The sequence below is a fragment of the Vigna unguiculata genome, chromosome 10 (assembly GCF_004118075.2).
Source record: "Vigna unguiculata cultivar IT97K-499-35 chromosome 10, ASM411807v1, whole genome shotgun sequence".
Lineage (NCBI taxonomy): Eukaryota > Viridiplantae > Streptophyta > Magnoliopsida > Fabales > Fabaceae > Vigna > Vigna unguiculata.
Window position 1 is genome coordinate 34,251,181 of NC_040288.1, and position 105,394 is coordinate 34,356,574.

General features: G+C 31.7%; 8 protein-coding genes across 18 annotated transcripts; 3 read left to right on the forward strand and 5 right to left on the reverse strand.

Moving 5' to 3' along the window:
* Window positions 1-3,005: 3,005 nt before the first annotated feature.
* Window positions 3,006-8,713, reverse strand: LOC114166525 (putative UDP-rhamnose:rhamnosyltransferase 1). 2 transcript variants are annotated; one of them, XM_028051272.1, is made up of 3 exons: window positions 7,967-8,174; window positions 7,785-7,847; window positions 3,006-4,700 (listed from the first exon to the last, which is right to left on the reverse strand). In XM_028051272.1, the coding sequence occupies exon 3, from the start codon at window positions 4,638-4,640 to the stop codon at window positions 3,273-3,275; it is 1,368 nt and encodes a 455-aa protein (XP_027907073.1). In that variant the 5' UTR covers window positions 4,641-4,700; window positions 7,785-7,847; window positions 7,967-8,174; the 3' UTR covers window positions 3,006-3,272. The 2 variants fall into 2 exon arrangements, 1 of the variants encoding a protein (XP_027907073.1); XR_003599947.1 differs by lacking the exon at window positions 3,006-4,700 and adding an exon at window positions 6,269-6,546 and having other exon boundaries at window positions 7,967-8,713.
* Window positions 8,714-16,109: 7,396 nt separating this feature from the next.
* On the forward strand, window positions 16,110-20,277 carry LOC114167117 (N6-adenosine-methyltransferase MT-A70-like). Of its 3 annotated transcripts, none has more exons than XR_003600128.1 (8): window positions 16,110-16,337; window positions 16,876-18,070; window positions 18,194-18,292; window positions 18,482-18,565; window positions 18,666-19,015; window positions 19,145-19,361; window positions 19,469-19,664; window positions 19,777-19,858. XR_003600128.1 is itself a non-coding variant. In XM_028052076.1 (8 exons), exons 2-8 carry the CDS (start codon window positions 16,898-16,900, stop codon window positions 20,057-20,059), a joined length of 2,286 nt encoding a protein of 761 aa, XP_027907877.1. In that variant the 5' UTR covers window positions 16,110-16,337; window positions 16,876-16,897; the 3' UTR covers window positions 20,060-20,277. The 3 variants fall into 3 exon arrangements, 2 of the variants coding, with proteins under 2 accessions (XP_027907877.1, XP_027907878.1); XM_028052076.1 differs by having other exon boundaries at window positions 19,469-19,548; window positions 19,777-20,277; XM_028052077.1 differs by having other exon boundaries at window positions 16,110-16,332; window positions 19,469-19,548; window positions 19,777-20,277.
* A 3,018-nt stretch (window positions 20,278-23,295) lies between these two features.
* Window positions 23,296-43,594, reverse strand: LOC114167388. 4 transcript variants are annotated; one of them, XM_028052477.1, is made up of 18 exons: window positions 43,164-43,594; window positions 38,215-38,382; window positions 35,556-36,318; window positions 35,387-35,461; window positions 35,238-35,300; window positions 34,519-34,695; window positions 33,648-34,211; window positions 32,783-33,538; window positions 32,082-32,357; window positions 31,786-31,941; window positions 30,943-31,298; window positions 29,806-30,286; window positions 29,251-29,562; window positions 27,148-27,919; window positions 26,975-27,033; window positions 24,873-25,346; window positions 24,026-24,064; window positions 23,296-23,654 (listed from the first exon to the last, which is right to left on the reverse strand). In XM_028052477.1, the coding sequence occupies exons 3-18, from the start codon at window positions 36,273-36,275 to the stop codon at window positions 23,469-23,471; spliced, it is 5,466 nt and encodes a 1,821-aa protein (XP_027908278.1). In that variant the 5' UTR covers window positions 36,276-36,318; window positions 38,215-38,382; window positions 43,164-43,594; the 3' UTR covers window positions 23,296-23,468. The 4 variants fall into 4 exon arrangements, with proteins under 4 accessions (XP_027908278.1, XP_027908280.1, XP_027908279.1 ...); XM_028052479.1 differs by lacking the exon at window positions 38,215-38,382; XM_028052478.1 differs by lacking the exon at window positions 43,164-43,594 and having other exon boundaries at window positions 38,215-38,428.
* A 17,326-nt stretch (window positions 43,595-60,920) lies between these two features.
* Window positions 60,921-65,310, forward strand: LOC114166043 (probable polygalacturonase). The gene is made up of 6 exons (XM_028050696.1): window positions 60,921-61,057; window positions 61,246-61,581; window positions 62,699-62,819; window positions 63,265-63,439; window positions 63,563-63,633; window positions 64,489-65,310. Exons 1-6 carry the CDS (start codon window positions 61,028-61,030, stop codon window positions 65,196-65,198), a joined length of 1,443 nt encoding a protein of 480 aa, XP_027906497.1. The 5' UTR covers window positions 60,921-61,027; the 3' UTR covers window positions 65,199-65,310.
* Window positions 65,311-65,446: 136 nt separating this feature from the next.
* Window positions 65,447-71,420, reverse strand: LOC114166044 (mitogen-activated protein kinase homolog MMK2). The gene is made up of 6 exons (XM_028050697.1): window positions 71,064-71,420; window positions 70,195-70,324; window positions 69,331-69,468; window positions 67,809-68,141; window positions 66,722-66,905; window positions 65,447-66,085 (listed from the first exon to the last, which is right to left on the reverse strand). The coding sequence occupies exons 1-6, from the start codon at window positions 71,222-71,224 to the stop codon at window positions 65,910-65,912; spliced, it is 1,122 nt and encodes a 373-aa protein (XP_027906498.1). The 5' UTR covers window positions 71,225-71,420; the 3' UTR covers window positions 65,447-65,909.
* A 3,680-nt stretch (window positions 71,421-75,100) lies between these two features.
* LOC114165688 (ubiquinone biosynthesis protein COQ4 homolog, mitochondrial) lies at window positions 75,101-77,291 on the reverse strand. 5 transcript variants are annotated; one of them, XM_028050253.1, is made up of 4 exons: window positions 77,117-77,291; window positions 76,731-76,839; window positions 76,179-76,388; window positions 75,101-75,829 (listed from the first exon to the last, which is right to left on the reverse strand). In XM_028050253.1, the coding sequence occupies exons 3-4, from the start codon at window positions 76,359-76,361 to the stop codon at window positions 75,338-75,340; spliced, it is 675 nt and encodes a 224-aa protein (XP_027906054.1). In that variant the 5' UTR covers window positions 76,362-76,388; window positions 76,731-76,839; window positions 77,117-77,291; the 3' UTR covers window positions 75,101-75,337. The 5 variants fall into 5 exon arrangements, with proteins under 5 accessions (XP_027906054.1, XP_027906055.1, XP_027906056.1 ...); XM_028050254.1 differs by having other exon boundaries at window positions 76,692-76,839; XM_028050255.1 differs by having other exon boundaries at window positions 76,731-76,780; window positions 77,117-77,281.
* An 8,529-nt stretch (window positions 77,292-85,820) lies between these two features.
* Window positions 85,821-89,840, forward strand: LOC114166709 (ribosome biogenesis protein NSA2 homolog). Its single transcript, XM_028051486.1, has 9 exons — window positions 85,821-85,981; window positions 86,071-86,190; window positions 86,287-86,354; window positions 86,661-86,769; window positions 86,856-86,924; window positions 88,370-88,427; window positions 88,867-89,102; window positions 89,223-89,274; window positions 89,372-89,840. Exons 1-9 carry the CDS (start codon window positions 85,979-85,981, stop codon window positions 89,437-89,439), a joined length of 783 nt encoding a protein of 260 aa, XP_027907287.1. The 5' UTR covers window positions 85,821-85,978; the 3' UTR covers window positions 89,440-89,840.
* Window positions 89,841-95,613: 5,773 nt separating this feature from the next.
* On the reverse strand, window positions 95,614-99,189 carry LOC114166708 (probable serine/threonine-protein kinase At1g01540). The gene is made up of 7 exons (XM_028051485.1): window positions 98,509-99,189; window positions 97,582-97,686; window positions 97,370-97,492; window positions 97,106-97,276; window positions 96,583-96,712; window positions 96,260-96,469; window positions 95,614-95,981 (listed from the first exon to the last, which is right to left on the reverse strand). The coding sequence occupies exons 1-7, from the start codon at window positions 99,063-99,065 to the stop codon at window positions 95,814-95,816; spliced, it is 1,464 nt and encodes a 487-aa protein (XP_027907286.1). The 5' UTR covers window positions 99,066-99,189; the 3' UTR covers window positions 95,614-95,813.
* Between the last annotated feature and the right edge of the window lie 6,205 nt (window positions 99,190-105,394).

Below are 105,394 nucleotides of genomic sequence, written 5' to 3' on the forward strand. Positions count from 1 at the left end.
TTTATCATCTACCATAATAAACAAATTTATTACATACAAAAGGAAAAAAGATTACTTCAAAAATAAATTAAAAAAGATAGAAAATGAACTTATAAAATGAAATTGATCGTACAAAATGTTCCTCAACTCTTCAATCTCACCATTATTGGCCAGAACTACTTGATGATAGGGAAGTCACGGCTTTCCCAAAATCTTTAAAATTTAATTTATATATATATATATATATATATATATATATATATATATATATATATATATATATATATATTTTAAATTATATTAGGTTTATATTATGAAAAAATTATAATAAAAGATAAAATGAAAAGTTTAATGGAGATATTGATTTATAAAAGAGATTAGAGTTTTTTTTTTTAGCTATAAGAAATTTTCATAATGTAAATTATCATGAAAGTGTGTGAAGAGAAATAAATACAAAAAGATAGATTAGAAAACAAAGGTTGAGAAACATTAAGATTGAAAGATACATTCTCGAATGATTTCTCATATGTCAAGGTTAGTATCTTATTATGATTTATATATGTTAAATTTATGATTCATGTTTCTCCCAAATTAAGTTTATCCCAAAATGAATATAAATCCTAATTTTAATTTTAAGAATTTTTTATGATATTTATATGAACCTTAATTATAATTTTTTTCAAATTATTATAACCTTTAATTATGAAATTTAGGGATTTTATCACGAAGGGTTTTTTTTTTCACAATTGAACAAGTTTCATTACACAAGAATTCTTGTTTCTAAAAATTACCATATTACTTTAAAAGATAAATAATTATATGTCATCTTATTAACGATCACATTAGATCACATCACAACTTAATTTATCATATTACTTTTTTCCAATATTTTTTTATGTCTTTACATATGTTGTTTTTGAAATCGTTAAGTCCAACATATACATATCAGTGAAGATATATATATATATATATATATATATATATATATATATATATATATATATATATATATATATATATATATATATATATATATATATATATATATTATTGACTGGTTAGAAATGTAACGTCCCATTTAATAAATAAGCTTAATTAAATGAAACATCACATAGAATATAATATAAAGAGCAATGTCATAGAATATAAGAGTCACTCTTTACAATTATCCAAGATACTCGGAGAGAAAGCTAAGACACATCACGATGCCATTAACAAAACAGAAAAACAAGAATAAACGTTTGACAAATACATGCTCGTAGAGCAAGATAGTACATAGGCCACAGTGCTTTAAAGAGTACTTGGAGCAAGGGGATCAAATCCAAGATTAGCTACGCTGCAGAGTTTTCATTATCCTGATGACCACTAGGGGTCCCCACATCTGCTCACATCAATAAATTGATGATCATTGCAATAAGAAAAAACCACACACAAGACAAACACAAGCAAGAAGAAAGGGTAAGTTAAAGTATAAATCAGTTTAACATGTTATGGCACACAACCACACACAGATCATAAACATGCAACAAGATAAGTAAACAATCATGTAATAGCAAACAAGTAAGACTTTAAGACTCGACCGGATACATATAATCAGTCGGATTCATTGATGCTTGCACTTGTGGTGGCCTGTACTACTTTGTAAGCCATTACAAATAATGGGTTTCACCCTACCACGCACAAGGTTAGCCTTCGAACATCTAGGACCTCCTGCTACTCTCACCACTTGAGTCAGTATGCTCTACGTGAGACTAACTGACTCTTTAGAGCTTCAGGATGCAATCCTCACTTGAATCCTTACTTAATTATATACGCTGAGGCACCACCACAAAAACCTTACTAAGAGGTTCATGGAATTACGTCCATTACATGAGGCACCACCATGAGCCCTCACCAAGAGGTTCATGGAATTACGTTCATCCCACAAGACACCACCATGAGATCTCACCAAGAGGTTCATGAAATTACGTCCAACTCATACCATAGTCATGCTTCACCAACCAACTATATATTTATCATGCATATCAATCTCATGCCCATATTCACCCAACCATCCAATCATGTTTCATTCGCATAATCATACCAAACTTATCAATTCCATCCATAAACCATTTAGTACATGCATATTTACACAATCCATGCTTTAAATAGAGCAATTCAATTAATCATGTGACCATCACCAAAAACAGAGAAGAAAACAACACTTGAGCACGTCCCTCCCCATTTCTCGCTCAGGCTAGAAGCCTTCGCTCAGGCGAGCTCCTTTCTCGAGTAGTGGAACAGTGAGGTTTTCGCGTGTTCTCGCTTATGCAAGCCCTCCTCGCCTGAGCGACAATACGAGCTAAAACCTAGGAGAGTTCCTGGTACTCTCGCTTAAGCGAGACCTGCTCGCTTGGGCAAGAATATAAGGTTTTCCCCCTGTTCGTACAGACAAGCTAAGAAAACACCAAAAAAACAGTACAAGGCCACATCCAGTTCAATCTCATACCATCATAAACATCAATCAAGCATTTTAAATCATGAAACAGCAGACATCAACATATTCTCAAAAAATGCGAAAATCCTAGCTTCCCTTACCTTATCGAAAGCTACTGTGAGGGATTTTGGCACGAGCAGAAAAGACACCACAGCTCCTAGAACGAACAAATTTGTGAGGTGGAATAAAATGGAGTTGAGCTAGCTTAATAAGAAATAGGGCCAAACCCTAGCAGGCTCATTGCTGCAAAATGAGAGGATTAAGATTGGTTTAGGGGTTTTGGATATCTTATAGACGAGACCCAACAAAACAGATTAGGGTAGACTCTTAAACTTTAGGAACAGAAAATAAGTAGGTCTTAAAAAGAAAAACTTTAAGACATTCATTCAACAAAATCTAAAATTACCGGATCAATTAAAATTATGAAGATATATTGCAAAATTGTTAAAATAAAACTACGTTAATTAACATTTGTCACATTTGCAAAATATTGACACAGACACTGCTACATCGTACAAATAAAAGGCTTAACAACCATACACAACACTTGAGGACATAAGACACAACTTCTATTATTCATTTTGAGGATACAAGGAACTAGTGATATATAAATCATCTGAAAACGACTGATCTATGCCATGTGGAATCTGACTTTTGGAATATATAAAAACTACAAAGTGTTTGTTGAATTCAGAATACATGTTTTTTGCTTTTATAAATAGCCTTATAAGATAGGATTGTATAGTTAACAAACTGTCAAACCCTAAACTCAAGAAGCCTTAATGGTTCTCTTCGGTTTCATATTTTGTTTCTGGATTCATTTCTTAAGAAACTGAACAAATTCAGCAATGTAATGATCTTGGTGCAGCTTCACGTTTCCTACAATTGTAGCAGCTTCTCCAGTATTAACTCTGATATTCTTCCCCTCCTCCAATACCATAGCTTGTTTAATAGATGTGGCAATGTCATTTCTAGTGAATGAACCATCTGCACTTCGTTTAACTTCAATGGCTAGACCCTTTTCAACCAAAAACCTTGCATTAAGAGGTTGATCTGCAATGAAGGGTAACACAACTAGGGCATGACCAAACTGCAAGCTTTCAATGGCAGAACCCCAGCCAGAGTGAAACAAAGAACCCCCAATACATGGATGAGCCAATACTTCCTGTTGTGGTATCCAGCCCATGCAAACAATTCCTCTCTCACATGTCCTTTCAATGAAACCAAAAGGTAAAGAATCTTCATCATTGCTTGCCCAACTTGGTTTTCTGAGTGCCCATAAAAATGGCAATCCAGAATCCTCAACTCCATGAGCTATCTCAAAAACTTGATCCTTGCTCAGCTTGCACTCACTGCCAAACCCTACAAATAAAACTGATCTGCTTGCTTGTCTATCAAGCCACTCAAATGTCTCACCCCTAACCCCTTCAACATTTTCTCTCTCTACAGGTAACAAACCTATGGGAATCACAGGCTTCCCAACTAGTTTCTGAAATACATTCAAATATTCTCCTTCAATCTCATAGCAACTACGAAATATTATAGCTTTGGAGGCACTGAATACCTTTTCAAGCCTTTCCAAGTCCCTTATGCCTGAAGCATTTTCCTCGTAGTGATTAGCACAAAAAGCACTTGCCTCGTGTCTTCGAAGAGCCACTGATGAGGGAAATGTCATCCATTCTGGTGGTACTGTTAAACTTTCAGGAGAAATGGGAGCTTTTCTGGTGCCTGGTGGTCCCAAGAATGCTATTGCAGAAGCCGAGAAAGCAGAAAAGAAGATTAACTTCACCTGAAGCTCTTGAGCAATGTCTGTGATCCAGTGCGGACAAAAGTCACTAATTATCCAATCTGGTAACTGATTGGCCACAAATTGCTTCACAGCATGTTGCAGATTATCATATGCCAACTTCAAGTACTGAATTTTTTCAAATGGAACGTCCACTGTTGCCTCAGCACCTTCTGGCAAGAGCTCTTTATCCAATGATGGCAAAGGAAGTTGCACCAGATCAATCAAATGAGTTAAAGTTGACGGAAGTTTAGGAAGCCTCTCAATGTTTTTGGGCGTTGATATGAAGGAGACATGAACACCAGCTTTGGCTAAGGCTATGGAAAGTTGGAAAAATGGGATCAAGTGGCCAAATGCAGACCATGGAAGCATCGTCACATGAATTGTATTCTCAACCATTTTTACATTATTTTCTCACTGCGTAAAAGGTACACCAAGGAAAGAAAAGGAAGAAACACTCTGTAAAAGAGAAAAGATATCAGAAAGAGAGAGAGCAGAGCCCTGTATATACACAACAGAAGCAAATAACAGAGAGAGACACGTGTAAACATGCAGAGAGACACGTGTAAACATGCCGAGGGACACGTGTAAACATGAAGTTCATTTGTTTACGTAATATACACTGTTATTTTGATTATTTTGATGAAGAAACTTTCCTGTTTATAGAAGAAAATTAAAAGTGATGAATGCTTGGGAAAAGGAGTGATCCAGAGCGTTTGAGCATGAAAACTGTAATGAAAGAAGACGTGCATGCAGCAAAAACCTAAACATATAAACAACCCTTTCTCTCTCTCTTTTTCCTGTTCTTGATAATTTTCTCTTATCATCTTATTATGAATTTAATTAATCTCATTTGTTTTGTTTCCCTTTTGTGTCCACCAAACAGCAATACCAAACAGCAATAGAAAGATCAATTCCCTGATCAGAAATCTTGTATCAGAATCTTGTAGTGCAGCTTATGTCACAATTCCCTGAAGCATCATTCAAGAAAAACTAAGAGCAGATCAAATTTTTATGTTTGTGCAATTTGATTTTATGGCAAAACCCTCTTCAAGGTACCTATGTGACAAATTTTTTTGCATGATTATTCCTTTCAAAAATCCACTCTTTGGTTTTTCTTTAGCAGAAACAACAGCAATAAGATGCAGAACTTTTTAACATTGAAACTGTTCGAACCAAAATAATGAGGAGACAATAACAGAGTTGGCTGCTATTCCTACCTGCACTGAGCATTACTCAGTCACTCAATATCAGTCTTACCCTTCCAATTTAAATTTATAAATATGGTAATTTTTTGAGAATAGTAATTTACTTTTTTTTTAAGCTCCTCATTCTAAAAAAAAAAAAAAAAAAGTCTGTATATTTATCAAGTTAAATAAAAGGGGCAAAACTGATATGAAGTGACAGTTTAATGGCCATTGCAGGAAGAAACAGCAGACAGCTCTGTTACTGGCTCCTCACTGCTTGGGTTCGAAGAGTTTCAAAATCGAAAGATTTCAGGTCTTGTTGAAACTGTTACTGTAAAAAGAAACCTGAAACTGCAGATTTTGAAAGAATGGTAATGCAAAAAGAACAATTTGGTTACACATTGGGTAAGAAATAAAGGTCACTTAATAATCTGCAAGTACCTTAGAAAGTGTTTTGCTAAAGAAATAAATTGCACAATCATAAAAAAAGAAAAAAGAGAAAGAAAAAAGAGTGATTACTCAAGAAAAATGCAATGATGATTATAATAAGTAAAATAAAAATGTATGGATGATTAAAAGTGAGGTAGATACCAGTTTCAAATGATAAATTATCATTTTGCTGCATTAAATTAGAAAGGAAAAATAGGGGTAAAGTGCCCACTACTTTTACAGAAATTACACACACATTAACACTTGAATTTAGGACAAGAAAAATAATCAGAAACAAAAAATACAACACTCATCAAACTGAGATAAAAAACAATAGTAAGAAATAATAATAATAATAATAATAAGTGTGACATCCCATTTTAATAGATTAAACTACTAAATAAAATATCACACGAGTATAATAAAGAGAGGCACTCAGATGAACATAGAACGTAGTGGAGATAACTATTACAGTCATCCAGAAATACTTAAAAGGAAACTTAGGCATATCACCTAGTCCTAAGCAAAAGAAAATTTAAAGGAGTACAACAGTTTTGCAAAAGGGTCGCCACTAAGGCAACTAACACAAAAAGGCCTCCTGGCCCTGGAACTATTCCTAAGACCTCCAAACAGGGAAGTCTAGGCCGCACCGCCGCGTCTCCCAGATCCATCACGAACCTCTCTCTCTTCTGCTCCCACCAAAGGTGATCATCGCAACAAGAAAACATAACATAGAACAAACACAAACATGCAAGGGTAAGCTAGTGTAATATAATACCTATCATGGTGTGAATGAATAGATGCATAAACATTCCCAGGCATACAACACAGTGGCACATAAGTCATGTTATGGCAAGCAAGCAAGACACTAAGACTCAATTATCCGGATACATATATTAAGATCGGATTCACCGGACGCTTGCACTTGTGGTGGCCTCTACTGCTCTGCAGAGCCATTGCCAATGGGTTTCACCCTACCACTCACAAGGTTAGCCTTTAAGCGTCTAAGGCCATTATCCTGCCAGAGACTAGGGCCTCCCGCTACTCTCACCACTTGGGTCAGATTTCTCTACCTGAGACTCACTGACCCTTTAGAGTTTCGGGATGCGATCCTTACTTGAATCCTTACCTTAATATACACACTACACGCCACCATAGAGTCTCCCCATGGGACTCATGGAATTACGCCTATTTCACACCAACCTCATGGTTCATATCACATAACCACCACTTGCAACCTCAACATTAATTTCTCATGCTCATTATCAACCATCCAAACACAACTTCATACATTCCTCATGCTATCATGCGGATTTTTGGTACATATAACTCATACACTCATGCAAACACCCAAGCATATTCACTCATATCATATTTGAGAGGAATCATCAAACAATGCATGCAATAAATCATTTAACAGCCAAGGAAAACATAGCACCCATTCGCACACTCGCTCAGGCGAGACGCTGACCTTCCTGATGCAGCGAATTCTCGCCCAAGCGAGATAAGCAACAGAGATTTTCACGAATTCTCGCTCAAGCGAGATGCTGTCCTCACAGAACACAGCGAATTCTCGCCCAAGCGAGACGCGCGACAGTGGGGGCTTCACGGGATCTCGCTCAGGCGAGGCCTCCTCGCCTGAGCGAGACTATGCATCGCTCAAAACGAGAAAGGGTCGCCTGGGCGAGTTCTCGTGGCAGTGAGTACTCTGGTACTCTCGCCTAGGCGAGACGAGCTCGCTCGGGCGAAAATAGCAGAGTTCATCACTGTCCACCTACATGCAGTGGCGGAAACCGCCTAGATCTACTCCCAAACACACATGCAACCCCATTTCAACCGATAAAAGCACGCTATGCACGCATTTAAACATAAAACGACCAAAAACAGCCAAGGACAACTTAAAGCAGATGAGTCTAGCTTCCCTTACCTTCGTTTGAGCACTACAAGCAAGCTGATCTGAACTAAGGAGTACTACAGCCCCGGGAATGAACTGAAACATGACAAAAGGGACAAAACGAAGTCAAGAAACATAACCCCAGCTCAACCCACGCATCTTAAACAGAGTGAGGGGGAGAAGGAACGGACCAGGAGCTCTAAAGCTCAACTTACCTGGAAGAAGAGGGAGTTTTGCTAATGTGAAGACGCAAGGATGGTGTGCCCTAGCAGAGGACTTCTGGTTGAGTTGTGGGGTGGAGGGGGACCTGCTTCTGTGTAGGGGACAAGAGTCAGAATGAGGGAATAAGGTAGGGTATGGGGTCCTTCTGTAGGGCAGGGCCTTGGGCCTCCGAAAAGGCCAGGCCCAAACTCTATAGTACTGAAAAAAAAAGGCTTACAATAATAATAAATGATAATGGAAGAGATTGTACCATAAACCAAAACACGTAGAAATGAAAAATCAATAGTCAATAAATATGAAAAATCATAAACCTGTACAAATTTGCTTGAGAGATGAAAAATAATATAATTTCACCACTCAATTCATTTTTTCTATCAAAAGTGAGAAATTTATGTGAAGTCTAAACTTTGGAGAGTAAAAAAATGTATCTTTTGTGCACTGAACTTCTCCAAGAGGATCGTGAGAGGGAGGAGAAGACTCTTCCCAGAATAATCCTAATTTGAAGAATAAAATGAAATCTAAGCCTTATTTGGTGAAAGGGTAAAAAAACACTTGGGAAGAAAAAGGAACATGGAAATAAACCAAAAAATTGTCTTCTAAAGTATCTCAAATAAGAAAAATTAGGAAGAATTCAAATAGTTTTGTTCAAAATAGTGAGAGAAATTGGAGAGAGTGAGTATATGAGGTTAGGAGAAAGAAGAATGAGTCCCATAGGTTGTAGAAAATTTGGGATGAGTGAAAGTTAATGTAATTGAGAATGAATATTAGCACAAGGAGATGAAGGTATTTATACTAAATTGAATGTGATGGCAACAAAAACAAGAGTTAAATATTTTTTAGAGAGATAAATTTATTAAATAAAGGGTTGGAATAATTTATTTTGAGAGAGAAAATTATGAAACATTTTAGTACAATGACAAATCTCTTAAATAAATTCATTATTGTAGAAAGAGAAATTCATAAATAGTTTCCTAATCTTACTGATGGCTGATAACTTAGTTTTCAATTAATATTTAATGTAGCATACGTTAAACCAGCTGTTAGATGTAAAAGATATTAATTGTTTTTAAAATAGTTAAATTATTTGAAACTTTGTTTAATTAAGTTTATCTTTAATTGAGTCTTTATTAAAAAAATTGTGTATGAAGTTATTAAAAAAAATATTTTTCAATTGAGTTTCATTTCATTTAACTTTTATGTTAGCACAGTGTTATTGTTTAATTTTTCATCTTATTTACTTGTATTTATTTACAGTGATGGAATGCTATAAAAATTCAAGGACGTTAAATTATATTTTTTATGTATAATTTTTTTCTTAAGTTTAGTTAATGTAAATGTATTTTTTTATCCTTCATCACAAATCTTTTTCTTGATAAAAGAATTAATTTTTTTATTATTTATCATAATTTTTTTAATATAAATTTATTATCTCTTATCTATTTAGAAAATAATTAGTTTATACAATGATACATAGTAAACAAATTTATTAGAAAAAGAGAAAAATAGATTATTTCAAAAATAAATAAAAGATAAAAAATGAATTTATCAGGAAAAATTTATCGGTACAAAATATTTTTTAACTCTTTAATTTATATAATTTAATTTTAAAAATATCGAGGGTGAATATTAAAATAAAAAGGTAAGGTGATGTACGGAAAAGAGAAAAACAAAAAAAAAAGTTGATTAATTTTTTTTCTAAAATTAATATAAATAATATATTAATATAAATAAATTTTAAAATACAAATATAATTTTATAATACATATATATAAATTGAATTAAAAAATTTTTTGGAAAGCACGGCTACCCTTGTCATTGTTCATCTATAACAATATATAAAGGGGATTCCCCTTTTTGTGTTCACTTTTCAAAATACCGATTTTACCCTTTAAATATAACAATTTATTAAATTTTTAAAAATTGATCGTTACTTTTACAAAAATGTTATAAAATCATGTCTCTGTTTCTTCTCTTCTTCTTTATTTATTAATGGTTATTCTTTTGTCTGTTATGATATATTTCACTTTATTTTTAATAAATATAATTCTAATATCTATAACAATATATAAAGGGATTCCCCTTTTTGTGTCCACTTTTCAAAATACCGATTTTACCCTTTAAATATAACAATTTATTAAATTTTTTAAAATTGACCATTACTTTTACAAAAACTGTATAAAATCATATGTCTCTGCTTCTTATTAATGATTATTCTTTTATCTGTTCTGATATATTTCACTTTATTTTTAATAAATATAATTCTAATATATATATATATATATATATATATATATATATATATTAACTTAATAACATTATAATATTATCACCTACTAATATAATATCACGTATATTTAAAAAATATATACACACAGGCGCGATGGCGCCTGTGTTACGCTAGTATATTAAAAAGAAAATTGTTGTTGTTAATACAAAATGATATTACAATGTAAAAAATGACTTTATTGTTTATGTAAAGTTTATATATATTTTTATTTCTTAATTTAAACTATTGTTACATTCAATTTCTTGTCTATAAGTTTTATTATGTGTAATTTTCGAACCTTATCATAAACATTTGTTATTGCAATTTTACACACACACATACATATATATATATATATATATATATATATATATATATATATATATATATATATTTAAAGTGAATAAAGACCGAAAGTAACCCAATAAATATTAGAAACGGTAGAATAATTAATTGTTTTTATAAGATTAAAATGAGTAAAATAATAATAACTAAAACAAAAATAAAGATAATGAAGAAATGTATTAAAATATAAGATACAATAATAAAAAAATTGAATAAGTTACAAACTATAACTAATAGAATAATCTTATAGTTTGAGTTAGAAGAACATAAAATAAATTATGGTATGTCTTATCAAATACTTTTATATTAGTCAAATTAGTTTATAAATTCATCAATAAAATAATAATTAAATATAAATCTTATTAAATATACTCAAAGTAAGAAGAGTAAATTGATAAAGATATAACAATTCTTTTAACAATAAAAATAGTAATAGCATGATGTTCTTATTAAATTATTTATAAAATCATAAGCTACAAAGTTGTGTTTTCTTAAATAAGGTTGCGTTTTCTTAAATATTCGATATAAAGATTCTAAGGATTAAAAACAACGAAATCAAAGTATATAATGTTACAAAAAAATAATAATTATATGAATGTTATATTAGGAGTGGGGATTATCTTATTCTAGATATGATTCAACTTCTTAATGTTCAAGTGAGAAGCTTTGAGGTCCATTTGTTCAAAGAAATATTTTTCAATTTTCCATAGGTTGATTATTTTTTGCCATCATATTGTTATAAATTAAAATATGGTATTTTTAAAGTTTATTTTATATACCTTTTATGAAAAATATTTATTGATTTAGAAGGAGGGTTTAATGAGAAAAATGATACAATACAAAATAAATATTGGAATCCAATATTTCAGTATTAGATATTATTCTATATCTTTTTTTGGTAACATTTTAAGTGGAATTTGTTCGAAAATATTTGCTTAAATTGTATGAATCTAACATTATTATCTTGTTTAATGCAATTCGACATCGAGTTTAACTTAATGTGATGCCAGAAAATTTACTAATATAATTTTTATTATGATATATTTATATAATTTTAAAAAGATCATTAAAAATAATCTTAATTTGATTTACGGGTAAAGAAAAGTAGAAGTACGAAAGAAACAAATAAGTAGAAGAGAAACGAGAGTTAAAGATGAAAAAAAAAAGTGAAAGTGAGTGAGAAATCACAGTTCGTGTTATTTGAATATTATCCAGTCTATTAAATAATAAATATGTAAAATTAACTCCAACGAAGCTCGAGAAATTCTGTATAAATTTCTTTTATAAACATTGGTCTAAGTTACTATTGATAAGTTTTTCATATAAACAACTTCCGATAAGGTAATAGTGTTAAAATTAATATTTATTTTAAATAATAATCAATAATTAAATTAATATTAGAATCAACAATATATATATATATATATATATATATATATATATTATTTTCAGTCAAGTTGATTTAATTATAATCGAGTTAAATGAATATAACATTTTTTCCTTTAAAAAGAGTTACGGATATAAATTATTATTTCTGTGAAAGTTATGAGCAGAAAATATTACAAGTAATTATATACTTACTATATATATACAAAGATATTCGTTTTTTCTGCACGGATTTATATTTTAATTTCATCCTTTAAATTTATCATCATTTTAAACTAAAATAGTTTTTTTTTTATCTTTTAAATAAATTAATATAAATTATGTAACATCCCGTTTTCATAGTTTTTATACTATTAAACAAAACATTAAATTTCAATAATTCAGAAGCAAATGATAATAATAGGCCAGTATAATGTATAATACAGTCATCCTCAAAATAACCATACATACACTGTCTAATACATACAGGCCATACATTACCAAAGGGTTACTAAACACCCAAACAGCTAAGCAGAACAAAAGGGCGACAACTACTACTGGAACGTCCAACACCACTCAACTCCTGTCCAGGAAGGGTGTATCCTCACCTGCACCTTTTTCTGCTCACGCCATACATTACGGACGATCATTGCAAAAGTGGAAGACACACAAAACACACAATCACAAAAAGGGTAAGCTAACTTGAACCAAGAGTAAATCATGCAATTTTTATAATTAGGCAGAAATCAGAGTTGATCACACAATTATCAAAATCATCCAATTAATCCCAACTATAACACCATACACCATTCTAGACTCGATATCCGGATTATGTAAGTGACATTGGAGCTCTCGGTGGCTTGCACTTGAGACGGTTCCCAAACTCTGCAGAGTTTTAAGTACAAGGGGTATTCACTCAACCACTTCCAAGGTAAGTCCCATCACATCTATGACGGATCGAGTCCACAGACCAGGACCTCTTGCTACTCCCCCCGACGTAATCCATCATACTCTACATGAGTCTTAATGGTTACTAGGAGCATCAAGATGCCACCAATATGAGTCCTCATGCCCTTACATTTACTAAAACCATTTTCCTTAGAATTTCCCTTGAAATCCTAACTCCAACATATTCTCATTCATCCCAATTTCACACTCAATTCCATCACATTGGCTATCATGCATAAGGATCACATACAAGACCAACCATTATCATATTAAGGCAATTAATATAGTATCAATTAGTCAAAAACAGTGAGGGAGCTAACTTCTGCAGGGAATCTCGCTTAGGCTAGAGGGTCTCGCCTAAGCTAGAGAGTTTGTCTCGCTTAGGCGAGCTGCTCTCGCCTGGGCGAGACCTCTTACAGTGGCAAAATAAAAATCCTGGGCGAACTCTCGCTCAGGCTAAACTGGCTCGCCTAGACGAGAAGTTATCTCGCTCAGGCGACTCCAGCTCGCCTAGGCGAGATTTCACGCAGTGATAGAGGTGATCTTCTGGTATTTTCGTTCAGGCGAGAGCTGCTCGCCTGGGCGAAACTACCAGGAAATCTCATCTGTTCTTCACATGCAGGCTCACTCATAATCATCCAACACCCAATTTCACACAAAGACAGTTTCAAACACGAATTGAACACACAATCAAGCAATTCAATCACTCATTAACATATTTCATACGAAATTTGGGTGAAAATTTAGCTTCTCTTACCTTTTTGTCAAGAATTCAATTTGGTGGAATCAAGCAAATTGTGAGAGAGCAAAATTTTCAGTTTAACCTAAGAGAATGGAGGCCAAGAGAGGAAGTAGCTGGGGATCCTGTTGAGCTGGTCCTTCCAGAATCTGAGCACGAAATCAGACACACAATGAGATAGCAGAACTTGAGAAGAGAGGTTGGAAAGGAGTTTGGGCAGCAGAGAAGATGAGATAAGTGAGAAGGATGGGTACGATGACTTTTGTTTCTATATGAGAGGGAGAAAGTGAAAAAGGCGTATTACAAATTACAATAACTACTTTACTATTTTATCCTTTTAATAATTATTTTTAAACTCGATTAATTATTTATATTAAAAGACTATTTAATAAAAGAAATTATATTAAATATTGTTTTATAATTATTTTTAGTCAAATTTATTTCATAATTTAATATTTTTTTATTAGAAAAATAAAAAGTATATATATATTTCTATGATTTTTATGAGATCATGTAAACTATAAAAACTATAATAAATAAGGTTAAATATATATTTTAAGTAAATTATTAGTTATATATTTTAAAAAATTTATTTTATATCAAATATTTTTTAAAAGATAAAAGGATTTTGTAATTATTCAATTTAAAAGATGTTTTTATTTGATAAATATTTAATTTAGAATATTTCTTTATTTTGATAAGAGATATAATGATTTGTTAATTATTATTTTATTTAAAAGGATTTATAAGAGATAGAATAGTTAAAAATATTTATTTAAAAATGTTATGAAGAGATAAAATATTTGGTACATAATTATTAAAAATAAAATATATTAAACATATTTTCTAAAAAGTGAAGTAGTTATAAGGAATGTACAAATTCAATTAGATTCCACAAATATAATAATATATGTAAGTTATCTAAGTGGATTTTTGGACTATGAGTTTTATTATAAATAAGTTGAGATAGTCGTAAGACGTTCAAATTTAAGGTTTTTCGGTGATTTAGAAAGTGACACATGAGGTTTTCTTAAAGAAGTTCAAAAGTAGTTTTGAAGGGTTTCTTAAAAGAAATGTGTGAGAATAGACATAGAGTTTAAAGTGAAGGTTAAATAGTTAATCTAAATCTTTGAATATACAAATGAAGGAAATTAGCTTTCTTGATTGTGTGTTTGCTTATATGTGTGTTGATTTCTTTTGAGTTTTGAGTGTTGTTATTTGGTGATCAAAATGTGTTATTGGTGGTGATGATGTTGAAAGTTTTTATTTTTAAATTGTTATTTTTTAAGTTTAGAGTTTTACTTGTTGATTTCATTATGAGATTGAATGAGTGTCAAAGACAATGTTGTTATGATTTTAAAGATGTTTGGACAAATGATTATGTTGAGTGTTGTTATGTATTTGTGAGTTGTGTTGGTTTGTAATTTTGATTGAATGCATATGAGTAGCTTCCTCTGAGCATTGTGTGAGGACTAAACTCTTTTGAGCATTGTTTGTTATTATGTTCAGAACATGCTCCTTATGATGCTCCGACACGCCTCATAAATGGCGTGTCCCGTGTCCGACTCGTATCAGACACTGACACTTATACCATACTTGTAGGACACATTATCTTCAATTTGAAAGATACTTTTTTATCTTGAACATGATTTTGATAATTAAAATAAGGAACAAATCTTTGACATGATTTTGACATGACTTGAGAGAATCCCTCTTAGTTAGTATTCCAATGGACCGAAAGATTTTTAAAGTGTCAAAACTTAAGGTTATTTATAGACACTGAAAACCTATTAAGTTGTCTTTGGATAAAGAAAGAACTCTATTGATTAATTTTGATCAATTTTTTTTTTAGAAATTAAGGTTTTGTTGCATTTTAAAAATTATTTATAGGACCTTTCAAATATTTAAATTTTTGAACTATTATTCAAATATTTTGAAATTTTAAACACTTTCAAAATTTGTTTTCAAAATAAAGTTTTTATATTATTTTATCAGATGAGAACATATGATCGTTCAAATATAAAGGAAAATGTCAATAAATGTTTAGGGAGACTTTTAATTTTATATTTTTTTTCTTTTCAATTGTAGTAAACAATCATTTTTATTATTGAGACCTTCGTTCGAATAAAATTTTATTTTAATTATTGTTGATTATAAATTTTAGAAAGTGAAAAATTTGGTATACATTTTTACTTATAGCTTTTAGTGTAAAAATAATAATAAATAAGTAATTAATTAACTTATTTTAAATTAAAAAATTTCTTTAAAAAAATAATTATGCAATTGTTATTACTCTTACAAAATTATATATATATATATATATATATATATATTAATTTTTGTAGTTTTTAATTAATCTATCATAAACGTAATAAATTGTAAATATTTTGATATAATAAATAGATATAATAAATATAGTGTGATTTCCCTAGTAATAAATATTAATGAAAAATAGAAAATGATACTACATCATAGTAAGCTTCCCTGCAAAATCAATTGGCCTTTGTTTTCTTCCGTCACTGCTACCCTTAAACTCCTCTCTTCTTTCTTCTTTCTCCGCCACCGGAAAAGCCCAAAGTGCCGGCAAGTCTCTACCTCCGGCTTCTCTCTGCAAGATGGGCATCCCAACTAACCGGTGTTCAAGTTCCTTCTTTTCGTTCTAGGTCTCTAGGAATCAGGGTTTTTTATTCTATATTGTAAGGTAACTCTTATGCCGCCAACAAAGCTTTATTTTTCCTAGAAATATAAGCGCTTTTTGGTATTTGGGTTCTTTATTGGTATCGTTTTTTTTTTTTTTTTTTTGCTTCGAACTGGCTTTTTTGGGGTGGTTTGTTATGTAATGTTGCTTTGGGAGTTTGGCATACGAGTGTTTGGGGTTTCTTCCATGTTTATTTATATGCAATAGTTGTTATTTAAATGTTTACATTTGATGGAGTATTATTCTGCTATTACGTATTGGTGAATTTTTTCTGGCCATTATCTGTTTTTTCAAGGTTTTCCTTTTGCGTATTGTATGTTGTAAGTTATTTGTGGCTGGTTGAACATGAAAAGTACCAATGTTGTTCAAATTTTGGTTCCTGTTTATGAAGATGATACTTTGATTAATTAATTTTTCTTTTACTTTACCCGTCCTGGTTTTAACTATCAAACTTTTGAAGGATCTTGTATTTTTTTGTATGTATTTTTTGCTTGTTAAACAATCCTAGTTGATAATCCGAATGTCTGGAATTGTGATGCAGAGTTTCGTGTTACGTAGGAACCATGGAAACACAACCAGACAGTAATGAGGACACCATAGCTGCGGTTAAAGATATAAGGCAACAGCTTGAAGCTCGCATAGAGTGCCAACACAAGGCTCACATGGAGATGCTTGCTTCTATACAAGCAGTAATACCTAATCTTGTTTCATCCCTTGACCTTTCTCTCAAGGTTGTGTCTTCTTTCAACCATCGTCCTTTTTCTCCTACACCTGCTTTGCCTCTGCCTGATCCTAAATTGAACCCCAAAAAATCTATTGAACTAACTCATCGTTCCAATTCTGAGTCCTACGCTGATGGCTCTACTGAAGCTGACTTGACAAATCCCAGGAATCAAAAACTCAAAACATCTATCGATTCAAACCCATCATCTCAAGTAGATTCTGAGAAGGTTAGTCCATTAGCGGTGGTTCGATCACTGGTCGCTGTTTGTCTATTAGGGCGAGTGCCCTTCTCACCAATAGATTCTTCCACTGTGTCGAGGAAATTGGAAAATGATCAGACAGTGACACCAGCAGAAAAGGCAGCGCTTCAGGAGCTTGGAGGGGATTCAGGAGCAATACTTGCAGTGGAGATAGCTTTAAGGTCAATGGCAGATGATAACGGTGGTGTTGAAGTGGAGGAATTTGTGGTTAGTGGCAAGGCAAGAATCATGGTTTTGAATATAGACCGGACCAGACTGTTGAGGGAATTGCCAGAAAGTGCACAGTATCAACGGCTTGAATCAAGTTCTGGAGATGGGAATGTAAATCAAAATCAAGTTCAACAAATCACTAACAGTGGTACTAATGTGAATGGTAGTTTGCTTGGGATGGGAAGGCCAGTTCTGAGGCCAATGTCTGACATGTGGATATCCCATGGGGACCCTCACATGTCAGGGTTGCAGCCAATGTTTCCAGGTGCACCAAGGGGGGTACCCAGGGTAATGGGCATGATGGGGACTCATAGAGGTATGAGTATTCCTTCAATGCATAGACTCCCAATGGGGCCAAATGCACAAGGGAGTAGTCCTAATGCAATGTCACAAAAACCAAGAACTTTAGAGGATGATATGAAAGATCTTGAGGCTTTGTTGAATAAGAAATCGTTTAAGGAGATGCAAAAATCTAAAACTGGTGAGGAGCTTTTGGACCTAATTCACCGTCCAACTGCAAGGGAAACTGCTGTAGCCGCTAAGGTTTAAACTCTCTGCCAACTTTAATAGGCTCTATACTAAAATTTCCCTTATGCTTGTTGTCAGCTTTGGTGCAATTTTCTACAGTTTAATCTAATTCATATTTTTTACTATGAATTGTTTCAGTTCAAAACAAAAGGTGGTTCCCAAGTCAGACAATACTGTGACTTACTGACTAAAGAGGACTGCCGACGTCAATCTGGTTCCTTTATAGCATGTGATAAGGTTTGTGATAAGGACATTATTTTATTGTTTTTCCATCTTTTAGATTTTATTTCAAACTTTTGTTTTATCTCTGTTGGTTTAAACTAATAGGCTGATTATTTGATTTTAAGTGGAATGTAATCATGAATATTGGTGTTACTTTTTCTGTGAGCCTTTCTTGACATGCATTAATCGTCCTTCCACTGCCAGGTTCATTTTAGACGGATTATTGCTCCTCATACTGACATCAATTTAGGAGACTGTTCTTTTCTTGATACTTGCAGACACATGAAGGCATGATTTTTACCCGACTCTTTTATTTTGAAATTATTTTCATTTTAGTAATCCTTATTCTTAGTTTGAGTTATGTATTGTACTTTTTCTCCTTTGACAGACATGCAAGTATGTTCACTATGAGTATGACCCTACACCTGATGTGTCTCCAACAATGATGGGTGGCCCTCCTCCTCCCAAACCACTAAAGCCTCAGCGTGCTGAATATTGTTCTGAAGTGGAACTTGGTGAACCGCAATGGATCAACTGTGATATACGTAACTTTAGAATGGACATTTTAGGTCAATTTGGAGTAATAATGGCAGATCCACCATGGGACATTCACATGGAACTGCCTTATGGAACAATGGCTGATGATGAAATGCGCAGTCTTAATGTCCCTGCTTTGCAAACTGATGGGCTTATTTTTCTATGGGTCACTGGACGTGCAATGGAACTTGGACGAGAATGGTATTGTTTTTGTGTTTGGTTATGTGCTATTGTTATTTTGATAGAAAAATCTATTACCTGATTTTCGTATATGGCTGCCCTTTTTTAATAATTCATTTTTGGTTTCTATATTCCATATGCTCCATCCAGCTTGGAACTTTGGGGATATAAACGTGTTGAGGAGATTATTTGGGTGAAAACAAATCAACTTCAGCGAATAATCAGAACCGGGCGCACCGGTCACTGGCTCAATCACAGTAAGGAACATTGTCTAGTTGGAATAAAGGGTAATCCTGAAGTGAACAGAAACATTGACACAGATGTTATTGTTGCTGAGGTCAGGGAAACAAGTCGTAAACCAGATGAGGTTTGTATAATATTCGTCTAATAACAATGTCATTCTACTGTTCCTGTCGTTAAAATTAAATAATTCACATTCTTAACATTTTCAAAGTTGTCAATGTATTCGTGTAGATGTATCCTATGCTGGAGAGGATAAGTCCAAGAACAAGAAAGCTAGAACTATTTGCTCGCATGCACAATACTCATGCAGGGTTGGTTTTCTTGACTGGTGTATTCATGAAATAGTTTGATTGAGATTGAGGACAGTCTAATTTTGTCATGGTTTTTGATGCTTTGTGAGCAGAGATTACATGAAGAACCTAAACTGGTAGAAAGATAGAAGTAAACTAATTGTTGATTTATGGCTTAAAAATCATCTAGGTAGAAATTATAGACTGTTGGTGTTATTGTTGATTGTGTTCTTCCTTGTTCTCTATCAGATGGATGTCTCTTGGTAATCAATTGAGTGGTGTAAGGTTGGTTGACGAGGGGCTGCGAGCAAGGTTTAAGGCTGCTTATCCAGATGTGGAGGTGCAACCACCATCACCTCCAAGAGCTTCTGCTATGGAAGTTGACACTAGTGTTGCTCCTCACACCAGGAGTCCATTTGCAGCCACAGAATCTAAGTCCAATTCAACTCAGTTTGCGGAGACTGCAGCAGCTCCAGAAACTAACTTTGCTTCAGAGGATAAGTCAATGGCTATTGATGTTGACATTGCTTAAGTTTCCACTTCGGCTCATGCTTAGTTGGAGTTGTTCCCTGACAAAGCTGAAAGCAGAACAGTATTTTGACCTTTCACCATTGTTAATTTTACTCTTTCAAACCTCTTTTTAGGAATGTTATTAGAGAAATATTTCCCTCAGGCGAAGATGCTTTTGTAAGTGAAATAATTATGAAATTGTTGTTAATGATGAGGAGTATTGTAAAAGTCCAATTCCAATTGTTCCTGACTACAGTTTTGTTTGATATTCAAACATCAATCTTTTTAATTTATGGTCCTGACTAACCATATAGATTCATGAAAAGAAGTAACATGTTGCTGAGTTGAAAATTGTTCAGGAAAATGGCCAGACATAACTTCGAATATCATGGATAAAGAAGACAACTTTCATTTTTAGTTTTCCTAATGTCACCATTTTGTACATTTTATTTTTTATCGAGTTTCTGCATATGTTTGAAAGACTTGGATACATTTTAAACACATATCAGTGAAGTATTTGATAATATCAGTATCAAATTAGGAGAAGCAAATGAATATTAATGCTCAGATGAAAATATTTTCTCCCCGTAAAACTTTTTATTGAAAGAAAACAAAAGGTCAATTCAACTTAGTATGTTAAGTGAAACACAATTCTTTTCAATAGTTTATTACAAACTCTGTATTTTGAAAATAATTTAGATCTGAGATTTGCTCTTTACTGGCTTTGAGTTTGGACCATCAAACGAAAACCAAAATAATTTTAATACTATAATTTCAATACAACTATTTTTAAATTAAATGTTTTATTCGTTTTTAGAGATTCATTAAATGTTTAATGTAACATAAGTTAGAAATTATATTAAAATAAAATCCATGTTGAAATTAGAAAAAACATGTATTACGTATTTAATAATTTATTCACAAATAATAGCAAAGTTAATGCACACTTATAATTTTTAAAAAAGTACAACATATACAGCATAATAATCAATTACATAAAAATATTATATAAAACAAATAATTGAACATTTTATTTTATATATATATATATATATATAAATATTAAATTTAGTCATTTATTTCATTTAATCATGAATAGACCCTGCAGGGTTTTAATACAGCACTCCTTCTCTAGGTCCCGTGAGTCGCTGAATGGTTTTTTGATTTTCTATATATCAGTGCTTATAAATTGGGATATGAAAGTTTGATAGAAAAGTTAGTGAGAGTTTGTTTTTTGATTGTACAAACATGATAAAGTCAATTGTTACTAAAGAAAAGAAAACAATTAGCATACATGTTTTTAATTACCACTTTAATTCTTTGTTTAACTTTTCAATTTTCTTTTCATCATTCAATTTATGTTTGTATTTTCTTTACCATTGTGTTTATTTATTGTAATGGATGAAGATACAAATGGGGTTGTTTTTGTGTAAAGGAATTTGACGATTATATGAGGGAACAAGCAGAATGAGTAAGTATTTGCATCTATCCATATAAGTGAGGAAATAAGTGGAGCATTATTGTTTATGCAATGTTATTTGACTGAAGTACTCTTCACTGTTTTTAAAATTCAGCATGACACAGTTAAATAATCATTCAACAAGGTATCTAAAAATAAAATTAATAACATCTAAATGAAATAATAATAACAATAATATTAATTTTATTACAATGTAATATTTAATTAATTATTTTCAACCAATCATGTTTTTATTTTATTTTAAATTAATTAAACCTATTAAATTTGTAATTTAAAAATAATCATTCAAAATTTATTTTAAATTAATTCTAACTAATTATATTATATTATATTTTATATTAATTTTAATTTATTAAAATATTTTTTGTTTATCTTATCCATTAAATCATTCACAAAGTTATATAAACTTTTCATTCGTATCTTTTTACTTACAGCTTTATATCCTTCAAACAAAATAACATCAATTTCTCTTTTTTTATATTGTTAAATTCATGCATTTACTTCTCGTCAACCAATGTACCAAAAGTAAATAAAATCATAATATCTAATACATATCACATCATCAATTCTCTTAACATTAAAATATACATTTTTATTCGGAGCAGAAGATGAAACTGTATTAAAAACTCAAAGAAAAAGAGAAAAATAGAAATGAAAATGTGTTTAATTAAACTTGATGAAAGAAAATAGAAATTAATTGTAGTTCTTCAATGGAATTATTACAAACATGACCTTGTAAGATATTAAAAAATAAAATTAAAACTTCGTAAATCCACCTTACTTATTTTCTTTTGTTAGGGTGCCTAATAAACTATCCCTATTGAATTAGAGGAGATTCCCAAGAGCCAATTATAAGAATTAAAACAAAATTAAACTTACAGTATTTTAGTCTTCCCTATATAGACTATATAGACTGATATTACAAAATTCTCTAGAATCGTAATATTGATAAAAATCATTTTAAAGTTGGATATTTTATTTTGTGCATGATTTATTTTATATAATTTAGTTACTATAATTGTTAATAAAGTAAAAATATGTCAAATAATTTAATTTTAAGAACCAAAATATATCAAAATTTCAAACAAAGACAAATTTTTAATTTTACACTAAATTTTTACAAACTAAAAAAATATTTAACCTATTTATAAATCTTCTTAACCCTTTTATATAATAATTAATTTTTTCACCTCTCTAATATAACATTTAAATTTATACTTGAATTTCTAATATATACTTTTCCACATTCTTACCGTACTATGCCAAGACATAAATCTATTTCTATAAATTTTGAAAAACAAGTTACGTAACATTTTTCATATGTAAGGATGTGAGCACAATAAGATTAAGAATACAAGTTATAATTAATGTCTCTTTCTCCTCAAGACATTCTAACTCAACAAAACCTTCGAAGGCAATGGAAATAAACGAAAATGTACTCATGAATTCGGAGAATACAGGACAACTCCTATTTGAAGTTGCAACTAAGATTGAATGAAGCCTTGGACGCAACAAATACAGTATCATTCTTTTGGTACATCATGGCTCCTAGGGTTTGTGTTTCGGATTGGGGTTAGAGTTAGGGTAAGAGTTAAGGTTAGCGTTAACACTATGGCTAGGGATAGAGTTAAGGGCATGGCCAAGGACATAGGCAGAGTTATGCATATCTTCTATGAATTTAATTGTCAAATAAGAAAAACTCTGAAAAAAAGGGAATAGAAACCATATATTCATTTTTGATTTTTTCCCTTTAAAATACTAAAAACAAAATATAAAGATTTTATAAGGGAGTAGCCTGAAATATTTACGATTATAGCCTATGTTTTAACTCTTCCAAATATAAATTTAAGGTCTATCTGAAATTTCATATAAATTTGTTTTTATAAATATACAATCTACCCCATCTCTATCTATGTAGCAAAGAAGTACTGATGTCAACTCCATACATTACTTACAACAAGTCTGTACTCATGGGATTGGCGAAGAAATGCTCTCGGTAAATCAACTTTGGTTTGCTGGACGTGCTTCTAATGAGATCCTGAAGTACAGTGGGTCCTCCCTCAAATATATTTTGATGCATCTTCCTCACAATTAGATGTTTATCTAGAACCATCATTTCCAAGAGAGTTCTACAGCTCTGTAAGAAACGCGAATCAGCATATACAATTAAAACCAACATAGAAAAACACAGGGTAACTCGTTAGCTTCTTTTCACCTTACTATGGAAGAAAAAAAAAAATCTGTGATTGCAAAATACACATGTGCACACACTGGGTGCGATGTAGGAATAGCTTTTGCAAGCCATTGGAGTTTATGGCATAATTTTAATCTAGATGGGTGGAGGCATATTTCAATAATACCTTAGGAAAAGTATTATTGACTCAAACTTATCTTAATAATATTCTTTAAGAAAAAAAATTTGGAGGTAAAGAGTCCAGAAATATTTCAGAATAGAAGTCCAGCAATTTCAGAATAGCAGCGCAAAATTTTGAAAATTTAGTAAAATACCTGTGGATTCAACACGTGCATGTGTCGTAGAATATCATCCTAACAAATACAAATGAAATTGTCAGTACATTTTTCCATTTACTAATGAAGGATTAAAATTTGTAAAACTTGATTTCCATTGCATCTCAATTTATTATATAATCACTTATTTTTAATAGAAGTACTGCCATCAGTCTATTTCAATATTAATAATATGTATATAACGATTCTTATAAACTGGTGGTTTGCTCTGTTATTACATTACTACTCTCATTTTCCATTTTGCAACACAGGTAATGATGGATGATTTGGAGTAACAATAAAGAAAACAATTTAGCAGAATGCATCAAATAATCAAAACTCGAATCATTTACTCTTATGCTATAAATGCTACACACACAAGACAACATACAGCACAAAACAAATAATCCACTATATCCATATTATATAATACATAAACTACTGGCTCCTATGCATTAAATAAAAAAACACCTATATATAATATAAGTATATTTTAGTTTTTTACTAAAACAGGACCCATATCAATATCATAAAAATGCAACACGACACTATCCAAATTATTGCAACTAAAGAAATGAAATCTCTATCCCTACAGATTGAGTTAATAGCAGAAAGAAAGTATGCAGGGAAGAGTGTTAAGATCTAATATGTTGGTAGTGTTCCATGTCAATTAAATAAACTCCCATATATGCTGAAAAAGCTAACCTAACTTGGTTCTAAAGGATTAAAGCAATTTTTCATTATTCCTTTAGACCCAGCTAAACACTCACATCAGACCTTATCACATTTCAAAGTTTTATGAAATTTTAAAAATATTAAATAAGAAAACAATGTAGATTTTGCATACCGCCAACATCCCTGGGCTTTGCATCACTATCCCAAGAACACGACGTCGAAGTCCTCTGTAAACAATGTTGTTGATGGTTCCATCTCCATTGATCCATGGCAATATTGGCACACATGAGTCACCCAAAGAAATTTTGAGAGTTTCTTTCTCATGATCGACTCTAGATAAGCCAAACCTGTCTTGCTTACAGCTTTCATTCCCATCACAAGGTTGATTTTCAGGATCCACATCCTCACAAGGAAGATTGAGTATGGTCACTCTGTGCATGTTATCAACATTCGTGTTTCTTTTGCTGGGAGTATGAACAGAAGTATCCATTTTATCTGATTCGTAAAGCTCACATGTATGATTACTTTTCTTAATAGCTTTTGTTGAGGAAGGTTGTACAACACGATGAAAATCAGACCCAGATGTCAAAAAGTACTTGTGACGGTACAGGACATCAACAACACGGACAGTATCATAGGCATTGACCTATACAGTAAAGAGCATATTCTTAAAGAAAATGGTGGGAGAGAAACAAATTAGAAAAATGAAAGAAGCGTTTTAATCAAGCATGAGAATAAGTTATTATGAATTTCTGCAAAAACATTTTAATTTCTTTGGAGCAAAAGGTCTCAAATCACTACTGATACTGTAAACTACTTCAGCAAAACATATATATATATATATATATATATATATATAACTTAACATAAACAAGAGACTAATATAATTTAGTGGGCTTAATTACACCTCTCTTATGTTTCTCAAATTTATACTGATAGAATTCTGATACAATCAATAGAGGGAAGAGCAAAGATCAAAAGCATGAACTGTAGTCCTAGCTACAAAGTACAGCTCAGATGAAGCATGCAACAGTTTTCCAATACAATTACTTTCTACCCATATTTAAAAATTCCAACTCTCTCAAGACGAAGCTTCAAACTAATAAATTCAATCTGAGGCCCCCCTTAATACATTTGTTTGGGGTGATTCAGATACATGGCATAATAAAAGACAAAATATTGTGGCAAGGATTAGTGTTGAAGCCGATTATAGCACTATGACTAACTGAGTTTGTGAAATTTTGTTGCTAAAGAGAATCCTTGAGGAGTTGGGAATACCTATTTGTCTACCATTGAAACTATATTGTGAAAATAAGTCAATAATAAGCATAGCACAAAATCTAATACAGAATAACTGCAGTAAACATGGGGAAATTGATCAACACTTTTGTTAGAATAAATAGTCTTAAATATGATTCATTGTACTGTGTGTTGGACCTAGTACCTAGGAGCATGCTTTAGACCTAGTACCTAGGAGCATGCTTTAGACCTAGTTCCTAGGAGCATCAAGAGTTCTCTTCTTTCCTCTCATCCATTGTATCTAATGCATCATAAACTACTATAAATATGGAAAGCTAAGAGGAGAGAACTTACTCTCCCTCAAATTCACCCTAAATCTTCTTCTCTTTAGATGCATACAGTTTTGGTAGAATCCATCAGATTTATTGGATCTTTTTAGATGCATTCAGAATTAGGAGCATTTATTTCTTTTGCACTCTCCTGATTTTAAGGAAATTCGTTTCACTGTTTATTCCTTTTTTATAGCATAATCAATCTTTTAATTCTGCATAAATACCCAAATTACTATAATTCTGAACAATAGAAGAATAAAAATATACTCTGTAATCATCTGATATATATACTGCATTCAACAAAACTAAAAGAAATGAAAAGATTCAATGAAAGCACAGGATTATGGTATCATAGCTTCCACTTGGGAAATGTGTACATAACCAATCTATCAATGCACAAAGAAGCACACTTATAGAGCCCTGTAGTAGATGCAGTTTTTAAAGTTAAAAAAATATTCTAGTTCAGGTGTTTAAATTGACCGGAACATAGATCACACCCCAAATCCTAGTTCCAATATTTAAATTGACTCTAATCCACAAATCACAAGTTATGTGACATAATGGTTTGGTATGTTGGTTGTGTTTGAACATGATTTTGGGTCTCAAACCATTGTTCGAGTAGAAGAAGGGGGAAATAGATGTTTTCCATTGAGTTGAAAGCAGACATTCTATAAACTATTGAAACAAGGAAATAGGGAGGAACCTTTAATGTTAGTCCAAATGCTTGAAGAGCATCTACAATCAACCCATCTACCTCAGCTCCTGAAAGACAGCCAAAGAAAAATAAACAATCTCAAGTTTAAATAAGTAAAAAAATCATCCATATTAGTCAATTTCAAGTAAATTGTATACATTGGTAAATCACCCCATCTATACCTGGAAGGTTTATAACCTTGGAAATTTCTCCCATGCTTAATCCTTGGTCACCAGCCTTTTGGATGGCAGCATAAACAACTCTGAAGACCTCAGCACAAATGCCATTTGTGTGTTCTTGATTGGAATACTCTGACGATAAACGATGTGCATAGCCCGCCATAGCTTCCCAGGGTGATTCAGTATGATTTTTATCCACAGGTATAGGGTCACAAGATTTAACAATTTCCAACATATGGTCAGAAATAGAATCATCATGGCTTTGGCCTATGTTTAATTGTAAATCACCGCCAAAAGGTTGGCCATTGTTATCATTATCCTTGAACAAATTTAAAATATCAGCTTTTGATATTGTTGTTCGGTATGCAGAGATGGCGATACCAGGAAAACCCTTTTCCCGACGAGAAATTATTTCACCTTCTACTCCATATGCAGATTTTGGTTTTTTGGCTCTATCACCACATGAAGACTCGCTAACATCAAGATTACGCTTTGCACTTCTCAAATCTTCGGCCTCTCCAACACCGTTGTCTGGTAGGCATGGCAAAACTGAGATGTCACCTGATGAGACTAAAGCAAACAAATGAAAAATGTCTCCACATTGTAAATCTTCAGAAATATTGGCCCCCACTTCTGTAAGGTCTTTGCCTCTTTCATCCAGCCATGCAGAAAATTTAACAGCCTGCTTTCCAGTATTATATGGAAATGGTGACTTTGAAACACTCTGCAAGAATTGCTGTGAAAGTTCAAATCGTTCACTGCCAGTGCCCCCAACCTGTCAAATATTAATGTAATTAAATTTGTAGAAAAACACACACTTGGGCACGCACACAAACTAAATGAACTATATATATAAAAAAAGTCAGACTAAGAAATTTTCGGAAAACTATAACTAGTATTTTTTTCTTGTCATTCTCAACTTGATAGAATCAGTTCACATACATTAGTTTTGTAATATATAAGTGGGTCACGGTTTTATTTGCAAACCAAAGAATGGGTCATTTGGTTCATGATATGAATCTTTATTCAACTACCTTGAACCTAAGGATTAAGAAGAAGATTGTAGTGACCCTTATCAGATTTATCTTCTTTGGGATTTAACAATGTAATATTTCAAAATATGAATGGGTCATTTGGTTCATGATATGAATCTTTATTCAACTACCAATCAATGACTTAGATAAGAATTCCATAGCTTGTTCAACTACCTTGAACCTAAGGATTAAGAACAAGATTGTAGTGACCCTGATAAGATTTATCTTCTTTGGGATTTAATAGTGTATTATTTCAAAATATGAATGGGTCATTTGGTTCATGATATGAATCTTTATTCAACTACCAATCAATGACTTCGATAAAAATTCCATAGCTCAAATAAGTATTATTTAAAAATATACAAGCAAGTTCGACCTAGCTTGGGGGAATGTAGGAACTTTTACATTAGTATAAACATAAACATATTTTAATCCATACTTTATTTTTAGTAAACCTTTGTACACATGGAAAGAATTTGGTGAATTCTGGTACTAATCAGTCTACATGTGTATATTTATAATTTGTACAACATTCAATAAAATGGATTCCGATTTTAAGTTTAACATATAGGAATTAATCTCTTAATCAGCTAAATATCAGTTGCATTGAATCTGAGGTATTCGTGTGCTTATCTCTGTTGACGCGGGCTTAATTCCAATACTAAGAACAAGAATACAATCACTTTCTCACCAAATTAAGTTAACATTGACACAAGATTTTCTTAGAAGCCACCTTGAAAAATATAACCACATTACATATACTTTTTAACAGGTTAAGCTGCAACTTTCTTGTGAAAGAAAGATCACTTCATTTACAACAGGCTTAAGAGTTTGGGTATGTCAGTCTACACACCCACAAACATTTTATGATGAAGCATTCCAGACACAATTCGTAAAATACGGGCAAAATTATATGGAAACATAATAGGCAATGTATGCAATACCAGGCTTATCGCTATTTCACAAGATGACTACATTAAGTAACAGCACAAAGACAAGTTAAGCACATAACTAATCAAATTCATATATAATAATGCATTGAAGAAAACCAATGAGATTGAGAACACCTTACCATAATTTTTTTCTCTCTAAGATAGTTAAAAGCAGCAAATAGATCATGTTCTGAGTATCGCCGAAGAATGTCCGCAAGTAAATTGGGTGGCTGAGGACCAGTTGAGGTGCTTAAAAAAACAAGTTTAAATAACTCGACAGCATTTGAAATAGCCAATGATTCGTTTACTTGTCCATAAACATTAGCCATATTATTCAGAAACCTAGTAATTTTTTTATCAAGTCGCCGACGACGTGATCTTTGGGAGGAAAAAGAATGGGCCTTCCCATGATGACTCTGAGCTGACGTACTTTCTTTATTTTCTGGAGATTCCTGCAAAAAAAAAAAATTAGTCAGTGTGTCAGACAGATTTCAGAATACTTAAAGATTATAGAACATAAATTATAAGAAAAAGGAAAAAAATTCATTCAGGAAGGATAAAGACAAGAGAGCAAAAGGAAAATTATGAAATTAAAACTTAAATACAAGATTCAGCAAGAAATATGTTCAAGTCTTTTTTAGATACTCAGAAGCAATGACTTGACACAAGTGTTGTTAAAGTTATTAGAGAATTACATAGCCATCAGCATTCACACTTGCATCTGAGCACCCTTCATATTGCAATTGACCCTTTTGGGAGCAGGAATCCAGCTTAGCCATCATCTTGCAGCGAAGAATCTCCTCAAGGGCTGTCTTGATATTTTTGTTTTCAAAGTCATCCCAAGCTTCACTCTTTAAACTTCTCATCTGAATTTCCGAATCCGGACTAGAATTATTTGAGATACCTTCACAGGACAGGGAACGCACAAACTGTTTGCATTCATCTGAGTTTAATGACATGTTCTGAGACTTCAGCAGATGTTTTGCATATCGTTCACTAAGTATGTTACAGAGTTTATTCACTGCTTTCCTGACTCTCGAGTTAGCATTCAACAAATTCATTCTTCTCATACAAGTGGCTGGAAAAGTTGGTAGATCAGAAATTGACGTCCAATCTACTCGGTGATATCTGGCACCAAGAACAGCACGGTGTTTAACATATTGGATCACCAACTGCCTGACATGATACAAAATCATACAAACTCAGACCACAAAAATAATATATTCATAGGCTTATAAGACAAACAGACAACTAGTAATCTGAATTACTGCAAATATGCCTCAACTTACAGAACAATAGAATGGACACAGACAGGGGGGAAAGTACTTTGTTATCTTATTAAATACTAATCCTTGACACTCTTAAGCTATATATAAACTATAATTCAAGCCAATTATTTTTTAAATTTTCTGGTTAATAAAAATTTGTTTCATAAAATCAGCATTAATATCAATTACCAGTAATTTCTTTAGTTTTTAACCTTTCTTTGCAAGTTAATCACAATTCTTAAAATAACTATTCCACATCAATTAGAGTCACAATAGGTTTTGTAAGAAGTTAACACAAAAATACACAAGACAAAGAACTCTCTTTTGATTTAAGTTTGTAATACAGGTTCCACTAATAATGCTAACAAACTAATACTAGACTGACATTATATTCAATTCAGAAAACTAAAAATTCAAGCAAGAAAAAGAGCTGAATTGTTTCATGCAATTTGACCTTAATATATATAAATGGTCCAACTTCAGAGAGCCATTATTTCCACACCTGATCTAAACTAACTTAGTTATCTCACTTAAGATTTAGCAGGTTCCTAAAACTTTTCTTACCTATCAGTTTTGTCTGACCATATGAATCTTCTACGACGTGTTGCCTTCATTTTGTTTAAGACACACTGGTTAATGAGGAGGGTACAGCCTTCAGGCATACTTTCACCAAATTCTTGCATATCTGTGGCACAGTCTTCTGAGTGCACATCCAAATTATGTGGTTCTTCAATGTGCATGTCCACAACATCAGTTAATGCATCAGTTCTAGCACGTTTTGCAGGCCTGAGATCAGTGGATTTGTTTTTCCTACAACAAGATGCATTACCCGTGTCTTCAGGCGAATTATCGTCATTCTCTTCATCTTTGAACTGATTAACCAAATGGCGGCGTCGTTTACAAGAATACATGCTAAGTACCTATAAGTGGTATTAATAGGAAAGATTTGCAAGAGTCACTAATATTGAAACAGTGGTAATAATACGAGTTAAATTTTTACTCAAATAAAAAAATAAAAACACTTTTCTCACTTAAAAGTTTTAAATTCTGAGAGTTCATTTCCATTTACAGTTCTCAGTATAATCTACCAGACTCTCTCAAACTATAAGCAACAAGAAGATTAAAAAACGAAATCAGTGAGAAATTTCATCCAGTTAATTTCCTTCCATAGATAACTTTTCTTGTAGACTACAACTACACAATCATGCTTTCTTAGACAAAAGAAAAATAGTACTATTTCGGGAAATACATATTAATGAAAATTCAAAATGATATTATATCCTCAAGGATATAATCACCTGTAGATACTGAAACTTTTTAAAAGAGTAGAGGGGTTGCAACTGATTGCCTTATCCTTTCCAAAAGGGATAAACAACACTGAAAGTCTACAACTTGAAACAAACTAACCTGATCCATGGTAAGATTCAGTTCTTTAGCACTCTTCTCAAAGTCCCTAAGTGATATTTTTTCACTGAGATTATCCTTCGTGACATGCTTTAAAAGCTCAGCACGTTGTTCGACTGTCATAACATGAGCAGATGCCCATGAACGGAAGCGGAAAAGCTAACAATATAAACAAAACAATTACTATCTTCAGAGTTTGAACTGATACCATGATTTCAAAATATAATATTGGGTTAGAAACAATGCATTAAAACTTTGAAATATTGCAATTGTGCACTGAAGATAAACTTGGAGGTTACCTCTTGTACAACAGATCCAGGAAATGCATACGAAGCAGCTTTTCGATCAGCAGTAGCATAGTAATACTCCAATGTTTTCCAATACTCATTGACTGCATCTCTATTAGACAGAGTAAAATCATGCCTGACTCTTGGTCGAAGATCAAGAGATATAAAATTTGAAGACGCTGCATAATTTGAAATAGGTTCCTCAATATAAGGGCTAAGCTCCATGGTGTGAGTATGAGGGCTTTTGGCTGCATCTCTAGATTGCAAATCAGTTACCATGCGAATCAACTACACATCAAGCATGCATCATTAAAATTTTGAATTTAATTGTTATCTTCTTTTTGTTAACTTTTTTTCCTAATAAATTCTTACTTTCCATCGTGGTGGACCACTTTCCCCCTAATTGGTTATTAGCAGCTCTTTATCTTTCAGAAACGTAATTTAACAGCGGGATAGAAAAAAGTATTTGTTCACAACAATTCCCTAAAAGAAATAAAAAAAAAAGTAGTTTTGTCCAATGATGACTGCAACATGTCACGGAATTGAAAATTTAGATTTTGTAAAGATGACTCTAGGCTCTAGGATGCTATGTGGTTGAATACTCCACCAACCCCAGTGGGAGACTGTAATAAGATGGAACCAACAAAATAAAAAAAAAAAAGATAAATTTTCTAATTAAATACAAAGATTTCAGTTTAAATCAACAGGCATACCTTTAATCGCCGTAAAATGTCAATAACTAATGACAGTCTCCCCTTTGCATGACAATCCATTAAACACTTGTACTCCTCTGGAGGGAGATTAGAGAGACGTAAACGCATCTTGCACATTTCAATCAATTCTTCATATTTTTTGGTGGACCCAACCACTTGTAAGAATAATTCAACTGGCATTTCTTTAACAACTTCTTCTAGAGTAAATAGTTTGCTGGTACTGTGAGGAGTATCAGTTAGCTCCTCTTCACATATTTTAGATGATAAAGCATCAACCTGGCCAGTTGACCTATGCAGACAATCCCAAATATAACTATGCAGCAGCTTAGCACGAATCATTTTTGCTAATACAAATCCATTGACACGCATGGCTTCTGATTTACTAACCTGCCCATCTGGAACTATAATACTTTGATTTTTCTGAATATCCTCCATTACAGGTATCAATTCATCATTTTTCTGATGCAAAGTACTTTTCTTGCGAATATAATTATTAAATGATCGAATTCTATCCTGAATTTCATCAAATAACTCTTGAGATAGACTCATGGATGGACGCAGAACTACCACACAATCTTTTGTCCTGGAATATTCAGAAATAACAGGTGAATGTACAGTCATGCATTTGACCTGCTCTTGTTCTTGAAGTTTGCTTAATATTCGGTCTATAGTCTTGCGATCCACTTTTGTAGACTTATCCTTCTCAAAGCTATTAAGCCACCTATTTAATTCAGGTTTCAAAATGAACCTTTCATCCTGAATGGGGAAAATGGAAAAAATGACTTAGGAACGTTGGATATAAATGTTAAGAAAAAAAATATTTACTCTATTTGCAATAGGATTAGGAAGGGGAAGAAAGACAAACCTTTAGTCTTTCAAGTATCCTGTTTGCCCTTCTAGTGTTATCGTCACTTAAAGAAAAACTTGCACATCTTTTATATGATCCAGTAGAGAATTGTTTCAACACCTCAGATGGAAATGCTCCTGATGGGGCATTGTCTGTGTCCACTGATGAACTGACAAATTTGCAGGAAGAAATCGTACCTCTTTGATCAAGGACCAAATCCTGCAAGTTTGTTGATGTTTCTACAAAGTTTGACTCAATATTTGTAGGAGATACAGTCGATAGTTCTGCACCAACTAATATATCTTCCAATATCGCTTGATCAGCAAGTTCCCCACTGGCAGTCGAAGCCACAAATTCAGATATTATTTTTGAACTGTCAGGTACATGATTTAAAATCTTATTTTCATCACGCTTGCAAATAAGTTCAACTTCTGGTCCAAGGTTGTAATTTTTAGAAGTCCAAACTCGAATTGTCTTTGATTTGAGGCACTGTTCTTCCTTCACTTTCATTCCAAATCTATAGCACAAATTTACAAGTCGAATGTGGCTCTTTTTCAGTTCAATCCCAAGCCTCTCACATATCTGTTTACATTTAACACCCAATATATTCGAAGTGAAAAGGAAATCAAGGAGAAGCAGCACTAATAAACAAATCTTTACTTAAAGCCAGAAAGATGAAAAAAAAAAGAAGCTTATTCAGTCAAAAGTGTTCACAAGAGAATACAGGACACAGATAGAAAGAGAAAGGTGGTTTGGTGGTAAATATTATGTATTAAATGAATAATATTTGTGGTATAGCACATTTAAATCCCACACATCTTTCCTTTTGTTTACTCTTTCTCTTTTCCTGCAATTACCAAAGTGGATAATATAAGAATAAAAATTGTACCTCCTTCAAAGTAATGCCACAAGATCCTGCAGCATCAATAATATCAAAAATTTGATGCTCAATGGGAAGCTCCACAAGCTGATCAATAATTTGACATGTTTTTTCAGAACTCAACCCTGTATCTTCATTTCCAGATTCAGCAGTTATTGGGTCAAGAAGGCGCATGCAAGCCTCAATCTACAAAACACTTAAAGACTTACATCTAGATTACTACCAGAACAAAGTTATGCCAAAGAGGGGGTGGGGGGAATTAATGTTCAATTGATAAGAAGAGTACCACTTGACTGTGTAACCGTGAGGTACAAAATATCAATCTATATTAAAATAAAAGACTGAAAAATAGGAACTGAAAAAAGAAATTTGGTTTTTGTCATCACTACCATGTTTTTTGAAAGGATTGCGTTAAAGCACAGAACCACCACTTAACCACATTTTATGTTTTCAGGCAATTAATCAATCAAGTCCATTTTTGTATTGCAACCATAAAAATATGTCATACTGTTGCAATTAAAAATGATACATTGCAAACTCAAACAATATATTTTTACCCATAATGAGACTGTTCATTCATTATTTATTTTTCACATATGTGACTGATAAGTTGGAATTTCCTCTCCATAAGAAGATGATTTGCAATGCTTTCCAAGAAAGACATTGCAGAGACTAAAAAATCATCAAAATGAGACATAAAAGTAATGATACAGTGTAAACTAACCAACCTTGCCATTCACTTTAGCATCAAACTGCTCCACAATACCATCTGCTTTCAACCTGTGAGAAATCTGGTCACACAAGAGCAATAAGGGAATGTAGTAATAGCAGAAGACATAATCATAATTTGGTATGTTCAAAGTCAGAGAAAACATACTTGTCTCCAAGCCCTTTGTCTTGGACGCGATCCACAGTAACCAAGATCCTTTTTAATATCCGACACAAGAAGAACCTTGAAGAAATATATTGCAATAAAAACGTGAGCATAAATGAAGGTATTAGTTGGTCTGGAAGGTAACTTTAAAGAGAACTGAATGAAAATGAACCTTGCCATTGGCTTTTGCAAGTTTGTCACAAATAGCTTTCAGTTGAGGTGAATAATCCTTTAGATGAACATCTGTTTGAAACGTGGCTCCATCTGCATCCTCCTCCTCCTCTTCTGGGGAGTTGAATTTAGTAATTTCAAACTCAAACCTTTGATGACAGGCAAGTTGTTTCGCATAGCGGCGTAAGTAAACTAAATGGGTAGTTACACATGGAAAATTTTTGGATTCACCAAGACTGGAGATTTGTTTCTTCTTCTCAATTGCAGAACGCTTGACAATTAAACCTTGACACTCAAGACTCCTCAACACATAGTGGAAGTTATTGGCATTAATGTGCAACAATTTAGCAAGTTGAGCTTGGGTTATACCATTGCCTCTAGCATTGGCAAGAAGGTGAAGGACACGCGTTTGGGCATGTTGGAGTGATTGTGATTCGTACAGACCAACGAAGTTGTCAACAAGGCTCAATTGAGGAAAAATCTTTATATTGAGCTTCTCAGCATCCTCCAATTCCGAAGAAGATGGTTGTGGTTCAAAACGAAGACCCGGAATGCGAAGCAGGTTCCTCCATATGGCTCTTTTGACGGTGCGGTTCAAATGGAGATTGGTGGATGAAAGAGTGGATGAGCCTTGAAGTTTGACCCATAAGGCTGCAAGAGTGACCCCATCTTCAATTCCACTACATATCTCTTCCACTGCCACATTGACAACAGAGTCCATTCTCTTCTCTACAGAATTAAAGTCTCTCTTCTTTCTTTCAAGCCTAGAATGATGGATAAAGCATTGTACGTTCAATAATTGACACAACAAAATCAAACTGAGTTCTTCCAGGACACTTTTAACACTAATGATGTATACAATTACAAAACGAATAGTTTGTAGATAAGAACAATAGGAACAAACTTCATTAGAGGTCAAAAGAATGTCTTGCTCTGATAAACAGATGATTCTATACTACGACAAGATAAATTTTATTTGAGTGGGCAGATTGGGAAAGTGTTCAAAACCCTTAAGAGAGGTTTGTCTTGTGTATAGTCTTATCTATGGATAACAGAAATAGCCAAAATAGCTTCTTGGCCAGAGTTTTTATTCAATGCCAATTATAATGGTTTTGTCAAGCTTACCCATTTTAAGACAGTCAATGGTAGCATCCACTCCTTATCCATATTAGGGATGTTTGGGGTCTCCTCAGCAGACATGGAGATGAACAGGGTCCCATGAATACCCGAAGGAGGCGTTCCACTAAATAATAATACTACACATTCTGTTTACTTCCTAATTTTCATTCTACTCTCGGTCCAATTCCACCATTCCACATAAATAATAAGTTAATCACCTACAACCTCTTGCTCACCCTTGTTTCTGGAAGATAACCGGGGTGACATTATAACCAAGGGCCATTAACAAAGAGTAAGCAACTAAAATGTTGAAATGTGGATGTTAAAGCTAATAGGGTTAAGAATAGTAACTATGAATGCAAATCTCCTATTCAAGCAATTAAATGTCTATTATGCCTAGGTTAGGAAGGGTAAGACTGGAAGTACTATTTCTATTCAGTAGGGGATTAGAACTTTGTTTTGTTTAACAGAACAACTTTTTATCTTCAATAAAGAAAGGGGATAAAAGGGGTAATTAGCTAGAGTATGTATCACATAGAATCTACACTAGGAGAAAGTTTTACTTTTAGAAATAAAGATAACATTTTTATCCTGATTTCTAGTTCAGTAACTAACAATGTCACTCTCAAAAATCTAGATATCTTCAAACACCATTTTCCAAACATATTTTTACAAATTTATGAAAATTTAAAAAGAAAAAAACATACTTGAGGAATTAGATGGCATGCTGTTAGCTTATTATAAAAGTGAATGCACTAAAATAATTCTGTAAATCATTGTCAAAGATTGAAAGCTTTAATTCAGGTTTGTCTTACTGAAATTGTGTAATTAAGATTTGAATAGGTATAGTGCAAGATTCCAAATTCAATACAGAGAACCAGAAATTTATTTTTACCTTTATTGACACCAATAAATGTTTTAAGAAATATAAGCAGTTCTATCTCTACATTCTTTGCACAAAATATTGCTTGAAAGCTCTATGGTATTTCAGTTAGACATGTCAAAATAAGCTAGTCCCTCACACGTTTTTGAGTTTAAAAAGGAGGGCGCAGTCCAAACCGGATCACTTTATGATGAGCCAGAATTTTTAAAACCAGGCTCTAACTCAACCCACCCGTAGGTTGGCTCGCTAACCAGTGTAAAAATTAAAAAGAAAAATTCTTCTTTACTTTTAAGTGTAGATAGAATAATCAGGACCATACTATCTGAATCGCGATTCATTACAAAATTATCCCGCAGCGATATTTGATGAATAGTTTTGTAACCTGAATCGTAACATGAATCGTGGGATCGAATGTGAAGCGTGTAATTCGCAATTAGGCTTGCATTACATAAGATGAAGGAAAAAAACTGGAAAAAATAAAAAAGAAACACATAGGAGAGAAAACAAAGGAAGATGAAAGTTCAGGGCAAAATAAACAGGGAGAAAATGAACAGGAGAAGAAGAAGATCAACAAATAGAACCACAGAAGACAATGTGAAAAGAAACTGGGAGGAGATGAATAGTGGGAAGGGAGAAGATGAAGGGAGAGAAAACAAACCTAGGTGACCATGAAAAGATGACCGTGTGAGAGGGACTCTTCTACAAAGCCTCGCGTCCACCTCCCGAAGCGTCTCAGACACGAACACGCGGGCAACACATGCACGAGACGGTGTCTGGGGTTTGTTGAGTTGGACACTGGTGGTCTTCTACTCTGTGAATTTGGAATCTAGGGAAGGAGAAAGATAGTTTGTGAATTTTGGGAGGAAGGAAGAAGTCTGTGAATTTGGATAAAAATATTCTTTTTTAAAAAACTTTACTCACACAACATAAAGTTTATGTATTATATTATTGAATTGAGAAAATTTATCTTTGGATTGAAAATAAATATTCGTTTATAAATATTTATTTAAACTTATCTTTTTCTTAATTTGTTTGTATTATAATTATTTTTAATTTAAATTTAAAATTAAAATTATGATTTTTTATTTATTTTCATATTCAAGTAAATTTGTATTTTTTTTATGAAAAATGAAGATAAAGTCGGTTACGAGAGAATATCAGAAAATGAATAAACATCAGAATTAAATATTATGATTTAGAGTGTTAGATTATTATTTTTTATAAATGTTTATCTAGATTTCTTTTCCTTTTCTAGACCATTTTTTTTATAAATATTTATCTTGATTTTTATTAATTTATGAATTATAATTGATAGACAGACTTTTATACAATCTTTTTACTATAAAGTGTAATTGTTATATTTCAATAAATATATATATATATATATATATATATTTTGTCGTGTTCAATAATATTTTTTTTATTTAGTTGGTGTTTGTCTTTTATATCTTTTTAATTTAACGCTATCTCTTTGTTTGTGTTTAGATTTTATAGATTCGAATAGGTTTTTCATGATAATATTTTAAATATAAAATGTTTTTTCATATTCTTTTATTGACAACTTTAATCATACTAAAGTGACAGTAATAATTTATATTTTATTTTTTTATTCTAATTTCTATAAAAAAAATAATATTATCACTTTGAAAAACTTAGTTATGATTTAAACTAATATATAAGTTTTCTTATATCCTTCAATTATTGTTTAATATTTTCTTTCTAATTTTTTTTATATTTTTCATTTAAATTAATTATTTCTGGATTTTTTTCATTTAAAATTTTTTAAAAGAAAAAAAAGTTGAATTAATATACAAATTTTGTTATATTGTTTCTTTTTTATAAAAAATAGTAATTATTTAAGGGTTTTATATATTTTATCTTTTAAGTTGTACAAGTTATGTATCTTAAGATTTAAAATAAGATTAAACTCACAGTTCAAAATTCATGAGAAAAATTCAATTGAAATTTCGATTTAATAAATATTCATATATTTAAATAAATTTTAAGATGACAATTATATTAAAATTAAGCACCACTATCTTTGACATTGGGGATGGCAACGTGGCGGGAACGGGTTTCGCTATTCCATATCCATCCCCGCATAAAAAATTTATCCCCATCCCCATACCCAAACCCAACGGGTATCAAACTTTTTTTCCATCCCCATCCCCGCCGGGTAACGGGTATAATCTCATACCCATACCCGTACCCGTGTTCTAATTACTTCAATATTAATTTTTGTAAAAAAAAAAAATTACGGTAAAGAAAACATAATATTATGAAATATTCAATATTAGGAGGATTTTCTTCGATGTCAAATACCTTAAAATAAATTATAATTGTTTACATTTTATATTAGAATACCAAATAAAATTTCATATGAACCAAAACATTTATTAAATTTGCAAACTACAACATTGATGAACTTAGTTGATAAAATTAAAAAATATTTCAAAAAAATATAAAAGGAAAACAAATATTCAAATTAAAATATATTTTAAATGTTTGTTTACTTCAATTTTTTAAATTCTAATGAATCTCTTTTTTATACACTAATAAAAGTTATAATACATCACTTGATCAACATGACACAAAGAACAAATAATAAACATAATAATAAAAGGAAAACAAATAATCAAATTAAAATATATTTTAAATGTTTGTTTACTTCAATTTTTTAAACTATAATGAATCTCTTTTTTATACACTAATAAAAGTTATAATACATCACTTGATCAAAATGACATAAAGAACAAATAATAAACATAATAATAAAATTTTGACATAGATTTTCTATCTTTTGAACTTCAATATATGTTGGATAGTGACAAAAAAATATTCATAACAATTACATTAAATTTTTATATTGTAGTAAATAAAAGTTATTTATACAATTAAAGTGAAAAAAATTACAATATGATTAATAGTGAGTTATAAAATAACAAATAATTAGATAGAATATATCGAAATATTATTCTACATGATGAAAATAAACAATAAATAAAAATATTAAAAAACTAACAAATGTGTGTTTTAGAAATAATTTGAGAGACTATCGAAAGAAATCGCACAAAGGAAATCAAATGTATAATTAAGGTATGATAAAATGAAAAATACCTTAGAGAACTAATTATTAAATTATGTTTGAAGTGGTTAAAATTAAATAGAAATATCATTAGTGACCAAAAAACTTGTCATTAAATTACAAATAAATTAGTAATTAAATTGGTCACTAGATCAAGTACCGATTCGATCATTGAATCGGTCACTAATTTAGTCATTGATTCAGACAATAAATCAACTACTACCACCAATGATGAAAAATAGTGACTGATATGGGTTACTGACTAAATCAGTCATCATTTCATGTTTTTCTTGTAGTGAATTATCATATACTATTCCTAAATATCATTATATATATATATATATATATATATATATATATATAAATTTAACCACTTCAAACAGAATTTAAAGTGAAAAAATTACATTATGATTAATAATGAGTTATAAAATAAAAAATAAATAGATAGAATATATCGAAATATTATTCTACATGATGAAAATAAAAATAATAAATAATAATATTAAAAAACTAACAAATGTGTGTTTTAGAAATAATTTGAGAGACTATAAAAAAAAATCACACAAAGGAAATCAAATGTATAACTAAGGTATGATAAGACGAAAAATATCTTAGAGAACTAAGAAAACTTTTCAAATATCAACATATATACTTAATGGTTGAAAAATAACGAAAATTATTTTAATGAAACAAAAGAGTTCTTCAAATTAAACAAAAATTAATAATAATAATAAGTAAAGAATTTTTTTTATATTACCTTAAATTGAGAGTATAAACATTTTCATGTGAAAGGAAAATTTATAATAAATAAAAATATTAAAAAATAATATAAATATTCAAATGTGAGGCATAATTTTTTTTTTATTAACATACATCATTTTAATATAATTACATAAAGGATGATAAGATAAAAAAAATATTGGAGATGAGAATGAGTTTCATGACAAATGAAATAATTAAAAGAAATAAAAAATAGAATATATATATATATATAGGGGTTACTTGATTAATTGTGAATATTTTAATAATTTAAACGAAAATGGAGATATGGCGGGGACAGGTATTATGGCGGGTATATGTACATCCCCATACCCATCCCCATACCCAACTGAAAAAGTCGGGGATTCCCCATACCCATATCCATACCCAGTCAATGCGGGGATTCCCCGTCAAAACGGGAACGGGTTCGGACAATACCCACGGGAACGGGTTTATTTGCCATCTCTATTTGACATACTTATTACCAATATTTGATGTTTTCAAAGAAAGTGTCCTTATATGTAAAAAACATGACTAAACTAAACATCTTTTGTCATATCTTTTAAGAAAAAATGAATAAAAACTACACATTTTTATCATATTCAGAAAATTACACTCAAAATATTCATCCCATTATCTTACTACCACTTACAAAAAGTTAGATAATAGCAAATATTCAACTTTGTAATCAAAACAAACAAAGCTAATTAAAAACAAAATGGGACTAGTGATAATAATGTTTTCTCAATAACATCGATTCCAAGTAAAGAGATCCTTCACATTTTGACAATTTTTACTTTGCCCATCCAAACTAACATTTTTCCTTTTTCTGTGACTGAAGATATGCTGCCTTTTCAATTCATGATCTCACTTCATCTCAAAGGTTTGACATTTTCCGATGATCAATGTCTATGTGATCTTATGGTTTGAGCTTCAAATTCAGGAAGTAAACATGTGGTGTAAGATTTAAAAGTAAGCTTTCCTTGGGGGGCAAGGTAAATTCAGGTAATTGCAAAATTGATTTGTTGTCAGTTCCTAGAAAACTTGTTTCTCAGTCTGTTGCAGTAGTTTAACAAAATTTATAGTATTCTTTAGTGCTTGTACTGTGTAATCATTAAGATTTTAGTGCTTGTTGTGTCTGAAGTCATCAGTTAAAACATAACAGGAAGCATGAAGCACCACACAGAGATACAAGTGTTGACAACCTACATACATTTTACCATTCTAGTCTCTGAACCCTAATATATTTATTGATGCTATTTCTAATTTGATCTAAAGCATTACTTAACACTTTTAATCTTAGTAAAATACTTCCAACAATACTAGTCTTATTTCACCTTTTATCATTTTTAACTGTTTCAGAATGTTTTTCAGTATCATCTTTCTCAATTTCACTTTCATAAAGAGGTATGTTAACATTCTTACCATCCATTCTTATTTCTAAATTAATTCCAATTCAATTTCCAGATACACACATCAGCAATCCAAATCAGCAACAGCAATACACACAACAAAACGAACCCAATTTAAACAGCAAACAAATTCAGCAGAAGCAATACACACACATGACTGTTGCAGCAATACACAAACCAATTTCAACAGCAAAGCAAACCTAATAAACAGCAGCAGTACACACACATGACTGTTGCAGCAATACACATAAAAAAACGAACCCAATTTAAACAGCAAATCAATTCAGCATCAATGCAGGCTGTTGCAGGTTCATACAAAGCAAAGAAAACGAAATTGAAGAGATGGTTCACCTGTTGTTGGCAACGGATGGCAACGGAAAGCGTTCGAGAAAGGCGATTTCGGGACCAAACCAATTCGGGAAGGGCGCGTTCGACTTAGATGCAGAGAGCTGGCCTGAACCGTGATGGATGGTTGACGAGCGTGAATCGTGAAAGTGGTCGAGGAGAGCCGCTACTGCGCCGCGGTGGCCGTGAATCGTCAAAGGGGTGGAGGAGTTGCGTTCCCGCGGTGCGATGGCCGTGAATCGTGAAAGGGGTGGAGGAGCTCCTGCGCCGCGGTGGCCGTGATTCGTGAAAGGGTGGAGGGGTGCGCTCCTGCGGCTGCGGTGCGGTGGCCGTGAATGGGTGGGGCAGCAGCAACGTCAGCGTCGTGAATGGTGGGGGCAGCAGCGAGAGCGCGAATCGTGAAAGGGGTTGACTTTTGAGATTTTTAGTAGTTTAAAAATCTCATATATATTTGCAAAACAATTGTCAAATAGAGAGACATTGTATTTTTATTTTGTAATTATATTTATGTATTTCATTTATATAATCTCGCTATTATAACACAAAATCGTTAAATATAAATATATTGGAAATAAACTTTTAATAGTCACGTCGCATTTATCTATCTTTTTTGGTTACTGATTAATTCAAAAAAAAAAATATTATATATAAATACAGTATTCAGTTCTGATTTTCCAACCGAAGCCAAACATTCTTGATTAAGAAACGGAGAATCCCAAATATAAAAATGTTTTTTGGTTTTGATATTTTTTCGTTTTTAATCCATTTTATATATTTAGTTTGGTTTCGAAAACATTTAGTATTCACCATTCTAAGAAACAAGTGATATATTTTTCATCATATATATATATATATATATATATATATATATATATATATATTAGTGGATAATTTCAAGTCTACATTAATAATATTATATATATTAGCATGTGATATTATTTTTTAAAAATATAAATATTAATCTCATACCAATATAGTAAATGATGATAAAATTCTATTATTTATGTTATGTTTAATGTTTAATTTGATCATCCAATCTTATTTGAATTTTAAAAAAAAATTATTTGTTAAATTAGTTCTTTAATTTTTAAAAATGTTAAATCTAATCATTTCTGTCACATGATATTTATTCTTAATTTAGTTTTTTTATTTTTAATTTTGATTCAATTTGATATTTTTTTAGATGGAATAATTTGGTCCTTTCAAATTTTTTATACGAAATTAATAATTAAATTTAATTATAATTTATATATGAAAAAAGTCTACCTAAATATTTAATTTTTTTTTTTTACATTTTTACGTAATAGAATCCCTATTTAAATTTGTAATATTTTAAAAGTTTTCAAAATGTAAATATAGAGGGATACTTGTCACGTTAAACGTTTAAAAATTACAAGCTTTACATTTTTGATATTTTTTTAAAAGTTATAAATTTAAATAGGGATTCTTATTATGTAAAAATATAAAAGAAAAATAATTTAAATATTTAAGTGGAGTTATTTGATATATAAATTTTTAAAAAATATTTTAATATGTTTTTTATAAATTGTAATTAGGTTTAATTATTAATTTGGTTTAAATTGGAAAATGACCAAATTGCTCCAATTTGTTTTTATTTTTGAAAAAAACCAAATTGATTCAAAATTATAAATAAGATGACTAAATTAAAAATAAGTATTATCATCTATTACGTGACAATAACAAGATATGTGTCACTATACGAATACGATATTAACTTAGGTTTAACTAGTCTAACATAAATGATCAAATTAAATATTTTTTAAAAATTAAAAAATTAAATTGAACAAATAAAAGATTAATTAGGAGTTTTTTTTAAAAGTTCGAGTAAAATTAGAAGTCTAATTATGTATTAAATGTTAAACGCAACAGTCACTAGTACAGTTTTGGCCTTTTAACTCGCGTTATAGGCCTCGGTTGTCGCTCAACCGAAGCATAAAATGGTGCGGTGGCAATTTTGTAATTTTTTTCAACTTTTATGCCTCGGTTCATTAGAAAATCGGTGCCAAAAGGTCTAATATGCCTCGGTTTCGAAGACTCGAAGCCTAAAAGTTGGCTAATATTTCAAAAATGCCATTATAGCAGTGACATTTGGTCTCGGTTGGAATTGAACCGCTGCCAAAAACTGTTTTTTGCCTCGGTTAAAATTGAACCGAGGCCAAAAACTGGTTTTCTGCCTCGGGTGGAATTGAACCGCTGCCAAAAACCGGTTTTCTGCCTCGGTTAAAAATTGAACCGAGGCCAAAAGGTTCATTAGGGTTCAAAAATCGCGAATCACTTTTTTCCTCTTCTTCCTCGCGTGCACGTTCTCTTTCTCAGCCACCCACCTCCACTGCTGCTGTTGCACTCCGACCACTCACAACTACTAGACGTTTGGCTCATTCGTGTTCTGGCTTGGCGAAGTGCGATTTGGGGCTCGCGAAGTGGGCATCAGTTCGTTGTGTTACAGGTGCGTGGTAGATTGGTGTTGTGCGTGTCGTTGATGGTGGCGAGACGTGTAGGTGGCGGCAGCGTGAAGAAACTTGTCATTGCGAAGGAGGTGGTTTCGCGATTTGGAGGAGGAGACGCGATTTAGGGTTTGTGATTTGCTGCAGATTGTTGATTTTTGTTTGCATTTATGTAAGTGTGATGTTCACATTTTTGTATATGAAGAACATGGAGGTTCCATGGTGGTTGCACGATTCAAAAATTGCTCTTATGATGAAGGAGAAGACTGCAGTGACTACAGATCTTTCGTTTTGAGTTTCAGATCTGGCGGTGGTTGACGGAGTTTTGGTGTAACCATGGTGACTACCTAGGGTTTCTGGTGGAGAAGATGAGCAGAGAAGCACATATGACCTTGGTTCTCATTAGAAGTCTAATTATGTATTAAATGTTAAACGCAACAGTTTCACATTTCTCTAACATTTTTTCTCTAACCCTGGCTATGTTGAGTTTCTTTAGCTTCTTAAAAGACCAAAATAATAAGAAAAACGAGGTTTTGACAATATTATATATATATATATATAATATATATATATATATATATATATATATATTTGATTTTATAATAATAATAATAATAATAATTATTATTATTATTATTGTAACAGTGATATTGACCATGAATACATCCTGCTATGGTAAAAGAAAGGTTGTTTGAAAAAAAAAAATGGTTAAGAGATATTTTTGTTATTACAATAATAAGCACGCTACACCCCGATGATTGCGATACAGAGGGAATGGTGACATTGATCTTGAAAGAAGAAAAGAAAATGTGAACCTTCCTTTTTGGTCATGCTACCATTCAAACAAACAAAACTTCTGCATCTCCTAATTATTGGCCCACTCAATCTCTTTATGTGCCATTTTGCACTACATTTCTAGGATACCATGTGCACATGTTAATGGATTATGCAGTAAAAAAACATAACTCACACCAACCTCAGTTTTTTCACTGTCTTTAATTCAAATTCCTCCGATTAGAAGCAAAAGCATGAAAAAGGCAAATCACATACACTGTTTAACTGCACGTGTGAAAACAAAAGATTTTCATACGCCAAATCACATTTTTTATTATAATCTCAACACTTTTGTCTGCAAAACTGTTAACTTTGCGAATATTTGCGAATACAGACACTGGACAATGCAAGCAAAACTTAAGGCATGTAACAGGGAAACTCATACTTTTTATTATTTATTCATGCAATCAATTCGATCGTTTCATTTTCATGATTGATGCAAACTCACTTTGTTGTTGTCTGGTTTTATAATTGCACGTACATGATTATAAACAAAAAACATATTAATATCCAAAGTTCAAAACAGTTGGCAAGATATCATGACATGCATGCTTTATTAGATTCAACATATATTTGCACGTATTCATAATACATGTATGATGATGTTCCTAAGAAAGCAACAGAAAAATAAACAACTAAAAACTGAATCATGTGTGCAGTTGTTGTAGTCCCATTTTCAACAACGTCCCATGATTAATATCATTGCTTCATTGTATTCAACTGAAGAAAACAACATTAATGAGTTATCAGAGAAAAATAAATATAAAAAAATCATGTGTAACATACATGCATACACATGCTTTCTGGTTTTTCTGTTCAAAGGTTAAGAGAAGAACTCTTAAGATGACAGTTAACACACACACACACACACACACACATATATATATATATATATATATATATATATATATATATATATATATATATATATATATATATGTACGTACGTTTTCAACGAGTATTCTCATATTTTTAAATGTGAATATTCTCACATCTCCATATAAGTACAATTATGCAGACTTGATTAAACCTTGCACTTTCAACTAGGTATGTTCTCACGGTTTCACTCAATTATTCGAGTATTCTTTGATAATCTCTTTTTAAGTTTCACCCATCTGTTACAAATACAATTAATTCAGACAGATAAACTTTTGGTCAGAACTCAATTAAAAAAAAAAATTAGGATACACGATGATTTATCATTAATCAACTAACAGTTTTATTAAGAAATATACACATGCTGCCCTAATTTATTTGAAACGTTGTTATAGTTGGTTGGTGTTGTTAGTTTTGAAGATATATAAGAGATATGATATGTTTTACGAGAAAACTAATTATTAGAAAATTTTTTATTTTATTTTATTATGTGTTTTTATGTAAAGCAAATCGTAACATAATGTTAAATATTTACGATATATCTCAATCTTTATTTCATAAATAATAAACAATTTTGTATATGATTTCAATACTGAATTTTTTTTAAATTAATTTTAATAAAAAAAATATTTAGTAAATATTCTTAACATACTTAAGATCATCTTATTTAATTTTCAATTCTTCATATTTGATCCTTCTTTGATTTTTTTTTCTCTTTTTTTCTTGAAATTCTTTTTTTTTTCTTTCTTTAGGATGATGTCTTTATTCAATTTGACAATTTTAATTGTATTTATTTTTCTATGAGCATTACTTTTTTTTTTGTCTATTATGGATTTCATTGTAGTACGTAACACTTAACCTTTAATCGATGTGAATGTCGATCTTTATTTAATTTATTTATTTGGATATCAAAATTCTTTCGGAGATATATCTTCTTTTTTTATTTTGATTTTTTCTGTATCCTCTTCATTTGTAGCTCATTCCTCCTTTATTGAATCAAAAGGAAATTTTTTATCTTTCATATGTAAGAATTTTGAATAGCTTGTTAGCATCTTTGATCACACAAAATTTTATTTTCAAAGAGATCTTATAATTTTTTTTTAATATTTGAGCAATACTTAACAAAATTTTAGTAATCTCGGGAGCATATTAGACATTAAAATTAATATGACAAGTAAATGAGTTTTAATTACAACTGTACCTTTCACAATTTCTATTCCCTTACTTTAGAAATATTATATATATATATATATATATATATATATATATATGATTTATTAAACTATTTTAAAAGTTCCCAATCATGAGTCATGAATTTATACAATCACTATCTATAATCCAATTGTTTGTAAATTTGTTAGTTATATAACACATGATATTGTACGAAATAATTTCTCCATCCTAATATCTTGACATTTTCTTGAGCATTTTGAGATTTACATATATTTTTCACGTGTCCCAATTGATTACATTTATGACAATTTGCATTTAACCTCCGTTTACACTTGTCGTATTGACAGTTATTTTCCTAATAATGTTATTTAGTTAGCAACATCCAACAATTTGTTTGAATATTCTTTAATTGTCTCACACTCCTTCATCATTTGCAACTCAAGTTATATTGTCAAGTTTAAAACTTTCATTTCCCAAATCTTTTTGCTTTCTTATTTTTTTTTTTTAAATAATTATAAATTTCTTTGGGTGACTTTAGGGTCATGATCCTCGTAAGGATTTATGAAACATCAACAAACAAATATGATTTTGTGTTTGTCTTCTTTGTCTTTTTTTTACTTTTGCATTTTTATTTGAGCCATGGAATTTGTTGACTATCTCCCTCCACAACTTTTCACAAATCTAACCCTTATAGATAAGTTTCCATGGAATTTGTTGACTATCTTCCTCCACAACTTTCCGCAAATCTAACCCCTATAGATAAGTTTACATTATTGTGTTGTGTGTGTGATTTAAAATATATAACTTGTTGACTAAGTCCAAAACAATTTAAATAATTATAAACATTAAAAAAATAAAGGAGGTTAGCATTCACTTAACCCATATTAATCTTATTTATTTTAGTTTCTTTTATAGTTAGTCTTCGTTGAGTTAACATTAACTTAAATAAATATAATATATTAAAAATAAATAAGGCTAATATCGATTAAGTTCACACTAATTATTTTAGTTCTTTTAATTTATATTAAACAATTCTTTTAATTTATATTTAACATTTGTTTAGCTTATACTAATTTAAATAAATAAAATATTCAAATCAAATAAAGTTAACATCTCTTAAATCAATGTCAACATTATTTATTTTTAATATTTTTTTTAGTTTTTAATAGTTAGTATCCTCATTAACTTAAACTAGCGAACACACAGGCACTGTCGCACCTGTGTATTCTCATTTTTTAATTTTCAAAAAATTTAAGTTAAAATCAATAATAAATATATAACTTTTAAAATAGTTGTTAAATATAAAATTAAAAAAAAATAAGATATGTAAAAAGAAAATTTAAATAATGATTTAAGACAAAAGAGATTTGTAGAAAAATGATTAAAAGTAAATTATTTATAAAATAATTAATTTTTAAAATAACTAAGGGTAAAACAGGTATTATAAAATGTGGATACAAAAAGAAGAATCCCTTTATTGTTATAGATAAATCCAAATATTTAAAATACATGTCCGATAAATCCATGTTAAGTTTATTTATTTTAGTTAGTTTAACTAAAATATTTATCTAATAAAAGAATTAAAAATAATTTTATGTTTTTTGAGTTCTTTTTTAAATTAATCTTTAGTGTGATGTTGGAGTTGATTAAGTCGACGTTAATAGCATAGCAATTGACTAAAGATAATATTTGAAAACATTATAAGAAAATCTAGTTCCTGTAGGAATATTTGATATTCATTATGCATGAGAAACTTTGATACACTATATATTATCGATGAGAAGCTTGGTAAATGGCGAGTAACAACAATCTCCGGAAGCACAATAGAATGATGTGGAATATATAGTCAACTGTGTTGGCCGAACTTAGGAAAATTATCCTAATACTTCACACAACTACCGACATACTCTATATAGATTCATTTGATACACCTATACCTAAGTTTTGACCAACCACCTCATCTCCTAAACTTCCATTTTGAAGAAAAAAAAAAGAAGAGAATCTTTGTAGATATTCATGGATCGGTTCGACAAAGTGAACCTAAACCAACTCTCAAACTAGGACCCTCCATTATGCAAGAAAATCAACATCCAAAAATCAATTTCATGAAACTATAACAACTTAAAACCGACAAAGGTCGAGAATATGACTCATGGGAAAGAACACAATCATTGCCACAACCTACACTAATCCGAAAATCCCGTAGTCCATGATTCAACACAATCATGCCACAAATGTGTAGTGGAAGAAGCTCTCGACCAAATTCATTCGTACACCTGGGAAGGTTCAACACCACCAAATATAGAAATCTCAATTAGCTTTGTTGATGCTATTACAATTACGATCATGTGACTAAGGAGTATTCAAACTCAAAAAGATTAAAAGATAAGATAGAAGAAGTTATTTAATTTGGATACTTGCAAAAGTTCAAATGATAAAAGTTATCGATCAAAAAGAAGAGAAGAAAACCATGATTAATAAGTTATTGAAGATTTTTAGACGATTTTAAATGCAAACAAAGTTTTATAAATTTGAAATCTGTAACATTAAAGTTAAAATTCAAAAAATATAGTGGATAATATATAAGTATGTGTACATTAAAAAAAAAAAAGAGACTTACTTTGTTTTAATAAAAATTAATATTTCATTACCGAAATTTTACATTTATTCATTTTTTAAATCAACTACTAAAATTTTAAATTTTAAGACATCAAAATTACCTTGTTCAAGTTTTAAATTACTATATATTTAGTAAGAGTGCGCGTGTTATTATAAATGTTTATATGGACAAACATTTTTATATACATCTTACTTTTAACAGAAAGGATAAATAGATTTATATAAATTAGAACTAGTTATACAAATTAAAAATAAAAATGGGAATTTCTTCCGCGTAAGAAGGGTTTTCAAACCATCCTAAGTGGCTGTGTCATCTGAAATTATTTTTACTATTATTTTACGTATTTATTTATTTTAATAAAAATTGAAATATAATTTTGATATAAGAGATTCTTTCTCCGGCCCAATATTATTATTCATCTCCTACTTTTCTCATTTTCAAGCTTTTCGGTGCTAAAAAAAACCCTTCCATTATTGGGTATCCAGTTTCATGAGCTACGAGAGGAAGAGATTAACGTCGAGGATTTGAGTGGTTTGGGTGAAGAAGACGGTAAGGGAAGAACCATTGTGAAGAAGGTGGAACATTGTGTAGAAGAAAACCTGAAAGATAAACATTAGAACATTGTATGAAAGAAAATCTAGAAAATGAACCGTACCTTTGTGAAGAAAAAAAAAAGACTATCTTAGACCAAAATTATATTTATGTGCATATTAAAAGTAAATAAATAAATAAAATATTGTGTAAAATAATTTTAAATGGCACATTATAAATGAAACCATATATTGGATGAGCTTTAAAATTCCTTCTTTCTAATAAAAAGTATTACATTATAAAACTTTTAAATATTAGCTTATTTGTAAAATAATTTTAATTATAAAAATCTATATTCATTTTTTTTATCTAGAATTCCAAACTAAATGTTGGAAATCCAAGGACTCGAAATAAGAAAATTGAATATTATAGAGAAGATGCATAAACTGATTGCTTTAATATTTTGTATTGAAAGTAATGACGGTTAAGAAAGTGAATTTTAAGTCTAAGGGTTCAGTCAGACTTAAAATCCATCTTATTAACATGATATTAGATCTATTGTTTTAAAAAAAACACTTATCCTAGCAAGATGATGTTTCTTGGATATTCTGTTCCACCCATTATCTCGGACGGTTATCGGACCATCCATTTTTTTTATTCACGCACAAAATGTAGATGTCTCGATGTGAAGGAGTGTGTTAGAAGTCTCACATCGACTAGAGATAAGACAATTTCATAATATATAATAGTGAGATGCAAATTTTACCTTACAAATAAATTTTGTGAGGTTGAATTAAACTTAAAATCCATTTTCTTAACCATATCAATTCTTGTCCAATGGTTTGTTATTTTTGTTATGTTACCAATAACCTCTGTAACGTCCCAAAACTGAATAATCCTCAATTAATAAAACATCACATACATGAATATTCAGAGAGTGCGTGGTTTAGGGTAGGAAGGTATACAATACGTTAGATATACCCAGATTACAAGAAAAGGGCCCCACATGGCCCAATCAGAAAAATACTGAAAAGAAAACAACTAAATAACTAGGCCTTGTTCGGACAAGAAAAGCATAAATAATATAAAATCCTCCAGTAATGGGCCCCACAATGGGCCCAACACCTGTCCCATCCATCAAGCTGCAACATCCTTATTACCATCACCACTGCCAGGGGTTCTCACATCTGCTCACATCAACCAGGTCGATGATCATGGCAAAGGAAGAGGCCACGCATAACACACAAGCAAGCAAGGGTAAGCTAGCGAAAATGTCATCATATCATGCACTCAACATACCATTTCACATTCAAACATACATAGTAGACACCCACATATGAAGTACTCATCAATATCAAAACCTAAGACTTGACTATCCAGATACGTTCTGAGGCACCACCACGTGGCAGTGGAATTATGTCCTAATAATGAGGCGTCACCGCGAGGCCTTCACGAAATTATACCCTTACAGGAGGCACCACCACGACCCCCCGTGGAATTACGTCCTTTTGTCGAGGTACCACCAGGGACTCCCCTTTTGGAGGATCCATGGAATTACGTCCAACCGATGAGGTGCCACCAAGATCTCTCACTACAAGAGTCATGGAATTATGCCCTACCCATACTTTAAACATGTTCCACCCACCAATCAAGAATTTCCCATAACACAAATATCATGTACAATTAACAATTCATACAATCCATGCTTTCCAATTCATACCCAATCAAATAACATGCCATTTCCATTTCAAATGTACATATTAATCATGCTATCATCACACAACCCTTCTAGTAAGGCATTTGGGTCAGATAAACAAGCCACATATCAGTAAACCACTCAATAACAACATCAAAACCCGCCCACTGTCTCGCTCAAGCCAACAGGGCTCGCTTAGGCGAGAGGGACCCTCTCGCTCAGGCGAGTCCCATCTCGCCTAGGCGAGGGCGCGACGAGGGGACAGAGAACCCTGCGAGGTCTCGCTCAGGCGAGTCCCTTCTCGCCTAGGCGAGAGCACTCCTCGCTCAAAAAGAAAAATCGCGCAACAAAAACTTGGGCGAGCCTCTGATAATCTCGCCTAGGCAAGACTCGCTTGGGTGGGAAAACCAGTACTCGCCATTGTTTTCTCATACAGCAGCCAAGACCACGAACCAAATCATGCTTTAACTCAATCCAAAATAGACACAACACCAACCAATCCATACAGACACGAAAAGACGTCCAAAATAGCGAAAAAGCACAAATAACAGAAGGTCCTAACTTCCCTTAACTGGAAAACAAGCTAGCGGGACACTCTGACACGAACACAGTGAACACGGCGGTCGTGGAGCAGGAGCTGGGTTTGAGTTAGCTCGAAGAAGGTTCAGAGTAAACCCTAGCGGAGCGTTCTGTACGAGAGGCGCAAGAGTGACGGCTGATTCTTTTGCAAGAGTGAAAAGTGCAGATTAGGACAACTAGGAATGGTTTTTAACCTTTGGGTCAACCCCCAAGCCCAACAGACACAAGACAGCCCTTAAAATGCTAGGGCAGAAAAAATTGGGCCTTACAACCTCCTACATGGGTTGCACTCATTACATTTATGTAATATTTTTTAATGAATTTCTCATAGAAAATGAAAATTCCAGTGGTATTAATAATAGTTAAAAAAATCCATACACTCAACTTAAGTTTTTTCTTTTTTTAAATCGGAAGCTGTGCCAATCTCTTTATATAGATTGAGTTCAAATGGGAGCAATTTATATCTTCAAATTAAGGGCAAAAGTTATAGCGTGTTTCATTTGTTCTTCTTCAGTAGTTTCTTGTTTGTGTAAGATCTTGTTTCCACTATCCAAATGGCCCCAAAGATAGACATTCAGCAGGTTCTATCACCTTTCCGAAAGCCACCAAGTGGTGGAAGTGGAACTGCAAGTTCTTCATCCTCCACTTCAGCCTCTTCTACTTCCAGCTCCACTTCCAATGTCACAACAAAACCATTAACCATTCAGCAAATCTTTGGCAGAAAAAAGAAGTGATGCTGCTAGCTTCATAAGGAACCACGCAGCTATATGTTCTTTGTTTTCCTAGTATTTTGTTTTTTCTGTTTCTGTCTTGGGTTCAAAGTGTTGGTTCTTGCTTTGTTTCCTTCAGTGGGTGATGTCCGAATTAAATCATAAGTACTTTCGGGTTGAATTATGTCAAATATAAAGGAAGGAAGTGTGTTTCTCTTTCATTGATTTTGTGTTTAGTTGGATTAATGCATATATATATGTGACAAGTCATGTGCGTGAGCTGAAGAGGAGACAAAACACTTGTCTCTCGGAGACCAAATTGCAACTGTGGCTAATTAGGGTAAGCTACAAAACTTTGATTGCTGCTAAACTTGCATTGCTGTCATACATATTTCCAACAAAATAATGTCTGATAAACTTTGATTTTTCTGTCAGACAAACTAAATTTGAACAAATTTTTTTTTATAATATAAGGTAACATATTTTAAATAATTTTGAAATGTAAGTAAATGAAAAAATAGAATAATAAAAAACCACTTAAAAATGTTAACTCAAGTTATAAAAGAAAATTGTTGTCAAAATTTAATTGTAAAAAAGCAAATTTATTTTTTTCCCTTCCTGTTTTCTGCATTACACTTTAATGATTGGTTGAATGTGTTGGATCTCAACCGGGAGAAATTCTTCCATTGTGACTTCACATTAAACATAACTATTTATGTGAGGCAACACTAGCCCTAATGGCTGTATGAATTCTCATGAGTGGCAAAGAGTGATGAGAATAACCATCTTCATAATATATTTGGTATACTACTTTTTTACCTTTAGTCTTTGTTGCATATATGTGAAGATATTAAAGTGATAAAAACAAGTGGGAAACACATTAATTCTTTGGTTGTACATTCGTGTGATCTCGGTATGCGACAAGCTGAAAAAGATGAAGCATCCTTCACAGATGCAAACTTTTCAAACTAAGTGGTATAATAGAAAGAAGAGGTGCTTTCTTAAACTTCTTATACTTATATGTATGTGCTTGATGTTAGTTCATTTCTAGTTTTTGCATGGAATTTTTTTCTTAGTGACATTCATCTACCACCACAATTCATCGAATCTGCTTTATAAATACACCCTCTTAAAACTAGTTTTTCTTCATTTCACATTCTATTGTCAAATTTAATTTCTTCCAACTTGTTTTTTTTAAGAAAAAAATTATATTAAAATCACTATTTCAAAATGTCCAGCCCATATACTAGATATATAAAAAAATACGGTAAAAGGATGTCTCACTGAATATTTTCTTACATCTCTTGCGTTAAATATGGTTTCATCCTACACTTTTCCCACTCATTATGGTGTTTTCTTCATAAGAGGTGCAAAGGGTCAAAACAAGAACTGACAATAAAATGACACCTTTTCATGAACAAGTAATACATATAAACTTACAAAGTCATTATCCACTTATGAGTCTTTGTAAGAAATGTACAAAGGGTCCAAAAAGTCATAACAAAATGACACCTTTTCAGGAACAAGTAATACATATAAATGACTTATTACTAACCTTTGATAGGTGCAATCCTTAATTACACAAGTCTTCTGTGAAATTTAATGAAATAAGAGTTTATAAAATGAAATTTCCCTCTATAATTTGAACTTATATCAATACTCATGGAGAGATGTTTCAAAGTATATGCTGAACTTTGAACGTATTGGGTAATTTTCACCATTCTCATGTTTTCACAATAAAATACCCATAAGACATATATAATGTTGGTTCTGAAAGGAGATTCAGACACCTACAACAAATTAATGTGACACATTTTGGCACTATGATGTGTGACACTACTAACCAAAGTTTTTCTTGGAACGAACCTCACTGATGTTATTGTCACAGTTGTGTGAACAAAAAGTTGCATATGCATCAAACAATCCACCTAGTAGTTAAAGTTGGTCATCAACCTTTTCATCAAACATGTGATACGCATCAAAACTTTGAATTCTAGTTCCCAAACTTCACTTACTCTCATTCATTTGTTTTCTGGTCAATGATTTCTGACCTGGTCATTACTTAAATAACATACTTTCCAGATCAATTTCACACTAACTATGGGTTAAATGATTTTGTTGTTGGTAGGGTTGATTAATCTTAATAAGAATAACTATTTTTTAATAAATATTTATACTTTTTATAAATTAAATGTCTTTATAGGATAAATTGCGGTTTGAAAGGGGACAACAAAAACCTTAAACTACACTGCGCATACCTGATTGAATTAATGTTCTTTGATAATAGGATAAATGTTGTTTAATATTATTTGACGATGATTTGACAATTTATATAATGATAAAATAGTTTTATAAAAAATAACTTTTATATTTTTTTTTAAAAAGAACGTAAATAATAAGTAATGTCAAATAGTAATAAAAAAAATAGTGGTATCAAAATATTTGTGTTTATGCTCCTAAATTCTCCATTGTGAAATGTTCATCTGGTTGATAACAGGTAATCCTTTTTTTTTTCCTTCAAATGTTGTTTCAAATAGAATGAGTAAATATTAAATTTTCTAACACATTTATTTAAAATAAAATTGAAAAGATTTATTTATTATAAATTTGAATTTATAAATAAATATTTATCTAGTAAAATAATATTAACTACAACTTATGAAACACTATACAGCAATATTATTGTGAAAGGCCTCACCATAATGGCTTCTCTCCCATCTCCAAACACTGATGGCATAAACCCAGGTATGCAGCTAAAGATTTGGTAACTATAATTTATATATCGAGAACACACAAAGAAAAAATGTAAAAACAATACAAAATTAATTTGGTGATTTATATATTATTGTGTGATTCTAATTATTTTTTTAAACCTTATTCATGTTCTTGCTTTACATTTCACTTGTAATAATATATGTTACTTAAACTTTAATCTTATTTTCAAATGTCCAATTAATTTCAATTTATTTTCATTTATACAATTTAATTATATTTTATATTTCAAATGTGTGTTAATATTAACCTGTTTTTCTCTATATTATTTGCCTACTTTTAAATTTAAGTAAAATTTATAAACAAAAATAGGTTGAATGGAAATGCTTTCATCATTAATAATAAATACCTTACTTTATTATAATTAGATAAAGTAAAATGGAAAATTATTAGAAAAACATTTATGTGAAAAGATAAGACATTTCTATTGATATGCAAGGTAAACTTTAAAAGTTAAATTTACAATTATATTTTCTCGCATGATTAGTATAACATTAAAACTCAATTTATCCAAAAAACGAAAAATAGTAAATTTTATATATGGAGTCAAAGTTTTAGAATTTTAAGCCAAACATAAACTTAAAGAGGAAAAACAATGTTTTTCGACAAAGAAAACAACTCTACTTAAAATATTTTGTAGAATTGTGAGAATTCAAAATTATTATATCTATTCTTACTAATTAGCTTTTAACAAAATTAGTCTTGAATATATGCAATAATTAATTAATTGCACAGCAGTTTTAAGAGTACTTTTAAATTATTAAGAACATTATAATCAATAATTAAATCAGCAATGTATACACATATATCTTGATTTTGTCAACACTTATTAGACACTTAATTTTTTTCTTTTATCTCTCTTTTCCTATCATATCACATAACTTATATAAACCTATCATTTTTGTTGTCCTCTAAGTGCATTGATAATGCCACTATTAACATCATCTCAGACAAAGCTTGTGAACAGCCATGGAAATCAAAGATTGTGATTTTCCACAAGAGATTTTGCCGATTGATTTGGATTCATTTAATGAAATTTACTAAATTTTTCTGTGTTGTTCTTGTCTTTAAAATACACTGTTGAATATTAATTTTAATATTTTAAAATATATTAAAAAAATTAAAGTACAAAATTATTGTACCAATAATTCAATAAAAAAATAACGCCAAAAAATCTACACAAAAAAAATCTTGACACGACATTAAATATGCGACATTTGTACCAAGATAAGTCTGGAATTTCCATTGTTATCCAAATGATATTGCTTGTATGAAATTTATAAAATATAATGATCATTTAATTATGAAATTGTTTTTGTTGTTTGTAACTATAAAGTTTATAGGAAAATGATTAGTTAATTTACATTCAACATATTCATCAACATTTTGAAAAAGAATAAAGATTGTAAATTTTTTTTCTACTTTGTATGTAAAGAAAATGAAGAATTATTCATGTATACAATAAAAAAATTAATTTCAGTTTGCTGTTTATTTAAATGTTTGAAATATTTTTTTATTCAAATTATTAGTTTACTTATTTTTTATTTATGAAATTAGATTGAATTAGCATAACTATTTTAAGTAATTAATCACACTATACGAAATAAATACAATAATTAATTTAAAATTTAAAATTATATGTTATTTTTTATTTTTTTCAAAAAAAAGTTACATTATTAAATAAATAAGAAAAAGCCAAAAATTAATTAAAAAATGTTGGTTTATATATATATATATATATATATATATATATATATATATATATATATATATATATATATATTAAAAATGAGCCTACAGTCACCATTTAGAAAAAAACCTCAAACGTGCGAACTAAAATCATTTTGAAAACCAATAAAAAAAATAAAAAGCATGTTTTGGAATCACCCTTTAAAAAATATAAATAAATTGTAATCACAATTTTAAACACGAATTTAATAAAAAAAATTATGTTTCAAAACACTAGTTTAATAAAAAGATAGATTGAACTATTTATCCATATTATAAAAAATTGAAAATTTGTCTATTTCAATAGTTACAAAAGCAAATTACACTTGAAACGAAAACCTCCCATTGCCACACTCTCATACTCCAAATGGAAACCCAATATGACTTTGACAATATTTCGAGAAACTTTGACAATAGGACTTTCACACGATTTTTTTTTTTCTTCAATTTATTATTTTCCTTTACTACTTTTTTCTTTTTCTTTTAAAAAAAATCACTTTTTTCTGGAACATTTTATTCATATAAAAGGTTTTCAAAAGGTAGTTGCTGTAAAATAACCCTTTTTCCTGAAAAATTAGAAGACAGAATAAGTGTCGTAGGTAAAGAAGGCATTGAAATGTAGGTAACCGCAATGTAGCAAGCACTACTCCAAATAGTTGTTTGGTATTGCTTGTGATGGAATGGAGTAGTTGTGATTGAAAACTGTCAAAATCACTATTATTTCCTTCTTAATGCTCATCTTTCTTTGGTTTCTCATGCTATTTGGTACAGTTAATTAAAGGATCACAGAAATGACTTTTTCCAACCTCAACAACATTTCACCACTATCAATTGTTAATGCAAGAAATTATTATATTTTCGCTGTCTTTTCAATTTATGCAAACAACCAAATATAAATAATCTGTTTTCTTCCTTTCTTATTTCCATTCCTCTACACAAACCATATTTTTTACTCTCGTTTTCCTATTATTTTCTTTTTTTGTCATCCAAACATCCCAAATAATTCTATGAAATGGGTGGTTAATAGTGGGGATTGGCGTTGGCTTAAAGGAAAAGAAGAAGACCCAAAAAGATAAGTGAGAATTCCAATAAGAAAAAAAATATGTTCCAATACTATCATAGTAGATACCACACCAACCCAATATCTCACATTTCTAAACTTCTTCCTAAATTCATAAAGCATAATCATAACAAAATTGCACTGATATATGTTCAATATATGGGTCTTTAGAGAGGTAAACTCTTGGTAAAAACTTACACTTGAATTTTCAATATATATTTTCTCACATTCTTACCATATTATGCCAAGACATAAATCTATTTCTATAAATTTCGAAAAAACAAGTTATGCAACATTTTGCATATGTAAGGACATGTGAGCACAATAAGATTAAGAATACAAGTTACAATTAATGTTCCTTTCTCCTTAAGAGATTCTAACTCAACAAAACCTTTGAACCAAATGGAAATAAACGAAAATCCACTCATGAATTCGGAGAAAACAGGGCAACTCCTATTTGAAGTTGCAACTAGGATTGAATGAAGCCTTGGACGCAACAAATACAGTATCATTCTTTTGGCACATCATGGCTCCTAGGATAACAAGTAACCTTGGACATGTTTGTTTTTGTGTGTCTAGGAACGAGAAAAAGAAGATTTGGTACATAGGTTATAGGCATATTTACCAAATTGTTTATCAAGAGAGAAAAATAATTGTTGCTTATTTAGTTAAACAAATCCTAAACAATAATCATTCACCTTTTTGAATTTTGAGAATTCATGAATGAACCTAGTGACCGTATCTAAACTTCACCTATAAATACTTGGCATGGTTGCTGCACTCTTCACATGTACCTCAAACAAATACAAAAGTATATTTTCTTAGTATGGAGCTCTTGTGGAAAGCTCACATGAGGGTACAACTTAGACCCTTTTTCCTCCTCTGTCATTCTAAGTTGCATTTTTGTTTCATATAGCAATTCTTTCCTGCATATACTTTTAGAGCTTATGCATGGAAACCGTTTGACAAATGTATCGAGTTACGTGTATACATATATCTTCATTTTCTGCACTTTTTTTCTCTGAGGGGTGTTTTGTTTTACAGGTAATTAGATTGGTTTGTGGTCTTCTTTTGGTGACACTGCTAAACTCAGAGGTAGCAGAGAGCAGAAAATCAAAAACTGTTGGCACTTCTTTTGAATACAAAGCTATAAATTGCAGGGCATACAGTGCTTCATTGACGGATTTTGGTGGTGTTGGAGATGGAAAAACATCAAACACAAAGGCTTTTAAGTCTGCAATCAGTCATCTGAGTGAGCATGCTTCAAAAGGGGGGTCTCAGCTTTATGTTCCTGCTGGAAAATGGCTCACTGGGAGTTTTAGTCTTACCAGTCATTTCACTCTCTATCTTCACAAAGATGCTGTTCTTCTTGCATCTCAGGTATCTCTCTCATTTTTGTTCATTCTTTGATGAAAAAGTTATCACAAATATGAGATTCATGACCTGGTCAACATTCAGTTTCTTGATTTGCAGCTACTATAGTCCTGTTTCTCTTGCTGAGATCAGTTACATAGATTATTTGATACCATTAGTTTCAGTTAATGATCAAATCTCTTAGTCTCCTTCTAAACCTTTTACACAAAGATCTTTTAATATACTTTTTGTATGTGTTTCTAATAACCTTCTGTTCACATGTCCAGATAATGTTAACTGATTTTCTGACCAAACCACAAATATCAGTTTCTTTGTATGTTCTCAAGGTGTTATACTGTTCCTGTATAGTTGAAAAAACTATTCTACTGATTCTGGTATTTGAACTACTGTTTTTTCACCCACTTAGCTTCTTTTTCCCTTTCTTGCACCTTTCCTTGTGGCAGCATTTTGGGAGAACTATTTTCCAAATCTGACAAAAAAAACCAATAATAAGTCAAGGAAGTGGTGCTATTAAGCTTTCTTTTTGGTGCATGGGAAAATATATTATGTCAGTGGACTTCACTGATGGAAAATTAGTAATATGTTCTTAGTTTGATTTCAAAACTAAATGAAAAACAGAACTAGTTTGTTATTTATCGCTGTCATAGTGTCATAGACTCGTGACTTACGGATGAAATTGGAGATATACCTTTTTAAAGGGATTCACTTGAGTTACAAATAAGGTAAAATGTTGGATAAATGAAATTCAAACGTGTCACAAGGTTCTTCACTTTCTACTGTTACTAGAAAACTAGGCCATCAAAGCAATGTTGTCAAAGTAACTCGTGAAAGCAATTTACAAACTCCCAAACCTTTGATCAACAAAAACTGTTCACAAACTCACTAGAAAAATTTGGTTCCATATGAAAGGAACCTTCAATCCCCAAAACCAAAATCAAGTCAATTTTTCATCCCTTCACTTTTGGTTATTCCTGACATAGTCTGGTCCAAAACACTTTTTGTCTCTTTTCATAGGGAGCAGTTCCTAGAGTGGCACATTTTGTAGCACTTCCATGTGCAACACCACTAACCAAAGTTTTTCTTTGTATTAATATTAGTCATTAATTAATATAAACTGGTGTAGGATATTAGTGAGTGGCCTGTGATTGAACCACTCCCATCGTACGGTAGAGGAAGAGATGCAGCAGCAGGAAGGTACACCAGCCTCATATTTGGAACAAACCTCACCGATGTTATTGTCACAGGTATGCAAAAAGTTGCATGCATGAAACAATTATCAAACCAGTAGTTAAGGGTTGGTGAACCTTTTCAGCAAACATGTGCTACGCATCTAAAGTTTGAATTCCAAGTAGCCAAAATTTCCTTTCTCTGATTCAATGTATTCCCATTAGGCTTTCTTTTCTTTCTTTTTTTCCTTAAACATTTTGGATTAGTTAATTGTTTAATTTAATATGTGCACTCAATGTATCTCTCAAGAGCTACTTTGCGTCAAATTAGACATACAGTTACTTTCAGAACAGGCTGGTTAATCTTTTGTGACTAATGATCATATTGCAATTGCATCCCTTTATTGGTCCCATGAGATGATTTCTTAAATTCCAACAAAAAATAACATCAGTTTCATGTCATTTAAAAATTTTCTGTAAGTTTGATGTTACATTAAGGTTGATGTCACTGTTGGGGTGATAGGTGACAATGGCACCATAGATGGTCAAGGAGCATTTTGGTGGCAGAAATTTCACAAGAAACAGTTGAAGTACACTCGTCCATATTTGATTGAATTAATGTTCTCAGACAAGATTCAAATTTCTAATTTGACCCTCCTAAATTCTCCATCATGGAATGTTCATCCTGTTTATAGCAGGTAACTTGTTTAAGTTATAAATGCCTTAAGATTACTATCAGATTACTATCAGAAGCATTATTAAATCTCTGAAATGTCGTTCCAATTTCAAGATTTTATGATAATTTTTTGAACACTGTACAGCAATATTATTATTAAAGGCCTCACCATTATCGCTCCTGTCCCATCTCCAAACACTGATGGCATCAACCCAGGTGAGTATGTGAAGATTATTTGTTATATATATGTTCCAGTGGGGAGAACATGCCAATTAAAAAATAGTAAGAGAAACTAATATTAACCATCCAAGTTTACGTAAATGTTAATATTAATTTAGTTATTTATATATGATTGTATGGTTATAAGTAGTTTTTCCTTGTATCATATATGGATTTTCACGCTCTCACCTAATATGCAGCTGATAAATTTTTTTGTATCATCTAAGTATTTTAAATTTTAAAAATATATAAATAAATAAATTTGAAAAGAACATTAATTGTTTTCATCGTTAATAATAATATTTTATTTAATTAGATAGAAGTGAATTAAAGAAGTAAAACTTTTAAAAGGTGCTGAGAAAATTATGAAAAAAAAGGGTAATGCCCAAAACTTTGAAATTTTCATCCTTTCTACAGAAAAGTCACTATATGTTATGTCAAAAATTTTAAAAGTAAATTCAAAATTTATTTTGTTTAGATTATAATAGTCTTAAAATGCAATTTATCCAGGGAGAAAATCTCAACTTTAATATAATTTATCAAGATTAAATAAGTATTTAAACATGAGACTTTAAAGAAAAGGAATAAACATTAAAAATAATTTCAGTTAAGAGGGTTCAAAATCACTAATTTGGTCCTTTCTAGGGAAACCTTTCACAAAGTTTGTCTTCATCCATTCTATGAGTCTTCAACTTCACTAATTATTAGATAGGAAGAAACAAAGAATCAGATTTCAATAGTATTAAAAACAATTCTAATAAAATAATTAGAATTGTTAAAGATGCTAGCACAGAACAGGTTTTGGACGGTGAGTATATTGATATTATCACTTTTCCTTGTTTTCTGCAATAGATTCTTGCACAAATACCAGAATTGAAGACTGCTACATAGTTTCTGGAGATGACTGTGTAGCAGTGAAAAGTGGATGGGATCAGTATGGCATAAAGTTTGGATTGCCCACAAAACAACTAGTGATCAGACGGCTAACATGCATTTCTCCAGAAAGTGCAGCCATTGCCTTAGGAAGTGAGATGTCGGGTGGAATCCAAGATGTCAGAGCAGAGGATATCACAGCCATTCATACAGAATCAGGGGTCAGAATCAAAACTGCAGTAGGGAGAGGAGGGTATGTGAAGGACATATATGTAAAGGGAATGACTTTGCACACCATGAAATGGGTTTTTTGGATGACTGGTAGCTATGGCTCCCATGCTGATAGCCACTATGATCCTAAAGCCTTGCCTGAGATCAAAGGCATCAACTACAGAGATGTGGTGGCAGACAATGTCACCATGGCTGCTAGGTTGGAAGGAATCTCCAATGACCCTTTTACTGGAATCTGCATTTCCAATGTCACCATTAACATGGCAGCCAAGGCCAAAAAACAACCATGGACATGTACTGATATTGAAGGGACCACAAGTGGGGTGACTCCTAAGCCATGCAGTTCTTTACCTGATCAAGGGCAGCAGAACATCAACCCCTGTGATTTCCCCACAGATGATTTACCAATTGATTCGTTGCAGCTTAAGAAATGTGTTTACCTAATTAAACATGCATGACTACACTAGTGATACAATGTTTCATATAGTTATTTATGTAAGTCTAGTCTTTACCATCTTATCCACAGTACAGAAATCGTTACTCGTGTAGAGCAATGAATTTTCTGTGAAATTATTGTCACAAAACAATTTTCCTTTTGCTAAAATTTCATGCAATGGCTTTAAGCTTCTTAGAACCTATATATTATGTTGTTACATGAGTCAAGTTTTGTCTGTTAAGTTCTGCTAAAAGGACCACTGCACACGTCTGACTTAAGAAATTTTTTAAATTATTTTAAATTATTCGAATACTAACAAACCATTACATTTTATGTCATACAATGGGAACATGGGATAATGTCTGTCCACACAAATGAAAAGTTGTGTATTTATCTTGGTGTGAATGATGAAAAACTGGCAAGATGAGTTCAGTGCACGGTCCTGGAGTCTAAAATGAAGGATAGAAGTGCAACAAGGAGTTGGAGCTCAAGAATATTCAGCTGAAAAACTGAGTAAAGCTGCACATCTTCTGATCCTTTCCTCAGTACAGTACAACAATATGATTATCCAAGAATCTGAGATGAGACTGAAATGAAAGAAACCTCACAACAACCTCAGATATGTCCAATATGTTTCATGTTCTGTGGTGCTCTGCAACTTGCCAAAGTAGTGTCATAACGTATATTAGTTATCAGGTATTTCGCTAAGCATATACAACATAAAAACAAAATCTCAGTAGACTGGTGGATGAGGATTGAACTTCACAGATTCTCTCCAGATGAGTTCCTTGATATCTTCTTCAGTGAATGACGGTTGCTCAAAGTCAAAACTGAAGGGTCTAGTGCAAACAGGTTCCTCATTGATGTCGTGGAGAGGTGCCATGTATGGGTGGCTCAATGCCTCATCAACTGAAAAGAATTAAGAAATAGGATACAATTTAATAAAAATATAGACAAAAGAGAATCTCGTTATTTATAGATATGAACACTCTCATTGTATAATATTTGTACAAATACATCTAACAGAAATCACTGAATTCCCATCTCATCATTATCATCATTTGTGGTATGTATATTGTTCAGAAAAAAAAAATGATGTTTAAATGACTTCACAAAACTAGTTGGCTTTACTCTTATGTTAAGAACCTTGGGAGAACCACACCACAAATACTAGATATTGTAACAGCTTTTACACACCACCTAATGGTAACAGGTTCAAGATAGCCGTACAAACTAGTCATTGATTTGGTTGTTCTAAACTGAGAAGTCATTTCTAGGCCAGAAAACACTACAGACTTACAAGGGTACCCTTCAAAACAAAATTGGAAAAAATTGTAACAGATTTTTAATTCGTAACCTCATATTTTAATTATTATTCCCGTTTATTTTTTTCATGAGGTACTTATTGGTGCTAAAGTTCATAACTTGGTCTTTCACATCTGTCCCTATATATATATCATTCCAATTCATATACTGCTCCAGGAACAATAAAAGTCACAGACAGCTATTCATAAAACTGTGGAAAAAGTTCTGCATGCTGAATACCTGTAATACGCCTGTTAGGATCAAAGATAAGCATCTTCTCCAGCAAATCAACAGCACCAGGAGACATGTTGGGAAATCTAGCAGAAAAGTTTTGCTTTGGATACTGGGGAAGCTGTTTTACATATCTACGAGCATTATCACTTCGTAGAAATCCAAGGCTTGCATCATCGGGTGAACCAATCAGCTTTTTGAAAGAAATGAGAATTGTTATTGTATTGTTAATTTTAAATCAGTAAGAGATCTCAAAAGCATGAAAGAATGAAACTTTACATTCTACCAGGAAACTGTATAATCTGAATCTATTGATAACCTAGAACGGGATGGGTCAGAGACTATATAAGCATTCTTAATTTAATCAATTTTCATTTCTTACATATATGATTTCCTTAGGTTTCTCAAAACGCCAAAAGAAACCAAGGGTACAAAAGTAGTCATAGACAATACAATTCTTTAATATTTTTTAATAACAATATCATATGGTCTACTCTGCTAGTAAAACTACTGTAAAGGCCAGGACCACAAATACCATCCTATAACATTTCAGAACTTCAAAACTGGTATACAATTTTGTAATTTTACATTTCCACATGGTGATACAGGTTGTAAAATCCAGAAGATATAAGCATAAAGATCCAAAATCTTATTGATGTGATGCATCTTTTTCATTTGGGCACAAGTGATATCACTGATGCACAGCTTTTCTTTTCATATTATTTTATTTCAAAATAAAAATTTTATGCCACCAGACCTGAATCCTTTGTCAGACACCATTAAAATATTCAACCCTTCAAAAACTTAGTTGTTTTTTCCTTGAATTTTCCCCAAATTCTATCATACTATACCAAAGAGGTCAATTTGACTGAAATAAACCAAAGGTTCAAAATAATCAAAGTACCAACAGCATTTCAGCAAAGCTTGACACCCAAAATTCACAATTGCATAAAGCTGTAGAAGTTGGAACTCTAATTTACAAGTAGATCCAACTTCCAGATCTAGAAGAGACAAAAGAAATACAAATAAATAAGAACATAAGCAGTCTCAATAGATTTATGATAGCAATCAGAAGGATGATATCAAAAACTAATACCTCAGTGACCAGTCTCAGCTGATGAACATAATCTTTGCCAGGAAAGAGTGGTTGTCTTGTTATGATTTCTCCAAGTATGCAACCAACAGACCATATATCAATGGCTGCGGTATATTCTGAACAATTAAGAAGCAATTCAGGAGCTCGGTACCATCGAGTGACCACATACTCAGTCATAAAATCAGTTTCAGATGTAGTTCTAGCAAGGCCAAAATCGGCAATCTTGAGGTCACAATTGGCATTCAATAGCAAATTGCTAGGCTTTAGATCACGGTGCAACACATTTGCTGAATGTACATATTTGAGTCCTCGAAGCAATTGATACAGAAAATACTGGGGAAAAAAAGAAAGATCTTAAGAGTTACTGTAAGAAAATATAAAAACAATGTTACACTGCCGGAAGCCTTAAAGACCACACTAAGTCCAAGCAGTGTAATAGATGATGTGGATCCCACAAGCGAGATAGGAGACCGACACCACCTAGTACACAGACTGAGCTTCATTCAGTGTTCCAAGGTTCCAGGCTCTTCAGGATGTTCATAAGTATAATTACATTTTACCTATTGATTTGATACATAAAACATTGAATGTCATTAACCAAATTAATCCAAAGCAAGAAGACTAAATTACTAAGAAAATTGCAAGGTAATTCAGCATATCAATGTAAATTATAAAACAAATTCGTATTAAAATATTTTCTCTAGTCTGTTGTAGAGGAAGTGAAGAACATTATACACATTCAGCTCAGATTTATATCACATTTTTCACATAACTGGAGATCAAAGCTTTGTCCACAAACATTAATACAGGTGAAAACCAAAGCATAACCTTTCCAAGGATTTAATTTATTTATAACAATGAAATGAAGTCACAAATCAACACCAAAAAAAAAGGTAGAAGAATGGGGGGAAATTTTCAGTAAAAGAATACCTCAGATAAAAGTTAATAATAGGTCTAAACTTTAGAGAGTGGCTAACACATAATGCTTATAAGCAAAGTAAAAGAGAGTAATCAGGTAAGGTATTATCCATGCACAATGTTATTGTTCAAATCCTAACCATAAGAAAACATGTATCATTGTAGAGGCACAAATTCAAGTCTGGTGTTATGCAAATTCAATAGTTGGCTCAAGTATAAAGCATGCTAAAACAAATTAATTTATGCCCTTGACATTATATTGGAAGTAAAACTTTGCAGAAAGTAACAACAATGCAACCACAGTATTGTAGCCGTCACAGCATAAAACATTGAACTGCAAACAAAACACTGATTTAGTTTGACATGAAAATATAAAACTCAGGCCTATTAAACTAAGATAGAACTACTTCACAAACACGCAATATAGCATACTCGACACCAATATTTATGTTCAAAATATCTACTAAGCAGTTTATTTTTGGCTTTATCTCCAGTTTGTGTCACTATACAACTAAAGGAGAGTACATTAATGAAGCTGTTTGCTATAAAGTCTTCAAACTACATAGATTAAAAGTCGTATGCTAAAAGTAATTAAAGTGCTAACCCGACAATGATCATCAGTCAGTGGTTGATTGGAACGTATTATTTGATGGAGATCTGTGTCCATTAACTCGGAAACAAGGTATACATCATTGAAGTTTTCCTTCTGAGGAGGTCGTATAATATCTCTAATAGACATAATCTGCATTGAAAATATAATAGTAATCTTAGCAAGTTGAATGCTAATGAAAATTTTAGTCAAAACTGAAGGAGGAAAACCCAATCAAACACCTTTCATGAATCAAAGACAAGTATACCCAGAGAACTAGACAAGTATTTTCTACAACTAAGATCGAAAGATTTTACCATAACCTGACTTAAATAAATGAAATCATTCATACTAAAGCTACTCACAATCTGCATTCAAGCATACAAAAAGCATTTGAATAAAATTATAGCAAGGATGTCAAGAAAGTCCAACTCAAAAGTATGCTTCTGATAAATAGTTATTTACTCAAAAACAAATTTGACTGTGCTAAATTGAGATTGTAAGAATATGAAGATAGATAAATAGCATTAACTAGGTTGTTTTAAAATGTTCAGCCCAACAGAGCATAAATTTATGCATATGGTGAAAATACTATGTATAAGAAAAGTCCATAGTGGTGAATCAGCGTATCACATTACAAGATGCTGCATTATGTCATTTCTTCTTGTTCAACGTGCAACATTAAACGCTACATATCAAAGCTTTTATAGAAGCAACAGAAAATGGGCGAAGAAGCAAAAGAAGAAACTGAAGAAAGAAAGTAATAATAGGCCAAATACAATTCACACAGTCTCATAGGGAAGTAAATAATTTAAATAAACAATAACATTGAAGAAAACAAGCTGTAGATGAGTGCAAGTAAAAAAGCATCAAAATTACGTTTGCATGATCCATGTGCCGAAGAAGTTTAATTTCTCGTAAGGTCCTCTTGGCATCTATTCTGTTGTCAAATGCATTGCCAACCTTCTTAATGGCAACTTCCTCTCCTGTCTCCGCATTTACAGCAGCACTGAAGGAAACAATAAAATTGTTAGTGTTCTACACATCTTTGATAACAGAAAATAAAGTGAACTCCTAGTGAGACCCAGAATTTCATACACAGTCCAAAACATATACATTGTACTCCATGTAATTGAATCTTGAAATACCAACAACTACGCTGTTAACAGCATCAGTATCACAAGAGCACCCAGACACAAAAAAGGAATGATCTCATCTCATTTTCCATTTTTGACTCCAGCAAAATCATAGTATCAACAACTAATTAAACACCAGAAACAAAATTGGAAGAGATTTGAAAGTCTACGCACTTGGCCAACATTTTAAAATCTACAAAAACAGTGTCTGGGAACGAGTAACACACAAATCCCATAAAGACACGGCAATTGGTAAAACAAAAACAAGAAAAATGCAACAATTTGAGCTCAAAACTGGTCTCCCTCACCATCAAACGAAAATAACCAATCCAATCTTCAATAAGTCAACAACCAGATCATACATAACTAAAGAATGACAGAATTCAAAAGCAAAAAAAGTTAATTGCTTAATTCTTAACAAAAGAGGTTTGATCAGTAACAAAAACTAGTCTTTGCTCCTAAAGTCAGCTAATCCTAGACCAGAATAGGAAAGTACAGCAACATAGCTCAAAGCAAGAAAACCCCTTTACCCAAAAGGCAACAAACAACAAAACAAATGTAATAAATTCAGCAAAAGAAAACACCAGAAAAAGAAAGGGACTTTTGACTTACCAAACAATACCATAAGCACCTCTACCCACAGGGCGAATAGGAGGGACATACTTTCTGGAAACTTCGAAGAGGTTGCCATAGATATTGTACTGAATGTAGCGTCCACCATGAGTTGGTACCCCTTTGATGTTGTGGTGGTCACCAGACTCAACACCAGACATGTCTTGTATCTATGACCTCTTCTGAACTCAATTCAATACCAGAAACTCAGAAGGAGCTGGAGGAAAGACCCAATATAAATAGAGTGATTCAGAGTGGAAAAGGAGCTAATTTTGAGGCACTTCGGTTTCAAGACATAGAGAGAGAGAGAGAGAAAGAGTGGTAAGAGTCTGAGGCTTTTCTAGCGGACACGCATGTGTGAACCCGTGATCTTATTGACTTTTCTTTTCACTTTTTTTCATCAACGTTGGTGTGCTGTCTGTGATTTTCCATTTCCAATCCTTTCTTCCCATTTTGTTTATTATTTTGATTACCCTTTTTGTTCAACTTCATCTTCCTTCCTCGAAAATCATAATTGTATCTACATTACTTTTTATAGATTTAATTACATATTTAGTTCTATACATGCTCATTACATCTAAAAATTATTCTTTTAATTCACGTACAAGTTATTTACTCTGATTTCTATGTATATTGCTTTAATTTATGTAGTACAGATTTTTGAAAATTAAATCAAACCTATATATAAAAATTAAAAGGAACTGGTTCTCAATGAATAATGTTATGGTTCTGGTGTTAAAAAATTGCATAAATATCAATATGCTGCTTTGTTTACCTCAAGTAGAGTATTATTAACTTTAAAAAGGAAAAAAAAAGAAAAAAAAAGAAAACAACTAGCAAAGCTGCAACATTTTCTTTGTTTTGGTCAATGCAAAGCTCCAACTTTGAAACTAGTTTATGCATTTTCAATGCAAGTACAAGATCTTTTATTATTATTATTTTCAAACTCGTGGTATGGAATTTAATAGAGAAATTTAAAATAAAAATGTAAACATTCAAACAACATTCATGGGTATTTTATATGTGGAAATATATAACCAGCTGGTCATTTTTTCTTATGTTGCGAAATATTTAAAACATTTACAACAAATGAAATATTTCGATTACTCCAATCCAATAATGCACAACCCATATGGTCTATATTTTTCATCAAAATAACATTATTACATTAATTTTGTAAAAGAACTGATAAAACTTTTTTAATAGTAAGCCTCAGATGTTTACGTATTCAGATGAACAATATTTATATGCATGTCAGTTCATAGTTTAGAAATTGTATCACCATTCAATTGTAGTTAAACAATTTTTTTGACATCTATGTTATCATGTGAAGTAACGAGCACGTAAAAAAGTTTATAAGAAACGTCATTCTACTCTAGAAAACACCGACTTTGTATTTACCATATTTTCATAAATTGTCAAAGTAACTTGCACTGATCAAAGTCAAGTCAATGAAATTTCTGTTTCTGCGAAATAATACACGTCCAAGTCATCGTCAACGTAGCACAAACAAGAATTGGTTTACTCGTTAATTTGAACACCCAAACTTACTTACAAGATTGAGCTTAATGGTGTTATCAGAAATGAAGTCTCTGAAAACCAGATTCAAATTGCAAATTATAAGTAAATTTTACAGTCAATGATTCATTTCTAATAAAAAAATATGTGTTTCTGATATGCAAAATACTCGGTCTTCATTTCTTTCTTAGACTTTTTCTTTGGGTCCTTGTTTTCATCCCTAGTGTGATCATGGAATTTGCAAACACAGAAACTTTCCCAGATTGTGGTCCAAACATGAATAGAGACAAAATCCATAAGACATGACTCGGAAACATTGGCTGTCATGTTCATCTGAAAACTCTGATACTCTTGAGGCTTTTATCCAATTGACATTATCATTCATTCCATGGTTTCTAATGTCCAGAATTTGAGGTAGAATCTAACAATAATATGCTAACAGAAATAAGAACCATAAAGAAAATATCAAGCTATAAATTATAGAACAATCCCTTATGATATCATAGTTGTACTGAAAACAATTTGCGATTTTAACATAACAAAATATCAGTTTCGGTTACTTTAGACCATATGTTTTTGTTTTGAACAGATACAATATACAGTTTACAGATTATAGTGACACATAAAAGTAGCAACTGAATAATTTTCCAAAAACGAGTAAAGATAGTAAATTATATTATTGTTGACAATTATTAATTCACGAATAACGACGAATCAACTGAAAACAGATCTTCAGAATAACTTAGAACAGGGGTTGATGATAAAGTGATTGAATAACGGGCCAGATTGACTTGTCATAGGGTAAAGCAATTTGACAAGTCAATCGACAGGTCAATATAACAGAAGGTATTAATAACCTTCATCTGTTTCCATCCATAATAAAGTAGTAACGAAAGCTTGATATACAAAACAGATAAGGTTCCATTAATAAGTGAAGCAAGAATCAGAATTTTATATGATATGGGCCCATCATCATGTTTTTTAGAAATCTAGCATTTATTGAACATATAGCATGCAAACAAAATAATTCAGATCGAGATAATTTCTCAACCGAATCATCAAACTCTCATTCATAAAAGGCTCAGCACATCCAATTCCATCTGGATGATATTTTGAACAAAATAATTCACACTGAGATAAACTCCCAAAATCGAATCGTCAAACTGGCATTCATATAAGGCTCAATACATTCAACTATATCTGCATGATATACTAAAATTGTGTTTGCTGTCACAGCATGGGAATAATAAGAATTGATTTTGACAGCATACTTGATTTTATAAAATATGGTAGTTTGATTATTGCTAAGTAAAATTGGTTTTGCTTCAAAGCTAGATTTGACTAGAATGATAAATAAATAGTAGCTTCTCTACTGGATTGAAAAACTAGCCAAGTTTAAGCAAACATGGTTTCGGGATAAAAACATCCAACAAACATCAATCACTTCACTAAAGAATCAAGTCTCACCAAAGTCAATTTTACGTACAAACGTTCAAAACCACATACCAATTTTACGAAAGTTGAAGTAGGGAGACTAGAATTATAGCTTCTAATAGTTCCTGCAATTTTCTGAAACTTTTGCAAGAGACATGCCAAATTTAGGATCCAATCACCATTAACAGCATGCCATAAACACCCACAAAGCAATCACCGAAATTGAGAAAGTAAGCACAACAATGCACACATCAAAAAGATGCTTAAGTCCTCAAATCTCAAAAAGCACACACACAATCAGGTTTCCACTTGCATAACCCATCAGATGATAGTCATCCCATATTCACACGTTGACATAAGCAAAAAGATGAAACATAAATTTTAGTTAATCGCAACGTCAGAAAAGCACTACATTTTTTACCCAGCAACAAAAAGAAATCCTGCTAATCATTAAAACTTTTACACTTAATCATATATACAATTTAAGTCAGGCTTGTAAGAATAAAAAAAGACTATGTAACAATATTATTTCTTACCAGCCCTTCATGGATGTGAATGCTGAGTCAATAAATCCGTCCAATCTGATATATGGGCCGGCCAAAAGGACCGAAACAAGAACAAACAACTTAGAAGTACTGAACCACAGTGAGGCTTAATTCATGTGATCAGAGATAAAGAGACATAATCCCTACTTCACAGTGAGGATTTGGAGCTAGTGTTTGAAAATTCTGAAGTAAGGGGTTCATATGGAGTTTGCATACAAAATTAAGGGACAGGATTCTTATTTGATGGTAGGGTTTGAAAATTTTGAAACAGTAAGTTCAGAATCTTTAAAAAAACATGCAATTTGGCCTTTAAGTATTTACAAACTTGCATTTTGCTCAACAAATTACTTAAGCAAATTAGTTTGCGTAGCCGAACTGTTTTGAAAAAGTGGTTTGGTAATTGAATTGTTTTAAGTTTGATTATTTCAATTTAATTCTGTGCGTTTCACAGTTTGGTTTGGTTCACAAGTGGTTTCTGCATACCCCTAGCCGGTAAGACAAATAAAGTCAGTGATTAGATTAGAAATTTGCAATCACATGGATTGATAAATCACTATTGATACAAGAATAAAACTATAACATAACAGGATATGTTGAAAAATAGAACTAGTGATTGTAAGTCTATTTTACTGATCATATGATAAAATCAAAACTAATTGACTAAGATATAAGAGGAAGGGGTTGTACAGTACAGTGGATTTTATTCCAAAATTTGGATAGCAAAGTTCAAGCACAGTGTCATCACCAAGACAACTTATCAAGACCGAATACATACAGCTAAGGAACAATGGGAGTAGGAACAATTTGCAGTTTTCTGCGAACATCTTCCAAGTCTTCATGAAAATGCCGCTCATAATACACACACATAAGATCAGTGGATTGCATACCAGCACGAATAGCCCAGGGGAAGTAATGCTGATAAAACAATTTCCTCTGCTTTCCACTGAATCTAGCAGTGCCCCCTACAACAGACAGCAGGCACATAGGAAGGCCCATCTGTTCAAACTCAATAACCTTCAACGCTGTCTCCCCAATCAAGTTAGTGGGAAGGTCAAAAAGGGTATGCCAGAAGTCATGCACTTCACGAGCTCTCATTGTTACATAGGCCAGTTCATCTGTATCCATGAACCGCACAGGAGGTCGATCATCTGGTGAAAAGTTCCTAGATCCCATAAACCTAGCATAGGCAGCACCGAATGTGTTTTCCGGCAGGTCCCAAGCATGTCCAACGTTTGCAGAAACAACACGAGGGCGCTCCAATAACACGGCCTATAAATCAGAATTATAAAAGAAAATGATTGGTTGTTGTTGTGGCATAGTTGTATGCTTCAACAGGCAAAAAAGAATGCCAGTTAATTTAGTGATAAATGATAGTGATTTAGTGATAAGTGATAGCTTTTTATAATCACTTTTATCAATGAGTAAGACCAAGGGCCAGCCATCACCTGATCCTAAACTCTTTGTTATCTCAAGAACAAATAAACTATGGTTGTTGCTAGTACTAGCTATAGAGCATCCAATAAGCAAATAGAAAAAATCAGCATCCAAAACAATATGGGCAGGAAATATCCACCTTAACGAAAAACAAATAAGATTAGAATAAAATAAACTAGCTCACCCTTCCTTCAGGGCAACTCTTCATCCTCTGAAGAACTTTCTCAAAAGCAGGCTTTCCAGTCGTCTCACCAAGAGCCGCTATCAAATCCGCTCTTCGAGGGTCCAACAATGCTCCCACTGCCGAACCCATTGCCACAGCAGCCTGCTGCCATGTCTTCAACCGAATTCTACTGCCTTCTATCATTGCAGATAACTAACTAAAACTGCCAATCTGATTCAACACATCATTATTTTTATCTTTATTGACACCAATAAATGTTTCAAGAAATATAAGCAGTTCTATCTCTACATTCTTTGCACAAAATATTGCTTGAAAGTTCTATCGTATTTCAGTTAGACATGTCAAACACCTCACACGTTTTGAGTTTAAGAAAGAGGCAGCAGCCATACCCGGATCATTTTATGATGATCCAGAACTTTTACAACCTGGCTCTAGCTCAACTCACCCCGTAGTTGGCTCCCTAATCCGTGTAAAAATTTAAAAAAAAATAAAAAAATAAAAAATCTTCTTTACTTTTAAGTGTAGTTAGAATCATCAGGATCAGGATCGTACTATCTGAATCGCGATTCGTTACAAAATTCTCCCGCAGTTACAAAATTCTCCTGCAGTTACAAAATTCTCCTGCAGCGATCGTTTGATGAATCGTTTTGTAACTTGTAACCTGAATCGTAACATGAATCGTTGAATCGAATGTGAATAATGTAATTGGCAATTAGGTTTGCATAACATATGATGAAGGAAAAAAACTGGAAAAAATAAAAAAGAAACACATAGGAGAAGAAACAAAGGAATATGAAAGTTCAGGGAAAAGATAAACAGGGAGAAAATGAACAGGAGAAGAAGAAGATCAAAAAATAGAACCACAGAAGACAATGTGAAAAGAAACTGGGAGGAGATGAATAGTGGGAAGGGAGAAGATGAAGGGAGAGAAAACAAACCAAGGTGACCATGAAAAGATGACCGTGTGAGAGGGACTGTTCTACAAAGCCCAGACAATTTTGCCTCAGCGTCCACCTCCCGGAGCGTCTAGACACGAACACAGCCGTCAACATGTGCACGAAATGGTGTCTGGGGTTTGTTGAGTTCGACACTGGTGGTCTTCTACTCTGTAAAATTAAAATTATGATTTTTTATTCATTTTTTATATTCAAGTAAATTTGTATTTTTTTTATGAAAAAATGAAGATTATAAGTCGGTTATGAGAGAATATCAGAAAATGAATAAACATCAGAATTAAATATTATGATTTAGAGTGTCAGATTTTTTCTAGTGGTGATAACATTTAAAAGAATGAATCAGAAAATAAAAATGATTATATATAATTTTTTTAAAACAATATGTTATATAATAAAAGAGCAAGAAATAAAAATATTAAAAATAAGAAAAAATAATCAAATGTATATTAAAAATATGATTAGATAGAAAATACATTGAAGATATGATAAAAGTTTTTATATATTGAATTAGTTGAACTATACATCATTGAAATTGAAACTTTGAAATTCAAACTCAAACATTGTAATATGAACAAATAAATAAAAAATATTAAGAATTATGAAACTAAATACTAAGGGAATAATATTTATACAAGTCAAGAATATTTTAATAATTTAAATGAGGACGAGATGAGAATTAATGGGAAGATAATTCATTAGAAAGATATAACAAAAATAGACACGAGTCAAACTCACATAAAGGATTGACACCACTTCAACCAAAAAACTTGAGACAATGAATTTATATACATGTTACTCGACTTTCTCATTTTTACACAATATGAGACTTAAACAATTGTAATACCAATTGTGGTCTATCAAGTGGGGATAATTCATTTGGAAAATACAACAACAATGAGACTTAAGTATAACTCACATTAGGGTTTGATATCACCTTAAAAAAAAACTAAAGACAATGAGTTTATAAATACTAAACTTTCTCAGTTTTACTCAATATGAAACTTAAACTCACACTTGAAACCCAACAATATCCCCTTCAAGCATGAGCACCCATTTTCGTATCTTCGTTCATCTTAACAACACAACAACAATAAGACCTGAGTCTAACTCTACGGGTGGCAATGTGGGTCGGCTCAGTCCGTTTAGGCCCGGCCCGCACAATATTGTGGGCTGCCCTGCCCCGCATTTTTAACACGAGCTGAAAAGTTTGTCTCGTCCCACATAAGTGTGGGCCTGCGAGCCAACATGCGGGTCCACGGGCCAGCCCGCTTGTTTTTCTAAATTCTTATGATAAAATTTTCATTGTTTAAAAAATTGGGAAACTTTAAGAAGTTCACAAAATTAAGTAATGACTTTGGGAAGTTGGATGATAAATTGAAAATTCAACATTTTCATCATATTTATATTCGTACTTTGACATACATGATGTATTATTCAAATTTTAGCACATTAAAAAGTACATAATACTTGTATTTTCTAGTCATACAAGAATTTGGAACGTTAATGCAAGAGTAAAAAGAATAATTGATATACACAAATGCAAGTTTTTTTTTCTTTTTTTATGCAGCCTTGCAGGCCATCCTGTGCGAGCTATGGACTTTTGCAGGGTAGGCCACTACGGGCCTATGTATTCATTATCTTGGCTCACCCCGCATTATTTGTGCGGGCATGCGGACCTACTCGACGAGCTAGGCCCATATTGCCACCTTTATCTAACTCACATAAGGGATTGAAACTTATTTGATACTCAATTTTTTCACTTTTACCTAATGTGAGACTTAGACTGACACTTGGAATGCAATAATATCCTCCACGGTGGTGAGTCCCTTCCACATCAGGATGAGTATGGAGACGAGTGCGAAACAAATATTTACATATTCATCCTCATTCCTACACCAATTAAAAAAAAAGACTTAAATATACATTTGGACCCCATTTTCGCTGTTTTTATTCAATTTGGTCCTCATTTTCGTTTTATGTTCAATTAGATCCTTATTTTCGTCAAATTTTGGTCAATCTAATCTTTTTTACTAAAGGTGTTTAAATAGTTAATCTTTTTTGCCTATCTGATTTAGCCTATTTTTTCTTTAACACAACCACCTAGTGCAAGAAATAATGATTGTTTTTTGTAAATTATAATGAAATTCAGGGTACATAAAGGGTACATCCCATTGGATGGTAAAAAAGATTGATTAGTAAATTTTAAAATATTGTACGAAAAGTAATACGCAACTTTCCACTTATTTGTTTATTATGCCGCACTTATTTACTTATTTGGTTTGGCCTATTTTTTTTTTCTTCAAACCAGTCACCTAGTGCAATTAATAATGGTTGATTTTTGAAACTTATAATCAAATTTCTGGTAGCATCGCTTTTGATGATAAAAAAAATATTGATTAGTAAATTTTAAAAAATTGTACGAAAAACAATACGTACCTCTCAACTTATTTGTTCTTTATGTTCCACTAATTTGTCAATCTGATTTAGCCTATTTTTTTCTTAAAGACAGTCACCTAGTGCAAGCAATAAGGGTTGAATTTTGTAACTTATAATCAAATTCGGGGTGGGATACATCCTATTGGATAATAAAAAAAGATTGATTAGTAAATTTCAAAAAAATGTACGAAAAAATAATATGCAGCTTCCCAGTTATTTATTTATTATGCCCCACTTATTTGCCTATCTCGTTTGACCTATTTTTTTCTTCAAGCCAGTCACCTAATGCAATTTTTGTAACTTATAATCAAATATGTGGTACATAAGAAGTGCATCACTTTGGATGATAAAAATAAAAGATTGATTAGTAAAATTTAAAAAATTGTACAAAAAACAATACGCAGCTCTCCACTTATTTGTTCTTTGTTCCACTTATTTGTCTATCTGGTTTAGCCTACTTTTTCTATTTTTCAAGACAACCACCTAGTGCAAGAAATAAGGGTTATTTTATGTAAATTATAATGAAATTCAGGGTACATAAGGGGTACATCCCATTGGATGATAAAAAAGATTGATTAGTACATTTTAAAATATTGTACGAAAAGTAATACGCAACTTCCCACTTATTTGTTTATTATGCCCTACTTATTTGCCTATCCGGTTTGACCTAATTTTTTTCTTCAAGCTAGTCACCTGGTGCAAGTAATAAGAGTTGATTTTTGAAACTTATAATCAAATTTCTGGTAGCATCGCTTTGGATGATAAAAAATAGATTGATTAGTCAAGTTTAAAAAATTGAACGAAAAACAATACACCCCTCCCCACTTCTTTGTTCTTTGTGTTCCACTTATTTGCCTATCTGGTTTAGTCTATTTTTTTTCTTAAAGATAGCTACTTAGTGCAAGCAGTATTTTTGAAACTTATAATAAAATTCGGGTACATAAGAAGTACATCCCATTGATGATAAAAAAAAAAGACGGATTAATAAATTTAATTTTTTTTTACGAAAAGTAATATGCAGCTTTCCACTCATTTGTTTATTATGCCCCACTTATTTGTCTATTTGGTTTGACTTAATTTTTTTTTCAAGCCAACCACGTAGTGCAAGTAACAAAGATTGATTTTTGTAACTTATAATCAAATTTAAAGTACATAAGAGGTACATCCATTTGGATGATAAAAAGAAAGATTGATTAGTAAATTTAAAAAAATTGTACGAAAAGTAATACACAACTCCATACTTAGTTGTTTATAATTAAATTTAATAATTTATAATTGAATTTCAAAAATAATTAATAAAAATGTCAATTTTAGAAAAAATATTAATATAATTTTTATAAAGGATATTAAATTTGGTGTCAATTTGGAAAGGACAAAATTGATTCATTTTAACTAAAATTGAGACTAAATTGAACAAAAATAACAAATATAGAGACTAAATTGAACAAAAAAATAACACAACTACAACTAACACGTGGCACTAACGTTGACACGTGACATAATTATGACTTGACACATGGACAATTTTTAAAATTAAAAAAATTAAAAAAATTAAAAAAACCAAGAACTGAAAAAATGTTAACTATTTAAAAATTGTTACTAAAAAAGACTAAATTAACCAAAATTTGACGAAAATGAGGATTGATTAAACACAACACTAAAATAAGGACTAAATTGAATAAAAACAATGAAAATAGGGACCAAATATATATTTAAGCCAAAAAAATTAGGTTTATACCTCTTTAGTTGATGTAAATAATTTCCATCAAAAGGGAAATAAATTGAAATAATATCCAAAATGACAAGTCTATTTAACATCTCAACAAGCAATAGAGTTTTGATTATTTTCACATGAAACTAGTGATATATATATATATATTATCCTTCTTAACATAGTCACATTAGTTAAGTTTATATTATTTATTTATTCTAATTTTAAAAATAAGCACACTTAACTTAATTAGTTCACATTAGTTTCAAGTTGTATAAAGATGAAAAATTTAAAAATATTGTTTATATTACAAATTATTTTAGTATGTTAAATTATTAATTCTATAATTTAAAATACATGTTAATATTTTTATCTTTAGAGACAAAATTATTGGTTATAATATATTAACAAAATTATTTTATAGTGATTCAATATTATAATAAAAAAATTTATGTATAGAAAATAATAATTAAGTAAAACTATTTATTTTTAATAAAATATAATGTTAAAAAGTAAGCTATTGAATACACTTTAATTTGATTGTTGGTGTAAAAAATCTATTTCTATTTGTAAAGTGTGGTTCTCTCACACGGCTTCATTTTCATTTTTATTTTTTTCTCCTTCTCAATAATATTCTCTAATTTTCTTTTTCATATCTGATTTTTTTTTATCTGATCAGAATTTGAATCAGAATATTTAAACTTTTCATTATTATAATTTTTATTATGATTCTTGGTAAGGTTTCATTTTTCTTTTTACTTTCAAAAGTTATTTACAAAAAATCGTATATGCAGGAGAAATTTATGAAGGTGCAACTGGCTGAGGAAAGTTTATTTTTTGTAAGGGTGTTTTTTCCTGCACCTCCAACATTTCTTCTGTACCCCCAAAAGTTACAATAATGCCCTTCATTAAGATACAGCTGAGAGTGGTTAGGGACGCAGTAAATTTCATTTAATGCATCACCAACTTCTGCACCCCAAATACTATTTCTTCTCCGTTTGTCTCTCTTTGACTCTGCCTTCATTTAAAATTTCTCAGTTTCATTCTCGTTTCGTGTGGTCCCTTTCACAGTTTCATTCTCGTTTCATTCTCCTGAGCTTTCAATTTTGTGTGTTTCATTCTTTCATTGTCCGGTGGTGTGGTCCCCTTTTAGAGGTTTGTATCACTTTCATTTAATTTCTTTTAAGTTTTTTCTCTCAGTGTGTCAGTGTCTCACTCTCTATGCTTGTGGTGGTTGAAGGTTAGCTATTTGTTGGTTGTTTGAAGAAAGGTGTTATCGTGAGTAACGTGCATCCTCTCCAAGTGTGGTACTTTCGTTCTGTCCAGGTTAGAGTCTTGAGTTGAAGTTTTTTTTTCTGTGTATGATGTGAAACGGCATTCGTATTCCGTTTCAGAATATATGAAACAGCTTTCACATTCCGTTTTGAAGAAATACACGTAATTTTTTATGAAACGGATTCCCGCATCCGTTTCACACATTTATGAAACGGATTACATAAACCGTTTCGGGAAGAATTTTAAATTTTGTGGGAAACGGAATACGAATTCCGTTTCACAAAATCGTGAAACGGATTTTGTAATCCGTTTCAAAAAAAAATTGCGAATTTTTTTATGAAACGGATTATAGAATCCGTTTCACGATTTTGTGAAACGGAATTCGTATTCTGTTTCCCACAAAATTTAAAATTTTATCCGAAACGGGTTACGTAATCCGTTTCCTGGAAGTTTTATATTTTTACGCATCCACACATACCCTTGCACACATCAAACACAAGATAAAAGTGATTCCCATCACTTCTAAAAAAATCCTAATACTTGTAACCAACAATCCTAATAATTTTGAGTGACTTCACAAAATGTCAATTTTCTACTTTGTCGAAATTCTCTTGTTAACAACTGAAGGCTAATGAATAATTTGAATGAAATAGTTTCTTACTCCGGTTAATGAATTATGCTGGTAACAAAATAATAAGTAAAAGTTATCTACGTACTACATACACTGGTGTGTGATGGTTCAATAATATAAATATTAGACAGGGAATTTGAAAAACCCACCAAAAAAACCCAAAACGGATAGTAAAATCCGTTTCACCACAATTCAAAAAAAAAAAAAACGGAATGTGTATTCCGTTTCATACACCTCCGACACGGAATCCACAATCCGTTTCAGCATGATTAAAAAAAAAAAAACAGAAACGGAATGTGTATTCCGTTTCATACGCCTCCGACACGGATTCCACAATCCGTTTCTGTACACTTCAAAAAAAAAAATAAACAAAATGTGTATTTCGTTTCATACACCTCCGACACGGATTACACAACCCGTTTCAGTAAAATTAAAAAAAAAAAAGAAGAAACGGAATAGTGAGCTACGACTAACTTTGTTAATTGTTAATTGCGGATCCGTTTCGCTCCAACTCATGAAGGACCCTGCAACTGTTTGCAGAAGAACTATAGTGAGCTACGACTAACTTTGTTAATTGTCTTCTTCACTTGCTGCACAGACCAAACGTGCACCCACCTCGCCAACTCATCGCAGCCCCAAATAATAGCATACCAATGACCTATTCACGTGCCTATTTAAGGCTCTCAGATTGCAACCCTTTTGCACCACCCATAAATAAAACCTCTTCTTTCTTCAAAGTCTGAAATCAAAGAGTGAGAATCAAGCTATAAAGCCCTGCAAGCATAGAAGTCAAGGGTTGCTTGCCAAAAGGTTCGAGGCATAACTTTGCTCCTAGCAGATTCGTCAACTACAAGACTCTCGGCTCTGCTGGCTGTTCCAGAATGCATTCTGGAAAACCTTGAATAGTTCAAGATTCTTCTCAGTATTTTGAGAGTTGATCCAATCTTGGTGTACCCTCAATGCCTCATTTGGAGTTGAACGCATTCCAACTCCAAAGTCACCAATCGATAGAACCCAGCTGGGGAGCCACTGGTTGATATTTATGTCGTGGTTGATATCTTTATCTGAAACTCTCAGTTTTTAACGTTAATGTTTATTTCCACCAAGGTTTCTTTTGAACGTTAATGTTCGATCTTAATATCATGAATAGAAGAAAAAAAAAAGTTAATAAAGAGACAGTCAAATAAAAGAACGTGTGGAAGTAGCTTCCGTTACTGAGGTGTGCGTAAATTTTTTTTCAGTGGAGTGTGTTAAGTGTCTGTGTGATATGGAGGTTAAGTAATGGAACAAAGGCATTTGTTTTGTCGATGATTATATCCTGTTTCTGCACTAATATAAAAGAGCTCTTCTATGAAAAATATTTAACACTAATTATGTTTGTTAAGAGTACAACGTAAAAGTGGAAGACTTTAATTTATGTTAAACAAAATAACGTAAAACATTTGAATCCAAAAACATTACTCACTCTTAAAATATATCACTAACGTGAGAACTTGTATCAAAATCTTTTCAATCGTTGATAATATATCTAACCTTGTTGAAAAACATGTGTTATATGAAGTAAACATAAATTATAAACTAATATACATTAATTACGGGAACTAAAAATAAAAACTTTAGCGTGTAAAGGGTGTGCATGAATTGCAAAACGCATAATACTGTTGTATAAAATTTATACATTGATAATTAAACTGGGCATGTAAATACTAATAATAATATTAATCAAACCACATTATGAAAAGTTTTGGGCCAAGCTGACGTCCATATAAATTAAAAAACAAAACCCAACATATGAAACACATTTTTATTCACGGTGCAAATCCTAACAAGTTTAACCAGGCACGTGTTTTCTGTGTGAAGGCTTTTCACGTGATATCTCGTACCAATAGAGTTGAACCTCGTAATGCGCCTCTTCCATGTAGTGGAGACGTAGAAGGGAGGGCGCCGGCGCCGGCGACGGTTCGCCACGACTCTGATGTGCGTCAAGAATGAGGCTTTGGAGAGAGCCATGTTAGACAGAGAGAAGCATGAGTTTCTTACAATGATCATACAAGACTTCTCGTCTAGCGATCGTCGTACGTGCTACATCAGACCACGATTGACAAAAAAGAAAAAGTTAATAAACGGATGCTAATATCCGTTTTATAATTTTCTCAAACGGATCATAAGTTCCGTTTTGTAAAAAAAGCAAAATAAAACTCGAAACGAATTTTGAGATCTATATCAGAAAAATATGAAACGGGATATCCATTTCATTAAAAGCAAAAAAAAATTAATGAAACGTATGGAATGAGCTTGGAGAAGCTTGAAGCAGATCACTGATACAACCTTGAGAGAGGGAAAATAGGGAGCACCATTGGAGAGAGCATATTCAGAGATGGAAAAGAGAAGGACCACTTGAGATAAGAAACATAGAGAAGGAGAGAACGAAAATAGAAGAAAGAACATAACAAAAATATTGGGGATGCAGTACTGTGGTAATAAAAGCAAAACTAGTCGCAGTAAATTCTTCAATCACCAAAACAGGTAAAATATTTATTAAAGATAAAATGGTAATTTTTGGGGTACAGAAGAATGTTTGGGTGCAGGGAGAAGTCCCCTTTCTGTAATTGGTAAGGCCCAATTTTAAGCCCAACTATAGTCATCTATCCATTTGAACCCAACTCTGTATGTCACCGCCGTCGATGTCATAAAACTCTACTCGCCAGCACAAGCTGCTTAGGGCGACGCTGAATATCTCTTTCTTCGTTCATCCTTTCTCCGATTCGAAAATCCGGTCGCCGTCGTAACCATGGTTCGCTCTTTAACTTCACTTATACCTTCTTCGCGTATTTTCAAAATCTTTGGCATGCATTTTCTGATCCCGTTATTGTGTTATTGTAGCCGCAAGGGGATTACATAGAACGTCACCGAAGAGACTATGGCTACCGCCTCGATCAATTCGAGCGCAAGCGCAAGAAAGAGGCTCGGCAAGTTCACAAACGCTCCGCAATGGCCCAGAAGGTTTTGCCGCTTTTTGTTTGAAATTTGGAATTTGAGTTATGTGGTTGTATTCTCGCGAATCTGAATGATTTTTTTTTTTTTCTAATTCGTAAACAGGCCCTTGGTATCAAGGGGAAGATTATTGCCAAGAAAAATTATGCAGAAAAGGCGCAGATGAAGAAAACGTGAGAATTTTCTCTTTTTACAACATTTATTTATTTATCTATTGTGTGGACGGATTTCTGTATTTCATAATGTTTCAGTAATTGTATATATTGTATGTTATTTTATGACACGTTGGGGGAGTGTTTTTAGTTGTTGATGTGCTTCATTTTTTTTTTTGTTTTAAAAAACTGTCTGTGGTTGATTCATTGTGTCTAGGTTGTTTTGAATGATGTGTTTGTTGAAGTTTTGTTGATTGATGTTTGATAACTAGCTTGGTAGTTGTTAAGTTTATGAGATAATAATGAATTACCTGTTGTGGTTGACAGTTTGGCCATGCATGAAGAGTCAACATCCAGGCGCAAGGCTGATGATAATGTTCAAGATGGCGCCGTTCCTGCTTATCTTCTGGACCGTGATAACACTGCCAGAGCAAAGGCATATCTCACGTGAATTATTGAATGATAATTTTGATTCGTGATTTCTTTCCGCAGAAGTCATCTAAATTGAATTTCTGATTTTAGGTTCTCAGCAACACCATTAAGCAAAAGAGGAAGGAGAAGGCTGGAAAGTGGGATGTTCCTCTACCCAAGGTAAGATTGCATTTGATACCGTGTGCATGGATGATTTTAGATGACCTCTGTTGAAATTTGTTTACCGCCTGTCACAGAACCTGTGCTCTTCATGCATTAAGTAAGTAAACTTTGGATTAAATTTTTAGTAAAAAACCTTTATCCTTTTGCACTTGAAGAAAAATCTAAACACCTAGTCCCAATTGAAATTGCCTTCAAGCAAAAATACAGACGGGAAGATGTATAGAAAGGGAAAATGAAATGTGGTGCGTGTGAGAATAAATAAGTACACATTATAAAAGAACTATTAGTTGTGGTTACTGTTTGCTGCTTGGTTGGAGCATGATTGTCAATACTCAATAGTGTGAAATAGTGGAGCGCTATTCTGGAAATGTGTTGTTTAGGGGCTGGTGCATTCTATTAAAATTGAATAGCAGCTTTCATGGCTGTGGTAGTGCAAACAATTACGCAAAACCCCTGCTGGAGTAGGGGCTATTATTGTGTGAGTCACGAATATTCTATCTGAACCATGACACAGAACTGTGATCCTACTTTCTTACTTTCTGAGTCACTTGCACTTGCACACACTATTATGCGGTAGCACCCACTGTTCTACTTTCCCTTTAACACCTACTCATCTCTGGCAACATTTCAAGCATCTCCCAGTATTTTCCTTTCTGGCCATTTATGGTGACTGTTGTTGGTTTTTCTCAACCATTGCATCCTCTGTTTTCCATAGTTTTTGGTCATTCCTTCTGTTACCAATTTTGGCAAACACGCTGCTGTTTCTGGGCAGTCGTGACCTTTGTTGCTTCGCTCTGTTTTTCTTTAATATCTTTGTACAAGCTTTTGTCTCACGGTTCTGTGCTCTCTTCTGAGTTTTATCCTTTATTTTTATTCTTAATCTCTTATTATTCAGAACATATACCATTGTGCTGCTACCTGCTATCCCATTGTAGCATTTTCAGGTAGGCCGCTATGGCACCACTGTTTGGGAGAAATAACCACTGTTGATAAAAGTGGTTGTGACAAGTAGGACCTGAACTTTTGACCACAATTAAGGAGCTAACTCTGCCCATAGATTCTTGGGTTCATATTATGGTGATTGATGCCAGCAGTTTGGACACAATTGAATAGAGGGTGTAATTATTTTGAGTGGACAAAAATAGTGGAGATGGAAAGGAATACAAAAAGTTGTACAGTTTGCACTCATACAACGAAATTAAATAATAAACAAATCACATAGACATCATGTCAGTGTTGACTGCATCAGTTGATAGAAAAATAACTAATCAATATTCATGTGTGTATTTCCTACGTAGCAACATGAAAAATATAGCATATTCAATACAGATTCCTTTTTATGAGTATTTTTTGTATCCTTTTTGAAGGAAAGGATGCCCCTTGGGGGTGGGGTTGTGTTCCTTTTTTGTTAACAAGAATGTATGCCTTCTTCATTTCTTCAGGTTCGTCCTGTGGCTGAAGATGAAATGTTCAAAGTGGTCCGGACTGGTAAAAGAAAGAGTAAGTATCATATTTATCTGTCTAAACTTCATTTCCAGCTTCAGTTTTTTAATTTCTTTTCACCTTATTGGCACCACTTGATTAAAATGGCATAAAATTGTTATTTTCAAGTATTAGTTAGATTGTATTATTGTCTTCTTCATCTGTCTACAAATCTACAAATCATGCTTGTGTATGATTCATAGTTCATTCTTGCTTTCTTGCATTCTTTGGTTGAATAGGTGGAGGATATTGAGTACTTGAAATCTTTACGTGTTCTTGTTATGTCATTAAATGATTAGAGAAATCTCTATTTGGGAAGGTGACTTTCTGTCATTGTTTTTACGGTCTGTTAGTTCATCATGACTCATAAGCACTTGGTGTTATTAGAGTATTAGACAAAAAATATAATGATCATTCCTGAAGCGCATCTGACAGTTCATGATTAACCATTTTGCAGCCAAGCAATGGAAGAGGATGGTTACTAAAGCTACATTTGTTGGGCCTGGTTTTACCAGGAAGCCTCCAAAGTATGAGAGATTCATTCGTCCAACAGGTTTGCGGTTTACCAAGGCCCATGTCATTCACCCAGAACTTAAATGCACGTTTAATCTAGAAATAATTGGAGTAAAGAAAAACCCTAACGGCCCTATGTACACCTCACTTGGTGTCATGACCAAGGGAACTATAATTGAGGTATTTATATTTCATTCTCTTCCAATCTATTAGTGGAACTCAATTTAACTCTTTTTTTTATCACTGATAACTCTATCAAACTGTGTTTTCTTATTTCACTGCTTAATGTATATAATTCAGGTGAATGTCAGTGAACTTGGACTTGTCACACCTGCGGGGAAAGTTGTATGGGGTAAATACATATATTTTTTTGTTTTATCACTGTTGGCTGAATTTTCAACTGAAAAGTCTGACATTGACACACGGGTTTTTATTTGCTATGTATGCAGGTAAATATGCTCAGGTTACCAATAATCCAGAAAATGACGGTTGTATAAATGCTGTATTGCTTGTTTAAGGTCATAGCAACCATCGGAGATCTAACTTGATTTCAAACGCTGTGGTCAAAGTTCTACTACTCCTGTGCTTTTTTCTGTCCTATGCTATGACTGTATCACCGCCACCAGCGTTTGCGGAAAGTTGTCCAATCTTTGCCGGGGCCAGAGACTTTGTCTGGGGAAACAGTGAAAGCATTTTTTGTTATCAGATTGCGATACTGACATGTTCTTTGGATAGTCAATGCTAATGATCAGTTATAGCACTTGACATTTTGAGGTAACTGTTGTACAAGAGTCAGACAGGTCGGATGAATTTATATACTTCATTTGCAAGACAAGACATTTTAGGTAGCTGCATTTATATGTTGTGGCACAAATTTATATTATTTATTGCCAATTGCCAAATTTTATTTATTGCTCACTCTTCCTAATGGATGTACCAAGCAGACTTTTTAAACAATTTGGACCTTTGAATTGTCAGTTCGTCCTAACAAACTTTTGTAGCCTATCAGAAGGAAAGAATGACAAGTCTATATAAAATGTTGAGGAAAGTGGAGTCATTTCTATTCGAATATACCCTTCTTTTAGGTTCAGAAGGGTATTGCTTTTCAAGTGAGTGCAAGGAAACTACCACCTGCTGTTGATTTTTCCCTAGAAAAATTGTTTGTTTTTAAAAGTCAGTACTTGAAAAAAGGATTATTAATGAAATTAGATTTTTATACGATAATAATGATTCTAATACGAAAAAAAGGATTCCATTTATTCATTTTTCTATATTTTAAAATTACATACGAAAAAAGGATTTCATTTATTTATTTTTTTATATTCTAAAATTACATAAAAGATGACACATCAAGTTATAAGAGAAAGTTGTCAAAATTTAGTAGTTAAAATATTATTATTTAGATATTTTGATTACTAAATTTTAATATTTTTTTTTAATAACATGATGACATCTTTTAAGTGGTTATCTATTTATTCATTTTTCTATATTTTAAAATTATTTAAAAGATGATACATCAAGTTGTAAAAGAGAATTGTCAAAATTTAGTAGTCAAAATATATTTTTTTAATAAGTATGTTAAGAGATGCTAATAGAATTACTCTTTTGTGGAGAGCTGGAATGTGCAATATTTGTTGAATAAGTGAATGTTATTTCTGTCAAATTGGACAGAATCTCCATGCACTGGCCAGGACAGATTAGTGATTCCAAGTACATAAACAATAAATTATGAAATCTGAAATATTAACCAATTAATTAACGATTATAACTGCTCACTTCATTAAAAGGAATCACATCATTTAGGAATTAAATTCAATACTCCAATGCCACAAGATGTTTCAAAACCAGAAAGAGAACTCTCTCTCTCTCTATATATATATATATATATATAATAGGAACAAAATTTTATATAGCAAGGAGCCAAGTCTTCACAATAATTCTCCAAAATTACCAAGATGGACCACAATAATATCATGATCTTGGTCAGAGACTACACGTGACTCACTTGATCCTTAGTGGCCCAATAAAATTAAATTAAGAAAACGAAGCCGAATTGTGCAATTAGTTGGTAAACAATGTCAAGATCTCCAATCATAAACCCTATCCAAATGTTGAAATAGATGATTGAGAGGAGCACCGAGTGAAATATGACCAACTTATTTGTAGTTTTGTATCACTGAATATGGCTCTCATTTAATTGTTTTCCACCTAACCACTACATTTTGGTGCTAATTGTTGTTATAGAAGTTGAAAGAAAGACAATGGTGACAAACATAGTTGACAATGACATGTCACATGTTGAACAATACAATGTAGGAAGATGACCTAACACTACTTTTCTTCATTTCTATACTTGACTGCATTTAAAGCCACACTCTTCAACACTTGTTTCCTAATCACATGCTTTTCAATTCCCATGATTCCTAATCCAAAATGAATAACAAAAAAAGTTTCAAAGTACAAAAGTTTCTCTTCTTCGGTTCTTCCTTTGTACTCTTTATTTCAATCTACACTTAGGTTAGAAATGGTAGACATATTTACATATCTATCTGATGTAAATAGAAATCATATTTATAATGCAATTTTTGGCTTCAAAAATTGACAAAAGTTATAAAGTACTTCTATTTTGAATGATTTATATTTGAGTTATTAATTCAATTTAATTGTTTACAATATATTTTTTTTTGGGTCAGAACTCACAACCTCTTTTATCCTCTTTTTAAAATTTTACCAAATCAATATTATTCTTCCAAATTGTTAGTAGGAAAGATTGTATCTACTAAACTAACAATTAATAATTATCGATAAAACAAGATTGTTTTTTTAATTCTAACTTTTTTAGTAATTAATCTTCTAAACTAACAATTAATAATTATCGATAAAACAAGATTGTTTTTTTAATTCTAACTTTTTTAGTAATTAATCTTTTGTTCCTGTATGTATAACTGATATTTTATAGATTCACAGATGCTGAAACATGTTTAGCTTATGAATCTTAGTCCTCTCAATCTTCTTAATACATGTCCTTCTTACGAAGTGTCTTGTCTAAAATTTTCAATGTAAAAAACCACAGCATAAAAAGTTGGGGCATTTAATTGTGTTATATTTAAAGGGTCTCCATTAAATATTCACAAATAAAAAGATATTTGATTGAGGATATACATAAAAAAAAAAAACTCATTCTAGGAGATAAAAAAAAAAAAACTCATTCTAGGAGAGAAAACTGTTTAAAGATACGAATATAAAGTCTCATATTAAATAAGACTAAACATTTTGAAAAACATATTTAAGAAAACACAAATATAATGTTTTAAAATCTTGAATTGAATGGAATAACAATTTTTATATAATGAAAACTCTAATAATAGTGAATATTCTCTTTCTAATCTAAAATATTGGTACACCCATATTTGTTGTCTTCATCTTTCTTTTTACGTTTTTCATTTGGTTTAAAATATCATCATATATGAATCAAATAAAGAACTTTTTTATTTATTTCTATTTAACCAATCATTATTACAATATTTTTAGTTAATAACATAACATTAAAAACATAATATTAAATTAAATAGTAAAACAAATTACATACCTACTATTCTATATACATTATGTGTCATCTTGCAAATATATACTAAGGCTATACTTACTCTATAGTAAAAAGTTAATCTCTTTAGGAAATATAAAACTAACCACATTATAATTTTCTTTCCCTTGATTTCTAGGATAATGGATTATCTCTAAGTTAAAACATGGACCACACGATTGACCCTTATATTTGTAGTACCCCAGACAAAAATAATATATACAATTCTTTAATTAAGTAAATATCTCCACAAACAGGATCCTGAATAAATCTTGGATCTGTGCGGTTGTTTTTTTTAGAAAAAAAAACTTTAATGTGTTTTTTAATAAAAAAATAATTTATTTTAAAGTTTGTCTGTAAAAAAAAATGTCAAAACCTGATTTTTCTTTTACCTCATAGCATTCATGTCAAAGTTGAAATAACTTGAAAAAATAAAAATAAAACTATGGCTGGTGTTGACTATTAACTAAATGAAGCATATTACTAACTCCATTCTTTTTCCTTTTTCCTTTTTCTGAGAAAATTTTTAACTGAATAGAACAGACCAAGAAAGTCACGTACCAGTTTCTAAATTTCCACTAAGAGGTCAAGAGAGAATGCTATTAAGAATATAACATAATTTCTTTGACATCATGTTACATCACAACTGCACACAAAAAAATGTTAAATAAGACTTTGAATAGAATATAACTATATAGTACTTTCTTGCAGACATTGCTTTGCAATAAACAAAATGGTGTTTTGTTTATTATAGAAAGTAGAAACCACATAATCTCTTTGTCTCTTCCCTCTTTTCTCTGCCAAGAAATATGTTTAGAGAAGCTAAGCATGTGCATGCACAAGTTGGAGCACTTAATGGCTTAAAAGAAAATAAGTTTAACTTGTCTGTTTTATGTGTAAAAAATTATGGAACCAAATGTGGATCTTTGATATTAATTCTTATCTGCTAGTTGAGAAAAATCTTTATACGTTGCTTGTGTAAAAAAATATAATTAAATCTCAAGTTTGAACATACAAGATTCTCGTGAATGGTGCCTTTAGAAGAGTTTGAAAAACAATGCAGAAATATCTAAACGCATCATGTCGTATTCATGCTACGTACAAAAGCATATTTTTAAAGTAAAATAGTATGATGCTGCTGTCATTATTTATGCTAAATTTGTATTTTTTTCTTCTTCTTAAACTAAATCTCTCTTGACTCTTCTTTCCGACAACTTCTGAAATTTTTTTCACAGTCTCAATTTATTTTAGTGGTTCAAAATTTAAAACATGGTAGTTCTTCTAATGTGCTGTCAATATTTTTCCTTGATTCATTTGACTAGAAGTTTTGAATCACACAAAGACAAACCATTTATGGCTTTATCCCTCTTAGCATATTATATAATATGAGATATTAAAGTGTCATGAATGAGTTATTATGAGATTGTTTCAAGCTTCTTAGAGTTTAAATTTTAGCCTTGAGTTCGAGATTTGTATAAAATAAAAAAAGGATAAAAGTGTGAAGTATAAAGAAATGAATCTCAATCATATAATGATATGATTAAAGTTAATTTATACAATATAACTTATGATGATCTGAGGTATATTTATTCATGTGCATGTTGGAAAAAAAAAAAGAGCCATTAATAATACCACATGAATTGAAGTTGTAGTATCCAAAAGACTCGTCTCTTGTGAACAAGATATAGAGATAATATTTTTGAAACAAAGATTTACTTTTTTATTTAAAAATTATTTCTATATAACAGTATAAGTTTTAATTTCTTTTCAGATGCTTTTACTGTATAAAACTGAGAAAACATTCTTCCCAATTTTACTGTTGTTTCTTTTATCTCCTCTGAGAAGTATGAAGGAGGTGTGGAACAATGGTTTAATCAAAGGCAATTATATTTCCCTAGAATTAAAGTTCTCTATTGAACTTCTTAAAAATAATTGTGAAATACCTTAAATGAAAAGTATTTGTACCTTAAATGAAAGTAATTTTTATATTTTTAATTACTAACAAGTGCACTAAATAAAATTCTTAATATAAATTTTATAAATTCATGAAACAAAACCATTTGGATACATTGTGGTAACAATTTGACATGAAACAGTTCACTGCTATCTTCCATAAAGCTTCAATAGGTTCAGCAGTTACCACCAACAGCTAAATGTGTATATAATAATTTCTGCAAGAAAGTGATTTCTGAGATTAAGGAATAAAAAAGAAGAAACAATGAAAGTGCTAACACGTAATTGGGTGGATATTTATGAGATTGGAAAGGTAAAGAATATGTTATGATTGTCCATTCTACACAATGAAAGGTTATAAAAATAACAAAATAAGAAATTTCAAGGATGGATAAACAAATAAATGTTAGTTTATTCTGAAAGGGTCCACAGTTGACAAAAAGTCAATAATCAATGTAGCTTGACAAAAGCCCTTCTTGACAAATCTTTCTCAGTGGTTATAAATTATAATTACTCATCCAAATCAATGTCAGGTTCCAAAGCACAGAGAAATTAACACTTGAAAGGGAATCAGCAGTGTGAAAGAGTTACAGTGGTTTAAACATTTCAAAGGGCATTGTCATGAGAAATTAACTAACTAACTAACTAACCATTGAAGAATACAGAAAGAGACAAAAAAAGGGTATCCCCAGATACACTCATAATCAGGCACCAGTCACTGTTGCTTATGCACTGGCAAGTTTGGCATTGACAATGAAACCTAATTCTGTGAACAAGTTCCTGCAACTTCCATACTCTCAGTGCCTGTTATTCCATTTGGAAAATGTAAGCCATTCATGGCAAAAAGAGTTGATGATATTGATTACAGATCCAACGTGTTCATTTATCACAAACATCCAATAATGAAGTTGGCAATGATGTTAATGGATTGAAACTGTTTCCATCAAGATAGCTGGATGGTAGGCCTGTTGCTCAGAAGCATCTAACTGGACCCACCAATTACACTCATAAAATGCTAAATTTTCCAACATATGGATGGGACCAGGATGCAGTGTTTGAAACAAAATATGGGAGACAAAGGTGGTTGATGACATATTTTGACCACATGGAAGAGGTACCACTGTGTGATGATTATCCTACAATGTCTAACGGAAAGAAACACAAAACAATTTTGAATTTTATAGTAATGAATCAGAGTATACAAAGAACCTCCCAGATTGAGGTAGGTAACTGGGGACATTATGCAGAATAGGGGACTAATTGCTTCTTTCATCATTAAAGTACAAATAAATATCAGCAAAACTACTAGGAAGAAAAATAATATGGCACATTGCTTTTCAGTTATCATGCTACAATCATCTCCATCTATTAGGCTGATGATTGTGATATCTACTACTACTACTGTCATCTTCACTCTGAGAGTTGATTTCTCCACCTGTTTGCCTTTTATCTAAGCCTGAGCCCTTATGCTCCAGTTGATAATCACGGTGCGAACGGGAAGATTCTCCCTCAGTTCTTCGTTCCTACAGACAGGAACAACAAAGGAAAAGAGATAAGCATCAGATTACAGTAAAACTGAACTCCTTTTTGGAATTTGAATTCTCTACTGAATTTTTTTCGTTGTCTTACTACTGTGTCTTCAAAGTGTACTAATTGACACATTTTGTATGTTTTAAAATATATTAAAAAGAATTATAATATACAAACATCGGTGTATTTTTAATGTTCAGCAGAAGACAATACAAAACAAATCCAGTAGAGAATTTGGACTTGTAAAGTTTGAAAAGGAGAAAGAACATACATCACGGAATAAGAGGTCCTCAGCCTCGAGCATGTGGATAACATGGCCTATTTTTGGCCTCTTTGCAGCATCAGGGTCGACACATCGAAGAGCAACCAAGAGAGCCCGTTTAATAGCCCTTGAAGATGGCTTTTCAGCAAGCTTAGGATCAACTACTTCCTCAGATTTTCGATTCCCAACCATGCTTTTCAACCACTCTATTAAATTAACCTGCAACAATTCCAACTTCCACTGTTAGGGGAAACAAGAGAGAACCATGCAGAGAACAAACAATAAAATGAAAAACTTTAAACTGTTTGACCATGTTGGTGATGGTTTCTAACCTCTCCTTGTGGTCTACTATAATCAACAGGACTTCTTCCTGTAATTATTTCCATGATTAGTATTCCAAAACTATACACATCACTCTTCTCAGTCAGCATTCCGGTGCAGGCATACTCAGGTGCAACATAACTGAAGAAAAAAGAGAGAATCACTAATTATGATTGTGTACCTTGAATTTGAGTAATACAACCTCGGTTCTCATCTATAAAGAAAAAAACATCACATCTTTTTTGTTCTCAAATATAAGCAAATTTTAACTACTTTTATTTCCTTGAATGCTATTTATAACATTAATTATCGTCAGACCTTTGGTTATACCATCATAATATGTATTTTGTGTTTTACGAAAAGGACATTGCAGGAAGAAGAACATCTATTAACTGTAAAAATTAATGCACTTTACTGTTTTACTTAACATGTGCAAAGTTAGCTTTTCTTTGCTTATATATAAGAATGGAGGTAGTAATAACTAATTATAATAGAAAATAGAGATAGTAAAAAGCTTAGTTAAACCATACTAACCCAAAGGTTCCCATCACTCGAGTAGTGACATAACTATGATCAGCAGACAAAAGCTTGGCAAGCCCAAAATCAGAAACCTTTGGGTTCCATTGACGATCAAGAAGTATGTTGCTTGATTTCACGTCTCTGTGGACAACTTTTGGTTCAAGACCCTCATGAAGATAGGCCAGTCTGAAAAAGATACACAGAAGAAATCACTTTGATCAGAGCCTTTCAAGCACTGAAATGGATATCAGAATGCATAATAGACCATTGATATTGTACCCTTTTGCTGTGCCTAGTATAATGTTCATTCGGATATCCCAAGTTACAGGGCTCACAGCTCCAACATCCCCGTGCAGCCACTGTTCTAGATTCCCATTGTCAACATATTCATATACAAGCATCCTGCGATACAAAAACATACACCAAATGTTACAACCTTCAAACCAAACAAACTTTCTATCTTCAATGTTCAAAGTAAACTGCAAAAATACCTGTACGCCCCCTCAACACAGTATCCAAGCAACCTAACAAGATTCTTATGCCGCACACGACCAATTGCTTCTACCTCTACTTTAAATTCTCTCTCAGCTTGGCCCCTGATAATGAGTTAGACACTAATCACTTGTTAGAGAGAGACAAATCCAAGACCACATCATTTTCAGTGACTAACCAAAGACGAATTTAATGGAAAATCTCAACAAAGTATGATTCTACAGAAACTCCTGAAAGTGACAACATTATCAATTGAGTAGTAACAAACAAGGAGCCGAAAAGAAAAATGATTCTTTTCTTCATATAAGTAAGCGACTTTACAACACAACACCCAGAAACAGAAGACAAGGATAACACAAAAAGGAAAACAGGTTAAAAAGTATTACAAAAACAGTAGTGGCAAGAGTAAAACAGAAGGAGAAAACAAGAAAAAAAATATATAAAGAAAAGAGTCAATCACTGTTCACCACAAGAACTAATTCACTTCAAGCAAGTAAAGCTGCGTTCCAAACTTAGCACAAGCATCAATTTAGCTCAACCCAAGCATTTCTTTTTTCAAAAAATCAAATTAAGAAAAAAACGACCCAAAACCAATAAAACCTGTCTCCTATGCAGATTTAAAAACACGACATGAAAAATTCAACCCCAGACACCCAAACTAAGAAAAAAAACATAATTTACATAAACCCATGAATTTCTCCTGACACTTTTACTTTAACACACAGAGACCCAACCACAGATCAGAGAAACTCCATTTTTCTTCAGCCACCCCAATTAAACCTCAAAATAAATTTTCCGATAATTCCTTCTAAAAATTTCATCTTTAACCAAGTCAAAGAATTGATCGATCCATGTAGCCCACCCCACTTAAACTGAATTTAATTATCACAAAAAAATTGAAGCATGTAATAAGAAGAGAGACATACTTATTATTCAAAAGGTTCTTGACAGCAACCTTGTTTCCATCAGGTAACAACCCACGATACACAATTCCATAGCCACCTTCACCAATCACGTTCTCTTCACACAAGCCATTAGTCGCAGCTTCCAGTTCCCTCAGCGTGAACCACCTCCCCCACCCGAGATGCGACACTTCGGGGCCCACACTCCCGCTCCCCAGCGACGACGCCGTTTCGCACAAGCTCAACGCTCCCCTGCTCTCCCCACTGGAGTACAGTACGGCGGCGGCGCGTGGCTCCGCCTTCGGAGGCGGGAGGTTGACGGTCTCGGGCGGCGGGGCAACGTGAACGATCTCCAGGATTTCCTTGGAAATGGGCGGCGTGGGGATGGCAGCAGCGCGGCGGCGGAGGGGAGTTTTGTGGTGGTGGCGGCGGCGGGATGTGAGGCAGAGAGAGAGGAGAAAGAGGACGATGACAATGATGGATCCGACAAGGATTCCGATGACGACCCAGAGACGGAGGCCGAAGATGGAAGTGCGTTTGGAAAGCTCTGTGTCGACGAAAGCTGCGTCGTACACCGACATGGTTGCAAACACAGAGGGTGTGTTGGTGTTAGAAAATTGGTGGCATTGGTTTTGGGTGGGAAAGTGAAGTTAAAGAAACTTCATTGAACAAATTTGAGACACAGAGAGAGTGAAGAAGATGAGTTTTTTGCTTATTTATATTGCGTTCGTCTAGTTTCTGTGTGAAAAAGAAAAAGGTTTAATGTAATTATTGCATTTGAAAATGAGAATTTCATAATTATAGTATTATAACTATAGTATTATGTAGAATTGTTGACGTAAGATTATTAATACTATTAATTGATTTTGTATTTCAGTTTAGGATGAATACATGGGAGAAGTTTAAATATTGTTTCTTTTTCGAAGTTGTTAAAGAAAAAAGAGAAGAATTGTTGAAACGGACCTTAAAAGGATGAGCTTTATTGTTCCAGAGATGGTCAAATTCAATTCAATTAGTTAATTATCGTATTCAAAATGTGACTTGTTGGGAGAAGAGATGGTATAAGAAAGTTATATATTCCTCTCTAGTGTTATATCGAATAAAAGTTTTTTTTTTTATAGTTCTATTGAAATAATAATTATTGGGTTTTAAAAAGTACTTACTTTCTTTATGCTTTAATGAAATGTACTCTTTTATGTTTTCAATAAGTTATTTTGTTTATTAGTTAAACATAAAGTTAGTTTATCTGTAAGTGAAACATTGACTACAATTTTATTTGAAATGATGAAAATTAAAATTTAAAGTTCTAGAATGTAAAAGTTAGATATTTCTTTTGAAAATATTTGAATGATTTAATTATGACCCTTCTGTTATCAAGACATTAGAAAAATTTTAAATAATAATTGATTTTAGTAATAAAAAATAATATGTTTAAAGACTAATATAAAGATATTATTTTAATTAAAAATTATTATTTTTGAATAAATTTTTGTAATTAATATTAGTGATTAATTTAGATATAATTTATAATAAAAAATTTACTAATTGTAAATTAATTATAATTTTTTGAAACTATTTTAATTATTAATAATTTTTATTTTAAAAATTAGAATCGGTTACTATAATAACTATTTTTTATTTTTTATTAAAATTGATTATTATTCGAAGATTTTTTTTAATGAGAAAAATAATATTCATATATTCGCTAATTTTAAAATAAGTATTTGCATATTTTATACTATAAATAAAATAATTCTTATGTTTTTTATTTTATTGATATTTATTATAATTATACTTATATTTCTTACAACATATTTATGCTTGTATTAAAATCATATTTGATATATATAACAATAAGCTAATGAATTCAATAATATATTTTATAACTATTTATTTATTTATTTATTTTGACATTGAAATAATTTAAAATATTTTTTATATTATGTAAGAAAAAAAAATCTGTAATTGAGTGAACATATTTATTTATAATTAAGTGTATTTACATAAATGTTTCATAAATATTTGTAATTAACACTACTATAAATTTGTCAAATAGTGATTGAGAAGTAGTCATTAATACTAATCGAATTAGTAAATCAAAATTATTTTTTAATTTAGTGATTGAAATAGTGACCATATTTTCAGTCACAAAAAATCGGTCACTGATGATTATATTATTTAATTATTATTATTATATTAATTTTTACTTTACTTTTATTTTTGTTTTTCGTTTTACCTATATTTTTGTTTTCCATTTTCTCTATATTATAAGTGTATTTTAGTTTTTATAGTTTGGTCACTTTATAATATACTCATGAACAATATAAATTACAAAGAATCTAATGTATAACAAATTAAACTAATTTGCAATAATTAATGTATTTCAAATAGAGACTAAGTGATAAATATATGCAATTAAAATTCATACATTTCATAAACATATACTATTTTGGTAAATATATTATGTTACAGTTGTATTATTAATATATTATTGAATGCAATGGTGAATTATACTTTCCAAATACAATAATCGATATTATCATCAGCACAACCCATACAAATATTACTTTTTATTCTTCAAAGGTAGTTTATGCAAAACATGACTGAAAATTTCAAATCTTCATTAATGTAACTTGTATAATTTGAATATGTGAAATAGTTTACATTTTATTTCTATAATCAATTGTTAATTATATGTAATATTTAGATATTAGATATTTCTTATTTTAAATTACTACTGTTCTCAATAACATATTTTAAAAAAATTACATCAATACATTAAAATATAATTATATTCAAAAAAAAAACATACTTCAACATATATTTACTAACATTAGTAATTAAAATAATAATTTATTAATATTATTAAACAATACTACTAATAATAATATTAAAGAAGTAAGTTAGGTATAAATTATTACATAGATAAAAAAGTAAAAAATATGTTAAAGTATAGACATACTTAAACTCATTTCACATGTTTTTTATAATAAAAAAAAGTAAAAAATAATGTGTCAAATAAGTATAGAAATGTGTTAAAGTATTTTTTTTTCTAGTCTAAAATATGTTTTATAAATAATGAAATAAAACAATTAAAAAGAGTAGCACTGTATAACTTACCTTTAAAATATGTTTAAATTATTGTGGATAGTGTTCATTATATAACTATATTTAAAATAAATATAATACTTCATTTAAATAATCATGGAGAAAAAAGATAAGTTAAAACTATTATTATTATTATACTATATATATATATATATATACTGAATATATATATATATATATATATATATATATATATATATATATATATATATATATATATATATATATATATACTGAATATTTTTGTGTCGAATTAAACCATGAGTACTTATTTTGGGTTGAAGAGCCCAGAAAGTGCAAAAGTCATATTTATTTGGGTCATTATTAGTGTTTTAGATTATAACGAACTCTTTCATTTCTATAATTCACTAGAGCATAATAGTTTCTCTTTTCGATTTAAAATAAATGTTAAAAAAAATGTTATTTAATATAATTTTGTTTATGGTAAAATTAAAAGATGTCAGACAACAATAATTAGTGGTGTTTATTGATAACGATATTTATATACATCAGATATTTAGAATTTTAGTTCTTTTACGTAACTTGCATCAACATTAAATAGCGTGTATTTTGTAGAATGATGTTGTTAGTTAATAATGTTATTGTAGATTTATTGTCGTAATATAACACAAAGAAATTGTCTATTTAATTAGCTTAAACGCCTAAATTCCTTGAAAATATGATGTCATGGTTTGAAATGATTGATGTAATAAACAAAATTTTAAAAAACCGGAATAGTTACATATATATCATTTACCATGGTTTCAAATTCTTTAGTGGACTATGAGTTGAAACACTCTTTTTCTTATCCTCTAATAATGGAATGGATCTGATATGTAATTATTTAAAGTTAGGTTCTTATTTAAAAGACATAAAGTTTAATCTCGTTTTACCAATGCAAAATAAATTTTTCTTTTTAACTTTGATTAATTTTAAATATGTTCTATACAAATGAAAACAATTAAAAATAGTAATACTATATAACTACATGTAAAATATGTTTAAATTATTGTGAATAATTTTCATTATATAATTACATTCAAAATAAATAAATAAATTATAATGATTCACTTAAATAATAATGAAGAAAAAATGAATTGTTATTATTATTATAATACATATATAATGATTTGTTTGGATCAAATTAAACCATGATATATGTTTTTTAGTTAAAAGCCCATATAGAGTACAAATGTATATTTGTTTGGACCATTACTGATTTCTTATTATAAGGAGTGGGGGCTTCTCCCTGCACCTCTAAAGAAATCTCCTGTACCCCAAAACGTATTTTATTTCCAAAGTTGCCCTTGGTTAAAAATAATTTTACTATCTCTTTTCTCAATTTCACCGCACTGCACCCCCAAATACCTGCACCCCTCACAGCCCTCACGTCAGCTGCACCCCCAAAACCCCTCCACCGCACCCCAATAAAAAGCAATAAAAAGCAGATTCCCTCTGCACTGCACCACGTTTTTGGGAATCTTTGACCTAGCCTCCTTCTCCCCTTCTCCCCCACACTGCAGCAAGCTTCCTTCTCCCCTTCTCCCCCGCAAGCCTCCTTCTCCCCTTCTCCCCCACTGCAACGCAAGCCTCATTCTCCCTCTTCTCCCACAAACCATTCTCCCCACGCCATCCTTTTCTCCTTTTGTCCTCCATACACAATTCTTCTCCCCACCGTGGGCAACCATCTTTCAGCCTTTCCCGCGGCGGCTTCTCAATTTTTGCAGGTAAGTTATACTGCTTTTTTAATATTAGACATCGTATATTTTTATTTTAATGCATGTGTAAATTTTAATTTTAATTGATTTTATACGTAGGTTAGGTTTGTATACATAGGTTTTTGTTAAAACTGGAAACGTGGGTTGCGTTGAGGAAGGGTTGTGGTGTTTTTATTTTTCGGAAACTTTTTTTTTTTGTGTAATCCGTTTTTTGTTTTTTTTTCCTGAAACGGATTGTGTAATCCGTTTCAGTCTTTTATTTTTTTTTTTTCCTGAAACGGATTGTGTAATCCGTTTCAGTCTTTTATTTTTTTTTTCCTGAAACGGATTGTGTAATCCGTTTCAGTCTTTTTTTTTTTTTTGAAACGGATTGTGTAATCCGTTTTGTATTTTTTTTTTTTTGAAACGGATTGTGTAATCCGTTTCAGACTTTTTTTTAATTTTTTTTTTGAAACGGATTGTGTAATCTGTTTCTGAAATTTTTTTTTTTTGAAACGGATTGTGTAATCCGTTTCTTTGTTTTTATTTTATTTTATTTTTTTTTGAAACGGATTGTGTAATCCGTTTCTGTGTTTTTAAATTTTTTTTTCACAACCAATGTGGGATCCGTTTCCCCTTTTTATTTATTATGTATTAACTTGTATTTAATTTTATTACAGATATGGTTAGGACCAGAGGAAATATATCTAGACGTGGTTCAAATGATGCACCCGAGAGTTCTAGACAGGGTGCGGCACGAAAGAGACCGACAGCATCGGCTCGTAGAAGGGGTCAGCATGAGGCTAATGTTGTTGAGGATGACATTGTTGAGAATGAGGTTCCTGACGTTCCTCGGGAGGACGAGCAGGTCATTGATAATGATGGTGGAGGATTTCCTGGTGGGCCGTATGATACATCTTTATTGACGCAGTACCAGGATCATGTTGCATTGTTATTCTCTTGGCAAGCGTACCAAAAGTCAACTGTAGTATAATGATTTGAAGTAAGAGTGTCGAACCCACGAGGAACGGATTCAGTTAAAATAACTAATTATCTCGATCAGCATATATATACAAAGATTTTAATTTGATTTGACATTAACTATTGCATAAAATTTATACAATAAAAGCGGAAAAGTTTAGAACAATACAGTAAAAGAAAATGGGATTGAATTTCATCTATCTCCCTTGTCTGTAATCTGGATGAATATAATATATAACATCTGAAAATACCAATATTGATGCACACTCAAAAATCATTTATACCGATCCCTCGCGTATAAAATTCATAAGATTAGTTTCCTGAATATTGATTCCTCACATATTCAACAAACTATCCAGCATTACGATCGAGTGTTAAAAGCAATTGATATATTGAGATCTATTCCTAGCATCACAGTATATCAAGTATCATTGTTCAAATCAGATTTTCAGAAATACTTTCCAGTCAGATCTAAAAATCAAAATCAAAACATCTATTGATCAAATAGAAGTAAGCATTAAGAGTAGAACAATAATACCAATACTGAGTAAAACAGAAATGCTATATATAAATATCACCAGATTACATCCAAGTTTGAGTAGATTACATTCAATCCCACGGAGAAGATTAGCCACTCATGGTAGCCAACATAATCCTATGAGATAAGAAGAAGAAGAAAATGAGAACTGTGGTGCTCCTCTGGTATCAGCTCTGCAGCACGGACCTTTTCTCTCCCAAAATTCCAAGCTGATTTCGCAGTTCTGAACCTCCAAATATATATACCCACGAAGTCTCGCTCAAGCTACCAAAGTCTCGCTTGAGCGAGACAGCATTCTTCATCCTGAAGAAAGCCTCTCGCTTGGGCGAGATGTGCTGAAGCCAACATCTCGCTTAAGCGAGCAGAGTACTTCAAGCTGAAGAAAGGATCTCGCTTAGGCGAGAATGGCGGCCTCTGAACTCGCTTGGGCGAGAATGGCGGCAAAGGAGGGTCTCCACTGCACGAACTCTCGCTTAAGCGAGAGTTTGCGTCGCTTAAGCGAGAATGGCGGTTGTGGCTTTGGCTTAAGCGAGAGTTCTTAAATTTTGAGCGACCTTGACAGCATATTTTTCCAATTTTCTTCCTT

Bases quoted from the DNA above. Each gene is read 5' to 3' on its own strand.
- LOC114165688 (XM_028050252.1), bottom strand. From the start codon at position 76,361: ATGATAGAAGGCAGTAGAATTCGGTTGAAGACATGGCAGCAGGCTGCT. The intron at 75,830-76,178 runs GTGAGCTAGTTT...TCTGATTTATAG, and splicing joins AGAGTTGCCCTGAAGGAAGG to GCCGTGTTATTGGAGCGCCC.
- LOC114167388 (XM_028052479.1), bottom strand. From the start codon at position 36,275: ATGGACTCTGTTGTCAATGTGGCAGTGGAAGAGATATGTAGTGGAATT. The intron at 27,920-29,250 runs GTAAGGTGTTCT...AATATTTGACAG, and splicing joins TTAGAGAGAAAAAAATTATG to GTTGGGGGCACTGGCAGTGA. The intron at 24,065-24,872 runs GTATGCAAAATC...TGTATTTGTTAG, and splicing joins AAAGCCCAGGGATGTTGGCG to GATGATATTCTACGACACAT.
- LOC114167117 (XM_028052076.1), top strand. From the start codon at position 16,898: ATGGAAACACAACCAGACAGTAATGAGGACACCATAGCTGCGGTTAAA. The intron at 18,566-18,665 runs GCATGATTTTTA...CTCCTTTGACAG, and splicing joins ATACTTGCAGACACATGAAG to ACATGCAAGTATGTTCACTA. The intron at 19,016-19,144 runs GTATTGTTTTTG...TGCTCCATCCAG, and splicing joins ATGGAACTTGGACGAGAATG to CTTGGAACTTTGGGGATATA.
- LOC114166043 (XM_028050696.1), top strand. From the start codon at position 61,028: ATGGAGCTCTTGTGGAAAGCTCACATGAGG. The intron at 61,058-61,245 runs GTACAACTTAGA...TTTGTTTTACAG, and splicing joins TGTGGAAAGCTCACATGAGG to GTAATTAGATTGGTTTGTGG. The intron at 63,440-63,562 runs GTAACTTGTTTA...AACACTGTACAG, and splicing joins GTTCATCCTGTTTATAGCAG to CAATATTATTATTAAAGGCC.
- LOC114166044 (XM_028050697.1), bottom strand. From the start codon at position 71,224: ATGTCTGGTGTTGAGTCTGGTGACCACCACAACATCAAAGGGGTACCA. The intron at 69,469-70,194 runs GTAATTTTGATG...TTTTCAATGCAG, and splicing joins GGCACATGGATCATGCAAAC to ATTATGTCTATTAGAGATAT. The intron at 68,142-69,330 runs GTTAGCACTTTA...TTTTTTCCCCAG, and splicing joins TGACTGATGATCATTGTCGG to TATTTTCTGTATCAATTGCT.
- LOC114166708 (XM_028051485.1), bottom strand. From the start codon at position 99,065: ATGTCGGTGTACGACGCAGCTTTCGTCGACACAGAGCTTTCCAAACGC. The intron at 97,493-97,581 runs GTATTTTTGCAG...TTTGTATCGCAG, and splicing joins TGTGTTGAGGGGGCGTACAG to GATGCTTGTATATGAATATG. The intron at 95,982-96,259 runs GTATGTTCTTTC...TCCTGTCTGTAG, and splicing joins AGGACCTCTTATTCCGTGAT to GAACGAAGAACTGAGGGAGA.
- LOC114166525 (XM_028051272.1), bottom strand. From the start codon at position 4,640: ATGGTTGAGAATACAATTCATGTGACGATGCTTCCATGGTCTGCATTT.
- LOC114166709 (XM_028051486.1), top strand. The intron at 89,103-89,222 runs GTATTTATATTT...TATATAATTCAG, and splicing joins CCAAGGGAACTATAATTGAG to GTGAATGTCAGTGAACTTGG. The intron at 89,275-89,371 runs GTAAATACATAT...CTATGTATGCAG, and splicing joins TGCGGGGAAAGTTGTATGGG to GTAAATATGCTCAGGTTACC.